Genomic DNA, 137,414 nt, shown 5'->3' on the forward strand with positions numbered 1-137,414 from the left:
TAAATTACTTGATGAAATACTATTTAAGATTTTGTACATTTATATGATTATTTCTCCAATACCCACTCTCTGGGTGACATGGGATGTCATTGTCATTGTCACCAATGCAAGCATGTCCAGCAGCCTCCCCCTTTCTCCTCTCTCTCTCTCTTTCACGCCACCTAACTTACTCCCTCCCTCTCTTGCTCTTAATTGCATACTCATATTTTTTCTCTCTTTAATATTTTATTTTATCATAAATTAGATTGCAACGTTCTATGTTATTTATTCCTCCTTCTAACACTTTTTTTACAGCTATCATTCCCATCTCCTTCTTTTCACTATGGCGTCGAAATTCGGGTCAGGAAATGGCGTCGTTTGTGAAGAAGCTGACTGCAATTCGATTTCTGATGTGACGTTTGTTGTTAAAGAGAAGAAGAATCTCTGTCATGACTGCGCCTTGAAAAAAGATTGCACCGGAATAGCACAAAGAGGTGGGCTTAACATGCCTTGTGAGAAACATGATAAATTAATTGATCTATATTGCAAAACTCATGGCGTACCTTTATGTACTTCAGGCGCTCTGATAGATCACAGCCAACAACAATGTGTGAAACAGGACGTACAGGACGCACTCCAAGAAATTAAAGCAACTCTCGGCATCCTCAACAAAAAAGTGATCGTCAGATTAGAGAAGCATCGAAACATAGCAATTGACATTTGTGAGAGTGGACAAAACGCACACAAACATCTGCAAAGTATTAAGGATGAGGTTGATTCCGAAAAAAAAAACGCGATCGAAAGAGACAAAGTCAAGGAAAAAGCAGATGCTGAAAAAATCGACGAGGAGAAAATGCAAAAGTATGAGAGAGAGATGTGGCATGAAGAAAATCGCTCGACTGCAGAGAAAAGACGGGAACTGATAAACGATAAACAACGCGATCTTCATGCTGACATTCAGAAGATCGCTCGAGAGATCGACAGAAAGATTGGAAATCTTGAGGAATCATGGCGCGACGACAAAAACTCATTAGAGAGAGCCAAAGAGACACTGGATAGAGTTCTCGAAGGTGATGAAAATATTGTGAAAGATGGACATCGTGTGAATGCATTAGTGAGTGAAGAACTACAGAAGCAATTGAATGAATGTGAGGTGAAACAAATTAATCGTCTTGTATCACGTGTGAGGTTTGTGAAGGGTGTTGGGAGAGAGAAGTATGATGGAAGAATTGATGGGTATGATGGAGAGTGGAAGCTCATTGATACAATCAGGGTCCCAGATGAAATCAAATTCCCCTGCATTGTAGGATGTATAGATGAAGATAAGGTGATGATCACAGATGTAATGCGAGATGCGCCTAGGCATACCTACACATTTGATTTGAAGAAGAAAACCACACAGAGAGTGATAAACGGCAGTTATACATCATGGATAATCTCGTGTGCAGTACTGAATGATGGCAAGGTAGTATGTGGTAGATACATCAAAGGTTGTACGGGAGACAGTCTACTTGGGTGCATCAGTGTATACGACAGGCAGTGGTATCACATGAATGACATCACAATACCAAGAAACGGGACGCTTACTGAAGCATGGGTGCGCGTTGCAATCGATCAGGATGGGATGATCATGGCTGCTGAAGAGGGTCAGTCTATGATATATATAATAAATCCAGCTGACTGTAAAATCGATCCCGATCCCAACACGACACATAAAGGGAATATAGTAATGTACGATGTGCTGTCATCAGGTCACATCATCGCTCTCCCCATGGATCGCAGAGCGCTCTTCGTTGACAGAAAGGATGATCATAGGGAAATATCCCATAGTGTTGACATCCTGAATGTGTGCGTTGATCGTATAACAGACGACATCTACGTTGTGACATCAGATGATGAGAAAAAGACGTGTGTGATTGATCAAGTGATGAGTAAGGGTGATATGAAAAAGAGAAGAGTAGCATCATTCCCTTTAGCCCATCCTACAACAGATCGAGATAAAAAATGCTATCGCCATAATAAACTGTGCGGATCTCGAGTGATAATGACGTCATCAGGAAACATGATGGCTTGTGATGAAGTTAATGTTTACATATTCAAAAAGGTATTTGTCCTTTAGACCATGACGGACGAATCATAATAGGATGGGGGTTGGGTGTCCGGACACGTAACAAAAATAAGCCTTTTTTTTTGTATTTGGATTAAACAAAAACTGTGCATTCATGAGTGCTAATCATCTTCAATATTTTTATCTATACTATTGTCTAACATTTTGTGCTAAAAAATTTAAGGGATTTGAATTGTGAACTTTTTCAATTGGCTGTTTAAAATCGATTGTCCGGATACACAACCTGTCTGGACACCCAACAACTGGGTATACTGAAAAAAATAACATCATATTGGGGATGTTTATACTTCTTACCATTGCATGTTTTCAATTTGAAATAAATAGCACTGTAGGAAACCGCACGATTTCTTTTTTTGGAAAAGCCTATTATTGGAAACCTGTCATGATTATGTTGTTTAATTATACATGTTGTATCAAAATTCTTCATATCAGATCACACGTATGCTCTCTTGGTTTGAGTGACAATTGACATATACAGTGCGTCCCAGAAAAAATGAAACCGAGATTTAGCGATAATTTATCATAACTTAATCATATATAAAATAGACAAATGTCCTACCAATGTAAAGCTTAGAATCTCCTCTTTCATCTGGTGTTACTTAGATTATTCTCATTCACGCATGAGTGAGCAAAAACAATTCGAAGAAACGATGCCAAAAACTCATTTGGCGGGGGTATCTGAATTTCAAAAAGAAAATCAAGAAGAAGAAGTTCAATTTCTGCTCTTTTCTCTGATACCTTAATCACAAAAAATGGTCAAGAAGTAAAAAAGTTATGAACCTTTGAAACAATGCTTGTATTTCCATAATTTCATTAAATAAACGTGTTTTCACCAGTTTCACAGAAGCTATCGCACGGTAATGCATGGTTGATCGTCGACAAAACGGAATGTCGAGTGAGTTTGAACGCTAGCCTGTAAAACTTCTTCATTTTATGAAATTATTGAAATTCAAGCCTTATTTCAAATAACCAGTACTTTGTTATTTCTTGATCATTTTCTGTAATTGAGGTATCAATTTAAAGACCAGATATTGAACTTTTTAAAAGTGTGGTTTTCTTTCTAAAACCCAGATACGGCCCGCCAAGTGACTTTTTGGTATCCCTTTTTAAAATTGTTTTTGCTCACTCGTACGTGAATGAGAAATAATGTAAGTAATAACAAATGAAAGAGGAGATTCTAAGCTTTATTGTATTTGTGATTAAGTTATGATAAATCATCGACAAATCTCGGTTTCGTTTTTTGTGGGACGCACTGTATATTTGTAGAGCAGATTTTTATTTACGATACACGTGCATTTTTTTTATTTGATTTCATTTTACCATGTGGTATTGAACAGTTTACAGTCATGTTACCCATTTATATTTTGTTATCATGCCGTTTTTATTAACATTATTACCCTAACATTTGTATTATATCTATCACGATCTTATAAATCAGCACATAAGCATCAAATGCATGTTGAGTTTTTTTTCTTGATTCAGCAATGAAAATGAAAATTACATGAAGCGTTTTACTCTTATGCCGGTCAAATACAGTAGATGAAATATTCTGAAAGGATTGATTTATACATTGTATCACATTTTCCTCCTGAAACTTACGCTTATAACCCAAACAATAATATTTGACGAGCTGACTTGCAAAAGGGGTTAGGTCCATTTTTCATCAAATTCGATTTTTTTGTCTCAATGTATAGATTTTTAGTAGCTCTATATAAGATGAAATTCTCATTAAAAAGTGATCTAAAATGGCAAAGAATTTTTTTAATTTTCAAAAGGGGTTAGGTCCATTTCAGTTAAGTTGAAAAAGGGGTTAGGTCCTCACAGAATTTTTTGGGAAAAGAATATTTTAAAAGATATGAAGGCAGGTAGAATTCTGTTATAGCCAATTTAACGTTCTCATGGTAGGATGTCAAGAAAATTTAGTTTCGCATAAGAATACTGCAATATGGGAGAAAAAATGATTTTCTTGGAGCGGACCTAACCCCTTTTGCAAACAAACTCTTCTGAAGAACTTATTTGTCAAAAGGGGTTAGGTCCATTATTTATAAATTTTGTTGTTTTCTTTCTCAAAAACTCTAATTTTTTGTCGCTCTGGTGAAAACAAAGAAAATTTGGAAATCACATGAAAACGTTAATAAAAGTGGCAAAGAAAAATCACATTTTCAATAAAAAAAGATTGGATTCATTTAAGTTTACTTGGAAAAGGGGTTAGGTCCACAATGATGATTTTTAAAAGAATCTATTATAAAAAAAATTGAAGACAGGTAGATTTCTTTTATACCCAATTTTATGTCTTCAATTTTTTTATATAGATTCTTTTAAAAATCATCATTGTGGACCTAACCCCTTTTCCAAGTAAACTGAAATTAATCCAATCTTTTTTTATTGAAAATGCTAATACCCTACAACTCGGGCCCACTTACATGCCATCAACAAAACATATATTCACATCACCAACTAGCTGGTAGCATCAGTGATGGAGACAATGACATACCCACTCCCGATCAATTCCCACAGATGCAGATGCCCATTTCAACTACCTACATGTAGATGTCCCACCCCCCGCAGACGTAGATGCCCTTCATTACCAACCACCAGCAGATGTAGATTCCCCCACCAATTACTTAAATCATTCGTCTTACCCAGAGGTTGATGCTTCACCACACCACCTGCCGATGTCGGCGTCCCATCCAACAAGTTGCCATCTACTATAGATGTCCCCTTCCCTTTGATGATGAGAGCCCCTGATACTCATGACCCTTTCTGTCCGTATGTGGTGTCACCCATATCCAATGCTACTCTTCGTAGGTCCCATCTAGGTATCATGTAATAGTTTCCCACAATGCCGTTGTAGGTGACGTCCTTCCTTTCCAGCCTCTGGGCCCCCACGTTGCAGCAACATATCCAACTACCCTTGGTCCCAACTTCCCATCATAGAGCGCCCTTTTGGATCTGGTCAGCCTCTTTTAGTACAGCATACAACCATCCTCCAGAGTCGTGTACCCTGAACTGTAGCCCCCATTCGCGGCCCAATCCTCTCCTAATGCATGCCTTGCTGCCCCATCAAGCTTTTAAACCCCCCTAATGCCTCATTCATTGTACTCTATTTACACAGTGTATAATCATATTATCTTGTACAGTAATTGTTTGATTTTTGCCATGTTGATTTTATTACACATTACAGGATTTTTGACTACAGTGCTGGAGAGTTCATGATTTATTCATATTTTGATTACATGTATTATAGAGTGCCATTTATAAAGGTTTATGACAGTTGTTTGTGTATTGGTAATATTTGGTTGGTCGATTATAATGCTTTGTTTTGATACACAGTTTCTCCCAGTTGTTTGTTTTCTGTGATGTGCGTGGTTGGCTGTGAATTTATACCTGCCCCATTTGCTTGGTTTGAATGGATATTGAATGCAGAATGATTGAGAAGTGCAGTGTGCTGCCACTTGGTTTGCAGGTATAGGTAGTTATCATTTCATTTTTATTACTTAATGGTTTTTTATTTTCGTCTTTTCACTTTGGAATGAATATTCTTGCTGTTTGTTTCCTTTTTACCTGTTACACAGATCAGAGATATGTAGGAATTATTGCTTTGCACTACCGGAGACGCGTTTGTAGTGCATTTTGAGATGACATCTTTTCTTTGTTTGATGGATACTTTTTGCACTTTTCATATTATGTGTTTTACCTATTGATGATTAAGGTAAACAGTTTTGCTGATATGTCCTTTTCATGTGTACGTTTATTTCCATTTGTCATACTCCCATATTTTGTTACACTGCTTTTATTGTGTATCAAACAGTGACACCATATCTTGGATTTGGCGGCAAGACCGATATCATATTGCATGGCTACATAGTTTAGTTAAAGTCGTAAATTGCGTTTTCATTAATGTCAGGTGTTAGCCTTGACTTGGAATGTGATGATTCTTCTTGCATTTTTTTGCCGTCGTATTGGTAGTAATTGTGACAGAGTGTACGATTGCCTTACTTTTGTTTGTTTATATGATTCATCGCTTACAGTTTGTTTTTGTTTCTATTTATCTCGAAGAAGGAGGAAGAAAAAATAATATGTGTATCAATAAGAATAACAGAACTTTATTTTGAAGTTGTGTATTTGTATATTACATCGAATGCAAGTCTTCTTACATGCTTTAATTTCACGTTTATATCTATACCGCTCTACGGCGGCGGTACGGCGAGTCGAAAATAGTCGTTTTATTAATTTTGATTTATTTTGTGATTTAAACCACCTATATGTAGTTGGACAAAAAATGTTAAAAACGGCTGTTTTCGACTCGCCGTATGGCCGCCGTAGAACAAATGTGACCATGGTATTTATTGATGATGTATTTTGTAGTGGTGGTGGTGATGGTTATTTTTTATCCGATTGCTAAGAAAGCATGAATGCTTGTAAGCAAGCAACCAGAGGACTTGAGGCCCTCTCCGAAGGACCTGGTACTAAGGATTAAGGCCTTACCAAAGGGCACTAGCGCACCTAGTGGGAATCGAACCCGGGTCACCGGAATACGAATCCGCCGCTCTACCGACTGAGCTAGCACGCCTCCTTGTGTAGTGGCGTGTTTTAGTGCATGTAATTGATTGATGGAGATATTGATAATTGGTTTGTGCTTTTGAAGAATTGTAATATTTGATATGTGCTTTTTGCATCAATATCATATTGAAATGTAGTGGGTTTATTACCGTTACGGTAATACGATTGTATTTTTATTATGATCTAACAACTTAGGCAAAAGGAAAAAGATACACAGTAATAGATGCATAGAGAGTGTACTGGAAATATAATTGGTTTTGTTTAGTGGGTTTATTACTATACATGTTTGTGGCTTTAATTCTTAATGTTGATGATAACTTATATGTGTCAGGCATAAATGTACAGGACTTATTAGACATGTTTGAAAAGGTAAACTATTTCATTTAAGTGGCTTTAACCAGGATAAGATTTGAAAAGTTATTGTAATGGGTTTTACATTGCTATATTCAACAATTAGTGTTTTTCGGGATTGTAGGATAATATTTATCTTGTAAATGTGGATGTTTAGTTTAGAAGTTATAGGGGAAGAGAAACAAAGGAAAATAGCCACGCCATAATGTTTCTAAATATGGTTTGTTGTAAATGTTGTAAATATTCTTGTTTGATTAGCGATCGCTCTCATGGCCGCTGGCGTTTTATAAAACACACTTGTCGTTCCTAATACTCGCCTGGTATTACCTGTTTTTTTTTGTTAAACTTTTGGCGCTGTTGCTATCACTGAAATCACATTTTTTGTAAATGATCTATATTTGTACGCAGAGTATCGACTTAAATTGCGTATTTTTAACGCCTTTGAAAACACATTATGTTAAATCACTGTTTTCATAAGTTTCGATTTTACAGAGGATAATGGATATGTTTGTTATGTCTCAATGCGCATTACATTTAACAAACACTGCTTGCTTGTTATCACTTCAACATCAGATCAAAATGATTTATCACATTTTGATCACGTATAGCTGTGAGAGATGATTTCTTTGGTTCGTACAGGATAACATTTTGCTAATTAATTTTTTCCTCAAACTTACTGAATTCATTGGTTGTTCTGCAAGAATATAGCAGGAAATTTAAACAAATTGATGGCTGGTTTGATTTTTAATGTCCATCTGTATAAATATTGATTTGCTTTATTGAACAATTGCATATTCATGATAAACTTTTGTAAATACGTTTCTTTCAAGTAGGCCTATGGCAATGAGGTCAAGTCCAAGAATTCGCGCGCGTTACGTATGTGACATTTCAGAGGCTTTTGCTTTAATGACCTGAAAAATAGTGTTAAATGACTTTGATTAGATTGAATACCCTCATGATGGTGAAAATCTAGGAAAAGAATAATTATGCAAAAAATGGTGATATATGATTTTAACCTTGACCATTTAGAGAGAAAAGACGTACCGTTTACGTATGGGACGCAGAAAAAAAATCAAAAAAATTTTTAGTTAAGAATTCTCTGAAAGTATTTCATTTGACAACTTGTTACTAAGTATGATAGAAGTTACAACACTCTAGTATATCCAAGGCAAGTTTCATGTCATGAGCCAAAACCCTCTAATTACAGACGGTAATCAAACAGGTTTAATAATGGCATGATACGTATGGGACAGTTACGTATGGGACATTTTGTCCCCATACTAGAGAACGTACATAATTTTCCCCATAATTTTGAAAATTAGAATAAACTGAAAATATGGAAATAGCACAAGAGTTTTTTTTTCTTTTAAAATGTTCTATTAAAATATATTTCATATAACTGAAAAGGAAATCAGCCATTTCAACAGGCATTTTTTCTTGTTTTTCATGGTTTTCATAAATTTCGTATGTACTTTGTTCGTACGTATTGTTTGTTTGATTTTTCATGTTTTTCCATTTTCACAATTTGTTTGCTTCAGTTCTCATTTATCAGTATTTGTAACAAATCAGTCTTTAGAAACTAAAGAAAAGGTAAATAAATCACTTTTTACGAGCACTCTTGAAATTCGTTTTTCTCCATTCACTTTGTATATAAATCTTTCCATTGACATCGTGTGTAAATGCCCCATACGTAACATGTCCCATACGTAACAATTTTTAAATGAACTTTTCATTGAAATGTGAAATATATTTTTGAAACTTTTTGCGGTATTACATTTTCATACTCAATAAATTAGAACTTCCCAGAGATACAACAATACAAGTATTGCATTCTGAGAAACAACTTAAAAAACATCCTAAAAAATGTTGCGTATGGGACATTTCATCCCTGGACAAGACTCAATTTGCATATTTAACTAGATGACACCACTTTTTCCCCCAAAAGTAATAAAATGTAAGGGGGTCCATGTCCAACCTATGACTAGATCTCACAAGTTTTGTTTTGATTTTCTATGAGTTTTTATAATTGTCCCATACGTAACACCCATTTTACCTATTATGCAATTAGGTGCCCCAAATTAGCATAAATTTGCATATTAAAATTTTCTTGCTGAAATTCAAAAATTCAACTTATGGGCTTTCTTACCTAACCAAAGATAATTTTTTTTAATAAAGATGAAATTTTGTCTTATTGGGTGACCTTTTCTTGGACATGCCCTTGAATGTTTAGGAAATGTATGTTCAGTTACGATTTAGTTGCAGGCGCATGAAAACGATCACTGAAATTTGTTGGATTTCTTTAATTTCCATCCTAACGGAAATGGTTTTGAATATGCTGTGTGTAATCAAGATTGTTTTGACTACATCTTTTCTTCTTGAGAACCTAAATGAACTTGGTCTGATTTTTTAAAAACACATTCAGGTAAATGAAGATTCATTTGTTTTGGTACACATGATCAGTTACATGTTTGTGGTAAATTGATATAAATACTTTATTTCAATACTATATCGGGCAATGGCGGTGTTGCTGGCTTAAATATTCATGAAATTTATGTTCAATTATGTATAAATGACTGAGGAAATTATATATTCGCAGACGCATTATTATGATCACATTAAAATCTACATTCGGTCAGATTTTTTAAAGGTTTTCATGGCTACTACAATTATTTCTATCAATGCTTCGTTTATTAAAGATTATCTGGACTACATCTTTTCTTCGTAAGAATCTAAATGAACTTGATTTGGAAAGATGATCAAAATATAATTGAGATGTTAGCAACAACTGTTGTTATGTTCACGATTATTCGATCATCTATTTGTTGTTTTCATGTTTCATTTTTTTTACTATTAAACAAAAGTTTTAGAAGATTATTTGCATATACTACAGACTAAATCATTTGAATATCTAAATCTGCTAAGAAAAACACATTGGAGACATTTCAAGAGCTCTGTATTCTTTGGTACTTTACAAAGATAATGTTTTACTATTTACTTACTACATTCTTAGGTGATTCTGCAACAGTGTAAAAAATCAGTCGATTGCTGACCAGTATATTTTTGTGTAATTATATATAGTAGATGCATTAGCTTGAAGGAAATTATTATGCCGCAACTTTTCAAAAGTTTCGTTAATAATCTATTATTTTTGTTTCATTTTCCATGCTAGCTGAACTAATTTCGTGTTAATGCTTCAAAATAAAATCAGGATGTTAGCGCCATAGTCTGAAAATAGGGGTTTTAACGCTCTATGTGATCATCTTTTAATTGTTTTCGTGTATTATATTTTACTATTAATCAGGAGTTAGTAAATCAGTAAATCATTATAATATCTACATGATTGTATATATGCTTTAGTAATAAGATGTTGGATGTTAGCGGTGGTTAGAATATTTTTCAAACGCAAATCGAGTCACTTTTTTTTTATTATTTTCGTTCATTAAAAAACAAACAAACCAGGAATTAACCCATTTTAACCGATCATTTGCATATACATTGCATCTAATTTATATATATATATATATAAGTGAAATAGTGAGTGAGGGACATCATTGTCTCTTTCATTTTCATGTCACTAAGTTGAACACTGTTTTAAAAAAAAATGAGCAAAACTGTAAAATATCACAACTTATGCTTGCACAGTAAAAACGCTGTTTAAAATTTCTATACAACGCTGTTTACTATATGAACCTTACAGTAATTGTTTAAACAGTTTAAACAAGTGTTTAAAATCTTAAACAGCAAAGTTTAATTTTCAATATCTAAGCTTCAATAAATCAGACATGATTGTTTAAACTGTTAAACAACTACTGTAAGGTTCATATAGTAAACAGCGTTGTATAAAATCTTAAACAGCGTTTTTACTGTGTGCTTGATTTTTCTTTATTGATTCAAAGTAACCTTAATATGCGTTAGACTTGACTTAGAAAAAAAATGGGTGTTTATCCTTGTCATGCTGAGGTTCTCGCTTGAATAAAATTTGATCAATCATCGAAGACTTCTGGTTGACTCATTACTTCAGGAGTTAACACGTGACAAGAAGATCGACAAGAAGAGAGACAGGGAGACATGGAAAGAAAGACACGGGAGACAAAGGCGAGAGGAAAGGAAAGACAGAGAGGGAGAGATATAGAATATAGAACGGTGGGATAGTGAAAGAGACAGAAAGGAAGGGAAGGGGTAGAGAGATCGAGGGCGTGACATTAAGAGAAAGACATAGAACGAGAAGGAACATTAGAGATATATAGTAAGAAAGAGAGAAGAATAGTGACAGAGAGGTGGGAAGAGAGAGGATGGGACGGGATGATTTGGTCTAGTTGCAGTTTGGTTCAACCGTCTTGGTCTTAAAAGTCATTTAGTCTGATACCCAAATAGGTCATTGTAGTCTATTATTTGTTGTACTTATGTGATTCATAATTAATTCATATAATCATATACCATAATTGGTGTCAGACCGAGTGGATATTATACGATATGCGAATACGCTGACTCGAAATTAGACAAAGTGATAAATGGAAAAGCTAAATATTAAAGGGGAATGAAACCTTTGGAACAAGTAGGCTTGTATCGAAACAGAACAATCAAAAGATAAGAACAAAGAAATTTTGAGAAAAATCGGACAAATGATGAGAAAGATATGAGCATTCGAATATTGCCATCTCTATTATGCTATGAAGATCCTTCCATTGGCAACGCGACAAGGATGTGTGATGTCACACATGAACAACTTTCCCTTTGATGGACTATGAAATACCCTGAAAATGTGTATTTTTGCTTTTTCGTATGGTGATACAAACTCATTATCCATGATGTATTCTTTAAAAATCTGTATTACATGCCCTCATATAGAAAGCATACATGTTCTACTGATATATGTAATAAAAGAGGCAATTTAAGTTAAATATATACTAAAGTAACAGGGAGAGTTGTTAAAGAGTGACATCACACATCTTTGTCGCATTGCCAATGTGAGGATCTCCATAGCATTAGTGATCGCAATATTCAAAAGCTCATAACTTTCTCATTATTTGTCCGATTTTTCTAAAACTTTCGTTGATCTGTTTCTTTGATTTTTCTGTTTTCACACAAGCTATCTTGGTCCAAAGGTCTCATTCTCCTTTAAACCAGCCCAGAATGGTTAGTAAAAGATCTGAGACCCGTGTTAAAAAGAGTTGGGATTGATATCAACATAGAACACAATCAATGTCATAGTTTTTCATGCAGGAAATTTGCACAGTGTCCCTCTGTTAACAAACAGGAGCGCACTGAATTGCCAAGACAACGATGTATGCATGAATATACATCATAAATATTTAGAAAACAATTACAAACATGCACTTAAGGTGTTTCTGACTTTCCATAGTTGTAGTTGATCGGAACAGACACAACTCTTTGTCAGACGGGGCCCTGTTTGTTGATGAACTAGGATTACATGTATATGATGTGGACTTTTTTATTTCATTGATTTGATTATATTTAATTCATTCACATAATTATTTCTACTTACATAATAAACATGCACAAATATTTTTCTAAAATACAGTAAATTAGATTAAATGGATAGTAGACCAAACTTTTTTTTACCTGTTGACGGTGGCGCTGAAAAGTCTATTATTTAGTTAAAGCGTTTGACTTCACTGACCGGGAAGATAGCTCAATCCCCTGCGCATGCCCATGATAATAAACTTAGATCTTTCATTCGGGATTTGTATTCGGTTGCTTTGATTTGTTTAATTCCCGACCTTTCGTTTGAGGACGCGCACGCTTATTTACGACCGTAGTTGATTTTGGAAGAGACTTTTTAGGCCCGTCATCATGGTCGTAAAATTCTGTCCTGCAATGCAAATTGTGTGACATGAGATTTTTTGTTCGTTTCGCATCTGCGACGGAAACATTCAATATGCGTTTCGTGTGCAAAATTCTGGTTGCTACTATGGTAACAGCGATTTATCCGATTTAGGACGACTTTCCAAATCCACTTTTGGTTCCTCCCAGAGCTCGAGAAGCCGCCCGGGAGGCCCACTCCCATTGAATAGTGGATACCAGGCGCGACCATACGTAAAAAGGGAAAGAGTGGGTAAGTACGTTACGTATAGGCATATGTAGCGTTATAAGGGTGTCAAATACGATGATTAAAATACTGAAAAACGGGATATATTTCCAATACTTGTAGGGTGTCACAACCCAAATACTTAAGAGATGCATTTTCATAATCTGGAAAAGACTTCCATTGTTTAGGGTGCTTTTCAAAACCCCATGGTCGCGCCTGGTATCCACTCATCAACGGAAGTGTACCCCCCGGGAAATCCCCCATTTCTGCGGAAAGTAAAACATACTGCCCATTACATTGTGTGCTAGAGGCATATTGTTTGTGTATAAGGAGCGGAAAATGAAGAAAACCCCGCAAATTTAGATGTTTTTTCAGACGGTTTATGGCCTATTGCATGCTGTGTATATGTCAACGCATGCGAAAATGGTTCCGGCTGGAGAGGTGATCTGACTCATGGAATCAATTGCCAGTGATCCAACAATAATGTACATTAAATGCAATATCGATTCGATGGACTGTAATGATCTATATCTAAGCCTTAATTCGGTAAGTTTTTCCTTACTCAATATGTACTCGATTTGTCTGAAAAACCACTTTCTTATCCATGTCAAAATCTACATTTCGCATGTCTCCAGCCAGCTGGGGTCATAGCCATGATACAGGTACAGTCCCGCCGCGAGCTCATGCAGGCAAATGGCATGGCATGCTGGTATCATAGAGCTATTATAGCTCCATGCTGGTATCGTGTGAAAGAGCTTTGCACACGAAAAGCAAAATCTATAGGGCCTGTAACACAAAGCTTAGCAATGATTGTAGAACAGTTTTCCACGTTTGATTGTATTGACTGTAATGTACAATCAATCTGAAAATCGAGTCTATGATTAATCATTAACTTTTGAGTTACCCGACTCTAATCTCGCGTTGTAGAGGATTGCGAAAGGTGCCTAAAAGAGATTCAGGACGCTGAAATCTGGGGCCTGTTGCAGAAAGATTTGCGTAATATCAAGCGCAAGTCCCGAATACGGGTGCTTCATTGGCTGAAAATCAAGTTGCGCAAGATTTTTTGAGTTGCGTTTGATCGCAAGAGAATAATTGTAAAGAGCAAATATTCTTTGGATAGTTAATTTTATATTAAATTATACCATTTTTAAACGATTTGGATGGAAGGCACTTTGTTGTTGTGTTTTTAACCAATAAAACAAACAGTGTGAGATTGCTATATTTGACAAGCCCCGCAAAATTAATTTGAATCGGCACTCCAAAAATGAGTCTTCAAGAGGCCTGGAAATATTTGTATGAAACTTTAGGTCGAAGAGGCGATTTTCCCTACCCCCCCCCCCTCCCCCCTTCTCGTTCTCTTTCTCTATCCCAAACCCGCACCTGTATAATACGAACTATAACACATTGAAGTCTAAAATACTTTGCAACTTGATTACGTGCTAAAAAGATAATGACATCCATTGCTTATTTTTGTTGCTTTCATGGATTTAGAGTAGCGGAAGCCCAAAACACCTGTACATTTGTGGAAGACTGGGTTAAAACGCACGATTCTACAGGCTGTATTGTGTAAAAGCCAAGCCTGTTATCTGAAATAGTATTGTCAATGACGTGAGTATTGTTTGTATAGGGAAAACCCGGGGGAAAACCAGATCACAGATTCTAGGTTATTCACTCTATTCATTCTTAGATGATTTTCATGTTTCAATTCATCATCTACAATAGAAGCCACACAGTCTCGTGATTTCATGGGTAAAAACAGTAAATGATTTGAGAGACGATGAGAGAGAGAGAAGGCAGGTGAGAGGTCGAGGTGACTGAGTAAGAGAGAAGAGGGGAGGGAACTATAAAGCGAGATATGCATTTGTAATACACGATTGCAGGAAAACAATTGGGAGAGAAAGAGAGACGGAGAACGATGAAGAGAGGGGGAGAGCGCGGAAAAGAATGATGTCGGAAGTGAGATAGGTGGATTTTTCATTATCCATGACAATGACATGAATGGCAACTTATCTTTGAAATATGAAAGCCATTGCGTTATTGCAAGATGGCGAGTGAGAAAGATAAAAAAAAGAGGTCTGCGTACGTGTGAAGGTTAGCTGGAATAGATCAGAGGGTTTGTTCGATTGTGTGTGAGTGAATAGATGTGTTTGTGCGTGGTCTCGCGCGCGTATGGGTATGTACCTGTTGCGTGTGTGTGTAACATGCGAGTTGGGAAGAAAGAAGGGGCAGCATCTGCTGTTATATATATATGCAATCTATTTTCATGATTTTGTGTCGGAGGGGTTGGTGGACATTAAAGGTCGTTTCCATCCAGAAAAGAAATTGTTATCAAACAAGTCAAAATTAATAAATAAGGTAAAACATTCAACTGAATAAAATAATCAAGTCAGATTTTAAATAAAAAGTTACGGCATTTAGTTTCAAGAAATTTAGACGTTCTCCATTTGGCGGAGAGGTCTCAACAGAGAGAGCCAAATGATGTCACTCTTATTTGTATTTCATAATTCAAAATATTGAAAATTTACCTTTGTTCTCCCCTATAAAGTTAACAATGGTTTGATCTTTCACTTTATTGTGAATCAGAAGAGAGCTTTTTTCACCAAAGCTGTAATAGGCCTCGATATATTTGATATTACATAATATAAATAGTAGACGTCATCTGTACATTTATTTGCATACAGACCATGATGTGCGGATGACTGCTTTGTGGAATATGTGAAACTAATATCTGCACGCCTTTAAGAATCAGTACATAATGCGGGATTTTTATGGCATATCATGCAACTCATATATATATATATATATATATATATATGTATATATATATATATACAGTGCGCCCCACCCCCCCCCAAAAAAAAGAAACCGAGATTTATCGATGATTTATCATAACTTAATCACAATACAATAGACAAGTGACCTACCATTGTAAAGCTTAGAATCTCCTCTTTTATCTTAGATTATTCGTCATTCACGCATGAGTGAGCACAAACAATTTGAAGAAAGGTTACCAAAAACCCATTTGGCGGGGGTATCTGAATCTCAAAAAGAAAATCACATGCCTAAAAAGTTTAATATATATATATAACTGCTCTTTTATTTGATACCTTAATCACAGAAAACTGGTCAAGAAGTAAACAAAAGTTATGTTCCCTCGAAACAATGCTTGTATTTCCATATTTTCATTAAATAAACGTGTTTTCACCGGTTTCCCACAGAATCTATCGCACGGTTAAGTCAACAAAACGGAGTGTCGAGTGACTCAGAACGCTAGCATGTAAAACCTCTTCATTTTATGAAATTATTGAAATTCAAGCTTTATTTCAAATAACCAGAACTTTGTCATTTCTTAACTATTTTCTGTAATTGAGGTATCAAATTAAAGAGCAGATATTTAACTTTTTTTAAATGTGATTTTCTTTTTGAAACCCAGATACAGCCCGCCAAGTGACGTTTTGGTATCCCCTGTTCAAATTGTTTTTGCTCACTGATGCGTGAATGAGAAATAATTTAAGTAATTTCAGATGAAAGAAAAGATTCGTTATGATAAATCATCGATAAATCTTGGTTTTGTTTTTTTCTGGGACGCACTGTATAAAAGTTAATAAAGTTTATACACGCGTGAATTTCATTCGGCCCTCCTACACCACTCACATTTACATTTTCTACGGTTAAGTGCCGTCAGCTGTGGCCCATTTATTTATATATTTTGAAATTGTAGAATTGCTTTTGTCTATTTGCAAAACTGCAATCGGTAATTTTCCATCTCAAATCAAATTTAACAAATTACAAAATATAAAACCACGTGTTTTGCTTCAAGACGCCAAGGCAGTATCATTTCCGGGTCGGTCATTTTGTTGTCTCAAAAATTAGAAAGGCAATTAAGAATCAATAGTCACGACTTCCCCCCCCCCCCCTCTCCCCTCCACACACAGGGCCGTAGCCAGAAGCATTTTGTTGGGGGGGTGTACCAGCTAAATTTGCCAACTAAATTTGGCGTGACAGCGTCAACGTGAGCACAGGGGGAGTCTAATGGGGGATGTGCCCCCCCCCTACAATAATCACATGCTAAAAGATTTTGAATATTTAGAATTTAATTAGTGGCATTTGGGGAATACTTTAAGGTAAATTATACAAAGATATACAATAATATTTGCACTGTGAAAAGAAACATTTTGGATCAAAATAGAAAGGCTAGTGTGCTGTAGTTGCTAAATTGCAGTATAATGATTACCCTATATGCATTAATAATATCAAAATCAAAGATTTGTTAATTTTTAATTGACCTTCTGTGCAAGATGTCTCAACTAAAATTTCAAGAGTGCTACTGCTAACAGTGGCGTACCGTGAGTCACGGCATGGGGGGCACCAGCAAAAATTTTGAGTCATTGCCAAGTATACTGACCTATAAAGAGACATTTTAAGGACTGTGCCATTAAACGGATATATATCTTAGTGATCCAATAATGCGAGCGCGAAGCGCGAGCTGAAAATGTTTGATATTCAGTCCTAAAAAAGGGACATTTATAAGCAAAGTTTTGTAATCATTATACGTACCTGTCTCACAAAACAATGCGAGCGCGAAGCGCGAGCTGAAATTTTTTTGTATAACTTAACCCTAAAAATAGACATTTTAAGGACTATCTTTTGGAATTTATGAAGTGCGTACGTATCTCATCATAGTCATCTAATGCGAGTGCCAAGCGCTTGCTGATTCTGTTAGAATTACACTGGTACATGAAGCACTTTTTGTGGTCATTGTAATCATGAACATGATACGTATTTCACTAATGAAATTGCGGGCGAGAAGCGCGAGTTGATAATTTTTAAAATTCAGACCTGAAGAGGGGCATTCTATGGCTTGTTTGTAGGAATTTACTATTTCACTGATTAAGGGATGGGAGCGCGAAGCGCGAGCTGAAAATTTGTTGTAATTAGATCAGAAAAAGGGACATTTTAAGGACTGTCTTTAGGAATTCGTGCACTGCAAAAACGCCGGTGTTGATTTAACACCAGCCCGGTATCTATATCGGTCCACACCAATGCGAACGTAAGCACAGACTGGAAATGTTTTATTAAGGCCTTAAAAGGGGGCAATCACTTTAAGTACATAGTCATGAAAAAAGCATATGTCACTACATAAAACAATAATAACTTGAAGAGCGAGGAGATAATTTGGTGCATAATCTTCATGGACTTAAAATACAACAGGACTATATATCTCATTAGTCAGACAATGCGAGCACCAGGAATGATGCAACCCCAACCTGCCCCCACTCCCACCCATCCCCACCCCAAGCACATTCTGACACCATAAATTTATTTTTCAAAAATTGGCGACAGAATTTAGTACAAATAACTTAGAACATTTTTGTGTTTTTGCCAACTGCAAACTTGTAGACAAGTCTACAAGTTGTAGACTTGTGTTCATGAATTTGCCAACTGCAGAGTTACCATTTTTTAAAGTCTTGTGTTCTGTTCTTTTCAGAGCTGAAACGGGGCAGTACTTGTACATCACTTTGCTGACTGGTAGAGCGTATAGTGTTCTGCCACTTTAATAGGCCCACTTTATAATTTGCCAACTATACTTTGGCTTTGATTATTCAACTTAAACCTTGGAAATTCATCCCACCCCATATTTATTTACCTAGTCTTGCCTCTAATTTTATAAAATTAATGTGTTTATTAAATCGTCAATAATTGTGGTATAATTTGCAAACTCACAAGCTTGTTTATATTGGGGGAGGACCGGGGGCTTACTTTGTGTTAGTGTCCTTTGTGTGTTATTATAGCTCCATCTGTTTTGTCCTTTGTATTTTGCTGACTAGTAGGGCTCTAAGCCGGCTACATGGACTTCGATTTGCCAACTGGTTGTCTTTACTCTAAAAGTCGTAACCTTCTTCGAAGTTAATACCCCTATTTTTCTTTCCTTTTTCTTTTTTTTCTTTTTTTCTTTCTTTCTTTCTCTCTTTCTCTCTCTCCCCCTCTCTCTCCCCCTCTCTCTTTCTTTTTTTATTTTTCTTTCTCTCCCCCTCTCTCCTTCTTTCTTTTTTCTCTTCCTTTCTTTCCCTCTTTCTTTTTCTCCCCTATCCTCCATTTTGCCAACTGGTACATGATTTTGCCGACTGCCATGAATGTTGGGGGGTGTCACACCCCCATACCCCCCCCCCCCCTCTAGCTACGGCCCTGTCCACACACACTTGTTTTCAACATGTTTATATCAAGGATTTCATTCAAATAAATTCAAGATGAATACAACAAAATTGACAAATCTTTTTACATCACCAAGAGAATACAGAAATATTTACGAAAAAATGAAGCAAATAATGATGGAATGAAATACCTTAAAAATATATTTTGTACTTATAGCAGATACAGACCAATAGCGCCATCTCGAGTCCTAAACTACTCATACCTGGCCAGTTTTCTGACCGATAATTATAGTGTAGTCTAGTAATAAAGACCCACTTGAATGATAACATGCTAATTAACTACATGTATATGTACTCAATACATTTATACCACAATACTTATGTTACCAAGTAGCAAAACAATTAATTTTCCTCTTAAAACATTTTAGTTTCTTTATACAAATACAGTTATAGGTCAATTTATTCTCTGTAGTTTTAGTAAATATCTGGAAACGTTTATTTTAAAACTATTTATTTATAACACACAGTCAATGTAAGACCACACACAGTTCACTCCCCTTCAGTTTAAAGAATGAGCTGAGAGCCGACCCTATATAACCTAATAATACATGTAATTTATATTGAATGATTGACAGACCCCCCCCCCCCCCCAAGTTCTCATGATATTTCTGTTCAGGTCTGATCGTCAAAACTTATCAGCTGGCACTGCGTGCTCGCATTTCCACTAGTATATATAGGCCTACTTCTCCCGCTACTTCTGTATGAATTCTAACAAAACTACTTTAAATCCCTCTTTATGACAGTTTTTCAAACATTTTAGCTCGCTCTTCGCGCTCGAAGTAATTATTAGTTAGTTCCATACGCGTCTTGTTCATAATTACAAACATTGCTCAGAATGTTAAATTTTTAGAACAAAATTTCCGAAATTTCTATAATATTTAGCTCGCTTCTCGTGATCGCATTATTCAATCAGGGATTGTGAGATACAATTATCTTGTTTATTAGAATAAAGTTAAGAAGTGACTGTTCGGACTACCCCTTCAAAGAAAAAAAAACAGCTTTGAGCAGCCGTTTCGGTAAAAATATGAATGAAATCCCATCCCCCCCCCCCCTTATTGGCAAAAGCTCGATCCACACTGTGTAATTTAATGTGTATATTATATGCATACGCATACAAATTTAATGTGAAATAAGTGTGCCCCTCCCCCTCATTCCGAAAAAGCTGGCTACGACGGCTTCGGATGGCTTTTTTTTGCCCCGCCCTAGCCCCAAAAGGGTGTTGAGGTCTTAATCACCCCTATTCTGGTCCAATCAATCACCCCCACCCCCGCCCCCGCAAAGCGATTTTTGTTTAAGGTTTGTAAGTGGTAAACATTTACTCAAGAATGGATCTTTTAGTGGACAAAACAAATTCAAAATGCATCAACACGCCCTTAGCGGTATTTGATTTAACTTCTATGATAATCATTCTGCTCTTATACCATGCATACTGGTTTTTGTTAATTATAGTTTTTACGTTGAATGCATTTATATTTTATTTGCATGATGTTCAGTAGTCTTTTTTGTAAGTTGTAATTATTCAAAACATGTTCAGTTTGGTCCTTGTACCTTTGTATCATGTTACATTTATCTATGTTTAAACCGAATAAATAAGATGAATAATAAAATAAATATTTACATAGCTAGGAAACATAAACTAGCCTCATAAGCCTATAATCATCCCTTTGAGAGAATTCTGCGTAAGTAAACGCCCCTGGTAACGATAGATCAGCCCCTTCCCACAGGGGCGGTGAAAGCGAGAGGGAGCAGGGGGCACTAACACCCCCCCCCCAAAAAAAAAAAAAATATCCGTAGGAACGAAATACTATTTTTCGAAAATGGGAAATTCCCTTTTTTTTTTTTCAAATTTATATGTGCCGTTTTTCGAAATGAAATACCATTTTTAAACTAAAGTATACATTTTAGATTAGAAAATCCAATTTTTTTTATTGTTATCATTTATTTTTAGTAAGGTAAAAGTAAAAAGGTTTTGCTCTACTATACTCTACTTTGCTCCATCGCCCTTCCTTTTGCCTCTCCATCCTCATAACAATTGAACAGCAACGGTGCCTCCCCCCCCTCCACCCTTCCGGGTAAATTTCCCGGCTTCGCCATCGATTAATTCATTTTTCGGATTAACGAACCTTCGGAATACAATACCTTATTTCGTTTTCGGATAAACGAACCTTCGGAACAACGAACCTTATTTTGTTTTCGGACGAACGAACCTTATTTTGTTTTCTGATTATCAAACCTTCAAAACAACGAACCTATTTTGTTTTCGGACTAACGAACCTTCGAAACAACGAACCTTAGGCCTATTCTGTTTTCGGATTATCAAACCTTCGGAACAACGAAACTGATTTCGTTTTCGGATTATCCAGCCTTCGAAACAACGAATCTTATTTTTTTTTCGGATTATCGTACCTTCGGAATAACGAATTTTATTTCGTTTTTGGATTAACGAACCTTCGGAATAACGACACAAATGTTCGGATTAATGAACCCTTTTTTGTTTTTGGATTAACGAACATCGAGGCATAGGCAATTCACGTGTTTCGGAATTACGAACCTTCGGAATAACAAACCTTCGGAATAAGAAATCTTCGGAATTACGAAGTGTAAACATCAGGGGCCCATTTCATAAAGAGTTGCTATCATAGCAAGTTGCTATCATAGCAACTCTGGTAGAATAGCAGCTTTTACTTGCTATGCTAGCAACTTGCTATGCTAGCAACTTTGCATTTCATAAAAGCACATTCGCTGGAAAGTCAGCTTGACTTTCCAGCTATTTATTTGAATAGTCATGTACGAGGCTGATTAGGGGGAAATCCCCTTTCTCTCCAGTTTTTTGTTTTCAATTCAAGTCATAAGTTTTGGTAGAAAGCACTGGCGGATCCAGGGGGGGGGGGCACAGCCGGCCCGTGCCCCCCCCCCCCCCCCCTTTGAGAAGCAAAATTAGAAGAAAAAAAATTGAAAGAGAATATTATTATTTTTTTGCTTATTAATTTTTTCGGGAGCGAAATTATTATTTAGCAGCTGCAAACAGGGTCTGCAGCATAAGACTAGCAGTTGAAGCAGAGTGATGGCTCTATGGCGATAGTTTGCAATTCTAGAAGAGAGTAAGAAGAAAATATCTATTTGTCACAGGATGGCATAGCATTGTTTCTCCATTGTGTAAGTTTTCAGAGAATTGATTTCATTTAGCCCTATGCCAGGGAAAAAATTATTTAAAAAAGGGGGAAAATTTATTATTATTGCCGGTCGAAATTTCACCTTCATCAAAGTTTCTACCGTACAAGTTTAATCCCAGTCCCACACTTGACTATTTGTGTCGGTAATGCAAGGTTGTATCAACAACAAGGCAGGCACAGGCCACTGCTGGTGCAGTGCTGTATGATCACCCTGAAGCAAGTAAATTTGTAGGCTCTAATTATGCATGAAACATCGAAAATGACCTCAAAAGATTATTTTTGTTCAAAATGGAAATGATTTTTAAGTTATCGGTTTCAACGGTGAATAACCATTCAGTAAATGGATTCAACAATGCCATGGCCACAACTTTTTTTTTTTGAGAAAGTCAGAAACAGAAAAAAAAAGCAATCATTTTTTCATCGCATACATTCGTAATTCCGAAGCTTCATTATTCCGAAGGTTCGTTAGTCCGAAAACGAAGTGAGGTTCGTAATTCCGAAGGTTCGTTAATCCGAAAACGAAATGGTTAACGAACGTTATTTCGTTTTCGGACTAACGAACCTTATTTCGTTTTCGGATTAACGAACCTTCGGAACAACGAACCTTATTTCGTTCTTGGATTAACGAACCTTCGGAACATCAAACCTTATTTCGTTTTCGGATTGTCGAACCTTCGGAATAACGCCACAAATGTTCGGATTAACGAACTCTTTTACGTTTTCAGATTAACGAACATCGAGGTATAGGCAATTTACGTGTTTCGGAATTACGGACCTTCGGAATTACGAAGTGTAACCTTTTTTATGGCCTAGGGCTTTTTTAATTTAGGCCTTGCATTAAACACTTCCACATAATAGATCTACCTTCCTCTATTTTTTCCCACAAGAAAAAAAAATCCTCTCAATTTTTTTTTTTTTAAGTCTGTCTTTAACTTGCCTCCCTTTTTTCCCTTTGCCTGCCCTGGGAAAGACTGAAAAATTTGCTGTTTCGGAGGAGTTTTTAGAATTTTTTTTTTTTTTGGGGGGTAGGTAGAACAAAAAAAAAAGAAACAGCATTTCTACTAGAAAGCATTACATTAATATTTTCTTTATTAGCATTATCACAGACATTGCTCTAAATATCTGTTCTCTTGTAAGAGCCCTTTGGGTATGCCTGAGCACAACGTACACCATTCTTAACAATGAAAAACCCTTTACAGTGTCAACTTGACGCTCCCCCATGACCAGCGTCAAATATTAAACCCTATTTGACGCTCCAGTAACCATACTTGTCGCTCCAGTAAAAAGTTGACGCTCCTACTGGAGCGTCAACTTTTTATGAAATGCGCTGCAGCGTCAAATATTTAATTTGACGCTGCAGGTGAAAATTTGACGCTGTTTTGGGACTTGACGCTGACGCTGTACCTTTATGAAATAGGCCCCTGGTAGTACTACACATGTGATCAACACACAGTACCCAACATTCTTAATCCATTCGTTCTGGCAGCAATTGGTCAGAGAAAATCAAAATTAAGATGCTTGATCCACGCGCTAATTCTTGATGCAATTCATGTACATGCTTTGACCAACATATAGGCCCTACACATATATCACCCTCCGTTAAAACTATTATTGCATAATATCCCCTTATTTTTCAATCACAACATCGTTTTTGTTACTGCAATAAATTAATTTCATTTTCGGAAAAAAAAAACCTTATCTCATTTTCGGACTAACGAACCTTATTTCGTTTTCGGAATAACGAACCTTATTTCGTTTTCGGACTAACGAACCTTCGGATTAACGAAGCTTATTTCGTTTTCGGATTAACGATCCTTCGGTATATTCGAACCTCCAGAATAACGAACCGTCGGAAATACGAATGTAACCCTAACAAACGTATATAAAAATTTGTTCATGAACATTATTTTGACATATACATGTAGGGAATAGAAAAAAAAAATCTGAAAATCTAATTTACACAAGAAAAGGGGGAAATTGAAAAGAAATAGTGCGAAATCAATAAACAGTCACAACAAAATCTTACACTCGCACCTCACTAGACACATCCTAACACACTGTAAAAAATGTGGTGTTAAAACTGACACCAGTTAGTGTTAATAGAGGACCACACCCTGAGGTGTTAAAATTACACCCTCGAGATTTACCATAACACCAAATAGTGTAAATGTAACAACCAATGGTGTTGCAATAACACCTATAGGTGTTCAAATAACACTGTCAATTTAACACCGGTGTAAAATAACTGGTGTGGTCCTCTATGTACACCGGTTAACACCACAGTTTTTTGCTGTGCAGGATCCCGTAACATAAAGCTTGGCAATCATCGTACAACCTTTTTTACGATTGATTTCATTGACTACAATGTACGATCAGTCGTGAAAATCGAGCTTACGATTAATCGTAAAGTATGGATGTGTAGTTTTACGATCACTGTATATAGTTCAAACCAAGCTTTGCGATTATGGTATAATTTGATTTTATATGTTTTGAATCTATGATCATGAATGCAATGTTTTACTAATTTGCTTGATGAGAGAATAGAATAAAAGATCATTACAAAATTACTCATTTTTTAATAAGTTTTACACAACGGTTGTTCTTCACATTCTGAAATCTTGAGATAGGGTACCTGACATATATGATAGAGGAAATAGAAAATTAATGTTTCATCCTGGCTACCGTGTATTCACAGCACATTTTCAGGAAATAAACGTCCATCGAATCACTAAATTCACTAATGACCAACTCCGACGTGAGAGAGAAGGGAGTGAAACATTAAAGGGATGCTCCGGGCTTGAAGTATTAAATAAAGTAAAATTTACAGAGCAAAATGCAGAAAATTTATCAAAATCGGATAACAAACAACGAAGTTATTGAATTTTAAATTTAGCAATATTTTGTTTTAAAAAATAGTTATGTGCACGTAATCATGAATATTCATTAGATGGGCTAATGATGTCACATCCCCACTTTCCTTTTTCTCATCTTACTGCATGAAATCAAAATTGTTTCATTTTTCATACTTGTTTGAATAATGTGTCTCATTCTAATGCACTAAATCAGTTATTAATTCAATTTTTATAGTTCTTGGTAGAAAAAAATTAATAAACCCAATTTTATATAAGAAGATGCAAAAGAACAAGTAGGGAAATTACATCATCAATTCAATCATTGAATATTCATAAAGACATGCCTGACTCTGAGAATTATGCAATTTTTAAAAATGCCATAATTTCATTATTCCTTGTCCGATTTTGATCAAATTTTTAGTGTTTTGTTTGTCTGATTTACTTATTTGATTAAATCATATTATTTTCAACCCGTAGCATCCCTCTAAGAAGAGCGAAATGCACTGCTTATTACGTCAGCTCACATGCGCCTTGAACACAGAAATCAATGCATATTCCTCATGTTCCTCGGATCAATTCGTCTTTCATTTTCGGACACCACACTCTGGACAGTTAAAGGTCAAGTCCACCCCAGAAATATCTTGATTTGAATGAATAGAGACAAATCAAACTAGCATATTGCTGAAAATTTTATCAAAATCGGATGTAAAATAAGAAAGTTATGACATTTTAAAGTTTCGCTTATTTTCACAAAACAGTGATATGCACAACTCAGTGACATGCAAATGAGATAGTCGATGATATCCCTCTCTCACTATTTCTTTTGCTTTTTATTGTTTGAATTATACAATATATCACTTTCTACCAATTTGACAATAAGGACCAACTTGATGAATTAAACAATGCTAATTCCACATGTTCAGGAAGGAATTAATTGTTGTTTCACTTGAAAATGAGGAGAAAATTAGAATATGTCATATTTCGAATAATAAAATACAAAAGAAACAGTGAGAGGATGACGTCATCAGTTTTCCCATTTGCATACCGACCAAGGTGTGCATATAACTGTTTTGTGAAATTAAGCGAAATTTTAAATGTCATAACTTTCTTATTTTACATCCGATTTTGATGAAATTCTCAATGTTATCCATGTTGGATGTCTTGTCTTTTCATTCAAATCAACTTTTTGTTACGGTGGACTTGTCCTTCAAAATAGATTTATAATACAAAGGAAATAGCATCTTTTCAGCTATATAACATATAACAAACAAGGAAATTAGATAATAGAAATACTTATCGACCAATTACATGAAGGTGAAAAAATTCAACTTCAACTTCAAACAATCCCAAAACAGTTATTTATCATTTATCTTTTGAATCCACTCTGCTTTTAATTAAAATACTTTGTCGTTAAATATCCTCACAAATTCTTGATCAACGCACAAACTGTCAATAAATTTCCGATAAGAATTCCCAAAGTGAGGAGCATTTACATAGTTCTGGTGTAATTGATGTCAAAATATCAAAGAAATTAACAGAATCCTGTAATGCAGAGGAAACGAAATATTAATCTAGCCGACTATGAACAACCAGCCACTTTTGTCACACCCTCACACACCCACCCACACACACACACACACCCTCACCCACACACACCGCCGCATAGAAAACAAATCGACATCCCAATAAAAACTTTTGTGTTCAAAGATATGTAGATTTAAAAGAGTCTAACAAAAAAGCCAGTGCACGTAGTCAGTCACGGTATGAACACAATAAGACAGCGTTCGCTAGCCTGATTTAATGCGTTTGATAGTGTGTGGCCCCGGGTGGGGGGGGGGGGCACTCGACCAAAAAAGTGGTAGGGGTGTGCCGCGGGCGAGGCAAAAAAAAACGGGGGCCTTGGAGCGGGCTTATTGTAAAAAAGAGGGTCCTCGGAACGGGCTTCGGAACTACAAATGTTTGTGAAAACGGGGGTCCTCGGAACGGATCTTCGTATCTCTGTGAGTGCGTATGCATCCCTATGGAACGGGCAATCGTGCATGACGCAGCTAGCGCGGCCTCGGCCGCCAGGTGCGCTCGCGCATAGGCGATGGTCGAAAAGCGCTCTACGGCCGCTTTTCACCAAAATTGTACTGAGCAGATCGATGCGACCGGAACGGCGTAACAAAAAATATGCGAAGCTTTGGAGCGGATTTCTTTCTTCTTTTTTTTTCTCGATAAGAAGGAAATGCTATGCCTTGGAGCGGCTTTCTTTGTTCTTTTTCTCAATAAGACAAAAATGCTATGCCTTGGAACGGAAATTTGAGTGTAAAAATGGGGGTCCCCCTCCGCGGCACATACCCACTATGCATTATATACTGAGTGCCCCCCCCCCTCCCCGGGTGTGTGGCATAAGATTGAAATGTGATTATTTTCATTGTTATCAAGATTCATTGGCAGTGTCAAAGTTCATAATAAATATAAAAGGAAAGGGAAGAACGAAGAGTAATCGGAAAAACAATCACAACACCGTTTTTGTTTCTACAATGAATTAATTTCATTTTCGGACTAACAAACCTTCGGAATAATGACACTTATTTGTTTTCGGACTGACGAACCTTACATCGTTTTCGGACAAACGAACCTTCGAAATATTTGAATCTACGGAATGACGAACGACACCAGCACTGAACTTGATTCTCTCCACACTTTTTTTATTTTCATTTCATTATCAAATCCCGCCAAATCAGACATCATTAATTAATATTCAACATTCTATTTTTAATTTTCAAATAACACAATACAAACATGAGCTATAAAACATGACATGTGATGAAATCAGTAGTTGCACAATTATTGATAAATCACACCCTCACGAACTCATTCCCACTTAAGCAAAAAAAAAAAAAGCCGAATGAAAACAAGGCTATATGCGTTACTGAGCATAGGACATTATTGGGACCTATGGCATATTAGATTATATCAAATTGTCTAATTTTATTCAAAAGGTAATTGATTATAACAATTACAAGAAAGTTATATTAAAAATATTTAATTCTTTACACTTGTTGCTGGCCGTATCGACGATAAATTTATATTGTGTTTTTTTTCTAACGTCTTATGACAGAGAGATATTCAATTTGGCTTCGCTCCTTTGAACAGATCACTCTTTCACCTCATGCAAAATTTCGTTTCCATCACACTCGTTCGTCTACTATTTTGTATGATGTCATGTGCCGTTGATTTTTTTTGATATATCGGTTAAAGGAATATCAGGACTAAATATTTGTAAAACGCATTTGAATCTAATATCAACATTTCGCTTTCATAAAATTTTGAACTATTGTCATTAAGCAGACTTTCCAATTTTGTTATCCTTCTAGTAATAATATCTTCATTTGAACCAGTGGCGTACCTACGATTTATCACGGGGGGGGGGGGCAAAACCGTCCACCAAAAAAAATTTCAAGCAAAAAAAAAAAAAAAAGGTTTTCAATCACAAATAAAGGATTTCGTACCAGAAAAAATTTGACAAGGAAAAAAAACGGTCTTCAATCACAAATAAAGGATTTCGTACCAGAAAAAAAATTGACAAGCAAAAAAAAAGGTCTTCAAGCTCGTCAGGGGGGGGGGGCAAAAAAGGTCTTTCAAGCTCGTCAGGGGGGGCAGGGATACGTCCTTTGCATGGGTTGTGGCTCGTCAGGAGGGCAGACTGCCCCCCCCCCCCCCCCCCCATAGGTACGCTTGTGATTTGAACTGAATGCCAATAAATAAACAAATTTTTAATTCCCATCTTCTGGTCAAGATGTCTTCGTGCATTCTAAAGCAAATTGACCTTTGAAATTAATGTTCCAGGATAATATTTTATCTACATATTGATAAGCTAACTGCATTACCTCAGGGTGTTTCTATACGATCAGGATTCCCTGTTACACATTTTCATATTATTTTGTCCATACTTGGGGATTGCGCTATATAGGGGGGGGGTGGGGGGCTATGAGTCTTCAAGTAGTGAAAAGAGGGGAAATTCAACAAAATATGAACAAGTACATGTAAATTGAAAAACATAATGGAAGAAGAAGAGAGAAGAGTATCAAAAAGAAAGTACTGGATCGGTTTTCCTTAAAATTTCCCTTAATTTCAACGATGAATAAAATGATGTCGCCTATAGGTCATTACGTTCCCCTATCAAATTACCCTTCGACAGTAACTGCTCAGATCTGGTGAACATTATTAATCTTTGCAAAACTACACGCGAGTAACATGCTAGATTATCAAAACGGAAATATATAGGTGTATATAATGAAAAATTTATTCTACAGATAATTAATATAATTGGAGAAATTTCAGCATAAATGCGGACAGAAACAATATGAAATTGATAAAATATATCAAAATTACTTGGTAGAAAAGAAGGTTTTAAAAAAGTAATAAACCCGGGGGTGTAGAGGCAGTGTAAACCGTACTGGGTAACAGTTTAGACCAATTGTTAGTGCTAACAATTTCACATATGAGACAATGCTACTGCTATTTAACGTTCTACACATTGTGTTACAAGCACTCGCAAGCCCCAAACACACCCCAACACACACACGCTCACCCTCTCACACACACACACACCCTTATATATATATAGTGCGTCCCACAAAGAAACCGAGATTTATCGATGATTTATCATAACTTAATCACAATACAATAGACAAATGACCTACCATTGTAAAGCTTAGAATCTCCTCTTTCATCTGAAATTACTTCGATTAATTCTTATTCATGCATGAGTGGGCAAAAACAATTTGAAGAGGGGATACCAAAAAGTCATTTGGAGGGCTATATCTGGCTTCCAAAAAGAAAACCACATTTTTTAAAAGTTCAATATCTGCTCTTTAATTTGATACCTCAATTACAGAAAATGGTCAAGAAATAACAAAGTTATGGTTATTTGAAATAAGGCTTAAATTTCAATAATTACATAAAATGAAGAGGTTTTACACGCTAGCCTTCAAACCATGAGGTCCATGTTCAAACTCACTCGACACTCCGTTTTGTTAAAGATCAGCCATGCATTTAGTCTTTTGTTAACCATGCGATACCCTTTGTTGGAAACCGGTGAAAACACGTTTATTTAACGAAATTATGGAAATACAAACTCACCATTTTCTATTTTAAAGGCTGACAAGTATTCAGTGCTATCAACGCATTTTGATTACTTTTAATAAGTTATGTGACATATGCCCTATACCATTAACTTCATTTTTCTTATAAATTAGTATTTTTTATTTTAAAAATATAGTACTTAAAAGCTACTCGTTCAAAACGCACACAAGTAGACCTGCTTCCAACATATTCATTAGATCAGGCGTAGGCAAAATAACTCCGGACTTTTCGCATTTACTACGGAGGCGCTCGATCTCTACAACGCAGCAATTCCTTTGAAAATTCTATTCATATCACAATGGAGAGATGAGGGGCTTTTGTCGAAAGTTGGTGGAGCGGGACAGCAGCGGAATCTCTTGAGTCTGGACAACGACACATTTGCAATAGTTCGACCGGTGCGAATCTTCGGATGATCTGCTGTCCCAGTCCACCAACTTTCGACAAAAGCCTCACAATCGGCTCTCTATTGTGATTTTAATTGCATTTTCAAACGAATCGATGCATTGTAGAGGGTCTCCGTCGTAAATGCGAAAAGTCCGTATTAACAGTGGACACAGAACGATTTTGAAAGCTGGGGGAGTGGAGCGGGATATTCATAAAGTCACAAATTGACGAGCAAATTTCACGTTTTCGTACATGGTTACTGAAACAAAATAACAAGCCCTTTCAGTCCCTCGCCCCCTTAGCGTATCACGATTTGGGATTCTTTCCTTTTGACCCCCCCCCCCAAAAAAAAAAAAAAAAAAAAACAATTGAAAAATATACAAACATGATAAACGTGAATATTTACAACCTCTGCAAAAATCGTAAACAGGTTTTTTAAACGTGAATAAGCGTTAATTGCCAAAATCGAATTTACATTCCAATCTTATATACAGTATAAACAATCGTTTTATCATTGCCACTGAATCATTATTTAAACCATTTAACCATAAATTAATTCGTTTCTGCAGAATGAGGACACATCCTTTAATAGTTTATACAGATATAGAGCATGCGCAGTTCTGCTTAGGAAAAGAATAGTGAATTGAAAGCAAATTTTTTTTCAACCACGTGAGCACTATTTGACCAATCATTTATTCAGGATAGTCATGGACATTCATGGTAGAGAAATAATTGCAGTTGATAAATACACAGATCTGGGTTATTAACTGTACATTCGATGACAGACATCTTTCCGCTAGAGACATTCGTTGTCATATTCCAAACCTTCAATATTGTCCAGTTTACTTTGAAAAAAAACTCCACTAATATCACGCTAACATTTTGAATAGGCCTTCTTCATCAGAATGATACGAGGATAGAAGTAAGAAAGTAGAAAATGGGTCTTTTACCAAATCAGCTATTGGCCATGTGCTAGACATTTAACGTTGCTTTTCCAGATAAAGCAAAATAAAGCCAACTTTAAAAAAATTTTCTTCGGTTGCTGATCAATATCATTGACGTGCAACAAGAGCAGCTGCGTGGGGAGGGCAGAGACGACTTTTGAAGTGATGCAAGAAGGGTTGGATATGGGAAGAAAGAAGGGAGTGTATAAAAAGGAGAGATGTTGGCTGTGTGATTCTATAATACTTCTATAATTCAATTGAGACAAAAATTTGACGTAATCTTGACGCTGTCTTGACCCCCCCCCCCTCCTAAAAATACCCTGCCCGACAATGCTTTCACTCACTTGCAGCTATGTAATGTATCCACTCATTGGAAATTATATACACACACGTTATGTACTCAACTAATTGATTCGTAGGCACGTATTCTGAAGTCAGGTTTAACTTAGACCAGGGTCTAACCCTGTGCTAAGTGTATGGGGAGCCAAGAATTAAAAAAATATGTTTATTTTGTATATTTCTTATGTTACCTATTTTGTTTCCTCTTGCTTTCATAATAAAGAAAAATAGTTCAGTTATCATTTCCAGACAATTATGAACAAATTGTATGTCATTATGAGTTACTAAATTGAATGTGTACTGTTAGGGATTTGTGCCCCAATTGGCTGTCCATAGTTAAACCACAACTTTAAACTAGGGTTTAATTTAAACCTGAGTTCAGAATACGGGCCATAGTGTACCCAAGGGATACGGTCTGTAACCATTATTCTTTATATCACCTACTATTTCTCAATAAACCTACTTAATTTCAGTGAAACGAATCATGACAAACTGACGTTTTGTCAAGAAACTTTTGTTTTCATACACACACGTTACGTATTCAGCTAATTGATTTATGGTGTACCCCAGGGATACAGTCTATGATCATTTATTCTTCATATCACCAACTATTTTTTAATAAACCTACTTAATTTCAGTGAAACGAATCATGACAAACTGACGTTTTATCAAGAAACGTATCTTTTTTATACACCTACGTTATGTATTCAAGTGATTGATTCATGGTGTACCACAGGGATACAGTCTGTAACCATTATTCTTCATATCACCTACTATTTCTCAATAAACCTACTTAATTTGAGTAAAATGAATCATGACAAATTGACGTTTTATCAAGAAACTTTTTTTATTTTTATTCACACAGATTATGTATTCAACTAATTGATTCATGGTATACAGTCTGTAACCATTATTGTTCTTCATATCATTTTTTATTATTTGTATACCTACTTAATTTCATTGAAATGAATCATGACAAACTGACGTTTTATTAAGAAACTTTTCTTTTTAGACGTCATGAGAGAGGAATAGGGCAATGACTAAGCAGATGATATTTAAAAGAATAAAAGCAGTCTCGTGAGAGCCTGAGCCAGTATCTATCTGTAGTTGGTCTCCATAGTGATCTAGAAGAGACATGATGACACCGTTGGTCCACCCAAAGCCAGCCTGAACACAAACAGGGAATGAACAAACGACTACAATTATTTATTGGTTTATGTTTTATATGATCTTTTCATATTTCATACCGAGAGAACAAACAAAAACTAGAAAATATAAAGATGACTAACTTAGAGTGGATTATATTCAGAGTGGATTATATGTTTGGCTGTTCTCATTTTGATGCAATTTAGGAAGAAACAAATAAGAAACTTCAAAGATGAATAATTAAAAGAGACTTTCAATCCCAATTTCCATTTCAAACTAGTTTGAATATTTTTATAAAAAAAACCCGGAAAACAAATAAGGACTAGGAAAAATTCAAATATTCACTTAATTTACATTTCACATTGTTTAATGATCAATTTTATTACTTTAACATTGAACCGGGATCCAACAAAATCCATAAAATATACTCTATTCTAACGAAAACGTACCATGTCCCCGAAATCATATTTTATCAGTCTATGCAGTTGCTTAAAAATAGAACATTGGTAAATTGTATCCATCCCCCTTTTGACTCACCTGAACAGCATATTCCCCTCCATGCCCAGGAACACCTTGTCTTTCCACATCATACTAAAAAGAGCATAAGTACATCAATAATAATAATGTAATCATGGCAAGGATAGCTAGAGAAACAAACCTGAAGAATTAGGACGATGTGATGGTGCATTGGCGTGATCGGGATGAGTTCTTCTTAGTGCCCACTTTTTATTACATCTCGCTTTATTGTCTTCTACAAGTTCACCATTTTCTGCACTTGAATGCATAACAAAGAAAGATCGACAACCTCACCTACAAAGGCTGCAGAGCCATTGGACACATAACCAGCTCGGGTTTAAGTACATTTTTTTGGTCTGTCTGTGGATAGACAAAAGAGTCTTTACAGCACAGGTCATCGCGCATTCATAGGTGTCTTGGGATAACTACTAAAATAGTTCATTTTCCCACCATGTAATCCTTACGGAAAATCATTTTAAGCATACAAAACTATAAAACAACATTTTTGACATTTTGGGACTTTCCATAATTTTAGCACGGAGATAGACCATGGTCGAAGTTAAACTGGACATCAGAATACGAAGGACAATATTAATAAGGAAAGTCGATCCTACCTTCTCAAACATGAGGTTAGTCTCGTTGTACGCTCTCCAGTTTGTAAGAGTCCAATTCTGAGCAAGTTTCAGCGCGTAATCGTTCGCCTCCTCAACGTCGCTTTGGCGTAAGGTCTCGATGACGATGTCCTGGAGAGGCGGCCAGGCATTTGGGTAGTCCCACTGCTGTCCCGATCTCGTCAAGGATGTCGGGATCCCGCCGGCATAGTCCAAGACACCTTCTCCCTAGTTATATAAGGCAAAGTATCGATATAGATGTCATGTGTATAGAATTGTCCAAAGGTTCAAAAGGATTATTTTCTTTCTCCGTATACGTTCATAATTATGTAACCTGTCACCCCCAAGCCCACAATAGCCATTTTTTCGCTCAAGGATGTTTAACGAATCCTTCTACGCAGCAAACGCATTGAAAATACAAGTCAAATTACAATGAAGTTTTTGTCGAGGGTCGGTGGATCGGAATAGCAGTTTCGTCCGATGTTTCAGAGCAGACGAAAAATCGCAAATTTGTTGTTTGCCCCGAGTCACCGACGAAACTGCTGTTTCGATTCACCGATCCTCGACAAATACTTCATTGTCATGAAGGGTATTTGGCAATAGATTCTCTCCGTTCCAAAAAGCGTCTGCGTAGCTGTTGGAAAACTCCATAATAAGTCGCGAGAGAAGATTATCTGGTAAAAGCCAGTAACTCTGTCTTCAAAAGAAAAAAATTAGACAATAGTCTGATCTTCGTAATTGGTAATCAGGTTTTGATGAAATTGTCACCGTTTTACTTTTTTTAGGTATGATGTTTTGAGACTGGAGTACCCCCTTTAACTTTGTTTCAATATTGACCTGTTGGGAAAATCGAATGATGCCAGGCGATACCCGAATTTCCCTTACGAGGGGTGCGTGAAAAATGGTGTACCAACGTACCTTAAGGTAGTCCAGTACCTTCTGTTGAACATCATTCGTATCCTCAAAACATGAAGCCCACATTGGCATGATATTCGATGGGTAGAACTCTTCGACAGTGTTTTCGCTCACTGTATCGTAGTCGAACCAAGCGCCATGTTCCTCGCTCCACAGTACTGCAGCTATGGCCTCTTTGCGTTTGTTAAAGGCTTGTAGATAGGTTTCGGCTTTGGTTTCATTGCCTGTGTGTGGGGAGAGAGGTTTGCAGTAAGGATTTATTCTCAGGGTATATTTCAAGTTGCTTCTAAGTTAGCTCAGAAGACACTTTATGGAGTGCCAGATGGCATAGGCCTATATCTTTCACCTCTTAGCATAACATCAATTTAATCATGCAGTTAGGTAAATAAACGTCAAATAAATAAGGGGACAATAAAACGGATTTCAAAAAAAAAAAATATTCCAGGCGCGGATGGGAGGGGGGAAGAGGTACGGACGCACCTTTAAAATTTGAAAATAGAATGATTCACGTACCCCGAAAACAAATCATTTTTTTTTCTTTGCTTGCCCTATATTTCTGGAGACGAAATGCTCCTTTTTTTTTGAGTGATGACCCCTCTTTTGCGTGTCAAATTTTTCGGACTAATTCGCAACCCCGAAAAAGTCCGACTCTGGATCCTCTTCTGTCCACTTTGTCAATTGTCTTTGGTTGAATGGTACATTACAGGGGCCGCGGAACGGTTTTCAAAGTCGCCCTCACCCGCTCCCGCGGCCCCTGCATCAGGTTTTTTCTCCTCAAACGAATTCATCTTTCTAAGATAATTAAGTGAAAGAATGTGTAAGCCTACTGAGGAGCTCACCGGTCATGTTATACATCTCATATAGGGCCCTCTCACAAAGACACAAGACGCTGTTCAGGTCAACAGGAACTATTTCTTTGGTGCGGATAGTTGCAAGTGTTTCCCCATCACGGAACCAACGCGTTGAGAAGTCCCATCCGCTTTCTGCTGCTGATGCCAGGTTCGAATATACCTCTGCGGCATCCTCTTTGATTTGCGAATAGAGGAAAGGAAATATGATTTTTTCAATGTTAAATGAGAATAAGAACTTCGTGGTTTCATGATGTTGGGAATGGGATTAACATGAAACGGATGCCAATCAGCCTGTGTCATCACAGCGGGTATGTCGCGTTGCGGGGTCGGGCAATCGCGTAAACCCGACCGATCGAGAAACGGACACCTTAGATTCCCGAAAGGTAGGGTCCATTCTACCCGATATTTTGTGAAAATCATAGCACGATTATCGAATGGTGGTAAAATGGACCCGACGTTTTGGGAATTTAGGGGGCCCTTTTTCTCGAACGGTCGGGTAAACGCGATTACCCGACCGAGTCGACGACCCGATGTAATGACACAAGCCTGCCAAGCTACCTAAAGTATGTTATTGTTAAATCAATACAAATCCGAAATATTCGAAAAGGTGTATGTCAAAAGGATGATGGTAATATTGATACTGATGATGATTCGTTGAATTCATATTACGCCGTACATATTGTGCGATAATCCTACGGATTTATGACCTTATATGAATTCCTAAGACACCTTCACAGTGTGACTATTCACACATGTTCGACTATTGTAAATATGGGATTCATACTGTTGGAACGCCCAAATGTAACATTGTGGAGGTGATTTCACATTGTGTTTCACACTGTGAACACTCGCTGTGGGACACTGTGTAAAGTGGGGGTATGTCGAAAGGATAATGGTAATATTGGCGCAGATGATTATTCATTCAAGTCATATTTACACGATACATAATGTTTGCTAAAGCATGGCGATTTATGATCTTACATGAATTCCAAAGACATGGCTTTATTGAATCCAGCCTTTGACTGTCAAGAGAAGATAATGTCAATTTTGAGCATGTTGGGCGACTTTTGAAACAATGGAGTAATGCATACGTATAATTTGTATTAGTTCTCACCTTCATTATTACCATGGGCAGTTTCGATATCTTCACGGTAAGACTCAGGTCTGGAAGTAGGAAAGTCATAGAAATAGATGTTATATTCGTTTTACTTGTATTTTATAAATAATAAATACCTACATTAGTATTGATAGTAACTTATACTTTATCAGTTAGAGTAATAATATTGAGTAAATATTCCGCTAGAATGGAATCATGTGTTGCCATTTTAACCGTACATGACACACGATGTTTGGCAATGCCAATCGTAATCACTTAAACACACACAATATTAACACACATACACGCCCAACCGCAAGCACACACCCACTCCCAGCGTAAATAAAATGAATATCTATAATAATAATGATTAAAAAAAAATGAGGATGATAAAAAAAAAAAAATAATAATAATGATAATAATAATAGTAATGATATGATACGAAGCCACTATATACTCTACTGTGATTTAGTTACTCCTATTGCTTATACTACTTACCATTAATATTTAATGATAACAGTGACGGTATTAATAATGATGAAGTTAAATGATAATCAATATATACAATAATGATGATAATATTAGTGATAATAAATATGATGATAATAATAAAAATTATAATTTATATAGATTTTGAGATTGGAGCCTAGTATTCATTAGCTCCTTTTCTTTCTTTTCTCTCCGTTTTTTAGGTTTTGGATGGATCATGAAAATTCTGGATTCAATTCATTATACTTTCAACGATTTTCCTTCTTTTATTAAAACCATTTGAACGTCATGCAGGGTGGATTACATTTCTATTGTAAAACCAATAGGCCTTACCTCGGCATACCCATGTAGACGTTATATCTATTTAATGTATGCACGTTCGATTCCTTGGTGATGTCAATAGATCTATTGGTCATCCAGAACTGGTACTCGGTCTCGAGGTCGGGTAGAAAGGTTCGAATCGTTTCCAGGTCGTCGGTGGCTTGGAGGTAGAGATACACTGAAGGAATCAGGAATGGTGGTTGACTTCGTTTCTCGTAGTAGACCCGGTTTCCATTCGGGACATGACCGAGGCTGTTCGTTGGCGAGTGAAAAGAACAATAGTTAATAACAGTGTTTTACACAGATATTTAGGCATACAGATCCATGGCCCTGGGAAGCGGGGATGCTGTTCAAAGCACCCCCAATATTTTTTTCCCAGGGGGTGCTGCATGTATTATTTTCCATAGGCAGCACCCCTTGGAATTCTGGTAAGTGTGTCAAATTGGAGAAATGTATGGAAAGTGACCAACACTTTTTGTTGATATCTTTTTTTTTGGCTTGTCCAATTTTTTAAGGACCAAATTACCTTCATTTTGTAGTGCAACCCCCCATTTTTTTTTGCTTGTCAAATTTCTTCGGACCAAAACGACCTTTATTTTTCTTTATTACTTCAGAAGTTCAGCTCCCCAGCCAAAAAATGTTCCCAGGGCCTTGTACAGATCTCGATATCAAATATGAAACATGGATTGTTGTCGATATTGAAGCAAAATACAATATATGTTAATACATTTTACACACTGCCGTTGATGGGCGAGTGAAAGAACAGAAAGTAGCAACTGATTTTTTTCCACAGTTATTTACAAATCTCTATTTAAAATGTGATGTCTATGTTGCAACAAAAGAAAATCTATAATACATTTTGTACGCTTTATTTGTTTGATGATTCTCAGTTAAACTATCAAATGTAATTATATGTAAGGATTTTGTATATATTTTGTTCTGTTGGAAAATATTAAATATGGATTTGAATTTAGAGATAAACATGTAAAATCATATGGTCAAAAAGATATTATCCAGCGAGCCCTAGATTAGTTAGCTTTCCCCTGATTTTTTGTCAAAAAGAATTGTAGCTTACGATAGTCCAGTTTCATACACACCTGTTACGATAACAAATGGCAGATTTGTAAAAAAAATACATCAGCTTTATTGCAATTTTTTACAATAATAGGTTTTCTGAAATGTCTTGTGGTTGGTTTAGCAAGTGTGCGCCTAACAGGCTGCTTGATATGCTATGAATCCAGTGACCGGGTAATAATAATATTGAACAGTCGTAGATTGATAAAGCGCTATATAAATGCCAATTATTATTATTATTATGAAGGAATTTACCTTTTTGTTATCGAGACGAAATTTGTCAGCATTCCTTTGACTGTCTCGGTCATTTCACTCAGCAGAAGCCCTTTGAATATCCAGTATGAATCCCTGTTATGAAGGAGAGAAGTTGAAAGTCGTTGTTATACAGGTGTGTGTGTGGGTGTGCGTGGGGATGTGAGAGCAGGGGTGCGTGCGTGTGTGTGGTTTCGTGTGTGTGTGTTTTACGACGAGAATGTGTGTAGGCCCCTACGTGTTGTGTATGGATGCGGGTGCGTGTGTGGATGTGATGTATTTGTGTGAAGTTGAGGGTGTGTTTGTGAGTGTATGAATGGTAGCTCCTTGGATGTGTGCGTGTGTGTATGTTGTCGTTGTCGATGAAGTTGTGTGGGCGTAAATGCAAGTGAGAGAGCAAATATGTGAGTGATGTATATAAATTTGGAAGATGTAAGATAAATTTAGAAGTAGATGAAAGAACAATATAAAAAAAAATGGAGCGGAAAATCGAGAGCACAATGAATTTAAGATATGGCTTGAGTTTTCATCGAGTACGAACAAAGTAATTTTTCAATCAATTAATTCGCAAAATACATCGTAAAACGTTGGTTTATTTATCATGGGAAGTAAAAAGCGCACCGTATATATGCAGGGTCGTCAGGAGTTAAGTTTGTGCAAAATCGTACAAATTGGCCTAATAACTCAAAATAAGGAGTATGATAGGTCATCAATAAACTTAGTCTTCTAGAAAAGAAAATAGTTGACAATGAAAATTTATTAATGATATTGACTTGATTTGATTTAAATTTACTTACACATTTCATAATTCACATAAGATGTCGGCAAATGAAACATAAAACATGTACAATCGTATAAATGAGACATTAATAAAAATTGAAAGACATTAAAAAATGTATACGTTAACTATACAGGAACCTGCATAAAAAAGGCAAGGCTCTGGAGTTTGCAGATTCCTAAAAAGAAACTGGGTTTTTTCCCACAATTTTTATATTCCAAACATTTAAGTGATCGACAATTTCGGATTTATGTTGACTATTGCAATGATAGCGATACAGAATGACATCATACTGATATTATCCACATAAATATATTATCATACGGAGTATTCGTACAAGTACATGAAAGTGAAATAAAATAAAACAAAAATAATACCAATAGTAGAATTCTCTAAAACGGCCACCGGGCACGATGAATGGATTCTCGACGTGCAACAACGAATAGCGATCCGCATTAGTGAGAACATCTTGTTTGATCTACAAGAAAAGATGATATAAAATGGGTAAAGGCAGCAAAATATGGTTATAATGAATGTAAAGAGCAAATATAGTCATATCAAGAGAAACTATTCAGATGGGTCTTGCTATTTGGATGAAGATGGAGGTTTATTAGATTTTCCCTTCTCTCAAGAGAGATTTTCCAACAAATATTCATGCACGCTTCATGCATTTGACAGACATTTTCCCCGCAGCTAAGAAGCAAAAATGTTTGAATTATCAAAATATATTGATTATCTCGAAGGTCAGAGGTCAATATTTATACACATTTAGACTACTGAGGAAGATTTAAATAAACGTGCAAGTGTATACGCAAATGGTATGGCGCCAGTATTAGGAGACGGGTGGCAACCAACCAAAATGATTTTACAAGTAATGAAAAAAAAGGAGAGCATAAAAAACAAAAAATGAGCTGAGAATAGTTATTCGATAATCAGTATGCCTGTTGTTTAATTGAAAAATGTACATGCGATCTCACCCCGCCACCCCCCCCCCCCCCGCGCCCTAAAAATACCCTGGGGCCTCCAAGTGGACCGGCCTTGACAGACAATATGCTTAATCATTATCGCATGTTATTGTGATGACATTGATGATTATCATGATTACGATGATGGATGATAAATATAGAAATAATATAATAACGACGATGATGATGACGGTGATAATATTAATGGCAGCAACAACAGCAGCAAAATTACAACAACAACAAATAATAACAACAACAATAATAATAATAACAATGATAATAATAAGAAAAATGATGATGATGACATAATGATGATAGTGATGATGATTATTATTATAGGGTTTAATACAGTCCTTCTAAGCGCTACAAGGTATTAATATTTCATAATAACGATATAAAATTCGCAGCAAAAATACCATCTAATCATTATCATAAAACTAGTGTCATCATGATGATTATCATTAGCATAATGCTCTTTTATTTTATGTTACCTGTCTTCCGAGGTCCTTCCAAAGTTCATTCAAATCCTTTGCCCATTCCTTCAAGTCAGCGTCTTTTATGCCCTCGATGAATCCTGGACTGTAAAAGAATTTTCACAGAAAGATTTAAGTATGTCATGATCAAAGGATTTTAATATTATTTATTTTTATTACATAGTTTAGCGAGCATACTATCTTAATTTTACTACTTATTGATAGTAGAATAAAATGATACAAAGGGTTTTTTAATATGAAGGAAAGCAATATGAAGACTGTAAGTTAAAAGTTAAAACAAAAGTATTCACCATCAAGCCAGTCATCACCTGCATCATCATCATCATCGCCACCATCACCATCATCATTACCATCATCATCATCATCTTCATATCTTCATCACCATCATCATCCACCGATAATCATCACCATCAGCATCATCATCCTCACCGTCATCATCATCATCATCATCATCACCACCACCACCACCATCATCATCATCATCATCACCCTCATCATCATCCACCAATCATCATCATCACCATCATCATCATCATCATCAACAACAACAAAATCATCATCATCATCATTGTCATCATCACCATCATCATCATTGTCATCATCATCATCGTCACTACCACCACCATCATCATCACCATCATCATCTATACCATAAACATCATCATCATCAACAAAGTCCTCCTCATCATCACCATCGTAATCATCTCATCATCACCATCATCATCATCATCATCATCATCGTAATCTTATCATCATCATCGTTATCATCGATCATCATCATCATCACCATCATCATCTTTACCATAAACATCATCATCATCATCAACAACAAAGTCATGATCATCATCATCACCATCGTAATCATCTCATCATCATCATCATCATCATCACCACCACCATCATCATCACCATCATCATCATTACCATCAACATCATCATCATCATCATCATCAACATCTCCATCATCATCATCACCATCACCCGGCATCATCACCACCATCATAATCAACAAACGCATCAACATCGGTATAAAACGTATAATGCTCGGAATCATAGTGATCATATTTACTTTTCTGTCCAGTCTGAGGGCTCCCAATCCTCAAATTCAATGTTCGGTCCGTCAAAATACTGCCCCACGAATGCTTTCATAGCGTCTGCATCTGTGGCATTTGGCAGTTGACTAAAAGCAGCCAAGATTGTTTCTAACATGGAAAAAGTATTAAAAAAGGGAATTATTTCAGTACCTAAACCAATGCATATGATATCATTAAAAACAACGTTAACGCCTCTCCATCAGGTAGGCATACTCAATGTACACTTCTGTAATTTAATATTTCAATCATAACTGAATATCATGAAAACTAATAACTGAATAACATACAAAAAATGATAAAAACATGAAAACTATTAACTGAATAACGAAAAAATATTAATAACGTTAGGGAAATTACAAAATGATTTTTTTTTAACATTGAAATATTGAAATTGAAGGTTCTAATATCATCATGAACGAATCTTTTACGAAAACACATGCATATGTTACTATTTTCTGTAGAATTATCCCCGGTATTTCACAGTTCAGAAGAAAATGCTTTTAAAAGTTTTTGGGAACAAAATTGCCAGACGCTTCTGTTAAGAAAATGCGATTGATTCAAAGTCGAAATAACTTTAGATTGATCTCAGTCATTCACTTTCCAAATATCAGATTTCAGGATCGATCTCAATATTAGTTTTATATGTATCACATTTAAATCTTATTAAGAATAGTCCCAAGTCTAGTATTATCAATCAGCTATCAGGGGACGGATTATTTTTTTCTTCAGCGAATCGATCTTTCAACATCTGGAGCTGCCACGTTTCTACCTTATTCTGAATAATTACCATTTAATTTCAAATATATGATTGCGACAAAGAAGAAATCCACTTTATTCTTATCTCATCAATCTGTCATTTTGTTCATCAAATTTACCTTCTGATTGTTTAAGATGTAGATCAACGAAAGTTTTAGAATCGTTGTAGATCCTTGCATTCTGAGCTGCCTCTAGGAGAGGCCCGTTGCAGAAGATAGGACTAGTTATTATAAAAAGAAGAAAAAATATCATGCAAAAATAGATATTGGTAAAATAATTGTATGCGATAAAAAATTAACAGGGAAATCCTAGTAACTAAATTGAATACTCTGTGCGATATCTTAATTTTTCAGATTATTATTCCTCAATTAATCTAATAACTTTAAACGCACCCGCGAAAGAAATCACATTGGTTTTTTTCCAGCATATTTTTCTTCGAATATACAAGAGTATATTTAATTTAAAATTCGAATTTCATGGGCAAACTTCTATTTTTGGGGAGAAGAGTTGTGCACCTCATCAAAATCTTACCCCCCCCCCCTAATTACTAGTATATGTTTTATTAGCACCTCATTCGTGTCACGTAATAAAAAAAAAATCCCCGAAATTTTCTGGCCAATTATCACTACGTAGTTACCGAAATCATTTTCTATTGTTTTTCGGCAAACAACTGCTGCAATAATTTGTTTGTAAAAGCAAAATCTGATGACCTGATATTCGACCATGCACAATATTGACTGTCGAAATACACACATTTTGATTTGAAAGGGGGAACGACAATTTCGATTCGTAAATAAGAAAATCAGGTAACGACATAACTTGCCTATCACACGGCGCCTCGTCCTTGAGATCGGCCGCCGACCACGTGATCACATACGTCATCACCAATACACGAAGAAAAAATCTGGTAACCGCCATTTCAATGCTGAACACTAGCTTGCATTCGGTTAACTAAATTGTGGAATGAAAAAAATATTTGTGAGAAGAAGCATACTCTTTCAGGGTATACATAATATTTTAATGTTCACGTCAATATATGTTCATCATGAACGATATACTCACTCGATATGTGATCAGTAATGACTTCAAATGAGATTTTGTATAAATAAAAATAATTCCTTATTTAAGTAGAGTGCATGTCTAAAAACTGTGGTGGAACATGCACGATCTCTGTAAACATTTTTGTTAAAAAAATCAAATATTTATATATTTGTAGACAAAACGGTGGGAGAATCCGATATATAGAGCATATCCCTTGGATGTCATGCAGTAACCATTTTGTATGTAGGAGAACACCACGACACGTTCTGCCACATCTCAAATAATATTTCGTCAATATTTTACACACGAATTTGCTCAAGGGCGTAGGCTGGTTTAAACATAAGGAGGTGGAACTAAAGTGGTACGGGGGTGCAGGGGCGTCGATCCATTTTCCAGATTGGGGGGGCAAAATCATTAACGTTCCAAAGGCGCTCGATCGTACAAAACACCCACCCACCCACACACACACACATGTATATATATATATATATATTATATACACACACACACACACACACACATACATATATATATATATATATGTATATATATATATATATGACTCATGAGACACAGACACGTATCTCACTACACAGATAGTACGAGTGCCGAGAGTGAGCTCAAATTTCTTTATATTCTAAGCTGAAAACTTGATATTCTAAGCATTTTTGGTACCAATGATTAAGATTTGTATCTAAAAGAAGAATAGATGCGAGCGCGAAGCGCGAGCTGAAAATTTTGATATTTCGATCTGAAAAAATGACAGTTTACTGGACGTTTTTGATAAAGAACAAGCTATATATCCAAGAAAAGATGATTGCAAATTGAAGCAGTTCTTTTGAGGCTTAGAACTGAAAACGGGACATTTACATTCACCGATTTAATCATGAAAAGTATGGGTTTTTGCTACAGAAATGATGCGAGCGCGAAGTTAATTTTTATATTCCAATCTGAAAAGCGGACATTTTGAGCACGAATTTAAATAAAGAACGAGTTGTGTATCTCAATCTCGCTTGCTGAACATTACAATCTTGTTTTTTTTAATGCATATCCAAAATTATTGGGGGGCAAAATGATATGTTTGCCCCCCCCCCCCCAATATTTTCATTGGTGGGGCGATCGCCCCCCTGCCCCCCCAGGATCGACGCCTCTGCGGGGTGCACATCTTGGGAAGGTGGAACTTAAGTTTGGAAAATCAGCCGTTGAAAGCAGGAGAAAAGGTACAAGTTTCGTTTTGTTAGCGAGTGTCGGAACTCCTCTGCCCCAGCGGGAGGGTGCACGTGCACCCCCAAGCCTATACGCTCTTGTAAGCTGATATAAATCCGGATAATTCGGCAGAATGGCCTTACTATGGTGAATAAACTATGAAATTAGATGCATTTATGGCATTTTTCTTTAGTGAATGAGAGATGGGGAAGGAGAAAAAAAGGAAAGAGAGAGAGAGTGGGTATATATATATATAGAGAGAGAGAGAAAGAGAGAGAGAGAGGGAGAAAGAGGGGGCAGGAATAAAGAGAGGAGTGAGGATGGCTGAGAAGCACCTAGGGAACGATTTATTGTAAATTCGCATTTCATTGCCGAATATGAGGGGCGCCTCCGCTTAGCCACCAATTAGGCAGCTGCTTAATTTGCCCGCGCAAATGGCTCTCTCAACATGCTCACGAATTAAATAAAGAGGAATGATGACGCAATAAAGGAGAGAAATCTTTGATATATGCATCGCTAAATTATAAATATTATCATAATAATAAATTGTTATTATTCAATGATATCATTTTAATTTATTGATTTATGTAAATTAATATGTTAATATGCATCATGATTCGGCTTGGCCGCCATGATGTATGATCTTTATCAAACAAATCATTTATCTATCTATCTATCTTTCTATTTATCTTTCTTTCTTTCTTTCTTTCTATCTTTCTATCTATCCATATATATAACTATCTTTCTTTCCATCTATCTATCTATCTACCTATCTATCTATCTATCTATCTATCTATCTATATATCTATCTAGCTATCTATCTATCTATCTACCTATCTATCTATCTATATATATATCTATCTATCTATCTATCTATCTACCTATCTATCTATCTATCTATCTATCTAGCTATCTATCTATCTATCTATCTACCTATCTATCTATCTATATATATATCTATCTATCTATCTACCTACCTACCTATCTATCTATCTTGCTATATATCTATCTAGCTATCTATCTATCTTGCTATATATCTATCTAGCTATCTATCTATCTATCTATCTAGCTATCTATCTATCTAGCTATCTAACTATCTATCTTGCTAGCTATCTATCTATCTAGCTATCTATCTATCTATCTACCTATATATCTATCTAGCTTTCTATCTATCTATTATCTATCTATCTAGCTATCTATCTACATATCTATCTATCTAGCTATCTATCTAGCTATCTATTTATCGATCATTTATCTATCTATCTAGCTATCTATATATCATCTATCTAGCTAGCTACCTATCTATCTATCTTGCTATCTATCTATCTCTCTAGCTATCTATCTATCTATTTAGCTATAGCTTTCTATCTATCTAGCTAGCTATCTATCATCTATCTATCTAGCTAGCTATCTATCTATATATTATCTATCTATCTAGCTATCTATCTACATATCTATCTAGCTATCTATTTATATATCATTTATCTAGCTATCTAGCTATCTATATATCATCTATCTAGCTATCTATCTATCTATACATCAATCTAGCTATCTATCTATCTAGCTATCTATCTATCTATCTATCTAATTAGCTATAGCTATCTAGCTAGCTATCTATCTATCTTTCTATCTAGCTATCATCTATCTAGCTAGCTAGCTATCTATCTATCTAGCTAGCTATATATCTATCTATCTATCTATCTATCATCTATCTATCTAGCTAGCTATCTATCTATCTATCTATCTAGCTAGCTAGCTACCTATCTATCTATATATCTATCTTGCTATCTAGTATCTCTCTAGCTATCTATCTATCTATTAAGCTATAGCTTTCTATCTATCTAGCTATCTATCTATCTATATATCAATCTAGCTATCTATCTATCTATCTAGCTATCTATCTATCTATCTATTTAGCTATAGCTATCTAGCTAGCTATCTATCTATCTTTCTATCTAGCTATCATCTATCTAGCTAGCTAGCTATCTATCTATCTAGCTAGCTATATATCTATCTATATAACATCTATCTATCTATCTATCTATCTAGCTATCTATCTTCTATCTATCTAGCTAGCTATCTATCTATCTATCTAGCTATCTATCTAGCTAGCTATCTATCTATCTAGCTATCTTTCTATCTAGCTATCTATCTATTTATCTAGCTATTTATCTATCTAGCTAGCTATCTATCTATCTAGCTAGCTATCTATCTAGCTAGCTAGATCTATCTATCTAGCTATCTTTCTATCTAGCTATCATCTATCTAGCTAGCTAGCTATCTATCTAGCTAGCTATATATCTATCTATATATCATCTATCTATCTAGCTAGCTATCTTGCTATCTATCTAGCTAGCTATCTATCTAGCTGGCTTTCTATCTATCTATCTAGCTATCTATCTATCATCTATCTATCTAGCTATCTATCTAGCTAGCTATCTATCAATATATCTAGCTATATATCTATCTAGCTATCTATCTATCTGTCTAGCTAGCTATCTAGCTATGTATCTATCTAGCTTTATATCTATCTAGCTATCTATCCTCCTATATATCTATCTATTTATCTAATATTTTCTCTAGACAAACTTATGCTACTCTTACTCTTGGTAAAACAAAATTAGAGACTCGTCTTTCCTACTAGGAACTAGAAAGGAAATTATCAATACCAACTCTATAATATCATCATGGAAAAGGACAATGGGGAAAGGTTGGAAAGTCCCCGCTATGGAGTGCGCTTTTTATAGCAGTATTTCCGCTAAAAGGTGTAGCACAGACGTCCACGATGCCTAAAAAATGGCAAACCTACCGGCAGCTTAAAAATACCAAAAAAGACTTATATAATAGCGCTTTAAAGTTTGTAATAAAAAGAGTAGTGATAAATATCTCTTGAACGTTTCTATATTTTCCAAGTTAATTTGCAAAGACATATTTGTTATTCTTTTAGATACTCAGAGTCTTCATTATCAATGGCTATACCTGGTATCAATTCCTTGAACGCACTGAGCGCTGCTGATAAAGTGGTAACTCGAGCTAAAATCGGGGTAATATTGTTTTTTTTCTTGTGTAGTTTGTGTCCTCCGGCAAAATGTGCTATACAAACAGTATTCGAAGGCCTGGTATAGTAACTATAAATAAAATATATTTATATTGCAAATAACAGATCCCCCCAAAAAAAACACAAAAACAACAACAACAACAACGAAGCTACTGTTTCATTTTGACACATTCGCGGATGAATCTACCTTTGTATGCAGTAGTTTGCTGAAACATGTGCCGTACAGAGTATATTCCCTGGAATAATCATGATTTAAAAACAAACATAGACATACGTTTTTTTTTATACAAAAGGAAAATTTATATGCATGATAATTGCAATGGAACTACAGTATAATAGTTACTCTTATACTCATTAGCTTGTTTGTGTATTAAATCGTAGTATAAGTACAAAGTTCGTGAAATGTGTCAGCGATTATTATCCATCAATGACGATCGTGTGCAAACAAAACTTGAAAAGAACTGACGTCGAGCGAGCTGAACAGATGGAAGATAAATGCATTAAAATTCCGGCCCGCGTTTTATGAAGCAAATAGCATAATATAAAGAAGAATAACACCAGTTTCATACTCACTCGTTTCGGACACTTTCTGGACCCCTTTAGAGCAGCATCTCTCTCGGCACACCAATGGGGGAAGTGATAACTCCTTTCGAAAAGTAACCTAGGAATATAGAATGAGCCAGAGCTTTGAAGAGTTTCCGCAAAGGATGCACGAGCTTCTTTTGAGTTTGTATCAAATATTTACTGATCAAGGTACACGATAATTCCATTGTTACCAAGATACTCTGCAATCATGACTCTTAATGAATACAATATACCAATATAAGGGTAAGGACAGATGTCTATTCTTTATTTGTAATATCATATTTTGTAGTGCTGGTTGAGTGACACATTTTGGCAGTTACCTTTTTCAAATTTGGAATAACATCGATGGCGGTATAAACACAATGAGATTGCTAATATTTGAGCTTTATTGAACTTCAGTCTCTAAATTTGTATTGTATATGTTGTTTGCAAATTGTATCTGCCCGCCCTTTCTTTACCCTTGCAACGCCCCCTTCATCCCCTCTCCGTTCCTTTTTCCCACTTCCTTTCTCTTCCTACCCCCCCCCTCCCCCACTAGCGGCTTAATCTCTAGGATATATATCTCTGTATTTCCAATTTTAATTTTGTTTTCTCTATCCAATCACAGGCTCTCATTATTTTCCACAACTCATTCTCCCTCTCTGTACGATATAATGATTATATCTCTCTTTTCCTCTCTTCTTCTCTCGGAATAGAATCTTTTTGCGCCTCGGAATAGAATATTTCTAGATAGATGGCGCTATATAAATGCCTATTATTATTATTATTCTCTCCATGTTTCTCCCCATTTCTTTCCCTCTCCCCTTCGTTATTTCTCTCCCACAACTCTCTCTCTTCCATCCTCCTCTTTCTCCACGTTTTTTTTTTTTTTTTTGCTCTCCCTAGCTCCCCCTCTCTCTTTCTCCATCCCTCCTCCTTTCTCTGTTTCTTCTGCTCTCTCCTTTCTCCTCCTCTTTCCTTTTCTATCACTCCATCCCGCTCTGTCTCCCTGCATCTTACTCCCCTTTTTGCCACTTACGTTCAAACAGTCATCCCTTGGGCCATCTCATAAAATTTGTTATAGCAAATTTGCAACAGATTAAAGCTACCGATCATTCAATTTGGCAGGCTGACAGTAAACTTGTTATACTACTTGTGCATTTGTTATCATTATTATCATCATCTTCATCATCATCACCGCTATCATCATCATCTTCATCATCATCATCAACATCATCATCTTCATCATCATTATTATTATTCATTATAATAATAATCATCATTGTTGTCGTTGTTGTTTTTGTTATTATCATTATTATTATAATAATTGATATTACGATTGTAACAAGTCTTTATAAAACTGGATCCTGGTGTTGGTCAGTAAGTTAACCCAATATGGGGCGGAACTAAGATATTATAATAAGTAAAAGTCTTCTTTTAAAGAGAGGGGTAAAATACATTTAATGACAGTATCACAAAATAAGTGTAAAGGACAACAAGCCTTACTAATACAATGTCAGTTTGATTATCACTGCAGTATGTATATCAATTTCAAATTTACGTATACTCGATAATATATCTATTACAAAAATAAGTTTAATTCACCTTTCCAACAAATGTCTATTAACGATTCTAAAACAAAGCTTAGAAAACATAATTACCATGCTCTAGACATAATATTTGGAGAATATTGATATATTGCACTTCCACACATTTCTCTTATTATAAATAGAATGTTTCATTGAAGTAATGACATGTCCTTCTTTTTCTTTTTTTTATGAGTGTACAGCCCAACATCAAACCATAGAATAGCTCCATAATCAAACAGTGGGAGCCAGCCAGGCAGGCAGAATTACTCTCAAGAACAACATGCAACAACGAGAAAGAAACAATGGTTCGTGAGCACCCATTCCCCAACCAATACAAAAGAAAACTGAAACCACCACATTGCATGTCATTGGCAAAATTATCATGATACATGTTTAACAGTACAAAGTTGAGTTGGGTCACTGTGAAAATGACATTACCATTGCATATTTTCACAAAGGTGCTAATTCTCAGCATTTTACAAAGCTGGTTTTAAGGTAATAAAGGACTTTACGGATGAATAAAAGATGAAAAGCAAACAGTTGCATTAAAATCATCTTGACACTATATAGCCCAGGCTAATTTGAAATTGCATAAAGTTGAAGCCAGAAGTTTACATACACCCAGGAAATTCAAAGATAAATTGACACTTGCCAAACATCATAAAATTTACTGTATCTTATAAAATATGTGTGCTATCATGACGAATTTGATATCAAACAAATGAGTATGTCATGCCCCTTCACTACATTGCTTTGCCATCAGGAGCTGAAAAACATTAAGGTGTCATTTTTCCCCAAAAAATCTTCATATTTTAGACAAATTAAAAATAAAAACTTGACAAAAAAATTTCATACATGTATTTGTGATTGCTACTTCTCAACACAAACATTCCAGATTACACTTTTTTGTTCAGTGGTGACATATCATGATAGAAAATGTAATATAAATCATAGATTTGACATCTATATATTTCTATGAAATGATGTTTGAAAATATAATTTTAAAAAAAGAATACATTTGGCACTAATATTACTTTTTTCTTTAAAGTAAATTCCACCTGAAATATACTTAACTCTTAATGTGCCATTCACTGTAATCAGCGAGTGCCACTTTGTTTCAAAGAGTCTATATTCAAATGTTTTATTTATTAAAAAAGAGAATCACTCATGAGACAATAATATTAAACCTCTTGACCATAAGCTGAACTGAACAATGGATCACTCATGCATGCAATGCACTCTTCAAAATGCAATAGGCATAACAATAGCTGTATGACCATTGCACGAAAATGATTGTGTTCATGGCATGTTATTGATGTTAAGGGTTAAATCCCAACAGCATCCCATCATGTGAAAGAGCTGAATACGCTCTTTCATTTGATACCAAATTTGTCATGGTAGTATTTGCATTTCTGAATATATAGTAAATTTTACGATGTTTGGCAAGCAAACAAATTCCACTGAATTCCATGGGTGTATGTAAACTTTTGGCCTTAACTGTATATTGGTCTGAACCTCTAAAGTCTCTGCCAATGACTTGTGTACAGAGGCCCCCTCTCATTCAGGCATTCATATTAATGCTAATCTTGTGAGAAGACCCAGAGCCGGTGCCTGCAGACAAATTGAAGGATCATGATACTGCCGTACTTTGGCAAAAACGAAGCAAATTACAAAGTATAATTCGTTGTAAATGAGCAATGTGTGTTCGTCATTTACATAGGCGTCAATTCAATTTAACAGCATATTTTCTTTCATATCTTCCATACAATGATCATTTCTACCCCAGTATTTGCCGGAGCGTGCAACATACAAAGGGTGTTTCAGAAACAACAATAACTCAAATTTGGCGTAAGTGTCAATTGCTTCCTTTTGCCAAAGTTGGGCAAAATAGTAGTTGGGGTTTTAGGTCGACTTTGATAATTTAATGTATGAGGAATAAAGGAGAGCAGGATCAAAGCATTTCAAGCTGTTACTTAGTGAGGGTTCCCACAGAAATTTGAAAACAGAATTCCATGACTTTTCCATGACTAAATTGCTGCTTTCCACGACTTCCCGTGAGTTATGTAGAATTTGGTATGTCACAAAACTGGGAAATATGGAAATCTTTAACACCATTTATAATAGCAGAGTATGAGAGTTGCGAGACAGGACAAAGTGGAAAGCTGCCATAGCCAAGAGGTAAATGCAATTCCAGGACTTTTCACAGATTTTCCAAATTCCCTGACTTTCCATGACCACAAATTTTTCCAGGATTTTCCATGACTGTGGGAACCCTGTTAGTTCATACAGATTCACGTGCCAAATTTTGTATCAATTGCTCTTTCTAAAGGACAGTGATAAGATCAGTAACCTGTAAGATGTTCCTTGACAAGACTCTCTGTAATCGCAGTTAATTTTTCTTTGACACTTGCTAAGTCAATCAGCAAGTTGTGAGAGAATTACATAGTGCAATACTTTTTTGTACAGATTCGTGGACAAAACTGTATATTAATCCTTCTTCAGACAGGAGTGCCAAGGACCAGGAACCTGTATGGTTTGCCTTGTTCAGTTTCTCTGTAATTATTTGTCAACACAGAATTTGGATGAAATGTAGCACCTTCGCCACCTTGGATCTATTCCTTACACAGATCCACGGGCCAATATATATATATATACATGTATATATCAATTCTCTGCAAATCCAGGTAGATACATGCAGGGGCGGATCCAGGTTTTTCCAAAAGGGGGGCAAATTTTTCGGAGGAAATTTTTAAAAAGCCGAAAAAAAAGGTTTTCAACCACAAATTAAGAAAAAAAAGGAGGGGGGATGTGCCCCCTGTGCCCCCCCCCCCCACTGGATCCGCGCCTGGATACATGGAATTCGGATGAAATCTAGTGCAGTCAAAATATAAACTTATACAGATTCATGGGCCAACATCTGTATCAGTTGTTCTTTCAGGAGGGCAGTGGTGAGACCCGGACCCTGGATAGTTTGTCTCGGCGAGTCTCTCTGTAGTTGGTTCTTCACACTGTCTTGGTTGATCTGGAGAGCCTGTAGAAGATTCAGCGCCCTGTGATAAAAAGAAGATGGATATGTGCACAACATATGAACAAAGCATCTTAACCAATTGCATATCCACAAGAGGCCCATATATCGATAAATATCTCAAAACTATTGCAAATATTCACTGCAACCTAATGTATATTGGTATTGTACGGGTTGATTTTGTGTGGAATATCGAAATAAACTAGTGTTACTGGCCCTCATCTTTCAAACAGAGGATACTGGATTTTCAAATAACACTGAAGGGTTTTCCTTCAACATGACATTTATCCATAAGGTTCACTAGCGTATCTAAGGGGGGGGCAGATTGCCCCCCCTGACGAGTCACAACTCATGCAAGGGACGTAACCCTGCCCCACTGACGAGTCACAACTAATCCCTGACAAGCCATAAGGCCACAAGTGGCCCCCTCTTTTGAACTTGAAGACCATTTTTTTTTTTTTTTTGCTTGTCAATTTTTTTTCTGGTATGAAATCCTTTATTTGTGGTTGAAGACCTTTTTTTTTTTTTGCTTGTCAAATTTTTTGGCGGACGAATTTGCCCCCCCCTTTGGAAAATCCTAGGTACGCCACTGATGAGGTTGCTACACTTGACCCAGGTAAGGTGAATGGGTACCTGGCAGGATTATTTCCTTGTATTTAGTATTGAGTATCGAGCACTGCTCTGCTGTCCACTGACAAAGGAACTAGATGGAATGATTTTCTTAGTAAATGAGGAAAATATGTCATTGGTTTATGTGGAAATATAAAGAGAAACTTGCTTTTGATGTGTCTATATTTCAGAAAATACGGCCTATGTGACTTTGATTCCTCTAGCATCCTATATTGCTTACAGAAGAATATCCCGAATCAAGAAAGTCAATTTTGAAAAAGAATAAAAAAGTTGCTTCCTTTTGTCAGTGGACAGCAGTGTTGATATAGTGGTAGCACAAGCTTTAATACCCCCATCTCACTAGATGGCGATTCCACTGCGATCGTCGAAAATCGACAAAGCGTGGTATAACGTAGCTTGATCGTGCCTTGATCTTTTCAATCTTCTCCGTCGTACCTTGATCTTTTCTGAAGCGGCAAGGATCGCCACCATCTTTATGGTCGCCACAAAATTTTGAACATGTTCAAAACTTACGTAGCGAGATCGCGGAGGTGCTAAAGCGCATCACAATCGAGTCATGAGCGTATTACAAACGACATATTCGTAGCTGTAACGGAGCCCCAACGCATAAAGCGTAGTATAAGCGCATTAAAAGCGGCACCGATCGCCCGTGGTTTTCAGGCCCGTTCCCAAGACAATTCTGCTACGCTGCTTCCGTTTACAAGGCGACTGCCTTGCGCTCGACACGCTTCACACAGCTTCCACCACGACGCTTCCTTCTTTGGGTGGCATGTGGCACACGTTCTCAGCCCGCTACAGGCATACGCGTTGCGCTTTTGCTGCGCCGCTGATGACTGGGCAGCGATTGCGCAACAACCGTCCGCGCTGCTATAAAACGCCGTGCCGATGGTGGCGGATTATCATATTTGCAACAGATTACGAGGCGATACCACGGCGTTTTCAAACATACCTCCCAGAAAAAGGACCAGAAAAGGGAAAGCTGCCCAAGCTACCCCTCTTAGGCCGGCGGTCGAAGAGGAAGATCAAGGGGTTATGGTGGTGGTAGAGGAGGAGGAGGTAGAGGAGGAAGAGGAGGGGGTACAGGAGGAGGATGAAAATCTTACTGCTGAGCCAGCTGGAAAGAGAAAAAAGACGCTCACATGTCTTGATGACGAAATTGGTTACCTCTGCAGAAATAAATAAATTGACTATGTTTTGAAAATAAATTGAATTCTAACCACAGTGACAGTAGACAACATCAAATTTTGTTAATGATTCGATCACTAGTGTATTGATTGGGAAAGGCAATCTTTAGGGAGATTCTGGCATTGTGCCCCCCTCCCCCTCCCTTTTTATGAGTGCTCTCACATCAGTAGACTACTTCTTGTCAGCAAATTTGAAAGGAATTTACCAAATATTTTTGAGTGACAAACTTTGTGGAAAAAAATAAACAGAATATCAAAGATTTTTATGCTCTTTTATGAAATTCTGGATGCATCCCTCATATTAACTATTAGGCTCATCGACATCTTTTGAATAAATTTTAAAAATATTGTATATTATGACTTAGGTGACAGCGAGGATCGGACCCTGTATCTTTTTGGCCTCCTCCTTCTCCTGTCCTCGCATTCAACTGATGTTCTTTTAGAATGCCAAGATGTATAAATCCAACCAAATTCTGGACATCCATGTTGGTCGGAGGTTGGCAATCGACTGAAAAATGTGTCATGTGCCGCGATTAGTATGCCGATTGCTTGAAATCGTTTCAAGAGCCCATCATGAACGTAACATAATCGCTTCATTCGTAGCACTACCGTAACGAGGTCCTAATTAGCGTATGAGCCTCGTTGTACGATCGCTTTGATCGCAGAAGCAGCGCATCACATCTGCCTCGAATCGTCGCAAGAAAGTGGCATCGTCGTACTTTCAGCGTATTACCATCGCCTTCAGCGCAGGTCGGTCGCATAGAAGTTGCAGTGCAATCGTCTCGCAGGCTAAAAATAGAATTCGAGGAAGATTCTGCTACGATTTGCGGGATTTACACAGATCGCCATGGTCGCCACGATCGCCTTCCTAGTGAGATGGGGGTATAATGACGAGGTAACACTTGTGCTATGTATCCCCTGGCAAAAAAGCACTATATAAATCCAACTATTATTACTATTATCATAGTCAATATTTTTTTACTAGTTAAGTGCACGGTTACATTGAAAAATTTGGCCAAAAAATGGTGACTTACGAAATTGATGGTGGCAAGCAATCCCACAGTCGCTGGCTGTGTTCTTGGAGGGCAGAAGAATCCTATGAAGAAAATAATGCAAAGCACGATAAAAAAATTAAAAGAATAATACGCATTGTTTCTTATTGAATGCTAATAACAAAAGACTTATTGAAGCAATATTGCAAATTTTGTGAAGGGCCCTATCACCTTAAGAGCATGCTGGATTCATAAAAAATCCCAATTCAAATTTTCACAAAGACCATTGAACAAAAAATTCAATGCCCACTTCACTTTTGTACGATGGAATGTTTTCTGATACTTACGGATAATTTGCATTTTTGACCCTTTAACAAAGTTTTGCACATTAAGCTTTGGATTTCTGACTTGGATAATTTTCTGTTTTAGGAATGGAATTTTCAAACCTACCATTAGCATTGCACATAGAAGGACATAGAAGAGCTCGCGATGTGATTGGCTGTCCTGGGGCATGTGACCTTCGACAACGTGTACTGCATCTTCCCAGAGGGAATGTGAGAGAAGAAGCTGAAGGGCTTTCATTGGTCCATGGCTCTTATCACTGGATGGAGAGAATAAGAGGAAAAGGAAGAGAGTGTGTGTTTAATTGGCTCCATGGCATTTGCTCCCGCAACAAGAGACTAGTTGGTACATATGATCGGAAGAAGGCCATTTGGACTCAAATAGCAAGAGCCGGGTTATTTGGACCCATCTCACTGCCGAGGGGGGGGGGATGGATTCCGCCCCCCCCCCCTGAGATCTTGGCCTTCGATCGCGCAAGCGCCGCGAAAATTTGCACAGTGGTAGTGTGCAATAAAATATACAAGGTTGTATGGTGAATTTTTTTTCAATAATAAGATTTTTTTATTTAATGAATTAATTATGCTAATTTATGCATGAAATAAAACATTTGCTCTAATCAACTATCATATGGCCCCCGAACTGCTAATTTTTTATTCATAGACTCTTTGTAGGATCCCAATTAAATGTACTTTAAAAAAAATTTGGTATCGCAAATTTTTTCTTATGTTTTTTATTGTGTTTTCAATGGAAATTGTTGCAGACTTAATTCTGATCACAAACAAGACAAAATTAATTTAGTTTAATCAGTAAAAGTAGAAAAATTATACATTTAGGAATTTTGGCTAAATATACAATTTTGCATCGGATTTGTACATTAATTCACGTTTTTGAGCAGTTTTGGGTCTGACATGCACTAACATAATGTTGCATAATTTTGTAACCACGTACCCGGGCATCGCAAATTTGGTCTCAAAAGTTGTGCGAGATTTGAAATTAAAAAGTCAGCGAGGGGCGCGGTTGAAAAATGTAGAGAGGAGGCATATCCCCCCCAGGCCTTTTAGGGTTAATATTCAATGTGATAAGCACCAACTTTCATGTCCTGATTATTCATAAGTTCATTGAGCTTTTTATTGGATCCACTGGAAAATAACTATGCAACAAAAAAATAATTTTATTAAACAATTGACCAAGTAAGTACATTGTAATAGCAACATGCTAATGCATTCAAAGTAGAAATGCAACAAATACATGTACTTTCTTACATTGGTGTGCTATTCTAGTCGTATGGTCTATGTAATTTCTGCATCCTGCTATGTCAGGCATGCTTACATATTACCTTGCTTTGAAATTTGCCTTTCTCTATATGAAAAAAGGAAAGGTTATTTGAAATAACTTTCCAATGAGGTAATACTGAACTGGTCTATTTGCACCCACTGAAAATCCACACATGAAGCTCAACATAAACTTCAACCTTATCCTAACCTTAAACTCATACATGTACTAACATAATTCTGAACCCTAACACAAGCCTAACCCTCAGCTTACTTCTTCAGAGAAAATAGCAGAGGAGCAATTGTCGCAGGAGCAAATGTCGCATTGCCATGTTCTTTAGATTTCTATACCTTTTACCACTTAAACATTCTAAACAGCACTCACTGCAATATTACACCCACCAGCATCTGCCCGGCACAATTTCCTTACTTACAAAGAAAAAAAACAATACAAATTTGACCTACAAACAGGTAATTGTTCTCCAAGCAAGATTATTTGAATGTTTAATCTTGAACTCACTAGAGAGGGGGTAGGATACTTTTATCTAGATAAAAAATTAAATGATAGCTAATGAATTTCAAGCTTAAAATGTAATAGAAGCTTTACATATTTTAAATTATCCTAAACGTATGACGGTGGTCCCCAAGTCTGCGCACAAAACGATTTGAGTTAAGATTTAATGTGAATTTCTTTTTACTTCACAAAATCTTTGAGTTATTAGTGTTCCTTATATTATTAGGTGGTCTGTCTATGACAGATCACCTCTTATGTTTGTCCGAATTTTCTTTCTTTATTTATTTATTATTTTTATTTCTTATTTTTATTTCCTCCATTTCTTGTGGACAGCAAATCTCAGAAAGTTCATATTCAATAATCATCAAAATATCACCACATATCAACATCAATAAGACCTCGATTCTGCAAGAATCTTAATGTCATGACGTCATCATGACGTCATCTAGACGCCATTTTGTAAAATCACATTATCAATCATATCTCCATTATCAATTATCAAAAATAAATCAAATTCACATGACATAAACTTCAGATCAAGGGTCATCAGGTCATGTCATCAAAGGTCACCTGAAGGTCACGACGCGCGCGTACGCGCGCGTCAAAATTTTAAAATGCTAAAAATCACTTTTTGACCAAAACAGAGTACGTTTTAGGTCATTTTAAGCATTTCAAAAAATTGCGCGCGCAAACGTATGCGCGCGCGTTTCCGCGCGTAACGCCTTGAATGCAACTCAGAAACACCGTTTTTTTTATTTCATTGCATTGATCATATAATTTTGAGCAAATTGATACCTTGATCAACCTTCTACGACCATTAATAAGGAAATTAACACCCGTTAAAGTTTGCAGCACGTGTGCGCGCGAGCTCTCACTATAGGCCATATATGGGCAAAAACATGCCTATAGAAAATCCGCTGTAGCTCTTCAGAACGCGTGGGGACCCCCAATTTTTTTTTCATATTTTGATAGAGTATGAACTAGAGATATAATTTCATGTCTCATTTGACCCTCAATTATATTATGACGTCATCAAAATGGCGTCGGAAGTCAAAAAATCCATTTTGCCTATTATGACGTCATTATAATTATGCAAATCTTGCTCTAACTCCGTGAATATTGGTCAATTTTCACCCAATTTTTGATATGTTGTAGCTTAGTTCTTACTCTTTCTGAGTTATTGCCTTTATTTTTCATTTTGATAAACAGATCATCCTCAAAAATTGCAAATAATAATGGCATGTCATTTTTACTCATTTTGCGTGTAATCTCTATGGGACATGACTTTTTCTCAAAACTAGATTCTACATTCTTCTATTTCGTAAGCCATATCTCCAATTTTTGTTGCTAGTTATCCCTGAGCTTTTAGTATGTTGTAGCTGAGATTCTAAGCTTTCGGTTGCGTTTCCTTCATTTTCCGATCAGATGTCGGGATCATGCCCGTAATTCACTTGCAAGATTGGATTTGAGATTCTGGTGTTTTGCTTACGTGTTAAGTCTATGGGAAATATTCTAGCTCAATCGGTTAGGCGTCAGACTTACTTCTCATTCCATCATGCAGGCAGGGGTTCGAGTCCGCGGGTGAACATGATTTTTTTTTTTTTTTTTTTTTTTTTAGCTATCTTGTACGAAAGACCATTAGTGCCACGGAGAAAAAAAAACACTATTTCTACTAATCTGTTATAACAGATTACGGTATTTCTACTAATCTGTTTAAACAGATTATAATATGTTATAACAGATTACAGTATTTCTACTAATCTGTTATAACAGATTACGGTATTTCTACTAATCTGTTATAACAGATTACGGTATTTCTACTAATCTGTTTAAACAGATTATAATCTGTTATAACAGATTACGGTATTTCTACTAATCTGTTATAACAGATTACGGTATTTCTACTAATTTGTTTAAACAGATTATAATCTGTTATAACATATTACGGTATTTCTACTAATCTGTTATAACAGATTACGGTATTTCTACTAATCTGTTATAACAGATTACGGTATTTCTACTAATCTGTTTAAACAGATTATCTGTTTAAACAGATTAGTAGAAATACCGTAATCTGTTATAACAGATTAGTAGAAATACCGTAATCTGTTATAACAGATTATAATCTGTTTAAACAGATTAGTAGAAATACCGTAATCTGTTATAACAGATTAGTAGAAATACCGTAATCTGTTATAACAGATTAGAAGAAATACCGTAATCTGTTATAACAGATTATAATCTGTTTAAACAGATTAGTAGAAATACCGTAATCTGTTATAACAGATTAGTAGAAATACCGTAATCTGTTATAACAGATTAGTAGAAATACCGTAGTCTGTTATAACAGATTATAATCTGTTTAAACAGATTACTAGAAATACCGTAATCTGTTATAACAGATTAGTAGAAATACCGTAATCTGTTATAACAGATTAGTAGAAATACCGGAATCTGTTATAACAGATTATAATCTGTTTAAACAGATTAGTAGAAATACCGTAATCTGTTATAACAGATTAGTAGAAATAGTGGTTTTTTTTCTCCGTGGCACTAATGGTCTTTCGTAATCTTGCCCACGATCAATTATAAGAATTCTAACAAATAATAGCTAAAATATTGCAAAATAAAACAGATTATAATTACTTTTTTATATCATATCTATTTATCTGTCTGTCTATCTACCTACATGACATATCTATCTCTCTGTCTAATATATATCTTTCTGTTTGAATACGTCCCTCTCTCTCTATCTATCCATATGTCTGTCTGTCTATCTACCTACATTGTATATCTATCTGTCTGTTTATCTCTCTCTCTCTCTCTCTGTCTAATATATATGTATCTATCTGTTTAGATATGTCTATCTATCTATCCATCCATCTGCCTGTCTCTATCTATCTATCTATCTATATATCTATCTATCTATCTGTCTGTCTGTCTCTCTATCTATCTATCTATCTGTCTATCTATCTATCTATCTATCTATATGTCTGTCTCTCTATTCATCTATATGTCTGTCTCTCTATCTATCTCTGTCTCGATCTCTATCAATCTATATGTCTGTCTCTGTATCTATCTATATGTCTATCTATCTATCTATCTATCTATATATCTATCTATCTATATCTATCTATATGTCTGTCTCTCTATCTATCTATATTTCTGTCTCTCTGTCTATCTATATGTTTGTCTATCTATATGTCTGTCTATCTATCCATGAAGCTATCACGAGAAGGAGAACCATCTTCCAATTTCTCTCTTAATCCTTTGTTATCGCTTCCTTCGGGCGAAGGAACGATATCTAACATCAATTGGCGAGCCGCCAGGCGAAAGTTAGAGCCCGCTTACATAACGCGATAGGACCACGCAGCATGAAGCTATTACGAGATAGCTCGTAATAGCTTCATGATATGTCTGTCTCTCTATCTATATATATGTCTGTCTATCTATCTGTCTATCTATCTATCTGTCTGTCTCTCTTTCTATCTATATGTTTATATATGTTTTATTAATATAACCACCAATCATCTCTCTATCTATCTATATATCTATATATCTATCAATCTATCTCTCTATCTATAAGTCTGTCTCTCTATCTATCTATATGTCTGTCTCTCTATCTATATGTCTGTCTCTCTATATCTATCTATATATGTCTATGTTTTATTAATATAACCACCTATAATTTATCTCTCCATCCATCACTCCATCCATCTAATATAATTATCTTTCTTGTATGTATCTGTTTGATTATGTAAATCTGTTTGTCTATCTATTTTTCAATCTAATATCTGTTTAAATATTTTTTTCCTGTTTATCTATCTATACGACAGACCACCTAATTCGTCCGCATGACGAATTAAAATCTAGTTATAATTAAGTGTGTCAAATATCTCATTAAAAATTGAAAGAAATATGTGATTTTCTTGGAAAAACCTCGGGCAGTCATTTTCAGATTGAACAAAAAAATGGTGCCCCATTCACTTTGCAAGCGATTCTGTGATTTTGATGCCATTACATGAAATGCCCCAAATTCATTACTTTCTCACCATTTTGAGGCAGATTTTTTAATGAATATCCCCCTCATGAAAAAATAGTAATGCCAGTCCAACCTCGGATTCCCGCTATACTTACTCAAAGCTTGGTATATATGTCTATTATTTCCATGTTCCACACAAAATCAACCTGTACAATACCAAGATACATTAGGTTGCAGTGAATATTTGCAATAGTTTTGAGATATTAATCAATATATATATTGCATGTGTCAAATTTATGTTCGTTGCGTATCTTCTTTTACTAGAATCGTGCAGATACGTGTATGCGCGGACAAGGGGGGCTGCGCAGACTTGGGGGAACTTGCCATACATGTCATGTAACCTGACCTATGCAATGGTTTCTATATGAGAGTTGAATATAGCAGATAGGTATACCAAGCAAGCTTATGAAACATCATTTTTTTAAAACTAACAATGAATTGAGTACCTATCCAATTGGAAAAAGGGAAACGTCATTTGCGAAAAGCTGCTCTAAAGCTAAGAACAAAAAGGCTATGTCCCTGTCATATTTTCATAATATAGATATTTGACTACTGTGAGAGGCACGGTTGTTTCTTGAGGCTCAAGGGGACCACAATGAGACTATGCCCAAGGGCATGGTCTGGATGGTGCCGTACCCGTGAGCTGAAAGAAATAACCATTTCTTGAATAGCAGTCCATATATATTTTATGAACTGAATAGGCCTAGGTTCTAGATCTAAGTCTAACTTCTCCAAAATAGTCTAGACACTAAATCTAGAGTCTATGGATCCAAGATCTAGATCTAAACGGAACAGCTAAAATAGTGACAAAATATAGGTCATCTAAAAGTAAAACAAGTTAGATCTAGAGATATAGGCCTAACCTAACTTTATAGGTCTTGAATATCAAGCAGTATATACATATTTTATGAACCATATTATCAATAGCCTGAGAGTCTAACGTCTCAAAAATAGACTAGATTGTCATATCTAAAACAATAGACCTTATGTTACGTCTAGATATCTAATTTTTAGTCTTCTACATGTAGGTCTAGACCCTACTGTAACGTTATTGAACAAAAAATGAAAATCTATATTTTATTGTTCAAAATAGACATCAGAAATGAAATACTCAGAAAATTTGTTTTGCCCAATTGATTGCGGGCCCAGCAGCCGCTGTGCAGCGCCAGATCGACGAGGCTCTATCCCTTTAATTGTTGAACGCCAAACAGGGAAGCAGCAACTTCCATCTTTTAACGTCTTTTGGTCTGACGCGACCGGGGTTTGAACCCCCGACCTCCCGGTTTTGAGACGGACGCTCTACCAACTGTGCCAACACACCGGTATTCATAACATCCGATAACGTAACCTAACATTAGTTAGATCTAAAATTAATCTATTAACCTTCGATTCTACTCTAGCCGATCTCACCTTTTTGCAGGCATTACCGTACGGCTGAACAACATCAACAAGGCTTGATGATTGATAGTCTACATCCGTCACGACTCATGTCCGTAATTAATTCCTTTTAGATCCTTTCCAATAAAGATTTTATTTTTGAGGAATTCTCAATAAAATGTTGGGGATAAAACAAGCAGAAGTCAAGAATCCGCATCGTTCCATCGATATGTCATATCCAAATGCGCGAGTTGTATAAAATTATCGATTGAATCGCGCTGATAATCATGGTATCCGTAATCACAGCAGAAAGCAACATTATGCACACAATAAAATGAGGATCTCAGCCAAATTTAACTATGCCCGTTGTTATGGGGCAGGTCAGGGGGCAACGGGCAGAAATCTTGTCAACTATGCCCGTTGCCCCTGGTAACCGCCACAGTTTTGCAGGCATGGTCAAATACATGACCCCCCCCCTTTTGACCAATCAGAGGAACTGTTTATTCGACATACTTAGAGAGGTTTGTAACAAATTTTTTTTTTTATAAGGGTTGGCAACTCTGTATCTATGCAATATAATCCTACCTGTCTTGAATGAGTTGTGCTTTGGCTCTGATGGCCTCCTTGGTGTCCGAAGATTCAGTTGGGTCTGGAAGAACATCTAGCACCATCCCACTGACAGATAACTACAGGAAAGAGGTTTTAACCAAAAGTGTTGTTTTGTTGATTAACCTTGTGAAGTTACACCTAACTTTCAACAGGTAGTTATTGCTTAATTTGTGATTCATAATTAACTTGGGCGGAGGGACCATCAGGTCACAGTGATTAAGTTTTCTCTCCTCTTCCCTGGCCACCAACTGATGCACTGGGCAAACTGCTATCAAATATTGCACGTACCTGTTTAATTTTTTTATGTCATTTTATGTAATGATTGATATTGCTTTTGTAATCTTGAATATGTTTGAAGTGCCGAAGAGGTTTCAAATGTACCATGGTACAAAACCATGGACTATGCCAAATTTCTTAGTATTAAGGGCTCTTTGCCAAAAGCACGCACATAATTGGATTTTTCTTAGTGTATGCGATGAAATAATTAGCATGATTATGTACAAAAATCTGCATTAGTCCATGGTTTTGGACCATGGTACAATTCAAACTTCTTTCGAAAACAGGCCATTAAGTTTGATGTTTGATATTAATGGAAGTTCAAACGGGTTTCAACTGGTTTAAATTAAATACGCAGTATCAAAGATTATGCAATGGTGCAAGAGGGGGGGGGGGGTCCATCCAGGTCTTGCCCCCCCCCCCCCCTGCATTTCATCGCTTATGCAAATTTATTCATACTTTTGCAAGAGATAAGACATTGACTTTAAATCAAGAATTTCCTGCACACTTTGTGGGCTTTTTGGCAAATCTCCTGTGAAAAGAATATGTTATACAACTCCCAGGAATGTTCTGTAATCTTATTGGTCCATATCGGATCACATGATATTCAGCGAATTGCACTATTGCATCCAAAATGCACTATCCTGCACTCTGACATCATACCAAAAGTACTATCCTGCACTCTGGCTTCAGAGTGCAGGATAGTGCGAGGTATGGAATTATCTTGAATTATCTAGAATTTAGATCAAATATAGCATTCGGTCCTGCGGACCTCAGTGCGGTATATCCATTGGCTCTTCTCGCACATCGTTCATCATTTGGCCTTGCATGCACGCACTCACGTGCATTATTTGTATAATATTTGATACAAAAGTAATGATATTGGAAAGAATGAAATCAGTTTAGCACTTCTGTGATCTTCTATGCGGCAATTGTTATACTCACCCCGTGCCTTTTTCTGGTGAATGCTGACAAATCAGAAGCTGTATTGTGTAACTCTTGAAAGAATTTGACCACATCCACCTATACACACAGTAATGATAATACGAAATGAAATGGAGATACATGTAATAATAATATTCCACTTTGCTTTCTTAGTACCAGAATGACGTTCATGCATCTATCGTATATTATGACCATTGAGGTGAAATAAGAATCATTCTACAGCGTCATCAGATTATGTGAGTGGAATAAGGCCTTGTATGGACATGTTCAAGGAATTTAGAAAATATGATACCACATTTAATCCTCTTTTATTCAAAATTTGAAGAATAATATGATTAATGTATTCATGTCCGACACTGGACGTAGGAGTGAAGCATTGTGGGCCAGTGAATTAGTCTTCGGACTTTGAAACAGAGGGTCGTGCGTTCAAATCCCACTTCGAATCCCATAATTTCCTTCAGCAAGAAATTGATCCACATTGTGCTGCACTCAACCCAAGTGAGGTACATGTTAATGGGTACCCACAGGAATTATTCATTGAAATGCTACCACGTTGTAAATAATAATAATAATATAGGGTATTTATATTGTGCACATATCCACCTTGTAAGGTGCTCAAGGCGCTCCTATATTACCCTGCTAAGCTAGGCATTCACAGTGCACACAGCTTCTTAAAGGGGAATCCAACCCAAATGAAAACTTGTTTTTATAAGGAAAAGCAAAATCAGACAAGTTGATAAGAGAAAGTTTGAAAAATATTGGACAAACAACAAGAAAGTTATGAATTTTTAAAAGTTGTAAATATTGGTAATCACTATAACCATGGAGACTTCAAATTGGCCGCATATGGGATGTCATAGTGATGTAAGGCAAGGACTACTCTTCCATGTACTCCAATACATATTATGGCTAAAATGTCATTTTTCCCAAAAGTGTTATTTCAAATTATATTTTTCTTTCATGAGGACATAAGCAAATATACTACCTTGGTTATATGTAGATTACTGCCCCGGGGGAATTGGTACTTAGGAGAAAACCACAAACCCCTGATAATAAAGTACATGGCCTATGGGAAAGTTGTCCTTGCCCTTGTCATAATTTACTTACCCAGTTGCCAATTTGAAATCTACATAGTATTAGTGATCTCAATTTTAAAGCAGCTATAACTTTCTTATTGCTTGTCCGATTTCTTTCAAACTTTTACCATTCTGTTTAATTTATTTTTCTCCTTCCCAACACAACATTTTATGGCCAAGGCTGGATTCCCCTTTAAGGAATTACTTCCTACTGGTACCCATTTACCTCACCTGGGTTGAGTGCAGCACATTGTGGATCAGTTTCTTGCTGAAGAAAATTACGCCAAGGCTGCGGGCTAAAGCCAGGCCATTACTATAATATTCTATTCAACTTACCAATTTCAGAGGCTGATGGATGTACAAAAGCCGGCAAACTATCTTCAAGAATCTCGCGCCCTCTTCTGTCTCGGGATTGCATAATGACCAGTGTTTGAGTACTTCTGTCGGCCTCTCTTCTTCCCCATTAACACCTTCAAAAGAAAACAATTTGTCTCGGGATGAGTTTAATTCATGCTTATTTTAGGTGATCTGCAGACCAACCATTAATCAACTTTTTCAATTCAATCTATAAATAACATCTCTCATTAACAAGATTATTTATTTTTAAACAGCATGTACAATATAAATTAACTTTAAATAGAAAACCACTCGGCATTAAAATATTTAACAGCAAAATAAGGGAAAAATATGTAAGTTTGAAACATGAGATACAAACATGGAACATGTTCTCAGGTGCTAGGTCAGTTACATGGTGATCATTTTAGCACAAGCAAGGCTCACCAGTCAACACGTTTGTCCTTAAATTTATGACCAATTAAAACTCACCACTTTCCATTGCTTGTTCTAAATCCAGCTCTTTGATAAGACCTTCTAGAAGCTTCTCAGGGTAGAGATTAGAAAGAAGCTCCAGTTTACTAAGCCTGAGTCCTGAATAAATGAAAAATAATGATATGAACAACATCTAGAGACCAATACGATAGAAACTGGTTCCATTGAAGATAAACGAAAGTAGATGCAGTTGATACAAATTTCATGAGAAAGACTGTAAAACCAACAGTAATTGTCATTATAATCAAAGATCTAGATCGAGTACAATTACATCAAAGGTGTTCATAAAGTTAGGTATGACTAGAACATGTTAGGTGCTAAATAAGTTGGCTATAATTATGTACATAGGGATATTTCATTTAGCACGAGACAGGGTCACCATTGGTTCATAAAGTCATTCATAACTTGTATTCCCCATCATTATTTTTTGCTTAAAAGGGTGAAAAATAAAGTGACCAAAACACCATCCCAATTCTTTGCCTTTTACTACTAACTTTTACAGTCAATCTCTCAAGGAGATGATATAAATGGTGATTTTTCAGTAACAGATACATGTATTTTGAAAGTCTCTGTGCATATTTGATTTTTTTTTTCCTTCCTCGTTGGTTTTTTAATCAATATAGCATTATTTATATACAGTTGTACAATAAACATCAAAGTTAACAATGCATGAAGGACCTTCAGTAACCCCCTTCAGTAACATGTTTAACTATATGGCCCAAATTTTGAAATCCGGTTTAATTTAAGGGAGGCCATGGTCTAACTCTGCGCTAATATTATGGGAAGCCGAAAACATCATTAGTTTGTCAACATCGTATGTTTTTTTAATGACCACTGGTCTCTTTTATCATACTACACTGGTGGAGAAAACTGATTCAGATACTGTACTATTCCTAGACATTTATGAATGATCTGAGTAAGAGATGAGCTTATAGATCAAAACTGTACTGTTAATGATTTGTGTCACCATTGACTATCCATAGTTAAACCACAACTTTAGTCCAAAGTTTGAAAAGAATCTGTGTTCAGAATATGGGCCTATGTGGGGGCGTTGTGGTCTAGTGGTTAAGTATCTCGTCTTTCAATGAGAGGGACGTGGGTTCAGATCCCAGCCATGGCGTGTATTCCTTCAGCAAAAAAATTATTCAAATTGTGCTGCACTCAATCCAGGTGAGGTGAATGGGTACCCGGCAGGATTAATTCCTTGAATGCACCAAGGGCCTTTAGCAGCTGGAGCTACAGCCGGGGTAGTATATAGTGCACCATTGAATAGGCAACTAGATAATCCACACCTCATAAATGCTATATATACTTATTATTATTATTAAAGCATTGCTCACCTGGTGGAATAACTGAGGTCATATCAAGAGCTTCCTTTATCTGAGATGACAGGGTCAAACCACCTGACGATTTGATCTCTCCCTAAGAAATAAAGATGAGAGGAAAAATATCAAAGTTGATAGTAGGAGCACGAAAGGATCATGAATGTACTGCATGATGAAATGATTCATGTACGTCGCATCATGGACCTATGGATAAGTCTCTGAACTTTGAAACAGAGAATCGTGGGTTTGGATCCCAGCCATGGCATAACTTCATTCAGCAAGAAATCTCAGAATCAATTTTTTTTTTCTAGACAGGTCAGAAAAACTGTATTCTAGAAATATGGCAATGGTGGCAACTTTATATTGTGCAAAGCAATCTCCTTATTCATGCAGGAACATTTCTATTCAAATGAAGTACGCCTAAAATCAAGCTTTTTCTGCATGAGTTGTCCTAAAGTTTTTTTTATTCTGAGGTGGTATAACATTTTTTCATTAAAGACCATATAAAACATTAAATATTTGAACACATTAGCACAATAAAAATTCTAAGAAATTTGAAGGACTTTCCCTTTCCAACTTATATCTGTGTTCCTGTGTCTCATAGAAGTCTTTCAGAAGAGGAAGCATTGACTCATTGAGAGCGATGACAATAATAGAATTAGGTCTTTCTTTAAGAGTGGCTGGTTTATATTGGGCTCAATATAATTAGAACATCCCAAAGAAAAGGACATATGATTTTTGACTAGTAAGAACTCACCATTTCCAACTTGTCTCTCTGTTCCCGTGTCTCATAGAAGTCTTTCAGAAGGGGAAGCATCGACTCGTTGAGAGCGGTGTCAGGAGTGGGATCGGGTCTTTCCTTGAACCTCTGCTGCAAGTTGGCAACCTTCTCCATTAATCTTGGATGCTTGCACCTGTCCACATCCTGATACAATGGAATGTGAAAAGCAAAAAAGATGGGTGAGGTTTCCTTCATCATAACTTGAGAAGCAGTATGCAAGTCTTGATGTAAGGAAGTTCTTCTTTGTGAAGTAATAAGTTCTTGGAACAGTCTACCAGAAAATGTGGTTGGTTTTAGCACCTTCTGTCAATTCTTTGAAGAATTGGCTTGGTAATCACTGGAAGGACATTGTTTTTGTGTATGACTTGAGTAATGGATCTTCTGTCTTGCAACATGCAACTACTTGCCACATGCAACTACATGTAATTGAAACTGATAGTGTGGAGCATACAGTTTATTCCCTTGGACCGACGAACAGGCATAGTCCTACAAGTATCGTTGGATAAAAGTAAAATAGAGTATAACTGACTTTCCTGATTTAAACAAGATGGATGCAAATAATGCGCGGCTCTGAGTGAATCGGGTCAAATTAGCACAATGATGCATTATAAAACTTTAGAGTTGTCTGATGCCACTAAGTGGCTGCAGCAGAGTGGCTTTGAACAATTCTGAAGCATGTGAACTGATGCAAGAACAAGAGGCACATGCTATTTCTTTTACAAAATAAAATCATGGATCCTTGTCACTTGATAAAACAAGTGAAATCTAAATGTATAAACATTAGTCTAGATTTTCTACCAAACCAGCGCAGCACTGTTGATCAACGCCCTGATGTATTTTATGTCCCTTGACATACAAGGATAGGTAAAACACATAATAATGAATGTTACTTGTATAGCGCATATTACTCCCACAAGAGAGTCCCTGTGCACGTGCAGACCGCACCACTTTGTCTTAAATTGTTAACAGGTCAACATACCTGAGACAGCGATACTAAAAGGGCTTCATTCTGGAAGACATTTGAATCTGCAAGAAGGTCAAGGTCGGTTTCAGAGGCAACGGCGCCCTCTTCTGTCAGTTCTGAGTAGAGCTTCTGAAGCTCCGTGGCAGCAGCCATCTTGTTTAGCTCAAAGTCTAGGAGGTGATGAGTAGTGTTCGGCTCATCTGCTCTGGCAGCGATTGAAGCCTCTTGCATCTTGTGATAAACAAATTTAAAAAAAAAAAACAAATAAAATGATATAAAGTCTTTAAACCAACTTCAACAGGCAGGGGTACAGACATCATGAACTATGTAGATTTTATGTATAATTCATTGTGTCAGTGCAGAAACGCCCTTAGCCCCACACTGCTGCGCACCTCAACAGTGCAGAAACGCCTTCATCCAATGCCCTTATGTGCACTAGTAAAGGCGTTTCTGCGCGCATTGTGGTGCTAAGGGCGTTCCTACAGCGACATGATGAATTGTTCTCTGCAAGCTAGTGCACATTTATTATGGAACTGTGCTCAGTGTACTTGCTTAATTATACATGTACACAGAATCTGCATGGTCCAATAACCTTTTTTGGGCAAAATTGAGCCTATAAGATCAGGGTATTTAAAAGATAAATGGATAACTGTAGAGAAGTCAATAATCTTCCAAACAATATCAAATTTGCTATGGATAATACCATAGATTAGAGAGTTTTCGTATTTAAACTTCGGTATTCTGTATCAAAGCTTTTGTTAAGAAGGGCATTTTATCTTCGCTCTTCAAAAAATTTGCAAGTAAGTTCAAAGAACTCAATTTTTCTTGAAAAACTTCAGTGCTATCAGTTCCAGCAAAAGGTTTGCAGTGGACGATGAACATGTGTGTGCAAACAATAGATTCAAATGCATTCTGGGTGCATTGTAAATGAAACATGACTTGAGTTGAACTTGGAAGCCCGCTGAATTTTCCCTAATTGAACAAAGCAGGCAAAGACATATATGGCCAGTTCCCCCATGTCTGCGCGGTCTCCCAAGTCTGTGCACCCGCGTATCTGTGCGATTCTAGTAAAAGAAGATACGCAACGAGCACGAACTTTACACACGCAATACATAGACAGGTATTCATAAAAAAATCTGACTCAAAATGGTGGAAAAATATTGAATTCAGGGCATTTCATGTGACGGCCTCAAAATGCAGCCTTTGTCATCAAAATCCCAGAATCGTGTGCACAGTGAATGAGTGCGCAGACATGGGGTACCATTTTTTTTTTCAATCTGAAAATGACTGCCCGAGGTTTTTTCAAGAAAATCTTATATTTTCTTTGATTTTTTAATGAGAAATTTGGTACACTTACTCTTAATAATATAAGGAACACTATTACCAAAAGATTTTGTGAAATAAGAAGAAATTCATGTTAAATCTTAACTCAAATTGTTAGGTGCACAGACTTTGGGCCCACCATCATACATTACACCAATGTGCCACTCTTTATATTTACATACCTGTAGTAACCAAATGCCAGTGGATGACCAGAAGCCGATCTGCGGAAGACTACCCAGTATGGACCAAACACGGATCGCATCGGCCGAGGTGATTGATGATAGGTTGATTTCTTGGAGAATGTCACCTGATACGGAACTGTAGAGTCTACAAATCAATACAGTACAAATAATGATTATGATCAAGACGATGATGACCCAGTATGGACCAAAACTGGACCAGATTGGCCGAGGAGATTGATGATAGGTTGATTTCATGAAGAACGTCACCTGATACGGAGCTGTAGATTCTACAATTCAACACAACAGAAATATACATTCGGTGGTATTCTCATTATTACCAAACTTATGTTTAACCTTTAACCTTAGGCTTTAAAAAAATGCCCCAATTTATTTATGGAATGCTAGAGTTTCATGGTACATTTGTAACATTGCATGACTTGTAAAGTTGGTCCCCTTTTCAGGGCCAAATATTCAAATGATAGTTATTACACTTACATGTACATTATGATGATTTCGAATTCTTGAGTTAATCCGGCACGTTTTATAGATAGGTACATGTAGGCCTATTATAGCAGGAGGAGGATCGAGAGAGGGGAGTTTCAAATTACCTAATGATTCTGTCTTGAGGGAAGACTGCTCCGATCACAAACCTCACAGCAAACCAGTCAGAAACAGACGATGCATCAACATCTGAGAGATGAAACACTCCTACTTTCTCTTCTGTTGTTAAAACACAAGGAAAAGGATGGCAGGGCCCCGTCTTACAAAGAGTTACGATTGATCCAATCAATCGTAACTCTATGGAAATCCATAAGTGTCATAATTTTTTCTACAGGAAATTTGCAAAATGTCCTTTGTGAACACAGAGAAGCACAGTGAATTTTCAAGAAAACAATGAATGCATGAACATACTGTACATCATAGCTGGAAAATATTTTGAACGAACATGCATAATAGATGTTGACGTTGCTGGCCATCCATAGTTGCGATTGATCAGATCAATCGCAACTCTTTGTAAGACGGGCCCCAGATCTCACTTTACTTTTCAAAGTATACCTTCCCGGGATTCAAGAGGGCGCTGTTGGACATACGTATGCGCTGCAGACGGTGCTAGCTGACCATTGACATCAACATCATGTGTCGCTTTTACAGATGACATGTCCTGAATGCCTGAACTCTGACAATTCTCAATTCGGGAAATCTTCGGCTTCTGTTCAAAGATTTTTGCAGGTTAAATATTTGGGCCAACGCCGGTGTAGCCAAAAGCAGCTCAGCATATGTGTACTGCGCATGTGTGCATGTGCTGTACGACTGGCTGATGATTGGCAGCTGCATGGATATTACGTCCATGATCTTCGTAATGAAGACGGCAGAGAGTAATAATTCAAGATATTTGTACCGAGAAACCAATGCATTAATAAGTGAACATCTGCTGAAATTACAGCTACATAAAAATGTAATGCTCATTTTTTTCTTCTTCATTTAAAATGCAAGCTGGTAAAGGAAAACTACATAATTCAAATTATTTAAGTACACCTGAATGAAAGGTTTGAATTGTACCCGAGATTTAGTTTAATTATGTACTTTGTCTTACTCAATCTACAATACACACAGGTTTGAGTAAAATAACCTATTGTAGTTTAAAAAAAAGAAACTTATTTTGAACAATACCTCCAGCACATGAAATAGAATGTACCGAGCCATCCTCCGAAATCAGAAACACCATGCCAGTCCTTGCTTCCATCGTCATGGCAACCAATTTACCAAAAGAATGTTTAGCCACCTGCAAATATCAAAAGGAATGGGAAATTACTTAAGGAATTGAAAGTTGTTAACAATTGTCAGAATATTTAAATAATGGTCTCTACAAGACAAATGGCCTAATTCACATATTACTATTATTCATTATCAAAATATGGCACACGAAATAAACGGCTGACATATACTCATCTTAAGATAGAGAGGGTGGACAGAGCATAAGTTCCAATACAGAATGTAAACATATGGCATCGCCTTTGTAGATTTGTACACAATACATGCACATCATGTGACCTATAAGGATTCATACAGACCTCTGTAGTATGAGTTTGAAGTTTATCACTCAAACCGCCCCCCCCATGCATGATACACATTTATTTGTATCATGTTCAAATCCGAATGTTCATTTTTCTTTTATATTCCATTTTGTAGGACTTAAGTCCTTTATATTCCAAAATGTTATTAAAGATATCCTACCTCGCTCCATATGTGAATAAGGCTGTCTGCATTCTCACTGAAATCTACAGGAAAATTCTTGTACCTCTCTACACACCCCTCTCCAAGAATGGACGATTCCAGCAGAGGTGACCTGTCTGTAGAGTTGAAATGGAGTCTGAAATACATTCCAGCTGGACAGGGTTGGCTGAAAAAATAAAGGGGTGAGAGATGTTTGGAGGGAGGGAAGGAAAAAGCAATGAGCACAGTTTAAATATGGATGAAATTGATGGCAATAGCATCAGGGTGTTGGATAGTGATGTGCATAAGCTCAATACAAGAACAGAATGCCTAGCTGTATCAGATTCATTTATAGGCATTTATGTCAGGGCGGCCACATGTACCTCTATGGTCAACATTTTTGTCGACGAGAACCAAATTGTTGACAAAGCAACTCCCCTCCCCGGAAAAAAATTGCATGAGTTTGAATATTTACCTGGGAAGAATTGTTATGTGTTCTCCATTGTAGTCAGCTGCAAGTTGTAGCTCAGACTGGCAACCAAAGAGAAGCAACACAGGTGACTTGATGCCTTTGCAATCTATAACAATATACAAAATAATCGGTCTTTCAATTAATATGGTGCAATATCAAGCATTTATAATGTATGCATATTTTCTATCCTTCATTACATTCACAGAAAAAAAAAGGTATTTTACAAGAAATAACTTAGTGCTGTATAAAATTCAGGTGAAGAACAAGGATTACATGTATATTTCATTCTGTACATACCGGGTATAGGTGGCCTATAATGAATAATCAAAAATCAAAAGTGTAATGTCGTAAACAAACTCAGGAGCTTATAACATAAACAGAATGGAGAAAATAAATGCTTTTGGGTCTTACTTCTTTTTTATTTGATTTTTTTGTTTTCATTGGTGGGGGGGGGGGGGCGGAGGCACCATTAAATGTCATATGCTAACATAGGAAAACACTGAAATGCTAAATTTGTATACAGATATAAGCAACATCAAAATGGAAAGTTAAGATCTATTGGATCTATTACGCTAACACATAAAGAAGGAACACCAAAGATTCAAACTCTATCACAGACATAGAAGAAAAAAAAGGAAAAGATGTTCTCAGTGTGGAAGGAGGAGGAATACTAGTAAGCTCCCCCCCCCCCTTCCCTGATCAAGATCCATATAACCCCCATTTCATCTACTTTCCACTTTGCCTCATCCCACATGGCCTTATCCTACTCTGTCTACAACCACTCTCTAATAACAATTTTAGTCTAATTCTCATTTCCCCATTTACCAACTTTTCTGTCTTCCAACAAGGCTATACTTGTCATTACGTTAAACGCCCGTTTGGAGAAAGACCGCAGTTCAGATTGCAAACTGCGGTTTTATACCCCATTTTACGTTTGGAAATCCCAAAAATCATTTCCAAGCCCTGATCAACCCTGCTTGGCCAGGTAATCCCCGCTGTCTCAATTTCAACTCCACAGGCCTGTATATGAATGTTGAGCCAAGGACGAAATGATAAACAACAGCTGTGCTATTACGTAAGACTTCTCTGCCTGTAGTAGGACCTTCGGAATGAAATTATTGTATTCGATATTTAATCACGTTTTCAAAGGCATATTGTATTCAGAAATCCAATGTTAGTCCATTTTCAATTTCGAACGAAGGAAATCGACCTCGAAATAAGGAAAGTAAGCGAATAAAAATGACGGCATGCTTTGCAGGGACCGCGCTCAGCGCTGCGCATGCATCCCATCGTGTGTGGCCCCCTGCTGTGACTGTATATGCCGGGCTGTTGTGTTATCTTCGGACCGAGGTCAAGAAACAGGTGTTTTGATACTTAAATTGCTTGCTTGGGGGCAGTTAAGGTTTGTCGTACTTGGAGAAGAGAATTGATGAAGAGGGAAACAGGGGTATAGTGTTCTCAAATGGAGGTTTTCGTCATGTTTCATCCAATATCTGATTTCATACTTGGTCCGTAGATTAGATGACCTGTTTATGAAATAACTTTTTAATTTAACAAAGTGAAAAGTGATTACCTGAAGAAGCGGAAATCAGCTAAACTGCACAATAGAATTAATAAGAATTAGACCAAAAAGTGGGTATTATTAGACCATGCGTAGCATAGACCAAACATACAGCAATTAGACCAAATTGAGAGTAGACTAAAAGGAGTTTAGCCCATGTTGAATTAACCCAATGACTACTAGAACTGGCTGGTATCTGTATAAAACCTATGGGGACTGCCGTATTTAGCAGTCAACGGGTTAAACTACCTGAGAAGTAGACCAACTACTTGTAGGCCAAGTGTGAATATATACCATACTTACTGGGTTCCAACTCCGCAGTGAGCAGACACTGCTCGACGGCACTCCCAGAAGACGTGGCCTCCTTCCGCTCCTCCACCCAGACAACCACCCTCTTGCCTTGAGTAAAACAACAGATGGCGCTCTTCACGCAAGCATCATTGGTGGTGCCCAAGCTGAACTGTTCTCTCTTGCGCCATGGCTGAGAGTTGCTGTCCGCTGGTTGGACGTGCTCGTAGACCTTGACAAGACCATTCTTATAGAACTGCATGTGGATATCAAAATGAAAGGATTACAAGCTAGGTGTCATCACTTCTATGGAAGTTGATTCGAAATTGAGTCTGGTGCTCTTTCTGCAAAGTTGAAGAAAAAAATCTAAACATTTTTTTCTTTGAAAGTCTAATAATTTCAACATTTAGAACAAAGGTGTACTACGGTTGAGAGAAGTCTCAATTATTTGCTTACAGATCGATCAGGAAATATATTCAATTACTTTCTAAATGCAAAAGAGCTCATCTACCTGCAGTCCGTAATGTCACTCCTAGGAGTAAGGGACCAATCCTGTAGGAGTGAACTATGAATATACCGTACATTATAACTCCTTCTGGAGTGAACTGCGCATCTTTTCATTCCAAAAAGAGGTAAATGTAAAATTCACTCTCAAAAGATGCAAATCTCACTACAAAAGGATTGAGAACTTCTCACTCCAAGAGCAGTTTGATTAATTAGCGACCAGATAAGCTCGTTTGCAGATTTGGGTTATTCAATTTCTGTTCTTTCTCTTTGATCACTTCCATATCTACAAAGTGAAAAAAGAAAATAATATATATGAGTAATTTACTTACAACTAGAATGACATCATGCATATCCTGGATGAAACAAATCTTGATTACTGGTGAGACCTTGGCCAAGATCGTAAACTGCTTTATGCGATTAGGAGACTTCAGCTAGAGAGAGAAATGTATGAAATTGTATTCATAAGCATGAAAATGCATATAGGGAAGATCTCAACCCAAACTATAGACTGGGAAGGCAGGGCTGTTGCGGGCATGAGCGAAATTTTGTGTGTATAGCCGAGGGTGGGGCAGCCTCGGCTATAAACACCAAATTTTCCAGCCTAGTTTGATAATTTTTTTAAGACAAGTGTTTGATACGATGTTGTGTCCATGCATGCATTTGTACAAAAAATTAGAAAATAACAAATAAGTAGACATAATCAAAATATAAGCATGTATCCCTTTTTTACCATGACATTGAGGGAAAGAGAATTCAGCCTTGATCACACCCCTGCATTTGAGATAAATTATAATGATCAAATTGATGAGCTTCCTTTGATTTGATTAATCCAGATTCCAAAATATACATTTAGTCTGAGTAATTTTTGCAATAACACGGAAGTGAGAAGGAGTGAGAAGATTAGCATTATTCAAAGATAAATCATTTATTACTAGAATTATTCAGTGTATTTTGAAAGTACATGTACATGGCAAACCACACAGATAAAGAATTAAAGAATCACATTAAGATGGAATCCACAACAAAATTAAGTACGATGTTGTTTGAAGGTTTGCATGGTGGTATGTACAATCGCTGATGTGGTTTACGGTACACCATGTGAAGTGTTGTAGAAACAGTGGATAGGAGAAGAGAAGAAATGGATAGGCGAGAAAGTGGAGATTTGAGAGTAGAGTCTTCTTTCTTGAAAGTAGTCCTGAAAAGGACTGTAAACCAGGAAAGATTGATGAGTTGAGAACAGCTTGAGTAGTAGAGCTAGTGAGGAGATGCTGGCTTGAGTCGGCGAGTAGAGATGATGAGTAGTAGAGAGACTCGACGTTTCGGGCAGGTTGACTGTCCGTCTTCAGGAGTGAAGACGGACAGTCAACCTGCCCGAAACGTCGAGTCTCTCTACTACTCATCATCTCTACTCGCCGACTCAAGCCAGCATCTCCTCACTAGCTCTACTACTCAAGCTGTTCTCAACTCATCAATCTTTCCTGGTTTACAGTCCTTTTCAGGACTACTTTCAAGAAAGAAGACTCTACTCTCAAATCTCCACTTTCTCGCCTATCCATTTCTTCTCTTCTCCTATCCACTGTTTCTACAACACTTCACATGGTGTACCGTAAACCACATCAGCGAAAATTAAGTACATAAGGGAAAAAAAATCATTTTAACAGTGTAGATTCATACCTGATATGCTCTGACGAGTGTCCCTCCGTCTAAGGAGATGAAAAGATGTCCTGGACACCCCCATACAGAATGGATCGTCCTCTTCAGCAAACCTTCTCTTGTGAATATTGCTTGTAAGTCCTGCATATTCAATACAAGATTTCAGGTGTTAGTAACAATAACTTTAAAAAACATGTAACAAGCATTATCAATTTTATCTTGGTCCGATAAGAACTATTAATGAATAAAAGCTACACGTATGTAGCTTGGCCATCATAGAGATGTATTTATGTTATGATCTTTAGTTTTCAATCTTTTTATATTAGAGTCTATATTTCATCACACACACTTGTATATGTATATATATATATATATATTGATAAAGGGAGTTTTAAATATGATGCTGGAAATGCTGGAGATGATGACGATGGTGATGATGATAATGACGATGATGATGATGACAATTGTGATAATGATAGTGAAAGATGATGGTGGTTATGATGACGACGACAATGGTGATAATGATGGAGGTGGTGATAATGATATACATGTAGGTGGTGTTGTTAATCATGTTGATGATAATAGTGTAGATGCATGGTGCTGAAGATGATGATGATGGTAATGATGATGATAGTGGTGGTTGTGGTCACTGCTGGCAACAATGACAATGATGTTGATTACGGTGGCATTCTTAATTTAACAATAATTCACTGCGAAGAAACGGGTGAGTAAAGTGGACAACCAAGACACAAAGGAGAAAAAAAAGAAAAGGACAAACATGGTGTTATTTGTTGATTATTAATGTATAAAAGTCTATCACATTATTAGATTTTCATTTCAAAACGGCCGTTTTCACTTGCTTGCTTTGCTCACTCACAGTTTCTCAGAAATCTTTCAGCATATGCCATTGTGTGCCTCTTATTTTTTGCAGTAAAATGAGACAAAGTACATGTACATTGGTCATAAAGGCACTTTTCTTTATAATTTCCTTTAAAGTGACATTAAACATTTCACTATAAAGCTCTTTTTACATGACCTTGAGTTTACATTGATGGTTTTGTGAAAATACCGGTACCTGGAAATATCAAGGTTTCTTTTGTTTTGTGGAGAAGGGGGGGGGGGGGCAAGAGCCAACCTCACTCTCCCTTCCACGTTTTGTCTATGGATGTAATATTATTAACTTTAAGAAGTTGTGCATAACTTTGTGTTATTCAAGAACAATATATTGTGCACTTCTTCTTAGAGGCATTCCTGCACCTGCTTTACCCCCCCCCCCCCCCCCCGTCTTTCTTTGTCTATCCGACTCTCTCTCCATCGATCCCTCCTGTAGACTATAAATCTCTAATTTATCATGCATTAAAGCAGGTTTCACCAGTTTTGTGCAATGAGAGATACTTTGTATGAATTGTGGAGTATCATGACTGACTTAGGAAGGGGGGGGCTCAGTAAAAAGTATCATGTTTTTATGCCACTTTTAGATCCCATTTTTCAGTCCTAAATTTCAGATCTTGGCAGCAGCATCCAGACGTTGCCATTCAAGGAACACTCAAAATTGCCCTACATGTACATGTATATCAAATCAATTCCACCTCTGTCTCACACCCTTATTCCACTCTTAACAGAGATCAATAAACTTTAAAAAAAAAAACATGCTTTGAACAAAAATTTCAGAATTATCAGATTTTTATTTAGTTTCACTTTCATACATGTATGAAGCAGTAGCATTAACATCATATGCAGCAACATTTGTTAAAACATGCCATTTGTGGGTAATTCTGTATCTACCAGAAGCAAGGAGTCATCACTGCATGAATTAAGAAAATCAAATTCTACCTGTAGAGACAAGTTTATTTTGTCCAAATCTATAAAAAAAGATTATTTGGTAATTAAAAAAAAAGGACTAGATGAGGAAAGGTGAATTCTCACTTCACATATACGTATGTACATGTGCAGTATGTATTAGCCATTTTGAGCTTTTGGTACCCAAATACAATCACTTCAATACCTGCAGATTCCACTACTGCCTATTAAAAACAAAGCAAAATATTCTCTTCCCTACAATTCACTACATTTGCTTATAAATTAAAAAATCTGTGAAATCACTATCAAAGCCCTCCTCCTTGTCAGTTTCCCCCGATATGGAACAGTGCATTAACCGCTATTAAAAAGAAAACCCCCTCACCTCAAAAGGAAAATGTTTCATACAGCTGATGCTACATGTAAATAAAAAACGTACATCGAATGTGATCTGCAAAGAATGTGATTCACCCCCAGAAAATAGTAACTGCATTGGGTACATAACAAAATGTCACTTGGAATGAATACATCGGAAGAAATAGCTCAGACTATCTGACCCCCCTCCGAATTAAGGGGCAAAATCACCAGAGCCCCGTCCCAGTGTGATTATTTTCCCTGCAGAGGATGGTCTGGCAAGTGGCAATGGACAAAGGTAATAATTGGTATATTGACATCCATATTAAGCATAACTGTCATATTAATTCAATAAATTGCACATTTTAATACAGAGAACCTAAAACGTACGTGTACATTTGCCACGGAATGTACAGACTAATTTACGGAGACGTTCGAGAAATTCAATACAAGAATCAAAAGGTAGGTATCATACTGCAAAAAACATATTTTTAAAAAGTACAGTAAAGAGTACACATAAATGCGTCATAAAATGTGTCACAGAGAGATCACATGTTGAATTATGGAATGATAAACAATGCGCAGCCCAGCATGTGTATAGTCCATGCTCTGTTGTCACAAAAGTCAAGCAATTGTACAGAGAAAACGTTTGTGACAATTGAGCAAATGCTGTTGCCAATTTGCTTTTTAGATGCAAAAGTATTATGTCTATACACATGTACAGTATTTCAGTAATTCTGGAAATAACATCACACTTTAATATCTCATTCCCATCAACACCCGGGCCCTGTTACATAAAAGCTACTTAATATAGTATTAATATTCCATCCAATGGTAACTTGCATGGAATCCTTGATTTTGATTGGCTGTTGATCTTTACCATGGTAGTTACATGTACCATTGGAAAAATTACCATAATACTATAATGGTAACTTTTATGCAACGGGGCCTGAGGGAGTATCATTGTGGTACAAGTGATGCAATTTTTAACTTTGTCAATCTACATGTAACATACTGTATTATATTACAGTACAATTCATGTTTACACTCTACACTGCATTTAAATTTACAATGTGCAGACAAATATTTGATTGCTATAATGAGAAATCATTATCATAGTTGCTATTAAATGGCAACATTTGTACAGTGCAAACCTACATGTATGTACTGTACCGTGTGACTTGCTCTGCTCCAATCAATCTCGACTGTATGGCTTGGAAATCCACCAGTGTCATCATTTTTCCTACAGGAAATTTGCACAATATCTTTTGCGAACAAAAAGCAGCACAATAAATTTTCAACAAAACAACGAATGCATGAATATACAGCATATCTGGAAAATATTTCGAACAAACACCCATTTTAGATGTTGAAGTTGCTGGCCTTCCATAGTTGGGTTGATCAGATCAATTGCATATTTTTGTAAGATGGGGCCCTGAACGATGCTTTTCATCCAATTAAAATAAAGTCATAAATCCATTGCAGTTTTCATAAAATGACAATTCCAAGTACCTGCAAAACCAGTTATTCAGATCTGCCAAACTGTAAAACTAAAAACTAGTAATCTAGAAGTAGAAGCTCAAAAGTCATGATTTTGACATAAAAGTCATAATTTCATAAGCGCCACGCAGTATTATACATTTCTTTGAAGAGAACTGTACAGATTCCTTAAAAAGAAGTGAATCCTCAGATTCAGAATCATCTTTGGTACTCTTTCTTTCGCGTAAATCAATTATAAATCCAAGAGGAAAAACAAACAAGATCGAGTCAGTATTTGAGCATGTGATGATAACATTCAGAGTGATATACAAAAAATATACGATCATGCGAATAATGAGCATTATTGGCCATCTTCAGATGAGTTCATCCCTGCCCAATGTATTACTATAAGTAAAGTATTAAATATTAACATACTTACTTGCCCTCAAAAGTGTAATAATAAAGGTCAAAAGCATAATGGAATAATTTGACATGAAAATCATAATAATTATGACTTTTCCTTAATAGTTGGCAGCTCTGTAATAATTTGTTTATAATATTCTCCTAGTGCTTCTCTTGTCAACATTCTCTTTTATTTACAGAACTAACCCAATGCCAGAATTTGCATCTGAAGTTCCTGGGCCCGTACCATAAAGCTTTAATAGCGATTGATCAAAGGGCTAATTTCTATGATTGATTGCACAAATTATTGTGTACAGCTATGTATGACTAGTAATTAGCATCGGCCCCATGATCAATCACTCAAAAGCTCTATGTTATGGGGGAGCCCCTGTAGTCATCTACAAATATTTCATGAAAGATTCCGGTAGGAGCAGACCATCCTCAAGCAGAGTCTCTTTGCTCCGGTGCATCGTCACCCCTTGGGAACCTAGGCTTGTTATCCAGGACTCGTAATTGTGAAGGAAGAGGTCTGCCTGAAGGGATTTGACAGTGTCCTTTGGAATGTCCGGAGGTAGAAGGGCAAAGACGCAACCTCCTCCGCCAGCTCCGGTCAGCTTGGCATGCATGTCGTATGCTGCAGCAGAGCGGCATATGTTGTTGATGGCTGGATGCGACACTCCTAGTATGTCCAACAGCTGTTGGTTGATGTCCACAAGCGTTTCAAGGGTCTTGAAGGCAGTGCCCTTGTCCAAGGATTTGTCCGTCTTTAGAGCTTGCAGAGTTCGCTTACATTCCTGTGATATCTCCTCTATGGAATCAAGGATGGGAGCGTATATCTTTGGGTATCTGTCATGACGTCTCCGCACACCTGCAACAAGTTCCTTTGTGCTTCTAGGTACACAGGTGTTCACCAAGAGGATAGACAGCTCTGGCATATTTTCAAGAGGGGTAATGACCTTCTGCTTGTATTCTATAGCACCACCATGAATACTTATTGAGTTATCAATCCCAGAAGGATTCCCATGAATTACACGCTCCCCTTCATAAGCCCATGTATTGATCAAGTCCATGTCTTCTTTGGACCATCCAAATTGATCGTCGGATGAAGATTTGGCGCTGACAGCTTTGGCCCAGGTCAGCAACCCCGCAGCAAGACAGACAGAAAAGGCAGCAGACGATCCTAGCCCTGCACCTGGAGGAAGGGCAGATGACACCAGAATGTCCAGGATTGGAAGCTGTCCATTCCTACCAGCAATGCAGAGGTACAAGAACAAAAATGCCATCACAGCCAAGCGTTTTGTGGTCTCCGTATCGCCATAACCAAGGTACAACCTCAATCGCTGCATGATCTCTGTGCTCGGTTTGACCTCCCTGGCATCACTACGGAGCAGATCCTGGAATTTCTCCTGCAATTCCTGGACATTCCAGGATCTTTCAAGATCGATGTCTGGAAGATTGACGTGGAGCTGTCCAGATTCTTGCTCTTTCAGACGAAGGTACGACCGGAGATTGAGACCTGCTGCCAGGGCCGTCTTCCCAAGGACAACAGCGTGTTCACCATGCAGGATGATCTTACCAGGCGCCGAGATGATGATGGAGTCGGATTTTGCAGTGGAATTATCGGCAAGTTTGGCTGTCATCTTGTTTTTTTAAATGCACATCTATAAGGAATGCTGAGAAGAAATGAAAATCAGAGAGAAGAAATACCTAAGTCACTAAAGATTTATACTTCCGCCTTGACTTTCAAATACGTCACATCGCCAAATTTCAAACATACCTTTTCTGACATGATATACATGTAGTTGGCTCCATTAATGAACTCACTATTCAATTTCTCATATTGCCCACCCCCCATTCAATTTCAATAGGCAAAAAGATGATTTAATTTACCAGTTCTTAAGTTGACTTAGTAGGGGTGCCACCGTGCCAGTGATTGCAAATTTGAAAATAATTCTGATTTTCATTTTTCACAGCATTCAGACAATATAGATATACATGTACATGTACTGTACACACATATTGGGATGAAGAAACCTCTTAAATCTGATCTACATGTAAAATGGATACCAATATTTGAGAGTAAAAATAAATAAAATCATCCACTTCTAATGTTCCAGTCTCTATGTTCAGGTACTCATGGTTGACGAATATTGTATTTTGTAGTTGTGCATGCATGCTAAGTTATTAACTTATAAACTCGGTAGATTATCTGTAGATTACTGAAACAAAGTAAAAACAAATTAAGAAAAGAAGAGTTGTTTTAAAATTAAAAATTAAATAGGTCATTCAAAAAGGAAAGAGACATAGGCTACATGTAAATACCGGTACTTTTTGCAGTTTTTAATGTGACAAAAGATCATTCTCTTTCTATATTTACCTTACGGGTACAAACTGAAATGTATTGTGCAGGCATGGGGCACCAATTGTCTGTTTTTAAATGTTGAATGACAGACTCTGCTTTTTCATAAACACATGTTTTTACCCTATTTTTTCACTTTGATTTTGGGACAATCTTGTTTTAACTTACATTGAAATAAGGGTACAATAGGGTCTAAAAAATCATGGCAAAGTGCTGTAAACAGATGCTGGAAGAATTTGAATAGGATAATTCATAATCATAACAAGATCTTGATTGATTGATAAAAAATTAACGACACTATCAACACATGCGTGTCATATAAGTTTCGGACAGTTAATCTGGAAAGGTTACTATAATACAGTACAAATTACCCTAATGCAACTTTACAAAGGAACAGGATTATAAATTAGTAATTATCAGTAATAAATTAATACGTTAGTTCTACTTCCCCGGGATAACTTCCCTACTCTTTACGAAAAGAGGAGTAGGTTTTTTAACGTGCAAATGGTTTGACTCAAGTTGGACAGCTGAGTTATAGATATTCAGTTGTTCCATAGATTTTGACTACCAATCATATTTCATGATTTAAAAAAATGGACACCTTTTTTAGTCAAAACTGGTTTTAATAAAAAATGTTTTGTTTTCATTTTTTCTTAAATGGACATCATTTTTTTTATTATAAATGGTTTTAATTAAAAAAGAATGGATACCTTGTACTTGTTCCATAGATTTTGACTACCAATCATATTTCATGATTTAAAAAATGGACACCTTTTTTAATTTATGGTTTAAAAAATGGACACCTTTTTTAATCAAAACTGGTTTTAATAAAAAAATGTTTTGTTTTCATTTTTTTTTTATGGACATCATTTTTTTTTAATGGACATCATTTTTTAAATTAAAAATGGTTTTAATTAAAAAAGAATGGATACCTTGTACTTAAGATATATTTGTTCATTTTGCTGACCATGGAATTGTAATTTGTATTAAGTGACAATGCTCAATCTCAATTCCAATATAGGTAAGCATAAATTGGCCTCTGGAAAACTTTAATGTTAGACACCACAATTTGTGTACTGTACATTCATCGTCTTGGACTTGCCATTGATCCACTCACACGTATTGCGAGGTTAGTATTAGTAATAGTATACTACTAACCTCGCACCACGAACCGCGTTTGGCAGTGGATTTCTAACTAGTGAGTAGTGGGTCGCGCGTGCTGGGATCTCACTTCTTGGGTCCACAACACACGACTTCTATGGCTTGATTTTTCTGTGCACGGCGGCATGTAATGAACCCTTGGGTGCCATTGATCATTATGTCGACACTGTCATGTCACTGACAATTGTCAATGAATGTCAATGACAATGTCACTGACGGTGTTACTTGTCTCGACTCGAGTCGTTCTCTCAAGACTCGGCCTCGCCGGCCGGCCCCCAGGAGTGTCCATGAAGTATGAACATGTCCATCAACAAACATAACAGGCCAGAACAAGAACCAAGGCCAAGACATGGTCTCAAGACTAAACACATCACACTACATGTACACCAGTACGAGTGCTGAGCGATGATGAGCCCGGGCCCGATTTGTGATGATGGAGCCGCGACGCGCTGTGTACATGTATCGTCAGTCAAGATAACGGAGAGTCAAACAATCACCAGCCCGTGGCGGGCGGGGGGCGAAGTCCGCCGCACACCGCTGTTTCTCCATCGCAGAACCCGGCGCGACTAACAACCGAAAACAATATTTTACAACATAAATATCACTTCTAAATCATACATACCTCTTTGTGATTGATTGGAATGCAGTCTAAAATATGTTGCGCTCTGAAAACAGGTTCAGTGGCCATTAGAAAGAAGAAAAACTACTTTAGGAAGACGGAGAAATCAAGTTCTTTCCAGTGAGTGGCTCTAAAATTCTTCCGTCGGATCGGTACATTTAGTCTATACCCCAAAGAAAATGACTATTAAAATGCTTATTTATCTGCATCGGGCAGAAGCCAAATAGAACTAAAAATCATTCAGTTGTATATGAATAATAAAAAAATACTATCAAATTGGAATTATATGAGTGAAAGATGGATTTTAGTCAAAACAACGAATAAAAAAATTAGATTAGTCTGAATTATTGATAAAAATCTGTCGACTGATGATCGACCGATCTCGGTGAGAAATGGGCGGGGCAACATCACTGAACTATAATAATATATAAATATCGTTTGGCAAAATCCACTGACAAGTTAGATACTATATGCAAGGAAAATCTTTGCTATGACCAACAATATACCTCTAACATCTTCAAATTGCAGAATTCCCGAATGAGATTGAAACCCGCCCAATTTCATTACCCAATTCTTACAATCCATTATTTGTAAGCCCAGAAAAAGATTGGCACATTTTTGTTTTCAATAAATCTTTGTTATAATAATTCAACTCTGTTTGTGTTGAAATTATAATCGCAACAATTGTCAAACTACCAGCTAGCGTTTCTGCTGGCTATATCAGTTATCCCGTAACATAAATCACACCTAAACTCACCCCCTGTATTCATATAATTTGCCATTTACTCTATGAAGAAAAGGGGAAAAAAATAGTGATGTTTTTGTATTTGAGGGCTGCAACTTGAAGAAAATCACAATTCGATGGTTATTTTCACATTACGTACATGGTAAGTGGGGACTTATATTGCCCCCCCCCCCCATTCCATGACCCCTGCTATTTGCCTCACTCTCCCCACCCTCTTCCCCCCCCCCCCCCCCTTGTCCTCTTTCCTTCCATAAAAAAAGGATGCCACTTTTGAGACGGAAGTCTGAATTCGGACTTTCAGCCACAGAAATTTGACATATTTTTGTGTGTGTATGAAATGGTTCATTCGAGATGTTTTTCAGACTTAAAAAAAAATCAATTCTAAGTGGCATCGCTGCATAGACATGCATGCCAGAGCCATCTGAGTCTTTAAGCTAGGTTAAGACTTTGTCAAGCTCTGAGGGGGGGGGGGGGATTTCAAAAACAACTTGTTACTCATTAGACCCATTTCACAATTAGCCAATTCATTTTGACTGTGACAAACCCATTACAGTTTATGATAGTGTGGAGTATCCCCCCCCCCCCCCCTTCCCCCATAGGACTATATTTCTTTGGCTGAGCCAACTATAATACTACATGGGTAAATTGCCTATTCGTCCACTGCCAAATCATCCACCACATGGTCTACTTACTACCTTCATTTAGTCTAATGCCATTCCGTCCATCAACATTTCGTCTCACAACCATTTGGTCCAATAACATTAGGTCCAATCATCACTTTGTCTATTCACCATTTCGTCTAATAACTAGTTGGTCTAATACCCATTTTCTTTTTATTCATTTTGCACATTTAACACTTTAGTTTAATTAGACCACATGGTATATAGACTAAATGGCTATTAGCTAGACCAACTGATTATTAGACAAAATGGCATTAGACTAAGAATATATGAAAGTAGACCATGTGGTGAGTAGACAAACTGATGATAGACCAAATGGTAGTACACAGGTTGGCAATGGGACGAAGTGGCATTAGACAAATTGGAAATAAACCACCACATGTACATGTATATAACCATGTATTCTGAACAACTTTACTACTAAATAAAAGATACAAAAGACATGTATGTATTCATCACACCAATCATAAATCTCTGATTTTTATTCAATTTGATATTCAAAAAGCAATTAAGATCACACAAATACCATAATTTGTGCCTACAGGAAACAACATGGATAACAAACATAGTCTCATCTTCAGACCTTACAAATACTGCTCAAAATCAGTATAATGATAGGTTGAAGAGTCATTGTATTTAGGACCACAGACATTTTCAAGACGACTTGTGCACAAGACTTGAACAACGTGTACATTGGATCACAACATAATTATCAAGGCTATAGGTAATTAAACTGTGCAGTTAAACATCTCCGATATGAAAATATACTATAGAGATTCGTTCACAGATCCTCAAAAATAATTTCAGATTCATTGTACTGTTAAGTGAAAACATTGATCACAACTTAAACCTTAATGAGCATATCTGATAATTGGCGCCCATTTTATTCAGAAGCTGGAAGCACCCCCTTCTTTTCCAGTGTTTAGAGAACAGTGAAATCTTATCTCATGATTATGGAAAATAAACTTACCCAAAAAGAGCATTTCAATGTTTGAGAACATACACCAAACATGTCAGATTAATTCATCTACTTACCCCCCTAAATGTGTATGTTTTGCAGTAATTACTTAATAATCAAGCGTTCCCATAAAAATATATTTGGTTTTGTAAGCCGGCCTTGCCTGGATTTGCGAGAATATCCATGTCCCCGTCTTAATTACACAAAGAGTTACGATTGATCCAATCAACATCAACTACAGTACATGGAAATCCATCAATGTCATACTATTTTTTTCTTCACGAAACTTGCACAATGTTCATTGTAAAAAAAGAGAAGCACACTGAAATTTCAAGAAAACTATGAATGTATGAATATACATCATCTAGAAAATATTTTAGACATGCATTTTAGATGTTGATGCTGCTGGCTTTCCAAAGTTGGGTTGATTAGATCAATTGTAACTCTTTGTAACACGGGGCCAAGATATCAAGAAGTGAAATGAAACTCAATAAGCTAGTCACACTCAAATTGTGTCTATAGACAGAGCACCTGAGCCGCTGTCAAGTACAACCATAAATTTTTTAAAAGATTTTGATCATCTACACTTACACATGGGCATAACTTGCACAAAATATAAAAAAAATCATTGATATTAATCGAGTCATATTCTTACTTTTTTTCATCAGCATCATAATTCAACAGTCCTTGACCACTGATCTCAGCTGAATCCAATAAATGTGTTGCTTTTAGTTAGTACTCATCCAAATCAAATTCACCAATAAAGTTACAAACAAAAGACACCAAGTACACACTAAGGGGGTGTTGCGAGAAAATAGTTGCAATCAATCGCAAATATTCTGTTGCAATTTTACAATCGATTGATCACTTTTAACTATTGCAAATCAGCTCACACTCCTTGTTTCATGGAGCAGATAAGCGATCAATCGCAAATTTATTTCGGGAACGAAAATAGACTTGCAATTGATCGCAAGTTTCTTGCAACGCCCCATAAGACACAGTGTATTGAAGAGAACAAGAACATTACTAACCGTTTGCAATTGTTCAACATCAGACTAGCAATAGGCCGGCATGATATCATGTTATGGTTATCATAAAGTTATGGGATATCGATCATCTACCCAGTAAAACGAAATGCACAATGATTGACTTATCAGATTGCAGGGATTTCGATAACCATTTCATAATAAATATAAATAAGGTATTATCCAGTCGCATTCGACCACATGATTTTTGGCTCCTTTATTACAAATGTAGCATCTATATTCCCTGAGTGTGCACCCTTATGACATACATAACTAGAAAAAAGCTACTGTATATTGTTATTCCTACATTACGACTATGAGTAAAGTTCACACTAACAAAGGGATAATCCACCCTGACGAAGAGTTGGTTTAAATGAAAGCAGAAAAAAAAACAGTGACGTTTTTTATCGAAATCTATCACATAATAACATAACTATGAATTTATAAATTTTTGATTTTGTGACGACACAGACGAGCAGCTCCACCAAAAACTATTTTCTCATAAAATTAAAAGTAATCTTATTTTTGTGGGGGATATATTATAGTATCAGACCATCCGACACATCGTTTCTTACCCCTTCTGTAAAAAAAAGATGGTTTCATCCATCATATAATGTTACATTACAAATTTGGAATTTATGTCAAGTGATATAGATGTATAGGGGGCTGCTCACATATGACGGCACACATTTAAAACTATGTTATTCTTTGTTGGATTTTTAGCAAACCCTTGGCAATATTTTTCTCTAAGTTTGTTGCTTTTATTAAAACCAACTCATCGTCACTGTGAACTCCCATTTAACTCCATAGTGTGAACAAACTTCAATGCATGGATTGGCAGACTTTAAAAAAAATCAAGTTTTTGTGTCAAAAGAATTATAAAGAGATAGTACTTCTGTTCAGCCACATCTATTAGATTCGTGCACTTAAAAGTAAACAACAATATGTAGGCTCTATTCTTTCCAAATACATACAGAGAAATTCAATACACATACATGACTTTGAGTACTGCACATCAAAGATTAATTTGAAAGACATTTACACATGATATCCAAAATCATTATAAACATTTAACAGCATTTTCTTTTATGACTTTTCCCAAATCTTTTTTTTAGCATTAAGCTTCTTTGTTTATAATAATAACAATAATAATAATAGCTGTATTTATAAAGCGCCTGTTGCCTGAGGATACAAAGCGCTGCTATTATTACCCCGGCTTTAGCTCGAGCTACCATCATCGGCGCTCAGTGCATGCAAGGAATTAATCCTGCCGGGTACCCATTCAACTCACCTGGGTCGAGTGCAGCACAGTGAGGATAAATTTCTTGCTGAAGGAAAACACGCCATGGTTAGGATTCGAACCCACGACCCTCTGTTTGAAAGGCGAGAGTCAAAACCACTAGACCATGACGCGCCCACATAATCATATTTCTGCATACTGCAGGATTGCCATAATTGATGTGTTACATTTTCTATCAATGCCTACTCATCATTGTTCAGTAATTATCATTTGCAGTGATTTGTATTAATACAACCCTTTTTAAAAATGGAATTGACTACTCTGACAATTTAATGCCAAACGGGGATCAAATTAAACGAAGGAAAAAAAAAACATGACAGATAAATAGAGTTGCTTGTAGTGTGAAGATTACAGAAAAAGTGCATCTTCAAATTAGTTTTGATAAAAGAGCAAAAAAAGTATTAAAAATTGATAAATTACTGAAAAATAGACAAATTAAGGACACTTTTCTTCTAATTCTCAATCAACTTCACCTTTAAAACAGAGATAGTTGGAAATTGCGACTGGCTCCATCATTTCAAAAATGTGATGTTTCATTTAGAAGTTGGTTAATAACATAACCATGCCAGCTTGAAAGTTGAAACTCCTAATCAATTCAAATCCAATCAAAATATCAAGCAGTAGTTAATACTGTACATAGTTTTAGTGCAAAGTATTTTTCTGCCACAATCTAATTGATAATTCAACAACAAACAACGTTCTGTATCGTAAAAAGCTTCTGTTTGGGCTTGTAGTTGACAATCAATATCAAAATCCTTGCATAATTTATGGAAAGCTTTACGAAATCCCTGAATACAAGTTTTCGATATATTTTCCTCATATTGAATTAGACTGCGTTTGAGATGAATCATATATCTCTGTACGCATCAAGAACAAGTCATGAATACTTTCATTATTCTCCAATTTGTGCATATTTTCAGTAGTCGTGCTGCACATTGTTATTTTGTTACATTTTCTCTTGCAGCTGCACTACATGTAGCTCCTGTGAACAATGTTCATATAATGTAAACATAAACTGTTAGAAACAGAGGCTGCATATATAAGGGCTGGGGTCTAAGGAAGCCAGTATTCAATACGTTAATACCAAACCTCAATTTTTTTATAAGGACTCAAACACCTGGGGAGCGTTTCATGAAATGACTTGTCAGACGTTTTATCCGACAACTCCCATTTTATCTGACAGTTACCATAGTAACAGTGCTTCTCAGCCAATCAAAATCCAGAAAAGTTGTCAGATCTGACAACTTGTCAGACAAAAATGTTGATGAAACGCCCCCTGATAAACTCAATAATGGTTCCCTGATCGTTAAAAACTAAAGTAGTTTTAGAAAAGTTGCTACAGACAAGATACACTGTAGCTGCAAGATCAATGTTGGGTCCTCCACTTTAAAAGTTCATCACGGGCATTTACCTTAACTGTCAAGTTCATTGCACTTTTGACCTTATTACATCTAAATAAATCCAAGCTATCTTGGATTAGGGTCTATGAAAATGTGTATCACAACATAATCACATCATTTTCAAATGGGTTTGCATACAGAAATATACATGTGTGCCCTACTGTATCATAACCAAGTACATAATAAGGTATCATAATCAAATATTTGAAATTTAGTACTGCAATGTTTAGTAATGACTTTCACCTGCAGATTTCAACTTTAAGAGGAACATCACCCTGACAATAGAGGTATTTTGATAAAAGCAACAAAAAATAATTTACAAAAATAATAATATTGGATTATTGGTGAATTCTTGATAAAAAGAATTTAACAATACAAAAGTTATGCCTTATTTTAAGTTTTGAATTCGTGATCTCACATGAGAATAGCTGCTCCATATTGTGAGTAATATCATTTCCCTGAATTTCCACTTTGAAACTGTTAACGATAACTGAAAGTAATTTTCTTATGGAGTCTATTCTAGCATGACATGATGAATGCAGAAGTAAAATTATTCTTAATTTTAAGAGCCAAACCACATGTTCATATCAAGGTGGAGTTGGTCGCATGTGAAATCATAAAATCTTCACCAATATGTTCCTTCACTTATCGTCAGGGTGAACTTCCCATTTAGACTTGTGTTCATTGCAACTAACAATCATGACCTGGGGTGTTTCACAAAGATTTAAGTATGATTTAGAGTCGCACTTAAATACCGAGTTGCGTACGATATGAAAGGCTTGACCGCATTGGTCAGATCGTGTCATGAGGATGCGCACATAGTCATATGCGTATCTATCAATAAAATCTTGCGTTGCATATCATGTATGAGTCTGCATTTAAGTACAACTAAAGTCATACTTAAATCTTTGTGAAACACCCCCCTGGTATCTAAAATGATTTGACAACAAAATACAACATAGAACACACACATCAACATACTGTACATGTAAAAAAGGAGAATGAAACCCTTGAAACCAGCTGAATCCATATCAAAGAGAAAAATCAAAGAAACATATTGTTGAAAGTTTGAGAAATATTGAATGAATAATAAGAAAGTTATGAGCATTTGAATGTCGAGATCACTAATGCCATGTACATGTAGATCCTCCAATTGGCAATGCGACCAAGATCTGTGATGTCACACACGTACATTCGTACAACTCCCTCATTACTTTAGTACTTATTTCACTTATATTCTCACTTTTATACAGTCTATCACAAGGTGAGGTGTTCTCTTTATGAGAGGACAAGTACAGAGGTTTCACACCATTATATCATTGATGAATCGTTTGTCATATGATTAGAATGAGCAAAAAGAGATGGTTTGGGGTATATTTTCAGTGTCCAAAAGGGGAGAGTTGTTCATCTGTGACATCGTAGATCTTGGTCGCATTGCCAATAGGAGGATCTACATAGCATTAGTGATCTCGACATTCAAATGTTCATAACTCTTCTATTGCTAGTCCTATTTTACTCAAACTTTTGTTGATATTATTCTTTGATTGTTCTGCTTTCACAAAAGCTAACTTGCTCCAAGAGTTTCATTCTCCTTCAACATAACAATCTACTGGTCATTCAGTAATATACATGTATAAATAACAGTCAAACTGTCAAGCTCCAAAGATAAAATTCTGATTTTGTATAGTTTGAATTAGATTCAAATAAATATTCTGAGAAGTATACAATTTCCTTTGGAATTCAAATTTTTGTGACATTGATAAATAATTAATACTAATTTGTCAGACCCTTTGTGATGTTGGACTCATTCAAAACAAAGATTATCAAAATCACTGTCGCCTGCTTGCTTGGGTGACCTCCATATCAAACAAAGTTTAATAACAGAGTACAGCATTAATAGACATGCATGTCAACTCAACCCAAGACAAGTCAAGTCAAGGCATTTAATAGTACCTATGGCAAATCAATAAATTTAAAATTCTCAATAAATAATTACATTCAACATGCTTTGCATTTTTATACTTATTACCCAGTAATCGGATCCTGGCATGCCCGCACACAATGTATGCACATTCTCCACTCCCTTTGGAGCATTAACAAGAGTTTCAAGACTCAAATGCTAGGTATACTGCATAAGTTTGTGTATCCTACAGTATAGGTACCCATTTATCACCTGGGTGGAGAGTGCTACAGTGTCGATTGACGCCTTGTCAAAAGATGCTATGCCGAAGTGGGATTCAAACACACGACCCTCTGATTGCAAGGCGAGAGTCAGAACCGCTGTACCACGACACTTCCACGCTTTAATCGTGGCTAATAACAATTAAATAGGTAGACATGGTAGATATGTGATGTTATCAAAAGCACTGAAAGTGAGGTGCCAACATCTCTTAAATTACACAGTACATTAACAAAGTACATACACCAAAGTAACACTTGGCACTTCATGACTACATTAACACCAGAATAGACCAGACCAACACCTTCTAAAACACACCAATGACATAGATGTGACACTGTAGATATTCAAGGACTTCACTTCAAACAAATAAACAGCTTCTACATTAGAGACTCATTATACTTTTTTTTAAGGCACCCTTCCCCCTTCCAACAAAATAAAGCAAGTGAACAAATAGTTGGGGAAAAAATCATGTAAAAAAATATAAGTAGATCAACAATAATTTTTTTTTCCAAGTATACACATGTACATGTACAAAATCAAATACTTGGAGCAGAACTATCTTTCAATACTTCCATAAAAATATAGAATATTATGTCCCCTCCTCTAGTACAAAGTTGGAAAGAAAATTAATTCGCAGATGACTGGTTTAATCAACTACCCCATTTCCATGTATGATTACTGAATATGAGTATAACATGGTGAAATAGATTCTAATCAAATGATTGGTTGAAATCTATCAGTCATTTATTTCACCTAACAGTCAAAGTGGCAATTGATTGGTACAAAGAGGCTTTCACAATTGCTCGTACAATCGTTAGCGATCATTTGGTCACAAAACAAGCTGCACAGAATCGCGACGGTTGTAAGCAGTCGCACTGCCAATTGTGAAAAAGGGCTTTAATAACTAGTGCTATTAAACAGTATTGGTTATTATACAGGGATGTTTTATCAAATAATAATGATCTGCATCACTTTCTTATCATATGCATCATTTTGCTTGGGCAATAGAATAATTACACACACACTTGTTCCCTCTAAAACGATCCAAATACCCTCAGCCATGCCTCGGGCAAGTTAGAACCGTTCCAAAGGTACCTTGGGCATGTAATACTTACTAATGCCCTTGATGATGTATATAGACTTTATACGTTGACATCATCGTGCCGCCATCCCATCTTAGCGGTCAGTGCCATTGCCTTGTGTGCATTGGTGATCTGCAGCTGGCATATCGCTGACAACTATGTTAATTATTTGCATATTCTTGAACATTTAACCTTTGGATCATTTTATATAAATACAAAAAATGATACAGAGAACAAGATACATAAATTAATTGTATTATAAATCATTCCAAGTATCATGTAAAGGAAGGTATTTGATTTAAGAAAAAAATAAAGTCACTGATAATTTTGGGTATTTGACATAAAAAAGCACCAAAACTTTAATGAAAATTTAAATCTACATGGGAACTCTATTCACTCATAAGGAAGTATCAAAATCTGATATTAAGGTGTGAAGTCTGAATCTAAGGTGTCTACATGTATGTGTGTTGCAAGAATCTTGCAATCAATCGCAAATCTATTTAGGGTCCTAAAATTGTCATAATTTATTTCCATTGGAAATTCATAATTGCTGAGCTGCTGCAAACAAAGAAAAGAAAATGATTTGCTGCAGCTGATATTGAATTAGTAAAATTACAACAAAAAATGCAATTGATTGCAAATATTTCTTACAAGTCTGATTAGAGTGAACTTACAATCAATCATAAGCAATCTTAATTTAAAGACCGACCTTAAGTCTTGGTTTTAATTGCAAGGTTAATATTAATATAAATCAAAAGTCCTGAATTAATTTCAAGTCAAATCTAGTTTCAAAATTAATCCTAAGACTTGCAAATAATTACAGTCCATGCCATATTTATTAACAAAATTAACAATACATCTATTCTTGCTATAGATCACATGGTTTTTGAAAGCGTGTCCTGAATCATTTGGCGAGTGGGATCATTATTTTTTTTTTTTTCATTTCTACCAAACCTCCAATTCTTGCTCATCACCCTGTTACTATAAAATAAATGTAGATAAAACTATTTTTTGGTTTGTATATCTACTTCAATCTTCAATACTTTTATATATAAATAAATTCATAACCTGTTCTCTGCATTAAATTGCCCTTACGGGGGTATTTCCAGTTCTCTATAAAGAAAACCAACCCTGCAAAAATACTCTCCTCTGAGCTAAAAAGGCAGCTCATTAAAAAAAAATCGTAATTTACAAAAATCAACAATTTTGAAAATAGGTTCACACATTTCAGTTAATTAATGTTCAATGAATAAATTACGGCCTTCCTAGGCAGTGATTTTCATTGCAACCAGGCTACAAAATACAAGTATTAAAGCACTATTTGTAACATTTCTCATTCGTTACAGAGGTAGGTACATTATACCTACATGTAGTTAATTATAAACGAAGATACATTTTGGAAATGATGGTTGAACGTATCACAATACGAATTCATCTGTGACACAGTAATTTTTTTGTCATTTCCATTGATTTTAATCAAAACATTTTGAATTGACAGAAGAAATGGATATATTAGATTTTATGACAAAACTTCTTCATTTGAATTTGAACAGTCCAAAATCTTATACTCTTTAACACGCACCTTTCTCTCTGCCGCTGGCAGACCATATGCTTTGATGGTGGTTGCCAGCACATACGTTAATATATTACGTATTATCATCAATGTTTTTTAAACATCCTGATGATATGAGCTTTTTTACCCTCTTCCAGAGCAATTGCTCTGTCAGAGCATGCTGTCTGGGATTAGTCAACATAGAATAGATTTTTGGGGGCAAAATCAATGAAGGATTTTGCCCCAATATTAATTTACCACAATATTAATCAATATTCAAGTTGGAGAACGAGATGGCACTTTGTGGGGGTGGGGGGGGTTTCAACACAATTATTTTCATTGGCAATGACATTGTCATACTCATCATGATTGCCGCGTAGTCTGCAAGCTCAGACTCCTATTTGACAACTTAACCAATCATACCATGTCTAGAGTGAAGACTAGACGCCAAACTCTCTGGGTCATATTCTGAACTCAGGTTTAAATTAAACACAGGTTTAATGTTGTGTTTAACTATGGAGAGCCAATTGGAGCACAAAGCCCTAACAGTACACATTCAATTTATTAACTCATATGACACCCAAATTGTTCATAATTGTCTGGGAATAATAACTGAAGTATTTTTCTTCCTTATGAAATTCAATTCAATTCAAGTTTATTTTGCTCTCTGCATAAAAATGAACACAAATGTGGTAAAATACATAGGAACAAAGTTTACATAACATCAAAGACATAAAAAAGCATTGAGAGGGAAGCAGCCAAAAAGGAAAAGAATATCCTTATAAAAAGGCCGATCCAAAATCAAAAGGAAACAAAATTGTAAACATAAGAAATATACAATATGAACAGAATTTTTGAACTTTTGGCTCCCCATAATTTTAGCACAGAGTTCGACCGCAGTCTAAGTTAAACCTGACTTCAGAATACGGGCCTCTGTCTGTGTAGGCAGGCACAGTACATAGTGAATCTAGTCTCACTACCTCAGACTCTGCACTATGCAAATTGCCAAAGTGCCTGCAGATTCATTGCCACGGACCTAAACATTGTCATTTAAATGATTTCTGATATTACACAATAATGCACTGATTATGGCAATCATTCTATGCGATCATAAATAAATTCAATCAGATCGTACATAGATCATAATAGATATGTAAAAAATGCTTTACAAAAATAACAATCTGTATTAGAGCAGCGATGATCAAACATTGCAAAATTATAGAAGGCTTTATCCTCCATGATCTCTTCAAATTATTCCTTGACACCATCTTTTATCGTCAGTCTACCTTTCACTCCATCTTAATCTCCTCTCTGTTCTTCTGTCTTCTCCTGTCTTTCGTTCTCTCTATCCTGAGTCTCCTTTTGGGGCTGGGACTTCCTTCGCTTCAATCGCAAGCTTCTCCTTATCAGCGAACCTGAGATAATATGAAAAATAGAATATTCATGTTCTTATAGCATCATGCTATTTTGTAATGATTCGACGTGCGAAAAACATTATTCTATGGATGAATGCATTAAGTTCAGGTGAGCATTTTAAATTTGATATACATTTCTTACACTCTTTTGTAAGCTTTGTTCATTTTGTCAGAAAATGAAATTTCAACTATGACTGTGATTGCAACTCATGTACCAAAGACAATGAGGCAACAGTGGTCAGACATTCGTTTGTCAATAACCATTTTCCAAAATGGTAAATACTAATTGAAATATGAAGAATGTACGTGTATATCAACTGAAAGGATAGTAGCTAATTTCTAAGAAAAAATATGGGAGTTATGATCACTGTTTCTGTTCCTGTTTATGATAACTCCTATAGGACAGGACAGCTTTTATGCTCACCTGGTAAACGCCAAGCTGGTACATGACCAATTACCTAGGAAACATTTTACGTCTAGTTTAATCAGTCATAGTGGCTGACGTTACTGAAACATTGCAAGTTACACTTCATTGATGAAAGGAAGGTCCGACAATATGCACTACAGCACTGAAAGCATGACTGATCACAATTTGCAACTAGGTTAAAAAACAACGGCTAGTCTGCTCTCTTTCATGTGTTATACAATTCATTTGCTTTTATGATAGCCAGGTTGGAAGTTGTTTACTTTTTACCATATTGTTAATGCAAAGTGTGCAAATCATCTGTGTAAACTCTGACAATAATAAACATTTTCAAAATAGCCCTTAATACATCAGAAGGACATCTCTAAGTATTTAACAGATATATCAATAACCCATCAGATTCTAAATCCACAAGGACCATTCCAACAAGAGTTTTTATTCTAAATTGCTAGGCAAACTACATTAGGCATTTGCATTTGCATACTCATTAAACACCAGGGTGGAGAGTGGAAAAGTGTGGAATGATGCCTTGCTTAAGGACGCTAGGCCAGGGTGGGATTTGAACACACAACCCTCTCATTACAAGTCAAGAGTGAGACCCACTACACCAGGGGCCCGTCCTACAAAGAGTTGCGATTGATCCGATCAACCTCAACTATATGGAAATCCATCAATGTCATAATTTTTTCTGCAGGAAATTTGCACAATGTCCTTTGTAAACAAAGAGAAGCACACTAAATTGTCAAGGCATCGATGGCTGCATGAGCATACATCATATCTAGAAAACATTTAAAAACAAACATGCATTTAAGATGTTGACGTTACTGGCTTGCGGTCCATCGCAACTCTCTGTAAGAGACAGGGACCCTGTTCATGCTTACCTCGTCTCTCACCATTCTCCTTCCTAGGCTCGATCTCCTCATCTTCTTTGAGATTGACGTTGGTACCGATCAAGATGAGATCATCATTGGAAGACACTAAACCATCAGTCTCATCAATAAACTGAAGATCTACAAGATTAATATATAAATAATAATGATAATAACGATCTCCTCATCTTCCTTGAGATTGACGTGGGTACCGATCAAGATGAGATCATCACTGGAAGACACTGAACCATCAGTCTCACCAATAAACTGAAGATCTACAAGATTAATATATAAATAATAATGATAATAATGATCTCCTCGTCTTCCTTGAGATTGACGTTGGTACCGATCAAGATGAGATCATCACTGGAAGACACTAAGCCATCAGTCTCATCAATAAACTGAAGATCTACAAGATTAATATATAAATAATAATGATGATAACGATCTCCTCATCTTCCTTGAGATTGACGTTGGTACCGATCAAGATGAGATCATCACTGGAAGACACTAAACCATCAGTCTCATCAATAAACTGAAGATCTACACGATTTAACAAAATAATTTATAGACACTAAACCAATAGCCACAAATTTTCTAAAAGCTGGTATATTCTATAGTGATGGCGTCACAAAACACTCATTTCAGCATTTTTTTTACCATACCACAAACTACCAGAAATACCAGAAAATACACACTACCAAAATTTGATAGGACTAGGTCCACGGGGGCCAAAGGTATGACCTCATAAATACAAAATTAGCCAAATTGAAATCAACGTTTCATTGGCCTGGTTCATAACATTTAGAACAAGGTCAATAATAATACATTGATTTCAACAGGGCTAATTCCAATGTGGTATTAGACTAAATGGATTAAGCCCATGTTGCATAAGCTGACAAAGTTAAGTGCTCGTAGAATTCAAACCGATACATTGGCAAAGCATACTATTGTCACATGCATACATACCAAGGTAATTAGATAGGAAGCGGATGGCGGCATCATTGTTGGTTGCCATGGCCATGTAAGGGTCAAGAGGTCCTCTAGAGCTGGCTAGTTTAGCGAGGAATTGAGGCACAACGAGGCTGAAATCGGATTGGCTTTGGTGGACAGTTCCACTGAAAAGACAGAAAGAACAGATGGTATTTTAATAAACATAGTATTAAACAATAATGATTTCAAATCTTTGTAAAAAAAAGGGTACACCATTATTTACAGGCTTTGCTTGCTGTTTATTTCCTTTTTTCCTCATCAATGAATTTTAGCAATTACCGGTATGCATTTTTATCTTGTATATTCATTATGTATGATTAAAAGATTTAGAAAATAAAATCATTGGAATTGAATTGGAAAAAAAAACGAGTTTGTAGGGAATCCAATGAAATAACCACCAAGTGACCCTTTGCATGAATAAGAAATATGTGCCTACGGATTTTGGAAGAAATTGTATAATTGGTGAGAAATACAAACGTGATATTTCCCCAAATTGTTGGGTCTTTACTCAAGCAATACTGTCATTTTAATACAACTTATTTTTCATCTATGGAGCAGGGAATGTAGTCGAGGCTGGTGCTTCTGCGTCGCAAGGCTGTGGAAGAAAAACCTACCATAGACTTTGTATGTTAGACGGCCCAAGGCCAAGGTTGGCGAAATGGGGCCCCGAAGCTGGTCTTGAACCTGGCCTCAACTACATTCCAGCTAGAGAAGTTGTCTTGACGAATCCCTAAGGTTTTTATGACCACCCAAATTCAATAATATTGTATCCTTGTATTGCTTTATATATTTGTTTATTCTATTGTTTCATCTTACCTTTCCTTGCCCCTTCATTGTTTTATATGTTACTTCTCTGTTTATATACTCTATATTGCTTTTTATTGGTATTAAATAGGATATTGAATTGAATTGACATTTCTTGTTATGTGCATGTACATGTCAATAATAATAGGTTCAATTCTATAGCACTCTTACAAAGTAACAGCATTTTTACAGGCTTAATATAAATGACAAGGATGATGAACAGCAAAAAAGTTTTACAAAATTAATTCATCTGTTTAATCAACCAAAGTGTGTTGGGGGGGGGGGGAAAGAAATCTGACCCCTCGACCTTTTGCACCATATTTTCACAACACATAATGAAGCTGACGCTGTGCTGTCCTGTGTTTCATGTTTCTTTTCTTTCAAGAATTGCACAGCTCTTGGATGTGAGATTTTATGCATATGTCATAATCAGATAGCGCCCTCCCTCAGAGGATATAGGAATACATGTAAAAAGAGTTGTCAGAGATACGCCAGCTGCAGATAACAAACCCTTGCAAGGCAAAAGCTTCAGCCTCTTGAGATGGCGGAGCAATGACGTAATGCATAAGGTCTACGGTCAACTTACCGAACGGTAACCATCCGGCGTGGGCCCGAAGAGGCGTGGATGTCAGGCACGAGCGAGAGCATGCGCTTGATGTTGGCTTTCCACTGAAACTTCTCTGTGTTGATAAACAACATTGGCTGTTTGACATTGAGGTGACTTTCAGCCAGAGGAAACATCCATGCATCGAATGCTACCCCACATCTGAAAGAGAGAGAGAAGGGTAAATTGACCTTCGTGCACTGTGTTCATACCTACAGTGCCGTACTTTGTTCAAAGGAAGCAAGTTACAAAAGTATCATTTGTTGTAAATTGGCAATGTGCTGTCATTTACATAGGTGTCAATGCAATTTAAAAGAATGTTTTCTTCAATATCTTTCCACAGAGCGATCATTTCTTCCCCAAATTTTGCAACATACAAAGGGTGTTTCAGAAACAGCAATAACTCAAATTTGACTGATGTGTCACTTGCTTCCTTTTGCCAAAGTTGGGCAGTACACATTCATACTGTTGAATGAAAAGAACTACACCCAAGTTAAACCTTTGAAGACCATAGAAATTTGTTTGACTTTAAATTGGAAAATGCTTTGCATAATCTGGTCCAATAATTTGCTTCAATTTGTGTGAATTTTCGACTTAGGCAAGGTCAACTTCTGCAAGTTCTCCTGTTTTGTAACCTCTGTAAAATGGACCTAAAAGTAAGAAAATTGCATCAATAATTGTGTGCTCCATTGATGACACTGAGTATCACTACTACATAACAACCCCTTCAAATGAAAGGAGTGAAGCTTGATATTAAATATCCCTCTAAAATCACCAATAGAAAGAAAAAGGGAAAAAACAATTTAAAAAAATGGAAGAGAATGGTAAAGTATAAATAGGAAGAGAAAGGAGAAGGAAGATAAAGGAAAGAAACATGAAGATGATGGAGGGAAAAATGGAGTAAATGAAAAGAAGAATTCAGTTTAAATAGAGGAAAAATAAAAGGAAATGAACAAAAATGTGAGAGGAAATTAAGAATTACAACAGCAAGAATAAAAATAAGAGAAAGAAAAAAAGAGGGGAAAACATATCATATTCGAATATATTCATTATATTTCTTACTTGAATCTATCATCTCTACTCAGGCAGGCAATGGTTGTAGCACCACCGAATGAATGACCACACACTGCTACATCACTTAAATCCATACGACCCTGGTAAAAAAAAATTTAATCATATTGGAACATAGTGAAAGCTTGATGAGAAGTATTCTGACAAAAAGAAATGAAAGAGAAATAAAACAAAGAAAAATATTAGAAATTTGAGCAAGTAGTTCTTCCTCAAGGGCAAGCAATTTTTATCAATACCCTGCACTTTTGGGCAAGTGATTAAAACAAAAAAGTCACTAAAGTTAATTAAGTATTAAGAATTGCATTGGTGCCCTTCAAAAATTTTGAAAATTGCCTAGGTGCCCTGAAAAAAAATCGCGAAATTGCCAAGGTGATATCATATGGATTTTCATAGGCGATTTTACAAATGCCCTTAAAAAACCTGCCTTGCCCTCCAAATAAAAGGGCTTACTGCAAGGGCTGGTCAAAATGCCCTCAGCTACGGCTCAGGCAGGAAAGATCTGGTCAAAGGGTACCTCTTGCATGTAATACCATCGATGATAACCATTATTTGCATATCAGTCATTGCTAGTAAGAAGTTGGTAGCTGTGTTATTATTTTCATTATTCAAGATTATGTTACAGATTGAAATACAAGAAAGTTTTTGCACCGGGATGCAGGACACTTTCAAGAACATAGAAAATGTATTGTCAAATGTCCTTCATGATAAAGATCAACCAAGAAGTCGAAAATCGGTGAATCAAAAAGGCACTTTCGTCCTGGACTCTGGACAAACAACATATTTGCAACTTTTTAGTCAGCTCCGAAACTCACGACATACCTCCTCTTCCGATTTACTCATTTTCGACAAAGACCTCCCAGTCGCTCATTGTCATTTGACAGGCATTTTCTATATATATTAATGGTGTTGAGTAGAAGAAGTAACCAGTTGTCTCACGATGTATCAAACGTAGTATGAAAGCGAACTTTCGTCTGCAAGCTGCTGCTAGACTTCGCCCAACGAAATCTAGCAGCTTGCAGACGAAACGTCGCTTTCCTACTACGTGTGATACATCGTGAGACAACAGGTTATTTCTATTCAATCCTTCACCACGATGAACCTCTTTCACATCATTAATGGTGTTCTTAGATTCGTTTTGCACTGCGGTGTGAACACTCTGGCCTGTATTCTAAACTCAGGTGTAAATAAAACTATGGATAGCCGATTGTGGCACAACTTTCTATGAGTGCGTGTTTAATTCATCAGCTCATTTGACACACAAATCATTCATAATTGTCTGGGAATGTTTACTGATAAATTGTTTTCATCATGAAAGCCAAGGAGAAACAAAATAAATATACAATATAAATAAAACTTAAGATATTTTGGCTTTTCATAATTTCAAAACAGATTTAGACCATGGTCTATTAAAGTTAAACGGGACTTCAGATTACGGGAACTCTGTTATTACCTGAAAGACAGTAAGATCCATATCTGGATCAAGATCATTCTCTAAATGTTCTCCTTCATCTAGATCCTGAAGGTAGTCTAGTACTGCTATACATTCCTCCTTCCTCTGGTTAACCTACAGGACAGGCATACAAATCTAAATGATTTACTTAGATAAAGGTATTTAATATATAATTACCAACTACTTTAAGTCATTACTTTGTTATATAGATGCTTATTTGTTTATTTCAATCATTTATCAATTTGTTTGTAGATGTTTCTTCTTTTTTTTGTCTTTGATAATATATTTTTTCATTCATTTACTCATTCCTTCTTTCATTCATTCCATTAATCACTCACTCAATCGATCAATTATTCATTCATTCATTAAATCTTTCATTCAGTAATTCTTTTAATCATTAATCCATTAATTTATCCATTCATTCAATTAATCAAATCCAATCTTCCTTCCTTCCTTGTGTATACTCCCTACCCCCAAGAAAAAAAAAATTTCACCTGTCTTGTGCGTAGCTCCTGCTCCTCATACGCTGCTTTGTGATATGTAATCCACTGCTGGTCAAACTCATTGGCCGTTCCATTGCTATTGTTGTTATTGATGATGAACGATGCACAAGCAGATTGATCTCTGCAATGTTAAGAGTTAGACAAAAATGCTGATTAATTTGTGTTGATATTGTGTTTTTTTTTTATTTCATCTATATCTATGTATTAATAGGAGTGGGCTATACATGGGTCAAAAATACTTTTTTGGTAATTTCAATATGACAACAGTTTTTTTTTATTCCTTGCAATGTATCTCAACATGAAATGACAATATTTTTTGTCTCGGGTCGGAGAAAAAAGTGTGCCGGGCCAAAATCCAAAATGGCCGCCAAAACCCCCCAAAATCACAGTTTTGGCCACAACTTTTTTATTTGGTGGTCAATTTCTCTGGTTTTGGTGTCTATTCATATGTTTTTGGGGGGCAGGCAATTTGTTTTTCCTATAATTAGTACTTTTAAACCATTATTTGTAGAGTTAAAAGGTAATTATACCTAAATTTTCCAATTTTTGTTGCCTTTTTTCAGCCAAAAAGTAGGTTTTATCATCCCAGGGTTCTGGGATATTAGATGGTACGAGGTCAACAATAGCAAGCAGCTTCATATAGCTATATTGCTTTTATTCCTCCACTTTAGGTTTTACAGATATTTGTGAAATATATCTTATTAAATAAAAAAATGTCAATTATCCATTGGGGCTATACAGTATACATATGTACAATGTACTGTACATACATACTGCACTGCATAAATGCATTGGCCACCATGACAGATAACAAGGCTTGTATAAACTATAGTGTCATAGAAATGAGCTCTCAGGTTTAGAATTAGATGCCTCAGAAATTGAAGATATGTTTTGTCTCAGAAATTGAGGACATGTTTTGTCAAATATGCTAATTCAGGGGGCGGAGAGAGGTAATTTACACTGTAGCTATTCTGGGCCCCGTTGCATAAAAATTTACCATTATGTTAACTTAACTTAATGGTAACTTGTATGCAATCCTTTATTCTGATTGGCTGTTGATCAGCGTTACCATGATACTAGTAGTTACCTGACCCCATAAACATACATGTAGGCCAGTTAGACACCAGAACCAGGTTTAAAAAAAGCCTCTAAATGAAGAAGATATGGCTAAAAATGTGATGTACGTATATATACATGTATGTGATATTTACATGTGTAAGTGTAATTTACGTTGCTGGTTTCACCATGTACATCAGCTGACAAGGAATCAAATTCACAATCTAATTCTAAACCTTTGAAGCTCATTTCTATGTCACTATAGTTTATATACAGGCCTTGTCATATGCCATGGTGGTCAATGCATGGATATATGCAGTGTAGTATGTACAGTGCATTATACACCATATAGCCCCTAAGGATAAATGAGATTTTCTTTTATTTGACAAGATATATTTCACAAATATTCGTAAAACCCAAAGTGGAGGAATAAAAGCAATATAGTTACATTATGCTGCTTGCTATTGTTGACCTCGTACCATCTAATATTCCAGAACCCCAGGATGATAAAACCCACTTTTTGGCTGAAAAAAGGGCTACAAAATGGAAAAATGTAGGTATAATTACCTTCTAACTCTACAAATAATGGTTTAAAAGTACTAATTATAGGAAAAACAAATTGCCTGCCCCCAAAAACATATGAATAGACACCAAAACCAGAGAAAATGACCACCAAATAAAAAAGTTGTGGCCAAAACTGTGATTTTTGGGGGTTTTGGCGGCCATTTTGGATTTTGGCCAGGCACACTTTTTTCTCGGACCCGAGACAAAAAATATTGTCATTTCATGTTGAGATAAGGTAAAAGGAACACAAAAAAACTGTTCCCACAGTAAAACCAAAAATCACCCATTTATAGCCCACTCCTAGTATTAATCCATTCATTCAGTCAGTCAGTTCTTCATTCACTCATTCATTCTTTCATTCGTTCGTTTGGTCAGTCAGCCCGTCATTCATTTTTTTCATTCATTCCTTATATCATTTGTTTGTTGATTTATTCATTCATTCATTAAATCATTACATCATTCATTTGTTCATTCATTCATTCATTCAGTCAGTTTATAGTCAGGCGTTTGTTCACTTAATACATTAATTCATCCATTCATTCATTCATTCATTTTGTTCATTCATTTATGAAATCATTACATCATTTGTTTTTACACTCGTTCATTCATTCATCCATCCATCTATCCATCAATGATCCATCCATTCACTCACTCTAACAATAATGCTACTTGCTAGATACCTGTGTTCCACCGCTGCTACAATACATCCGTGAGATGCAATATCCATACATATACTGGTGTATGTTGTCCTACAGCCACCAAGTCCATGGCTGAAGATGATGACTGGATACTTGGTCTTGGAATCACTCAGTTTACCGTGCCAACAGACAGGCAATGTGACTTTCGCTGCAACAAACAAGACAAGAGAAAGAGTAAACTGAACAAATTAATAATGTGTGTGGTAGCTCATTGCGTGTGTGTTATGAATACATGTAGGTAGTCTTAGAATAAACCTTTTGAAATATCCCTTAACCCTTTCCATGCGTACTTCGCTCCAATGCACACTTAATGCCGTGCAAACTTCACATTTCACGCTCAAGCAACGCATTGTTTCCCTTCCCTGAAAATAATACAGCACATAGGGGTTCATGGCCCAGCACACAAAGAGTTTAATAGTACCAAGAAACCAGCCTATCATTTTATTTGTAGAAGGAAAATGAAATATTTTGTGGAAAAAAGTAGTTTTTGCTACTTGGTAGCATAACAAAACTTTATCTTATCTCTCCCCACTTAATATCTAAACTTTCATACTTTTTATTTCGTGGCATCATTTTCTCGAAATATATTTATAACCTATTTCGGTTCCCATGTAGCAATCCCTCATGGCTGCTATTGTTTCACGTAGTTACCTGCTTATTATAGCTGGCCCCTGCATTTTTACCCAACATCAAGTGACCATAGCTGCAAGGATCGCAATTGTTATATTCTGGGTTTTGACACTGCGTTGTATTGTCAAAAATGGCGTTATATTCACTAAAGTGATGTCACTTGCTGCTTACAAGTTGCATAATCAGGTAATTTATTTGATGTAAGAGCTAGTGTTAATGTGTCGATTGCATGAAGAATGCGCTTGCTGTATTTTCAAAATGTTTCTATTATGACGTAGATGGATCAGAGCTGCAGCAAGAATTTTGGGTTAATCATAGAGTCAGATGATGAATGCATTCTCTGATGGCAAATCCATATTGCCTGGTCTATCTTTTTAATACATAACATTTCAACTGCCCTCCGAAGCTATATTTTTACCTTGGGAGAATATTTTCCCTCAGCGCTGCGTGCTTCAGGCAAAATATAATCCCTTGGGAAAAATATAACTCCGTCAGGGAGAGGATATGTTATATTTAAACTCTAGGTAGGCAATATCTGTATAATATGCTGCACCTACCAGAATAATATAACATTGGGTAGTTCTTAGGTTAATAGAATGTTATTGCAACCCTTGCCCCCATCCCCCCCCCCCCCAAACAAAATAGGGACTTAAAGCTTTGGCCCCTTTTCGGTGGAAGGGTTCATTTATTTCATGACTCAGTGACTATGTAGCAGCTCTTAAAAACATATTGGATATCTTCTAGTAAGAAGTGCCTTTGGCAATAAGATACATTACATCAAAATATGTTTAAAATATGTTAAAATATGTATGGAAGTTTCTAAAAGGAATATGTTTTGTAGGTACAAATGTGCAACCAAAAAATGTACAGTCCGTCTTCTCTTATCCGGCCTCCCCTTTACCGGAGCTCTCTATTATCAAGACACACACTTGCCTGGATTTTTTTATTTTTATTTAGTACGTGGGGAAATGAGATTTCAATCTAAACTCAAAATTCCAGAGCAAATTCACTTTGATTACATTTCAAATATAGTCTACCTACAACCACATTATATTTTGTGAAAATATCTTACCTAAATCACCCCAAAATCTTAGACAGGATAATTTTCCAGTAAATCAGGACACAGCACAACCATTTCATTGAGTTTTCGTTTTTTCCGGGAAAAAACAACACCTGTCTCACTAGCTAGCGCTAGGCCTCGATACGGACAGTGCCGTCTATCCTGTTTGAGCCTACAGTCATAACAATGGCTGACTTTGTGAAGCTCAATGCTCGCCGCAATAATCCAATTTTAAAACTTAGTTTCATCAAGTCTTTCTCTTTCTTTCGAGGTAAGCTCGATGTATAGGCCTGTCTCAATCATTTCAGCAGGTAAATTATCCAAGAGTTTCGGTAACCAATCAATTTCATTTCCGAAAAAAACGCCCATAATTTGCACTGACACTGCAGTGAATACTGTCTGTGTACGCCCACTACAATAGATTACCCGTGGCTACCATTGGGGAGGCAGTTGCGTGTGTATTAATATTAAATAAATTCCTTATTATATTAAATAAATCCCTTATCCGGATTGGTCCTGGTCCCAACGTGTCCGGATAAGAGAAGGTGGACTGTATTAAAAAAGATAGGGACACAAAAACTGTATGAAATGTGCTTATAATTGTAGAAAATAAATCTGATATTCTGTATTGTACCTGAAACTAGAAAGGACCTCATTATAAAAAATGTCAAACCATTTTTCAATTATCAATCACTTACATAGCAGCCACTTGAGGGTTACCCCAGCAAGCTTCTTGCCCACAACTGCCCCATAACCCTTGGCATACTGGGTGCCTGGGAGCCAAGGGGGCCTTGCTTTCTTAGGGGGGCCACCTGGAACCTTCTCCATCGGGTAGAACAGCCGGAAGAACACCCTAGAATGAGATTACAATATTGTTTTAAAGATAGATGAAAGTAGTTGCAGTAAACAACAAGAAAGTCTTTACTTTTTATGTAAGCATCCATAAGATAGAGTCAAATGGTCTTCATTAAGGCTTGGTCCCACTGCACTTACGGATGCAGAGAGGATATAAACGGACAAGAATCTTGCCATCCATTTGAAAACATTATGTATCCGTTGTATGCTCTTTGCATACGTGTTTCATTATGAATATGTTTTGTGTCTGTCAGCCAGTGGGACCAGGGCTTTAAGTTTAACTACAGAAATTCAGTTAACTATATTTGACCCTGGCAGTCCAGTGGGTGCTAAATCTGTCCTGTTACATTCATTATGTGCTGTATTACATTGTACCAATTTGATATACTTTTCATTGCCAAAATAAAATAATAAGTCTGTAAAACCAAGATTAAATGTCACTCTATCATCGTGAATCTACATCTGGTACAGTTTTGAACATTGTGAAATCATGACATCTAAACTGAAAAAATGATCACGCTGTGGTTCGCCAACACAGATAGGCACATGTGGGACTGTGTATAATCATTGCTTGGAAAAAGGCCTGACATTTGGCTCGAAACCAATGCTTATTTTGCTAATTTCTCAGCAATTTACAAATTTTCTTCCAAAATCCTTTGGCACCTACTTTATTTATGCAAACAGAAATGTAGGTGGTCATTTTATCGTTGTATTTTCATTTTGAAGTGGCATTTATCTTTAAATCAAACAATGAGAAATCTGCAACCAATTAAAAGAAATACTTGCAATACATGGAATTTAAAGTTCAAGTCACCCCACAATAAATGAAAGTTTGTTTATCATCAGCTTCCTGACTGACTGGGATAATTTTGTAAAAACGAATCAAACTTTAAAATGCCGACTTTCCTATAAATCTGCATCCACTTTTGATGAAATTTTCAGAGCTATCAGTCAATATGTTATTAGAGTGGACTGGCTTTTAAGAGTTAAAAAGTGTTTTTTTTTTCTAGTTGTTGTCTAATTCTAAATCCCTTATATTCAACATGCAGCCTAATTTTCTCACTTGTTCAAATTTATTTGATTTTTAGCAATCAATTAGGAAATAAAGAAATTATTAAGTCAATATACAAATTTTACATTGATTTTCATGATTTTTCATTGTAATTTTCATAATTCATTTGTTGCCCTGAATAGGCTGACAAGTGGAACGCCTCTGGCAGTCTCGCCTGCATTACGCGATTTAATATAGCAGCAGTGCTAACTTTGAGAACTACTATAAAATAATCATTCACAAAAACTCCATTCATATAATGACATAATACCACGTTCATTGACCATAAATGACATTTGAACGGTGACTTAAGACTTGTCAACTACATCCATGTCCACATTTCAATCACTCTATCTATAAACTTTCAAAGTTATGATGGCAATTCAACAATTACCCCAACATGGCCTAAGTTTATTGACCTTAACTGACCTTTGACCTTGGTTTTGTGACCTGAAACTCACAGGGGATGTTCAGTGATACTTGATTACTCTTATATCCCAAGTTTTATGAACTAGATCCATAAACTTTCAGAGTTAGGATGGTAATTTAACAAATACCCCCAACACGGCCAAAGTTCATTGACCTTAAATGACCATTGACCATGGTCATGTGACCTGAAACTCGCACATGATGTTTGCTAATACTTGATTAACCTTATGTCCAAGTTTCATGAACTAGATCCATAAATTTTCAAAGTTATGATAGTAATTCAACAAATACCCCCAACTTGACCAAAGTTCATTGACCCTAAATGACCTTTGACCTTGGTCACGTGACCTGAAACTCGAGCAGGATGTTCACTAATACTTGATTAACCTTATGCCTAAGTTACATGAACTAGGTCCATATACTTTTTAAGTTATGATGTCATTTCAAAAACTTAACCTTCGGTTAAGATTTTGAAAATAATTCTCCCAACATGGTCAAAGTTCATTGACCCTAAATGACCTTTGACCTTGGTCATGTGACCTGAAACTCAGGCAGGATGAGTAGTATTACTTGATTAACCTTATGTCCAAGTTTCATGAACTAGGTCCATATACTTTCTAAGTTATGATGTCATTTCAAAAACTTAACCTTAGGTTAAGATTTGATGTTGACGCCGCCGCCGCCGTCGGAAAAGCGGCGCCTATAGTCTCGCTCTGCTATGCAGGCGAGACAAAAAATTGTGTTTTCAATGATAATCTGTGAACCCCATATTTTTCAACTATTTTTGAATTCTGAGAATTTTGCCCGTTTGCACTTGGGTGGTAATTTTATTAGATTCTGTTCAAACTCATTTTGAGGTCGATTAATTTGAGGAAGATTGAATGAATAATAAGAAAGTTATGTGCATTTGAATATTGAGATCACTAAGGCCATGTAGATCCTCCCATTGGCAATGCGACCAAGATCTGTGATGTCACACACGTACAACTCCCTCATTACTTTAGTACTTATTTCACTTATAATTATATTCTCACTTTTATAGAGTCTATCACAAGGTGAGGTGTTCTCTTTATGAGAGGACAAGTACAGAGGTTTCACAACATTATATCATTGATGAATCATTTTGTCATATGATTAGAATGAGCAAAAAGAGATGTTTTGGGGTATATTTTCACTGTCCAAAAGGGGAGAGTTGTTCATCTGTGACATCATAGATCTTGGTCGCATTGCCAAAAGGAGGATCTCCATACCATTAGTGATCTCGACATTCAAATGCTCATAACTCTTCTATTGCTAGTCCTATTTTACTCAAACTTTTGTTGATCTTATTCTTTGATTTTTCTGCTTTAACAAAAGCTAACTTGCTCCAAGAGTTTCATTCTCCTTTAAACTCATTTTCCAGCATTCCATGCTAATACGTACCCCGATGTAGAAAGACCAGCCATGATATCTCCGCATCCAACCCCATACGGCCCTCTTCCTTCCGGTATACGACGGGGTGAACGGCCCTGACTTCTGCTTGCCATCTTAGATGGACCTGTCTGTGTTTTAAAAAAAAAGGGAAAAAAAAACAATTTGAATTAGGGGGGCTACTTATAACCATTTACTGCCTAAATATGCAACATTGGCAGGGAATAATTTTGCTTTACAAATTTGAATACTATTTTTGGTCATAAGAGAAAAGCTCTCACTATTAATGTACAGTCCTACATGTATGTGACTTTATGAATAGCAGTCTTTCAAAAATGTGGAGCAAATTGCGGTGCGATACCAGGAAAATAATTCCCTGATTGGATAAGCTTTAACATTGCTAGGGTTTATAATTGATAGTCAATTGACAATGTCTAGTCCTATATTAAAACAAGATGTCATTCTGCTTCTTATTGTTCATGAATACAAGATTTGAAAGATTAGGCATTATCTTGATCAGGACACTACAGCAAGACTTGTTCATGCATTCGTAATTAGCCATATTGATAATTGTAATGGCTACAGTTCTACAGCCTACATGTACATGCACAGCTGGCCTGGAGGCTCCTGGAGAGTAAAAATCAGTCTACTATACGTAGGCTTACTCTCCATGGAGAGTAAGCCTACGTACATAGGAGACTGATTTTCACGGTCCAGGGGCCCCGTTTCTCAACACCGTCATACAGGGCGTGACAAACCCGCTTGCCCGGGGCAAGTGAAAATGACGTGCGGGCAAGCATTTCTCAAAGTCAATTGCCCGATCGGGCAAGTGGTTGTTTTAAAAATGAACAAGATAAATTGAGTTAAGTTTAATAATTTTTTGATAAATTGCAATTATCGACCAATTATCTCTCATACAATGTCATACCAGTCAAAAAACAGTGGAAACATGTCAAATCAGCACCAATTTACCGACAAAAGGCGACAATTTATCGCCAGCGGTCCCGTTCGATGGAGGCTGCCATCTTACTTTCTAAACTACAATGTGCGCATGCGCTACTAATCGACGAAGGAGCTAGCTGGGGAAACCCCTCTATCGCCCTCTGATCGCATGTACGGACGTACACGAGCAATCGCAATCGAGCCAGCCGAGTCTCGAGCTACACGTAGATCGCGCTGAATGCATGCAAGCTTCGGACTGACTCGGCCAGGACCAGACGTCCCATATTTTATTCATTTCTAAAACATTTTTTTTTTTTTTTTTTTTTTAATATATAAAAGAAACACCAAATATCATTAGGATTTTTGTTATATGATTGGATTGTTTTTATTTGCTTGAAGTTTGAACTTTTTCCTCTTTCTTTCTTTTCTATCCTTCTATCTTTCCTCCTTGCCCTTTTTTGTTACATATCTATTTTTATTTCCTGATCCTTTCTCTCTCTCTCTCTGTTCATTTTCTTTCTTTCCTTCTTTCTCGTACTTGCCTTCTTTATTACATTCCCTTTTTTTTTTTCCGTCATTCCTTCTCCCTTCCACTCGTTTTTATTTTCGTTCTATCTCTCCTTCCATTATTTTCTTCTTTTTTTCATTCTGGCCTCCCTTCATTCTTTCCTCCCTCTCTTTCCTCCTTTCTTTCTTTCATTATTTATTTCATTTTGTCCTTATTCTTTTCCCTTATACTTTCTTTCCCTTTCTTCCTTCCTTCCTGTTTTCTTCTTTCTTTCCAAGCATGAAGGCCAGGACAACTTGAACAAGAGTCAAGAAAAAGAAATGCCAAGGGCAGCGCCAGTAAATCAAGTTCAGCCAGGACAGAAAAGAATAATTAGGAGCAAAAGAATTTTTGAAAAAATCGGGCAAGCAAATTTTTTTATCACTTGCCCGACAGGGCAAGTGATGAATTTTTTTTTTGTAGAGGCCTGCCATCATACATGTAAGTCTAGATCAGAGATAGTGAGCTACTTGTCCGTTTCATGAAGCCCTCTGCGCCAAGATCGGGGACAACAACCGACTATTAATATTTATGACACCTCCGAACCTGTCATAACTTTTTTCTAATGACGTAGTGGCATCACATGGGTAGACTATGCATGGACCTGGCCTGGGAGGATTATCTATTGGGGGTGCTGAGCATTGTCACAGCACCCCAGTAAAAATAGAATAATCCTTCGTGGACAGGTCCCTGAGACTATGACATGCAAAGTGCCTCAAAATTTGAAAATTATAATCTTACGTAATCAATCATAACTAAGTTGAAATTATATTGCAAAACAAGTGGGATAAATCATTCAAAAATAATTGTATGGCATAGTAATCATGTTGGTAAAACGCCTCAAAACCAATCATATCGAAATATCAAAACAATTGAATTGATAAAGATCCTACTGCATCAGGCCATCCATAACTGGACTCGTATTCGCTGTCTTCAGACCCTTAATATTAACATTTTGATAAATTCTAGATCAATCTCTAATTTATGCATAAAATTTGTCGAATTGTATGTTTGAGACTCAGTATCTAAAGATTTAAACAATGTACCAGTATGTTACACTATATGTTGACGATATTTTGAATCATAAAAAAATCATATAATTATCATCCATTTACAAAGAAAACTTTTGTGGTTTACTTCCGCAGGGGTACCGTACCAGTCTCAACATTCACAAGTAGATCTACAGTACAACTGATTTTTTAGTCATGAAATGAATATTCATAATTTCATTTTATCAGCAATTGAATGCTCAATTCTTCATAGTTTAAGTATTTATGGTGCATATTTTGCCTCAGCTTTTTTTTAATTAGATGTATCTCCAAATTCATCACAAATATTTGCAGTTTGATAATAATTCTGCTTTGAAAATTATGCTGTTTTGAACGTAGTCGTTTGTAGACAGGAATAATCGTCGTTTCTGGGAATTTATTTAACAATTTCTGACATTTTACTATCATCCCCATTCACCGACGGTAGTGTGTTACTGTTAGTGCGAGTTAATTAATTAATTAATTATTAACTTATGTTTGGCATGTATGGAAAGAGAAAATTTAGGGGCTTCTTTTGACAGTAAACTAAGGACAAGTTTATAGGATTATTTGAAATGAGGATTTAGAGATAAATTGCAAACCCTTATTTGTGTGTGTGTTGAGATTGCCATTTCCCCATGCGTTTTCTATGGGAAAATGAAATTTTTGTTTTGCACAAATTTTTTCACTTTGTCGCAATTTTTCATAGTGATCTGATTTCCAAATCTTTATAAAAATCATACCATCAGAAAGAGCATAAAAATTCCTATTAGGCACTTTATGGACAAGTTTTTGGCATAACTAATAAATTTATTAAAACAGCTCTCGGACTCGGAAGCTAAAAATTTGGATTTGTGTGTGTCCATTTCTTAACCAAGGCTCCACATTATCTTTTTTTGGTGGTGGCCCATTCGGGCCACCAAAACCTTCAAATAATTTTTTTTGGTGGCCCGATATTAAAGTTTGGTGGCCCGAAAAATATAAAGAAAAACATTAACAAGTGGAATGCCTCTGGCCGTCTCACCTGCATCACGCGATTCAATATAGCAGCAGTGCTGATTTTGAAAACTACTATAACTCGCACAAGATGTTCAGTGATACTTGGTTACTCGTATTTCCACGTTTTATGAACTAGACCAATACACTTATAGAGATATGATGGCAATTCAACAAATACCCCCAACGTGGCCAAAGTTCTTTGACCTTACATGACCTTTGACCTTGATCATGTGACCTGAAACTCGCACAGGATGTTCAGTGATACTTGATTACTCTTATGTCCAAGTTTTATGAACTAGACCAACACACTTTCAAATTTATGGCTGTAATTCAACAAATACCCCAATTTGGCCAAAGTTCATTGACCCTAAATGACCTTTGACCTTGATCATGTGACCTGAAACTTGCACAGGATGTTCAGTAATACTTGATTACTATTATGTCCAAGTTTCATGAATCAGATCCATAAACTTTCAAAGTTATGATGGTAATTCAACAGATACCCCCAATTCGGCCAAAGTTCATTGACCCTAAATGACCTTTGACCTTGGTCATGTGACGTGAAACTCATGCAGGATGTTCAGTGATACTTGATTAACCTTATGTGTAAGTTTCATGAACTAGGTCCATATATTTTCTAAGTTATGATGGCATTTCAAAAACTTAACCTTAGGTTAAGATTTTGATGTTGATTCCCCCAACATGGTCTAAGTTCATTGACCCTAAATGACCTTTGACCTTGGTCATGTGACATGAAACTCAGGCAGGATGTTCAGTAATACTTGATTAACCTTATGGCCAAGTTTCATGAACTAGGTCCATATACTTTCTAAGTTATGCTGTCATTTCAAAAACTTAACCTCAGGTTAAGATTTGGTGTTGACGCCGCCGCCGCCGTCGCCGTCGGAAAAGCGGCGCCTATAGTCTCACTCTGCTATGCAGGTGAGACAAAAATGAATGAATGGGTATAAATGGTTTAACCACTGTCAAAAAAAAATGAAAGAAATAAATAAAACGGCAAAAAAAAGTGTGAGAAAATTCCTTCCCTAAATTTGCCAAAATGTTGGAAAAATTCACATTTCATATTAATGAAATGCCTTCCCAAAGTATTTACTTTCTCAAGAGTTGTTTAAGAAGTCATTTATAAACAAGAAAGAAACTGTTTATTTTTGGCTAGAAAAGACCGGAAAAGACACAGCTTCGAAAGAAACCAAGTAACAACATACATACAAATGCACATGTGGGACTGTAATGTACTCGCCTATGTGTTTTTATGTGTATTATTTTCATTTGGAAATCGGTCTTTTTGAGTCAAAAGAGAGGTCATGATTCCTCTTTTTAATGCTTGCAAATAATCAGGATACACCAGATATTAGCAAAAAGGTCTGTAGAAGGGCATTTCATTGGTGTAAAATGTGACTTCGACTTGGATTTTCACAGTTCTGTGGAAGATTTCTTAGCAGCAACATTTCGTATTGCAGCTCCCTGAGTCTGAATAGGCTGCTAACGCACAGCTGCTTCAAGCATGCAAAGCTCACGCCAGCCGGCCGGCGCGGCCGGCTGGATAAAAGCTACTTAATGCTATAGCGGTAGGCCAACTTTGTGTGTGTGTTTGTGTGTAGATCAACAAAAAGGGCGCATGACGAACTGGCTTGCAATTTGAACTATAGAAAGTTGATAAATGCGTGCAAAATGGGGAGAAAAATTGCGCTATTCTGAAAATTATTGGTTGCCCGATTTGGGCCACCAAAACTTAATATTTTTTCAATAATGGTTGCCCGAGGTGAATTTCTGGTGGCCCCGGGCCACCGCTAATGTCGAGCCTTGTCTTAACTACCAGTAGAGGCGCACGGCCAATATGGGAGACTCTCTCCAATAGGGGAGACAGTCAATCTCCCACATTGGAGACTTGCTTTGCAAAAGGACAAAAGAAACAACACCAACAAAAGCATGATTTTTTCCACACAAAATTTGGTCTCACTGAGGTCAGAAGCCCATTTGTTTTGTGTGTGATTGACAACAAAAATCCTTATCAAAACAAAAGTAGACGGTGAATTTTTAAAGTAGACGGTCAAAAGAGGTAATTTTTCATGAGGAATCTGCTTATCACATTTTTATTTGCCGCCAAGGTAATCCTTTTGGAGCAAATGTAAACAAAGGAAATTGGAATCCAAAACTGGAGACTGTCTCTAAAATTGGATACCAAAATTCCTTACAAAAGTCTCTGAGTCTGATAATATTTGGAGATAATCTCCAACATTGGACTTTGGAGATAGTCTCCAAATATTGGCCATGCGCCTCTACTGACTACACAGTCTAATAATATGGCAGGGAAATGCTGAAAATTCTTTTTTGCAGCCAATAATTGGATTTAAACAAAAAATGTTATATTTCTGTCAGTCTGATGCCTGGTTATTTCTCTTCAAATTCACAAAGAATAACTGATATTTTCTTGAAATAAGAAAAAAAAAAATTCTCCAGTCCAGACACCCTAAAAGGCCTAATTCTAATCTTAGTTCTACCGATGCCGATGGTATCGATATCATTCATGGGATCCTAATTAGGAAGTCCTTCATGAAACAGTTTAGTAAAATTGGAACTAACTCTGTGGTTGGTGCCTTGGTGGATAAAGATGACTAACTTGTCCAGGACCAGGTGTTGAGAAACGGGCCCCAGGTCCAGGAGGCCGGAGGCTAGGCACAGCCGCTGCGGGACATCCCGGCGGGAGTATGGACTGGGCCGCGTCGGTAATCAGTCACCACCGAACCCGACAGGCGCGCGACACCCAACTTTACTCGATTAAAATAAATAAAAATATATACTCTAAAGCCGAAATCAAGAGAAATTCTAATAAATTTACGTACCAGTGGATTCGATCTTAGGGACTGATGCAGTTGTCTTTTGATTTAGGAGGGAAATATTTATGACTGAATAGAATACAACGAGAATTTTCTGGCTGATGTTGAAGCGGATCGATCGAGCCCAGATTCGAGACAGTTCGACTTACAGGCTAAGCACATTTGAGCAACGCCCAACTTAATTCGACCTCTACCAGAGTCGAGTCGACAATAACTGGGGCTCATATAATTATACAGAACGAATCTCTAATAATTATGTGTACAATACATAGGATAAATTCCAATCATTGGCAGTGCGAGCCTGTAATTCCGGGTCTCTTCTTTTAGAGTTATTTGTGAAAAGTACTACTTTTAGAGACATGCACAATTAGTCGAGTTCAATAGGAACCCACTGCCAACGATTAAGAAAAAGGGGAGAGAAAAAAAAAGGGGGTAAAATATAACTACTACCTTAATAATATTATGTCAAAATATATCACAAACCGATATTTTTGTATTTTTGCGAGATCACTTGATTCTCTCGCTCGCAGGTTATACATCCCTGACTTGACAGTGTTCACTCCGTCGAAATTTTGGTTTTCATTGAAAGAACTTTATATAGCTTTAAACTTTGTTATAGCTATAAATCATAGAAAAGTACTTCTACCCTTTGTTTCTTTTGTATCCAACGCGCAGAATTTCCTAATTTTGAAGAGATTGGTTCCAAAAGTGGCTAAATAATATGAGCGCAAAGCACAAATTGAAGTTTTTGATATAGGCCTCCTGACTGAGGGCAGATTTGGCAAGCCTCGAGAAGAGAACTGGTGGGTGTCTAAACATGCTAAAGGGGGTTAGAAGTCTACCAATGGAGATTTTCGTCATGAAGGAGAATTAAGTTCACCCTGAAGCTGAAAGTTCGTTGTAAAATCCAGTGCAGAAAACTTTATTAAAAAATGCCTGGTGAAGGTTTAAGGAAAATCCATTAAAGGTTAAGAAAGTTATTAGAATTATAAGTTTTTTTATTTTTGGCTGTTGCATCGGTGTACTTAGTGTAATTATTAATTATTGAATATTTTCAGTGTGCATTTTAACTCGGTGGCCCCTTTTTATAAGCTCTGCTTTCTCCGGGGTCACCAAACCATCTTTCTGTTTTTGCTATATATATTATGTTTGTACTTGTATATGATTATCAATATTGGTATGTATATTGGTATGAATTCAAATTGAATTGTGACATCAAAAAAGAGCAGCTGCCCCATATGTTATGTAATATAATATGCATAAATTTCAGTCAATTTTGTTATGATCGTCACGGCGACTTATTTTTGTTTTCATTTTAGAAACGGATGTGAAATAATTTGTTTATTGATATATTACATAATAATGTACAGTAAAAAATCACTTTCAATTTTCTGAGAAAATTACATTTAATTGATATTTTTACAATATGCATTGAAGCTACTCGCATATGACGTCAGAAATCAACTTAGATTTTGATAACTTTTTTTTTTATTCTTTGATGGATATGTTTTCAAACCTTCGGCCATTATTTTTTTTTTACTATTTTCACAATTCAATTCAATTCAATTCGGTTTATTATGAAAGACATTGTAAAACAGTCCGAAGACTGAACTGAATGAACTTTACAATGAACTTTTTGTCACTTTGAATTTAACGTTTAAGGATTACAGGGACCGTCATGAAGAGGATATAAGTATAGACGCGGCCGGAAGCGGGAGGAGGGCGTTGGGGCACTTTTCCCTCCCCAATAAAAAAAATTGGGAGGCAAATCAAGTTGCCCCCATCTGCCCCTTAATATTGAAAAAAAAATAACAAATAACTAAACCTAAAATAATCAATGACGACACTAGTCTTGTCTTGTTTTTAATTGCCCTGGACGTGGCAAGTTATACTATTATAAAAGTAAATTCAATGAATGATGGTAGCCTCGCGTCCATCGACGAGAATGTCCCAAAGCCCCCGTTAAAAATATATACCATACCATACCATACCATGGCTCTTTATTTTTCATTTTATTCTAAGTTTATGGTCACATGTGAACAACTTTACCTCTGATGGACTATAGAATATCCACAAAATGTCTCTTTTTGATCTTTCATTATGTGATACAAACTATTTTAACCATAATGTATTATTTGAAAATCTATTATACTACATGCCCTCCTATAGAAAGAATATATCTACTGATTAATACAACAGTAACAGGAAAGTTGTTCACAAGTAACATTACACATCTTTGTCGCGTTGCTAATGGGAGGATCTCCATATAGCTAGAGTGATCGCCGCAATATTCAATATGTTACTTGTCCAATTTTTCTCAAACTTTCGTTGATTATGTTTCTTTGACTTTTCTGTTTTCACACAAGGTATCTTGTTCCAAATGTTTCATTTTCCTTTGAGTTCCATTGCATTTTGAGTAGATTTATTATCTCACTTGTCTGAACAGACAAGCGAGCGCAAATCGCACAATGAGTGAATTTCTATTTTTTAATGAACTTACTGATTTTTTTTTTACATTTTCCTATTATTTCCATCCCCTCGTCCTTAATTATATTATTAATTTCTCCCCTCTTCTTATCTTTTTCTTCTTATTTTTTTTTCTCTAGTCCTTCCCTTCCCATTTTTTCCTCCTTCGGGAGGCCTCTTCCCCCGAATCTCTATCGCTACTCCCCCTTCGGTTATGATATTTGCTCCGGCGACAATCGCTCCGCTGTAAATTCCACACACTATAACGGAATTACCCATTTCATACTGATTCAACACTAAATACCCTATTCTAAACGTAACCATAAACCAAGGATAAAACTCTACAGCAATTAACGTACCCTAACCCTTATATGATATTGGACGAATTAAAGCCCAGAGCAATTGTCGCCGGAGCGAATGTCGTGTCACCCCTCCCCCCCCCCCCTGCCCCCGTCATGTACAGACAGGGGCGTCGATCCATTTTTCAGATTGGGGGGGGGGGCGGCCGGCCGTACATCCACCACTGATCTATCATTCGCTATCCACCATTGGTGGATGTATGGTAGATCAGTGGTGGATGTATGGTAGGTCAATAGTGGACAGTGAATGGTAGGTCATTGGTGGATGAATGGTAGGTCAATGGTGGATAGTGAATGGTATGTCAATGGTGGATGTATGGTATACAAATAGCGAATAGGCATAAGTGCGATGGTGCGAGATTTCGCATGAGGTGAAAGAAAGATGCTCTATTCAACGAGGCGTGAGCCGAGTTGAATAGAGCGTTTCTTTCTTTCACCGAATGCGAAATCTCGCACCACTGCACGAATAAGAATATTCGCTATATGTGTTGTACAACGCCTCAGAATTTAGCGAAAATATGAAAAAACAAGAGTTTTTTCCTGCAGTAATCTATGAAAAGGGAGCAAAAATACCGAAAGCAGAAAGCAAAATCCCGCAAGCGCACATGACCTTGGGCAGCCTTGCGCATTTAGCCAGCTGGCTTATACGCGTATCGTTCATTTTTACCGAGCGCAATGAATTAAATCGTATTGTGACGTCACCTCCTAAAGCCGTGCAACGGTACATTTTGGATGGTACGTCTTTTGTGCAACGGTACGAATGTTTGACATTCAGCCTCCCATTTGCTCGCGTACAACAAGCTAAGTAGGCATTGTACAATAGGTCAATAGTGGATAGTGAATGGTAGGTCATTGGTGGATGTATGGTATAGCTAGGTCAATGGTGGATAGTGAATGGTATGTCAATGGTGGATGTATGGTAGGTCAATGGTGGATAATGAATGGTAGATCAATGGTGGATGTATGGTAGGTCAATGGTGGATAGTGAATGGTAGGTCAATGGTGGATGTATGGTAGGTCAATGGTGAATAGTGAATGGTAGGTCAATGGTGGATGTGTGGTAGGTCAATGGTGGATATTTAGTGGTAGGTCAATGGTGGATGTATGGTAGGTCAATGGTACATGTATGGTATGTCAATGGTGGATTGTGAATGGTAGGTCAATGGTGGATGTGTGGTAGGTCAATGGTGGATATTTAGTGGTAGGTCAATGGTGGATGTATGGTAGGTCAATGGTACATGTATGGTATGTCAATGGTGGATTGTGAATGGTAAATCAGTGGTGGGTGTATGGTAGACCAATGGTGGATAACGAATGGTCGATCAATGGTGGATGTATGGTATACCAATGAAACACCATTCAGCCACCACTGGTATGCAAATTAGGTTACTCAATGGTGCCCTACCATTGGACCACCATTGGACTACCATTGGACTACCATTGGGCTACCATTGGATATGCAAATGAGCGTCTAAAAAAATTAAATTAGTTGCAATGGTGTTTCAATGGTGTGTTTTTTTTGTGCTTCAATGGTGTTGTGGTTTGTGTTGGTTGAATGGTAATCCATTGGTAGCATCAATGGTAGCTCAATGGTATACCATTGGAAATTTTCTGTAAGGGGGGGGGGGCAAAATATTAATCATGAATCAACAATCCAAAGCGCTCGATCACACAAAACGAACAAACTCACCCCACACACACACACCTATATTATATATGTGCATATATATATATATATATATACTCATGAGAAAGAGACACATATCTCACCAACAAATTAATGCGAGCGCGAAGCGCGAGCTGATTTTTTTTAGTATACTGACATGAAAACAGGAAAAAGGTACCTGTTTAGGACTGTTTGTATAACTCATGAGGATAGATACATGTATGTCATTACACAGATAATGCAAGTGCCGAGAGCGAGCTGAAATTTATTTATATTTTAACTTGAAAGCATGATATTCTAAGTATTTTTTGTTTTAATGATTAAGATGGGTATCCAAAAGAAAATAGATGCGAGCGCGAAGCGCGAGCTGAAAATTTTGATATTTCGATCTGAAAAAAATGACAGTATGGACGTTTTTGATAAATAACAAGATATATATACAACAAAAGATTATTGCAAATCGAAGCGGGAGTTTTTTTTAGGTTAAGAACTGAAAACGGGACATTTTATTCACCTATTTAATCATGAAAAGTATTGGTTTTTGCTACAGAAATGATGCGAGCGCGAAGCGCGCGCTGAAATTTTTTTTAATTTCAATCTGAAAAGCGGTCATTTTGAGCACGATTTTAAATAAAGAACGAGTTGGTATCTCAATCTCGCTTGCTGATTTCTGTGTAACATTACAATTTTTTTTATTTTTGCACATGTGGAATTATTGGAGTGAGAGGGGGAAACGATATGTTTGCCCCCCCCCCCAATATTTTCATTGTTGGGGCGATCGCCCCCTGCCCCCAAGGATCGACGCCTCTGTGTACAGACTGTTGGTTTTAATTTGCTTGTCCTTGTCTGGGGCTGTATTGGCTGTTGTTGTTTCTCCAAGAATGAATGTCGTATCCACAATGATCATCGGTTTTTTGTTTTTTATTTATTTTCATTTTTTGCGAAATGCTGGAAAGGACAAGCCGAACCCGAATTTTAAGCTTGGCGACCTGACAGCATGCACGCACACACAATGATGAATGCAATCAACTATGATCATCGATCCCCATATGGTTCAACGCAATGAACTTTATGTTACAGGGCGCCGATCGGGTAAACACTGAGATTTAAAGGATAAGCCCTGCATGGAAACGAAACAAACAATATTATTGATAGTTTTAGAAAAAAATGAACGATTCATATTTTAAGAAAGTTAATTATGATAATTTTATCTTTAACGATGTGAACATCCCCCAATTAATCATATAAATGCGACAAAGTGTGATGCCACAGACTTTTCTACATATTTTATTTTTAGGACAAGCTAGTCCACCCCAACAAAAAAGATGATTTGAAAAAAAAAGGATAAAAATCCAATAAGCATGACAAGGAGAATTTTATCAAAATCAGATGTAAAATAAGAAAGTTGACATTTCAAGGTTTCGATAGAATTACAAGAGCAGACTTTATTCTTTAATAAGTATTCTCAAAAGTACTTTAGGTCATTACGTGCTTGATAAAACTATTCGGCAGGCCTACTCGAAGTATATTGTGGGAGGCTTAGTCCTAGGTCAGATATCGCTTTTGGTCATTTTTCATTTCTATTGATATTGTCCAGTATTAAAATTCCTCTGGGTCAGTTTAGTTGAGGTGAACTTGATATATTATCCCATAATGAACTGATTATAATTATATAGCCCATGATATTTGATTTCAACGTTAAAAAAAATACAGGAGCGGATTCTGTATTTCCATAATTTCCATAAGGGATTGGGGGACTCAAAATGTTATCCCCACCGGCTAATCGAAAAGCTAAAATTCGAGGAAGTAGTCCGAAATATGATGCAAATGAATTGCTCATCATTCTCTTATCATTCAATTTTAATTTATGAAATAATGAAAGCGCGAAACACGAGCTCAAATGCTATTCATGTAGGCTATTACATAGACGTCACAAAAGTATATTGACGTGACAACGAATCGACATGTTAATTTCAAATTTATCTCACGAAATATTTCTCCTTTTTTTTTCTTTTGTTATGCGGCACCAAGAGGATGGGGCCTAGTGGAGCGTTGTAGCCCAGTGGATTAGTCTCCGGACTTTAAAACAGAGGGTCATGGGTTCAAATCCCAGCCATGGCGTAGTTTCCTTCAGCAAGTAATTTATCCACATTGTGCTGCGCTCAACCCAGGTGAGGTGAATGGGTACCTGGCAGGAATGTATTCCTTGAAATGCGCGTGCGTTGTAATCTTAGTAATTACAGCTGCCAAGCTACAGCTGGGGTAATAATATCCAAGTCCTTTGGAAGCGCATAGAGACATTATTCAGGCTTTGAGAAAGTATAGTGGAATTATTTATCAGAGGTTGGTCTGGCAATTACTATTTTTCCCGAGGGGCGAAGCCCAGAGGGAAATATATATTAGTTATTGCAACTTTTGCAATTGTGTAACACATTTTTTGTTACTAGAATCGTACACTACATCAGCATTATCAAAAATAGGAAGAATAATTGATTGGTAGATACATTTCAAGCTAGCCCCATTAAAACTGTGTCGAAGACGGCCCAAAAAACTTACGAGTTTGCTCACCTTTTCAGTCAAGTATTCAATATGTTTGTCCCATTTTAACTGCTGATCAATAACCACTCCAAGATATTTAGCACTTTCTTTAGGTTGAATCCACTTTCCCTGTATGCTTATTTGAAGTGGTGAACATAAAAAGCAACCAAAAAAAAAGAGGAAAGAGAGAGATGAAAAAAAAGATAAAAAGAAAGAAAGAATGAATGAATGAAAGAAGGAGAAAAGTAAAAGAAAGAAAGAAGAACAAAGAAAAAAGGAAAGAAAGAACGAGAGAGAGAGTCTGAGAGAGAAAGAGAGAGACAATAATGGAAATACGTCAGAAAAATAATATCGTATGATCGCTTTCTAGACTTTTCTTTTCCCCCTTAATTGTAGGCCTATAGCTTCCATTGATTCACACCTGAAAAGATTACAAAAGGAGACAAAATTAATCCATATTTTCTATAAAACGTATATTTTGAATGCGCTTAGACAATTATTGTAGCGTGAATTCAGGCCTGCCTATTCCGAATTTAAGTTACTGTTTAATCCATCCTAGCTCCATTTAAAAATTGGTTCTCTGTTCCCTCCATCACGTTGAGAAGGATCGCGGAGGAATTACAATTCTTTAGAGGACACCACTTCAACTTGGAGTTCGATCACACCAGGTAAGGCTGTTGGTCTGGTAAATTAATTGCCAATTCGTCTACTGCCAACTCGTCCACTCACCATTTGGTCTACTTTTATTTAGTCTACTGCCATCCCGTCCATCAACATTTCGTCTAACAACCTTTTGGTCCTATATCATCACTTCGTCGAAGTGCACAATTTCGTCTATGACCATTGGTCTAATATCCATTTCCTTTTCATTCATTTTGCACAATTTAACACTTGGTACAATTGGAAATAAATATGGACTAAATGGCTATTGAACCAACTGGTTATTAGACGGAATGTGCATTAGACTAAAAGAAAATAGACCATGTGGTGAGTGGACGGTCTGATGGTATACCAAATGATAGTAGACGAGTATGCAATTGGGACGAATTGGCATTAGACGAATTGGAAATAAACCGTTTATCTTATATGCGCTTTAATCTAGGGTTACACCGGAACCGAATCCATCCGGATACACGTATTCGGGTGGTTTCGGGAGTATTCTGTTCTCCCTCCGCGAATGCAAAAAAAAATCTGGAGGGATTCGGAAACATTCCCTGAGGAATTCGGCTAGTTTTGAAATGTTTAAAACCAGCCAAATACCCTCCAAAATACTCCGGAATGTGACCACAACAAATTAAATTCGGGCTACAAACGGGATGTAATCGGATGATATCGGTTGGATTAGGGGAGGCATTCGGAGTATTCTAGTGCAGATTCGTACCTATATTTGAGTAAAGGAGGACCGATAAGGCAAAAATACGAGTTCGACGCATTGGGCCATATCGTTCCGATTCGGATCAATTTTCGGGTCGTCATTCCGCTGTAATCGGAGAGATCGGGTCACATTCGGCTTTATTCTGGCCATCTTTGTCTCGATTCTTAATTTGCCACTATGCGGGTGACATTCGGATTTATTCGGGACGGCCAAAATCGAGTCGGGTAGATTCTTGGTTATTATGCGCTGAATCGGGACCTATTCTCTATTCGGGGAGCTTCCCCGAAGCAGAGACGAAAATGTTCCGAATCAGGTCGTTTATTCTTCAAAATCAGTCCGATTTTTTTCGGGAGAAGTCGGTTTTGATGTACTAAACTAGCTTAAGTTAGCGGCCGATTCTCCTGAAAGCCATAGGGTTAAACCGGAGCCGAATCAGCAGCGAATTCGGGAGTATTCTGTTCTCCCTCCGCGAAGGCGAGGTAAACTAGGAGGGATTCGGGAACAATCGAATCACCGAAACCATACAAATCAGGCCGTATTCGGGCAGAATAGATCCGAATCTATTCGGGAGAATTCGGTTTTGGTGTAACCCTAGCTTTACGTGCAGCAAAGGTCTTTATTAAATTCTGAACCAAAGTTGATAACAGCGTTGGGCACTACTATGCTCGTTTTATTATGTAAATAATTTAATTCTGCCATTGCCATTCATGTGGATTATTTACAAAAAAGAGAAACGTGTTTTAGTGTCACTGATATTTGTCATTCCACTTATACACGAAAATAAATAATTATAATTTTTGTTCTGTATTTGATAACTGTGATATCATTTGGTGTCTACACCAAATGATATCACAGTTATCAAATACAGAACAAAAATTATAATTATTTATTTTCGTGTATGGCAATGGCAGAATTAAATTATTTACATGAGGTTTAATGCATATATGTCTAAATGGACTGAAAATTATACAGCTGGATAGTTGGGACTTTTTGATAATAATTATGTAGGCCTAATCACTATAGTTCATATAATAAAAAAATATGATCAAAGAGTCACGATGAGAGTCTTCCACGAAGAAATAAAAATTACTGAGGGAGAGAGCGCGAAATATCCTCAATTGTACCATTTGAGGGGGGGACAGGGGACGCGTCCCCCTACCCAAAATAGTAGGGGGACACATTATCAAATGTCGACCCCCTTCTATTTTTGGTCTCTTATGATGGAAAGAAATACGTCATTAAAATCGAAAAAATAAAACATGTATTTTGGACGAGATGACCTTACTCTTTGGTTGATAACCTTTTTTTCTTTCTTTTTGCTTGTCAAATTTATTTGGTCCAAATTACCTTACATTTTGGGTGATAATCTCTTTTTTCTTTTTTTTTTTGCTTGTCAGATTTTCAGCCCCTGGTCCACCTACCTTTGGGGATAGATTTCCGCTCTTGTCATTAAGGACAAACGAATCAAAATATATACAAAATCGACGAAGATAAAAGGTTACTTTTTGTAACATTGGAATTTGAGCCGAAACTTCGATATTATTTTCATTACTGAACCTTTATCCAACAAAAGCAATTTGACTATATTCATGATTTCAAACGACCACGATGAAAAAATGCAGTTCGTTTATTGCGTTTTGTAATTCATTTATATTCATGTTTCCTCTTTGTTACCAGCAAGATGTTTTCGTGTTTGGCTCTTGTTACTTTCATCGCCCTGCTTCACTCAAGTAAGTATAGGCTTTAGATTCAAATGTAGTGTGTATAATTATATGCTTTTATTATTTTTTTTCGAGTTTGTTCCATTGGTCTCCTTCAAACGATACATTTTGCAGTAACGGGGAGAAATAATTAATCAGGCCAAAGAAAGTTTCACACTTGTCTTCAACAATGATAATCGCATGGATTTTAATACTGTATATTATATTTCCGGCTTGGTCCCAGTAAATAAGATCGCATACTCGATCTTTTTTTTCTGACTTCTAAATCAGATTGAGTAAGCAATCTTCTTTTCTAGGTGCAAGCCATAAATTACATCAATTTGGAACTCTTGTCAAGAATATACTCGGCTGATAGTCAAGCCGTGAAAATGTATAAACTTCGCATTGCTATGTTTTGTAGGTTATTTCATTTAGTATAATGCCATTCGGTCTAATAACCAGTTGGTCCAATAGCCATTTATTCCATATACCATTAATTTTAGTCTAATTGGACTAAAGTGTTAATTGTGCAAAATGAATGAAAATGAAATGGATATTAGACAAACTGGTAATGAGACGAAATGGTGATTAGACGAAGTGATGATTGGGCCAAATGATTATTGGACCAAATGGTTATCAGTCGAAATGTTGACGGACGGAATGCAAGGTATTAGACTAAATGAAGGTAGACCATGTGAGGACGAGTTGCCAGTAGACGATTTGGCAATTTACCATAATAATCATAGTAATGATAATCGTTTTCTTCTAGAGGATACGAAGCGCAACTGTTACTTCGGTTTTATATCTCGATCTGCCGCTTCATCAGCATGCAGGACTAACTTTATAACCTAAGAAAATATTCCTGCCTCTCACCTGGATTAATTTCTTGCTGAAGGAGAACACCCCATAGCAGGCTAGGGATTCAAACCCATGGACCTATAATTTGTTTGAAAGACAATGGCCCGTATTCTGAAGTCAGGTTTAACTTTATAGACCACGGTCTAACTCTGTACTAAAATTATGGGGAGCCAAATATTCAAAGTTCCTGTTTATATTGTATATTTCTTATGCGTACTATTTTGTTTCATTTTGCTTTCATAATGAAGAAAAATAAATAAATTCACAGACAATTTGACTGCCAAATGGGTTAATAAATCGGATGCGTACTGTTAGGAATTTGTGCTCTAATTAGCTTCCATAGTTAAACAACAACTTTAAACCAGGGTTTAATTTAAACCCGAGTTCAGAATAAGAACCAATACACCAAGACGCACCCAACAAAAGTGAGATTTGTATTCCTATTTTGGGGATAGTGAATTAGTGGGGATGATTATTGGCTAGCCTACCCATTGTTGGCTATATACCCTACTCATAGCCAAATTTTATAAACGCCGTGGTCATAGTGAATAGAAGTGAATAGAATAGTCATAGAAGACTCCCAAGACACGTGTAGCATATGGTACGCGAGCTTTCTCTGCCTCAGCACCTTCTGTCTGGAATAATTTACCGTTATATTTAAGAATGATACCATCACTGGAGACCTTCAAATCTAAACTGAAGTCTTATCTTTTCTAACAGTATTAGTTATTGGCACTTTTGATTGAATTGATTGAAAATCACATTTATTTCCTTCAAACAGATACAAAATAATATTTGACATAGTAACGAATACAGTATATATTTCGACACAATTTTGAAGGAGCCGAAAACCCGGAAAGCAGAGCTTGAGTTGGGGTCGCCAGATACAAATAAATAACAAGTTACGTACTGTAATGACATCATATGTAATTGCATATAAATAAGAAAGTTAAGAGTAGAAAAAGAAACACAGATGGAGAAGCTAGAGGGAGAATAAATGTAGGCATTAGAAGATAAGTTCATTTGAATAACAGAGTAAACTGGTCGCAATTACGTAATATTGGTACATGTATATATAAAGAGCTTGAGTGACATTTGTCGCAGAGCAACAGGTAAGGCATGTGCATTAATTAACATTAGAAATGGAAGGTAGTTCAAGCATGTCAACATGTCAATGATCTCTGTCAGTGCGAGCATTTAAATTTTGACTTTGACACTCATCCAAACTTTCTTTCTTTTCTTGTGCGCCTCGGAATAGAATATTTCTAGATAGATGGCGCTATATAAATGCCTATTATAATTATTATCATTATAGGAGTTATGACCCTCGATCGTCTTTCAATCTGAGGAACGTGGGTTCGACTCCCAGCCATGGCCGTGTTTTCCTTCAGCAAGAAATAATACAGGTGGGGACGTCGTGGTATAGTGGTTATGACTCTCGTCTTGCAATCTGAGGGGACGTGCACTGTAAAAACTGTGGTGTTAAAACTGACACCAGTGGGTGTTAATAGAGGACCACACCCTCTGGTGTTAAAATTACACCCTAGAGATTGAATATAACACCAAGGAGTGTACATGTAACAACCAAATGTGTTGCAATAACGCATATAGGTGCTAAACTAACACTGTCAATTTAACACCGGTGTAAAATCACTGGTGTGGTCCTCTATGTACACCGGTTAACACCGCAGTTTTTGCTGTGTGGGTTCGATTCCCAGCCAAGGCGTGATGTCCTTACGCAAGAAATTCACTAACAGATTGCTGCACTCAACCCAAGTGAGGTGATCGGTTACCAGGTACGTGTGATGCTTGAGGGCCTGAAAGCCCCTAGCACTGCCATTGTAGGCGCCTAGCTTGAGCATTCCTCGGAGTGGATATGCGCATTTAGAAATGTGTTCAATATTCCATTTTTTTTTTATTGTTCGAAATAGACATGAAATGAAATACTCCGAAAACTTACTTTGCCCAATTGATCGTTGGCCCGGCAGCCGCGGTTTAGCGCCAGATTGACGAGGCTCTATCCCTTTAATCGTTGAACGCCAAACAGGGTAGCAGCAACTCCCATCTTTCAACGTCTTTTGGTCTGACGCGGCCGGGTTTTGAACCCCCGACCTCACCGGTTGTGAGACGGACGCTTTACCAACTGAGCCAACACACCTGTAATAGTATCAGTTTGCCTTTTATTTGAGTTTCTCTTGTAGGATTACTGCCTTGATAAAAACTTGAGGCTTTTTTTTTGCAGTATTCCTCAATTCCACCCGTTTCCTGAAATCTCTGTATCATTTCATGTACTGCATGCATGTTTACATGATGTATATCTATATGCCTAATGTCTTTCTTTTGCATTGCCAATCTGTTATTATTCACATGCATTTCTCTGTACGTTTCTTTAATTCTTTTCATCGGAAGTGAAAATAAATGAATTGAATTGGAATTAGCAAAAACACACTTACCATTTGATCATTTTATTTTATGTTACAAAGGCTCGGCGATAAAATGCTACTCGTGTTTGAGCTTAATTACAGGAGGTCAATTGCAAATAAAGAACCGAATCTTTGAATACCCGGCCCTGTGTACAAGATCACGGCCGAAGCGTGGACCCAAGCATGCTAAGCATTGACTGTGCGAATCAAACATTGGGCTGTAGAAAATTTAGAGGTTACATTGACTTCAATAACAACGGAGGTAAGTTATTCACAGCAACTTTGACCTTGACAATGGTGTGAGGGTGGGGGGGGGGGCTAACAGGTCAAAGCAATAACGGCAGGCCGGGTCACAGCATGTATTGATACAAATGCAGGGAAGCTATATCCTTCCATCATCGGCATATATAAGATGAATAATGGGATATTCGATGCATTTACAATACTAGTATTAATTATGTAAAATAGAAATAACAGAGGCCCTAACAAGGACCCTTGTGAAACATCCACTTACAGTTTTCTTAGCTTCTGACAATTCAGCACGTATAATATTTTTATTGTAAAAACTCTCCTTTAAATAGATGCAACGGAAGAAACTACCTACCATATACTGTATCTTGGATGTGGTGAATATCCAATGGACCATTGTTTGTCTCCGACCCCGACGGGGATAGTGGAACTTCTACAAGCTTTACCACCTGTAAAGGAAGCCTTGGATGAAAGCGTTGGTCACAATGTTACTTCTGATCACGTAGATAAAGGTGTATTGTGCAGGTAAATCATGAAATATGGTGTTTTTTTTTTTTCAAAATAGATCCTCCTACAAATTTCTTAACGAAAGATATTTTGGTTTGGCTTGGAACAAAACTCACATACCCTAGCTAGTACCGGCCGTTTCATCAACAAATTTTGTGGCGTACAGATGGGGCTTGGGGCTCTTGCATCCAAAAATTTTCACGACCAAGAAAAAAAAAAGAAAGGGAAATGAAAGAAAAGAGAGAAGGGTGAAATATGATACCATTCTCTAAATAATATGTCAAAATCTATCACAAAATTTGATTATTTTTGGGGTAATAATAGTATCAAATTTTTATTCACTCGTTTCGCTCGCTGGCAATTTTTTGATAAATTTCGTCCTATATGCGCCATATCTGGCCCACTCAATGTTTTTTACTCTTTAAGCCACTTGACAAATTATGAGATCTGACAACTTATCTTGGTTTTGATTGGGCGGGAAGCACGGTTACTGTATGGCAACAATCGGAATACCTAGAGAAGAATGCCTCATTGTTTGTTTTATTTCATCACACTTTGGGCCTTTTCACACGTGAATCTTGAATCATTGTAATGATGATTACAATTCGTCTTGAGAATTATCGGACCTTTCACACACTCACTCAAAAAATGTGATTTGAGTGAGGAATTCACCCCGGGAATAGAGTTTGAATTCGTGATTGTGATTAGCGTTCGTGATTCTAATCATGTTCTGGTTTGGTGTCACACGTGCTAGAAATTCGTCATTAGCCTCATTTTTCACTGGAATCATCATTCAAATTACGATTTTTACCGTGTGAAAAGGCGGTGAATAACTTGTATTACATAGTTATCGGATATCTCAAAAGATATGAATTGAAAAAAAAACAAGTGTTTCTGTCAAGCGCAAATGGGGAGTTCTCGCATTTACAACGGAGACACTTTCTACAACGCATCGATTCCTTTGAAAATGCAATTGAAATCACAATCAGGCGTTTATTGTCGAAAGTTGGTGGACTGGGATAGCAGATCATCCTAAGGTTTGCACCGGAAGAAGAATGGCAAATATGTCGTTGTCCAGAGTCAAGAGATTCCTTTCCGATGCTGTCCATGTCCACCAACTTTCGACAAAAGCCTCTCGGCTCTCCATTGTGATTTGACGTGCATTTTTTTGAAGAAAATTGGTGCGTTGTCGAGAGTGTCTCCGTAGTAAATGCGAAAACTCCCCGTTTGCACTTGACCAATACACTTTATATTCAATGTGATGAAATAAAACAAAGAGGCATCAATGCAGAATATCATCTAAGGTCCAAGAACTTAGGATTATATTATTTTTTTTCTCTTTTTTGTATACAATACATCTGTAGTTGTTTTCAAAGTCAGCACTGCTGGTATTATGCCTATTGAATTGAGTAATTTAGGCCAGACTGTCGGAGGTGTTCCATGTTTTACATAAAAGTTCTAATACTATGTAAATTACCAGTGGATATGTTTGAATATCAAGAAAAAAAAATCAAGATATTGAACTCAAGATTAAAAATAATGCATTAGAAGTATCAGAATAGTTTATCAGCAATTTCCTTGTATGATTTGCAGCAGTAATTATTGCTATTATTTTTTCTTTATTTTTGTAACTTCATCAAAGTATCAGTTCGTTTGCTATTTATATTCATTTGTATTGTTCACATGTGTTTTTTTTTTCATTTAGCCTTTGGCTACGACACACTCTTTTTTCTTCAGAAACTATTAAAAAAATGAATTAAAAAGCCGGATGTTCTTTTTTTCATTTAAACCAGACACGGATGTTACACCGATAATTGCAATGGCGCCAATTTCATCCAGATGAGCCACGCGCTGGTAGTACTTTCACTCTCCTCGATCCTCTGGAATATGTTTTGGAAGCACAGGGGACAGCATTTCGTGGAAATCTAAGGGCCTTTTCACAAGTGAATCTTGAATCATTGTAATGATGATTGCTATTGTAATCGTGACTGTGATTAGCGTTCGTGATTCTAATCATGTTCTAGTTTGGTTTCACACGTGCTAAATAATCGTCATTAGCTTTATTTTTCACTGGAATCATCATTCAAATTACGATTATTTTTTTACCGTGTGAAAGGGCGGTATATCGAACGGAATTCGTGTTTCCTCTTCTTCTTTATTGCCGTACTTTTTGTTGTTGTGTTATTTTCCACTCTACTAACATTACTACTCCATCTTCATTTTATTCTTCTCATTCCTCCCGTATTATTCTTCTCACTCATCCCCTTCATATCCTTTTTTTCTTAAAAATAATTCTTCTGCTTACTATCGTCTTTCTCCTTCTCCGTTTTCTTCTTGTATCTCTGCTGGAATGAATGCATTGTCGCACAAGTGTTCGCAGTGTGTACACAGTTTGTTCGCATTATGTTCACAATGTGTTCACAGGGTGTTCACAAGGTGTTCACAGTGTGTTCTCAGTGTGTTCTCAGTGTGTTCACTGTGTGTTCTCAGTGTGTTCACAGTGCGTTCACAGTGTGTTCACAATGGATTCAGAATGTGTTCACAGAATCTTTAAGTTTACAGAATCTTTAACTATGTGCTCACAATATGTTCACAGTGTGTCTCAGTGTGTTCA

General features: G+C 36.5%; 4 protein-coding genes across 6 annotated transcripts in view; 1 reads left to right on the forward strand and 3 right to left on the reverse strand.

Moving 5' to 3' along the window:
* Positions 1–32,660: 32,660 nt before the first annotated feature.
* LOC129266223 (trehalase-like) lies at positions 32,661–49,559 on the reverse strand. The gene is made up of 14 exons (XM_054904058.2): positions 49,344–49,559; positions 44,289–44,416; positions 43,585–43,685; positions 42,685–42,817; positions 41,613–41,700; positions 40,534–40,634; positions 39,382–39,474; positions 38,065–38,304; positions 37,261–37,310; positions 36,135–36,320; positions 35,299–35,519; positions 34,384–34,608; positions 33,791–33,844; positions 32,661–33,274 (listed from the first exon to the last, which is right to left on the reverse strand). Exons 2-14 carry the CDS (start codon positions 44,381–44,383, stop codon positions 33,116–33,118), a joined length of 1,746 nt encoding a protein of 581 aa, XP_054760033.2. The 5' UTR covers positions 44,384–44,416; positions 49,344–49,559; the 3' UTR covers positions 32,661–33,115.
* Positions 49,560–50,773: 1,214 nt separating this feature from the next.
* On the reverse strand, positions 50,774–87,870 carry LOC129267008 (uncharacterized). Of its 2 annotated transcripts, XM_064103776.1 has the most exons (20): positions 87,479–87,870; positions 79,326–79,445; positions 77,981–78,082; positions 77,160–77,400; positions 75,299–75,401; positions 74,845–75,010; positions 74,281–74,392; positions 73,218–73,329; positions 72,610–72,754; positions 71,120–71,335; positions 70,117–70,284; positions 69,375–69,456; positions 68,032–68,133; positions 67,543–67,676; positions 66,131–66,208; positions 64,886–64,986; positions 57,205–57,355; positions 56,797–56,858; positions 53,868–53,973; positions 50,774–53,738 (listed from the first exon to the last, which is right to left on the reverse strand). In XM_064103776.1, exons 1-20 carry the CDS (start codon positions 87,542–87,544, stop codon positions 53,697–53,699), a joined length of 2,409 nt encoding a protein of 802 aa, XP_063959846.1. In that variant the 5' UTR covers positions 87,545–87,870; the 3' UTR covers positions 50,774–53,696. The 2 variants fall into 2 exon arrangements, with proteins under 2 accessions (XP_063959846.1, XP_063959845.1); XM_064103775.1 differs by having other exon boundaries at positions 53,737–53,973; positions 87,479–87,656.
* A 7,386-nt stretch (positions 87,871–95,256) lies between these two features.
* On the reverse strand, positions 95,257–120,827 carry LOC129266222 (platelet-activating factor acetylhydrolase 2, cytoplasmic-like). Of its 2 annotated transcripts, XR_010294463.1 has the most exons (12): positions 120,666–120,796; positions 114,298–114,416; positions 111,239–111,393; positions 108,833–108,998; positions 106,524–106,653; positions 106,030–106,143; positions 104,571–104,662; positions 103,491–103,670; positions 102,077–102,225; positions 101,120–101,248; positions 99,191–99,814; positions 97,029–99,024 (listed from the first exon to the last, which is right to left on the reverse strand). XR_010294463.1 is itself a non-coding variant. In XM_064103777.1 (11 exons), the coding sequence occupies exons 2-11, from the start codon at positions 114,399–114,401 to the stop codon at positions 99,699–99,701; spliced, it is 1,335 nt and encodes a 444-aa protein (XP_063959847.1). In that variant the 5' UTR covers positions 114,402–114,416; positions 120,666–120,827; the 3' UTR covers positions 95,257–99,698. The 2 variants fall into 2 exon arrangements, 1 of the variants encoding a protein (XP_063959847.1); XM_064103777.1 differs by having other exon boundaries at positions 95,257–99,814; positions 120,666–120,827.
* A 13,344-nt stretch (positions 120,828–134,171) lies between these two features.
* Positions 134,172–137,414, forward strand: part of LOC135155103 (uncharacterized) — a 5,123-nt gene continuing 1,880 nt past the window's right edge. Inside the window, exons 1-3 of the mRNA XM_064103778.1 lie at positions 134,172–134,306; positions 134,626–134,818; positions 136,594–137,414. The exon at positions 136,594–137,414 is cut by the window's right edge and continues 1,880 nt beyond it. Coding sequence (XP_063959848.1) covers positions 134,228–134,306; positions 134,626–134,818; positions 136,594–136,729 — 408 coding nt within the window. The 5' untranslated portion in view covers positions 134,172–134,227 and the 3' untranslated portion in view covers positions 136,730–137,414. The remainder of the gene's footprint in view (positions 134,307–134,625; positions 134,819–136,593) is intronic.

Source organism: Lytechinus pictus, chromosome 8, assembly GCF_037042905.1.
Source record: "Lytechinus pictus isolate F3 Inbred chromosome 8, Lp3.0, whole genome shotgun sequence".
Classification (NCBI taxonomy): Eukaryota; Metazoa; Echinodermata; class Echinoidea; order Temnopleuroida; family Toxopneustidae; genus Lytechinus; species Lytechinus pictus.

What these genes read in the sequence shown, in the direction of transcription:
- LOC129267008 (XM_064103775.1), bottom strand. Translation starts at nt 87,544, where the DNA reads ATGGCCACTGAACCTGTTTTCAGAGCGCAACATATTTTAGACTGCATT. An exon ending in CACATAACAATTCTTCCCAG is followed by an intron (nt 75,011 to 75,298) that starts GTAAATATTCAA and finishes TTATTTTTTCAG; the next exon opens with CCAACCCTGTCCAGCTGGAA. An exon ending in TTTTAGTATCGCTGTCTCAG is followed by an intron (nt 70,285 to 71,119) that starts GTATGTTGACCT and finishes CCATTGTATCAG; the next exon opens with GATGTGGACAGGTGCAAGCA.
- LOC129266223 (XM_054904058.2), bottom strand. Translation starts at nt 44,383, where the DNA reads ATGGCGGTTACCAGATTTTTTCTTCGTGTATTGGTGATGACGTATGTG. An exon ending in GTCTACATGGGTATGCCGAG is followed by an intron (nt 37,311 to 38,064) that starts GTAAGGCCTATT and finishes TCCTACTTCCAG; the next exon opens with ACCTGAGTCTTACCGTGAAG. An exon ending in TGCCCATGGTAATAATGAAG is followed by an intron (nt 36,321 to 37,260) that starts GTGAGAACTAAT and finishes CGCAAATCAAAG; the next exon opens with AGGATGCCGCAGAGGTATAT.
- LOC129266222 (XM_064103777.1), bottom strand. Translation starts at nt 114,401, where the DNA reads ATGGCAAGCAGAAGTCAGGGCCGTTCACCCCGTCGTATACCGGAAGGA. An exon ending in GCTGGTCTTTCTACATCGGG is followed by an intron (nt 111,394 to 114,297) that starts GTACGTATTAGC and finishes ATCTCATTCTAG; the next exon opens with GGTGTTCTTCCGGCTGTTCT. An exon ending in CTTCCTATCTAATTACCTTG is followed by an intron (nt 101,249 to 102,076) that starts GTATGTATGCAT and finishes TTAATCTTGTAG; the next exon opens with ATCTTCAGTTTATTGATGAG.